The sequence below is a fragment of the Odocoileus virginianus genome, chromosome 14, assembly GCF_023699985.2.
Source record: "Odocoileus virginianus isolate 20LAN1187 ecotype Illinois chromosome 14, Ovbor_1.2, whole genome shotgun sequence".
Classification (NCBI taxonomy): Eukaryota; Metazoa; Chordata; class Mammalia; order Artiodactyla; family Cervidae; genus Odocoileus; species Odocoileus virginianus.
The window spans coordinates 757,941-897,219 of record NC_069687.1 but is presented as its reverse complement, the minus strand read 5'-3'; the positions used below and the strand labels follow the sequence as shown (position 1 = coordinate 897,219).

General features: G+C 58.7%; 2 protein-coding genes and 2 long non-coding RNA genes across 5 annotated transcripts; 2 read left to right on the top strand and 2 right to left on the bottom strand.

Moving 5' to 3' along the window:
* Window positions 1–32,102: 32,102 nt before the first annotated feature.
* LOC139038169 (uncharacterized) lies at window positions 32,103–32,933 on the bottom strand. Its single transcript, XR_011491097.1, has 2 exons — window positions 32,874–32,933; window positions 32,103–32,192 (listed from the first exon to the last, which is right to left on the bottom strand). It is a non-coding gene; the product is annotated as an uncharacterized lncRNA (long non-coding RNA).
* Window positions 32,934–39,016: 6,083 nt separating this feature from the next.
* LOC139038227 (uncharacterized) lies at window positions 39,017–47,375 on the bottom strand. Of its 2 annotated transcripts, XR_011491151.1 has the most exons (4): window positions 45,977–47,375; window positions 44,804–44,957; window positions 41,623–44,399; window positions 39,017–41,112 (listed from the first exon to the last, which is right to left on the bottom strand). It is a non-coding gene; the product is annotated as an uncharacterized lncRNA (long non-coding RNA). The 2 variants fall into 2 exon arrangements; XR_011491150.1 differs by having other exon boundaries at window positions 44,804–47,375.
* A 2,286-nt stretch (window positions 47,376–49,661) lies between these two features.
* On the top strand, window positions 49,662–90,431 carry LPCAT1 (lysophosphatidylcholine acyltransferase 1). Its single transcript, XM_020891662.2, has 14 exons — window positions 49,662–49,914; window positions 65,817–65,959; window positions 69,512–69,726; window positions 74,328–74,440; window positions 75,684–75,744; window positions 75,993–76,051; window positions 76,995–77,029; window positions 77,788–77,842; window positions 79,444–79,526; window positions 82,679–82,804; window positions 83,358–83,511; window positions 83,779–83,877; window positions 87,179–87,317; window positions 88,353–90,431. The coding sequence occupies exons 1-14, from the start codon at window positions 49,780–49,782 to the stop codon at window positions 88,535–88,537; spliced, it is 1,602 nt and encodes a 533-aa protein (XP_020747321.2). The 5' UTR covers window positions 49,662–49,779; the 3' UTR covers window positions 88,538–90,431.
* Window positions 90,432–104,314: 13,883 nt separating this feature from the next.
* SLC6A3 (solute carrier family 6 member 3) lies at window positions 104,315–138,972 on the top strand. The gene is made up of 15 exons (XM_070476438.1): window positions 104,315–104,402; window positions 106,143–106,470; window positions 107,729–107,860; window positions 111,543–111,768; window positions 115,409–115,547; window positions 116,152–116,286; window positions 120,595–120,698; window positions 122,052–122,176; window positions 124,628–124,740; window positions 125,807–125,935; window positions 126,860–126,959; window positions 129,458–129,558; window positions 130,666–130,833; window positions 132,181–132,252; window positions 138,559–138,972. Exons 2-15 carry the CDS (start codon window positions 106,185–106,187, stop codon window positions 138,580–138,582), a joined length of 1,854 nt encoding a protein of 617 aa, XP_070332539.1. The 5' UTR covers window positions 104,315–104,402; window positions 106,143–106,184; the 3' UTR covers window positions 138,583–138,972.
* The last annotated feature ends 307 nt before the right edge of the window (window positions 138,973–139,279 follow it).

The window sequence follows — 139,279 nt, the reverse complement described above, 5'->3', positions numbered from 1 at the left end:
GCAGGGCTGGGTGTCCCCCATGGTCTAGGGAGAGTCTGCCTGGTTCCGGGCAGGGTTGGATGCCCCCCACGGTCTGGGGAGAGGCCACCCGTTCCTGGCAGGGGCGGGTGCCCCCACGGCCTGGGGCCGGCTCCCCAGCGGCCACCTTGCTGTGTCGGTCCCCGTCCTGTGGCGGCGCGGGCCTTGCCGTGGGTTCCCCGCTGGCGCGCTGACGCCTCCTCTCCGGTTTCCCCAGATGGCCTCTCTGAGGTCAGGAATCTCCCCAAGCAGAAAGCAGAACTGTTTTCTAACAGATTTGAGAACTATGAAAAGAATATGAAAACACCCATAGAAGAATGACTAAATTTAACTATATCTGAGTAATCAAAAAAACGTGGGCAGGATGCAAGGGGTGAAAATTAAAACAAAAGGCAAGCAAAACAGAACAGCACCAGGAGTGCGCTGGAAGGACCTGTGTCGGTCACATCTGTTCTTTAAAACTCCTACAGCCCAGCAAGAAAAAGGCAAAAACTCAAGAGATGCGAAGGCGTAATTCAAAGACAGGAAATGCAAGTGGACAACAGAACCTGGCCCACTGACCGGCAGTGAGGAGGCACCATGTGGTCAGCGGGCGCCCGCAAGGGCCGCTTCCGTGGCCAGCAGGTCCCTGGGAGCCTGTGCCCGCCTCACACTGCTGCTTCCCCTCCAGGCTTCCCCATCGCGGCCCTGGGCCCCACAGAGAGGACCCGGCCCCGCCCAGCCTCTCCCAGCCCCTGGAAGCCCCTCGGAGCCCCCAGCATGCCCCCGGGGCTCCTGCAGCTGTGCCGGACACACATGCCCCCAGGAGTGTGTCCCTGAGGTGGGGAAGGCCTGGAACTTTCTCCGCCAAGGGAGCTGGGTACCCCCGTCTGGTAGGCACTGCTGGTGTCCCTGTGTCTCGGGGAACGTGGGGGTGCAGGGCCCCCCGGGACGCACGGAAGCCGCCCAGGTACGAATGTCTACATGGGTGTCGGTGCTCCGCCCCCAGGAAGGTCCCGGCCCACAGAGGGGTCCCGGGCTTGGGGGCCGCTGACAGCTCCCATGCCTGGGCCACAGGTGTCCGCCCTCGGGGACCCTCTTACCCGCCTCCTGCACAGCCCCCACACGCAGCGCGGGGGCAGGCTGCTGGTCTGGGGCACTGGGCTGAGAGACCTCCCTTCGGCCCACCTGCTGGCCACAGGGCAAGGAGAAAGGGCCGCAGAGAGCCGCTTCCGGGCTCCGCTTCGCCCAACAGCTGGGGGTGCCCGCGGCCCCCAGGGAAGCATGACCTTCAGCCCTGATTCCCCTCCTGCTCCAGAGGCAGCAGGCCTGGCCAGGCTCCAGCAGCTCGGGACGACCCCCCCCACCCCGGGGACCTGAGACCAGGCAAGGAGGCGGGGGTCCTTCAAGAGAGGCTTGCATCTGGCCTCCTGGGGCAGGGTGACCATCTGCGGTGACAAGCTGCCAGGGGCCCTGTGTCGCCACGTCACTGCTGGACACTGTGGCCTCCACCAGGGCCCACGAGCTCCGGGTCACCGGGGCAGCAGGAGGTGAGGAAGAGGCGCTGGCCCGAGTCACGGCTCGAGCAGGGCCCGCGCGCTGCCTCTCCCCCCAGAGGGGCCGGGCAGGTGCGTGAGCAGAGTCCAGCCCAGGTGCCCGGGTCGGCCTGATGGGGGCCCGGGGGGCGTCAGGAACCGCTTCCAGGGAGGCAGGGGACTCGGGGGCGGTGTGCTGGGGGCTTCAGGCGGGGGGTCACGGGGGCTGACCCTCCCTGGAGGGCTGAGAGCGGAGGCCCCTGCCGAGCACGTGCAGGTCTCCGGCCGGCGTGTCCACCAATGGAACCTCCCTCCCGCTCGCCGGGCCGCGAGCAGCCCCGCCACCTCCGTTGGCCTCACGGGCAGCCGTGGCCACCTTGCTGCTCCCTCAGCCCTGCAGGTGGGGCTTTGACACCGTGCAGCAAACACCTCCCAGAACAGGCCCTCGGGCAGCTCCATCCCGGCCAGCGGCCGGCTGCCCGTCTCCCAAGAGGCAGATCCTGAAGTTGCCCGTGAACTGTGTTGCGATGGGGTGCCCTCGTCAGGGCCCCCGGAGAAGCAGCCTGAGTAGAATGTGTCCACCTGCTGAGGCCAGTCGTCAGGGACCACCTCGTGCCGTCACAAGGGCTGGCCCGTCCCCGGGTCTGCACGGGCAGCCTGGACCTGGGAGAGCCAGTGCTCTGGTTCGGCCTGTGAGCCAGCAGACTCAAGACCTGGGAAGACCTCAGGCTGCAGTGCCAGCCCCATAGTCAGAAAAGACCAGAGTCCCAGCTCAGACGGTCAGCTGGGGGAGGTGCTCCTCCCAGCACTGCAGCTGACTGGCCAAGGCCCACAGCCCGGGGCAGGCGGTTTGCTCTCCTGTCCACTAACAAATCCTTCTCTCATCCCAACTGAGGCGCTTTTGGCCAAGTGTCTGGGCTTCCCAGGTGGCACTAGTGGTAAAGAACCTGCTGCCAATGCGGGACACGTAAGAACCTCAGGTTCGATCCCTGGGTCAGGAAGATCCCCTGGAGGAGGAAGTGGCAGCCCGCTCCAGTCTTCTTGCCTGGAGAAGCCCATGGACAGAGGAGCCTGCGGGCCACAGTCCCTGGGGCTGTGGAGAGCTGGACACGACTGAGTGACCGAGCCACACACAGGCCCTGAGCTGGGTTCTCACCAGGACCCAGGACCCAGCCACGCTGACAGGTAAAATCCAGCATCGCAGGGGCTTCAGCTTTCCGTTTTCGGTACAAATTTCTAAACGGCTTTACTAAAAAAGGATCTTTTTCTCCACTAACGTAGAAATTAGTTCCTTTGTGGCTCATCTGGTAAAGAATCTGCCCGCAATGCGGGAGACCTGGGTTCGATCCCTGGGTTGGGAAGATCCCCTGGAGAAAGGAAAGACTACCCACTCCAGTGTTCTGGCCTGGAGAATTCCATGGACTGTATGGTCCACGGGTCACAAAGAGTTGGACACGACTGATCAACTTTCAGTGAAGAAATTGCCCCCCTGAGTGGAGTCACTTATGAGTCTGGTGATGTCCCCACTCTGTGCTGACCCCTCAGGAAGCGTAAATATCAAGCAGAAAGCACACGGCCACCTCTCCTGATATGAAGTGGCAGGGAGTGCGGGGGGCCCTCCTGAGGCTGACTCGGGTCATGGGGCGGCTCCAGGGGTGGCATTGGAGGCCAGAGCCAGAGGGGAAGGATTTTGACCCACTGATGTGCAGGCCTCTTGGCTGATTCAGCTGTTTGTTGTTAAACCCCTAAGAAGTTCCTTCTTCACGTTGGGATTTTCTTGGTCACTTCCTTCCACTTTCACAGTTGTTGTGTTACACAAGGATGGGGTTGTTTTCCTGGAATCACTTTATAAGTAAGGAAAATAAAATGACATAAAAACAATTAACCCAAATAATACTGTTCATAACTGACATGAGCTTCCCTTATATGGAGAGCCATTCCATTGAAGAACACCAATAAACGTGGCAGAGAAATCGGGCGGGCGCTGGGCACACATTTGTGGGCAAATTAGAAATCAGACAGGGCAGTAGCCTGTCCCCCTTAGTCGGGGAGGCGGGGTGGGCTTCTGCACATGAAGCCTCCAATCCAAGACTCGACACCCCTTCCCCATCAACCCAGCCGCCCTCCAGGGACCAGGCACAGGAGCAGGAGTGGGGTCACTTGTGGAGAAAGGCCCCTCCCCAGAGCAGACCGTGTGGAGCTGAGGTGAGGTCCTTTCCAAACCTGCCTGCCAGCCAGGCCTCTCCCCGCTCCAGAGGGACCCCGAGCCTGCCGCCCCGTCCAGAGGGGGCTCGATGGGGAGAAAGCTCCCGCAGACTCAAGACTCTCACCCCGAGCAGGAGGTAGAGGGGGGAAGGGGTGAGACAGCCCCTTGGGACAGTGGGGGCTTTTGGTGTCAAACGGAGAAGGGGGTGCACTGGTGTTAGGTGGGTGGGGCCAGACCCTGCTAAACGCGCCCAAACTGCAGAAGGGCTGGGAGGCCTCCCCTCCTGCCTCATCCTCAGGAAATCCTCTCGCCCCAGGCTCCCCCCTCAGGGAGGTGAGACTCCGAGAAGGGACAGAAAGATGGTGGGGTGCGTGTGGGCTCAGCGTCAGGAGCCCCAAGTGTGTGCGTCCAGCTCACCACCCCCATGAAGACCCTGAGCTGCTTCCTGCTGAGAGGAAAGAAGCGGCGGGCACGCCCAGGTGTGGAGGACCCCTGCCCCTCGAACCTCGCAGACGCAGGTGCCGCACAGATGCTACCGCCAGCCCCTCCTTCCACTGATGAGAGCGTAACCTGCCTCCCGACGCCAGAGGGGCTGCTGGACTGCTCCCTTCTGTCCCTTGTGCCTAAAGAGTCACAGTTCAGTTCAGGTCAGTCGCTCTGTCGTGTCCGACTCTTTGCGACCCCATGAACCACAGCACGCCAGGCCTCCTTGTCCATTACCAATTCCCAGAGTCCACCCAAACCCTTGTCCATCGAGTCAGTGATGCCATCCAACCATCTCATCCTCTGTCGTCCCCTTCTTTTCCTGTCCTCAATCTTTCCAGGCATCAGGGTCTTTTCAAATGAGTCAGTTCTTCCCATCAGGTGGCCAAAGTACTGGAGTTTCAGCTTCAGCATCAGTCCTTCCAATGAACACTCAGGACTGATTTCCTTTAGGATGGACTGGTTGGATCTCCTTGCAGTTCAAGGGACTCACAAGAGTTTTCTCCAACACCACAGTTCAAAAGCATCAATTCTTCAGTGCTCAGCTTTCTTCACAGTCCAGCTCTCACATCCATACATGACCACTGGAAAAACCATAGCTTTGACTAGACAGACCTTTGTTGGCAAAGTAATGTCTCTGCTTTTTAATATGCTATCTAGGTTAGTCATAACTTTCCCTCCAAGGAGTAAGTGTCTTTTAATTTCATGGCTGCAATCACCATATGAAGTGATTTTGGAGCCCCCAAAAAATAAAGTCAGCCACTATTTCCCCATTTATTTGCCATGAAGTGATGGGACCAGATGCCATGATCTTAGTTTTCTGAACGTTAAGCGTTAAGCCAATATTTTCACTCTCCTCTTTCACTTTCATCAAGAGGCTCTTTAGTTCTTAGCTTTCTGCCATAAGGGTGGTGTCATCTGCATATCTGAGGTTATGATATTTCTCCTGGCAATCTTGATTGCCGCAAGCAGCCATCTGTCCCCCAGGAGGGATGACCTCTCTGGGTGACTCCTGCCGGATGGAGGGAGGCGTCCATACTCCCTGGCCTCTCTGGGGCCTGGAAGAGAGGACGGTGTCCGCTGGAGATGTTTGAGCCCACCCAGTGCCCCCTCAGGTCCCGCCCCCTCCCCCAGGTGAGTCCTTGAAGCCCCCACCTTGTCACGTGCAAAGGACCAGCCCCCACCGGGAGGAAGTCGCGGGCACTGTCTGTCTCCACGGTTACTCAGACGCCACGGGGAGCAGCCCACCGACGGGGCTCCGGGCTGCAGGCCTCCGTCGTCAGGACGACACCTGCAGCTGAGTCAGCACGTGGATGGGGCGGGCGCGCCAGGTGCAGACGCCCGCCGGCTCTCAGGCGCTGCAGCTTCTTGCTTCCGCAGAACCGCAGCGGCTCCCCGCACCGCTGTGCCCCTTCCTTACTCCTCCTGAGTTTCTGTGGTTCACTCTGCACGTCTTCCAGCCTGTTTTCCAGTCACCAGCTGTGTCTAAACTATTGTTAAACCATTCACTCAGTTTTCAAGTTTTGCTTACTATAAATTTTTTAATGTAGTCTGGGAAATTCCTTTCTCATAATTTTTAATTTTCTGGTAAATTCTTCATCTCATCTTCTGGACTTTTTTATCCTTAAACGATGCTGCAAATTCTGTCCTGAGGTCTATCTCTGAGCAGCACTGGTCTGGAACTCCGGGGTTGCCATTTCTATTGCCTGTCGTCTCTCCCACTTACACCCCTGTGTGTCTGGTTATTTCCTGCCTTTTTGTCTAACTTTCTATTTGCAGTGTTTTGGAAGGAAATTTTGAGGCCAGAACGATGTCATGCTCCTCCAGAGAAAATAGGAGCATGAGTGCCTGGCAGCCTTGAAAGACAAGGCAGGGAACTTCCCGGTGATCCCGTGGTTAAGACGCCCGTGTTTCCACTGCAGGGGCCTGGGCTTCACCCCTGGTTGGGGAACTAAGATCCGGTATGCTGCACGGTGTGGCCAAAAAGTGTAAAAAAGAAAAAAAAAAAAAAGATGAGGCAGCCAGCTAGGAGTCGGACATGATTTTTATTGACTTTCTCTGCACTGACTGCCATCTCCGAGAGGCCGCACCGCAGGTGTGCGTTCTCAAGCTGCGGCTTCTCCTTCGGCAGTGTGTAGCACAGTGACTGCTCTGAGCCTGCGGACGCCAGAGCCATAGCCACGTCTCATGATGCCAGGTGCCCCCACCCGGGAAATGCCACCTGATGCCCGGGGTGCTGGAGCCATTCTCCGTGGGTGAAGTAGCTGGGGACGTAGCTGGGGACACCATGTTTCTGCTTCCTGGCATCCTGGTGGGGCATGCACTGTCCTAAGAGAGGACAGCTGCCCTTCCAGGACAGGAGAGAGATCGTCCCTGGAGGAATTGGGGACCAGCGCAGATGAAGTCTCGGCTCCCACCATTCAGCACAGGGTGCGATCCAGGGGTTTCAGCCTGATAAGGAGCCGCTCAGGCCTGACCTGGGTGCCCTCCTCTCCAGGCTCCGCGCTGACTTGGAGCACCCGCCTCTCACGCTCAAGGCTGGTGAGCGCTGGGCCGGAGGGCCCACCAACAGAGGAAGCAAAGCTAGTCTCCCCGTCGGAGCCGGGAGCTGCCTATGAGCTATGGGACCGGCCACCCACCATGCAGGAAGGGTGCTTCCCCGGATGCCAGACGTTCGTGCGGAACCCAAGACGGTCGGGCAGGAGGGGCCACCCGTGTCTCTGAGAACATCCGGAGCCCTGGGGGTCAGCGCTGGGCTCTGGGCTCGGCCCCTGCCTTCCAGGGCGCCCACATCCTTCCAGTCTGCTCGTTTCCATCACGACTTCTACGCTGTTGGCCCCAGGGATCCCCAGAGCAGAACTCTCTGCCTCTCTCCTTCAGACAGCAGCCTGTCCTGCCAGAAAATATTGCATCACGCTGGGTTAGGTCTGCTGACAAAATCTCAAAAAGCCACTACGGGGCTCCAGATCTCTCTAAACATTTGAGTTACTTAGAAAAATCAGAGGTGTGTGAAGAGCCAGCTGCAGGCAGGGCTGGAGCGCCAGGGCACAGAGGGCACCTCGTGTCCTGCAGAGAGTGATGGAGACTCTTAACGTGACATGGAAACCCTATGCTCTCCTGATGGCCTGGGCATTTCTAGCCGGAAATGCACGCTTGGTCTCGGACCCGCTACCTGGTACAGTTGTGTCTGTGTATTAAGTTGACCTTTCTTGACACTTTGAATGGGACTGGGAGACACGGTCCGGGTGCTGAGAGTGGGCCCACATGCCATCCTGCCCCAGACACAGCTGTCCTCTGGACATTCCAGAAAGTGATCCCAGCCGAATCCACACAGCGTCCCCAGCAAAGACAAGGCTTCGGAACCATCCAGCCTGTGTCCACCCTTGCTGAAGGCTGTCCATGAGTCAGTCCCTCCAGGACCCCACCCAGGGCTTTCAGCTGGGACGTCCCTGGGAAGATCTCCTGAGATGCGGCATCCCCCCCTTTGTTAGACACACGGACAGGAGGGACTTCCCGGGAGGTCTGGAGGTGAAGCGTACACACTTCCACTGCAGGGTCACGGGTTTGATCCCCGATGGATCCTGGCACCCCCTGTGTCTCCCTGAGCCCCCGTGTGGGGGTTCCCGGCCCAGGCCCCACCCCACTGCTGCCTTCCCAGCTCTTTTCCACAGGCCCCCCACAGCCACTGACCCACTGACCCTATGACTACGTCACTGCCCAGCCTCCTCCGGGCACCGTCCTGGAAGGCCTGGGAGTCAGAGGATCAGCTGTGGGACGCCCCAGTGTGGCTGTGGACAGGGTCTGGGCTGTGGGGGTCAGCCCCATCCAGGGGGCAGGACTTCAAGGCCTGAATGCGGGGATTGGAGGTCACTGGAGCCCACCACAGAGGTCGTGCCGCATGGGTCTATTTCATGGAGCTTGAGACCGGACAGGACTCCCCTCCGGGAACAGTGTTTACAGACGCTCTGCCTCCCAGGGGTGGGGGGCATCACTGGGGGGTGGGGGCAAGTGTCCATGCCCTGAGCTGGCCAACCCTGCAGGCCCACAGACACGGGTGAAAGCCCAGCTGAACACTCACCATCCCTGCACTTTACTACTGTGAGTGAGTTACATGTCGGTAAGACATGGTAATCAGAGCCTGTGGCCTGGTGAACGCCCAGGACAGGGGAGCTGAGGCTGGCAGCCTCGCAAGGACCCCCGGCCTTCCTGGCCTTGGGGTGTGAGGAGGGTCTGTCCACATCAGTGGAGAGACTGGACGCCAGGCCATGAGCTCAGGGCCCTCCTGCAGGTGGTACCTGGGGGCCATGTGGGGAGGCCCTGAGACCCAAAGATGCCGGCCAGACCCCCCTGCTGCTCCGCATCCAGACACCCGCCTCCCACCTCAGCCAACCCCTGACCCCCACCCCAGACCCAATACAGAACCACCCGGAACCTTCCAGAACTCCAGACCCCAAATTTGTCATTGGTTGGTAAAGCCTGGGCTTTGGGGGTTTCTGGGGGCTCAGCCCCACCTTCCCAGCCCCTTCTTCCTCCAACTGACGCAGTTGGTGGGAATCCAGCGTGAACACAGCGAAGTAATCCCTGGGCCTTCAGACAGGTGGCCAGGGACAGGATCTCGTCCCGAGAGAGGGCAGGCCTCGAGGGTCACAGAGGGTGCCCGGCTGCCTCATGACGCCCCATCACAGGGAGGGTCACCAACCCCATCGCTTCTCCCGCCTCACCCCACATCCTCCTCCTCACCCCGAGGAGATTGAGTGCGGGGTTGCAGGGCAGGGTGAGAAAGTATGGGTCACGGGGACGGGGAGGTCTCCGAGCCCAGAGCAGAGGGGTCAGAGGATGGGCAGTGAGGCTGCAGCCGCCTGCATGAGCCTGTGGTTCTGAGGGTCCCAGCGGGTCGGCGTGTCCCATGTGGGACGTGGTCCCAAGTGCACATGTGGAAGGGCGCTGGGTCAGTGGGCGGGGGCAGTGGGGAGCGTGGGGCTCGCTCTGCCCAGAGGAGGCAGCTGTCCTGAGCAGTCACCTCCCTGATGCCGGGCAGGCTCCCCGAAGGGTGGGGGTCTGGGTGTCCTGCGGCCGCACGGTGCTCAGAGACGGATCCTCCGCCTGTGCTGGAAGCGGGGGTCTGCGTGGAGGCCCTGCTCCCTTCGAGGCCCGGCCTCGTCCCCCCCGCTGGCCGCTGTGGCTCCGGTCCTTGCCTGTGTCTTCACGTGGCCCCCCGTGTGTTGCTAATCCCTCCTGCCTCCCTCCTGAGGACGCCGGCCGTGCGCTCAGGGCTGACCAGTTAATCCAGGATAATCTCCTCGTCCAGGGTCTTTACGTTGGTCACATCTGCTGAGTCACAGACCTGCTATTTGAGGAAAGGTCACATTCACGGCTTCCGGGGACCGGGGCGCGGACCCGATGGGCTGGCGGCTCCCAGCCGTGAACCACGGGAAGACAGCTCTGCACAGTGTCAGGAGCCCCCGGGGCCGCCGGGGGACACCAGGTGGCCTCCAACTCCCCAGGGAGGCTGGAAGGTGAGGTTCGGATCGTGGGCTCCAAGGGGAGGTGGAGGCCAGAGCCCAGCCAAGGTGCAGGCCTGGGATCAGCCTGGACGGGGGTCCCACCTTGGCCCCTGGGCCCTGGGGGCCCCCAGTGACCCGACCATTCTCCCTGGAATGGATCCTACTCCACGTCTAGTTCTCGGCTGTGTGTCGAGGGCTGGGGGCCTGATTCCCAGAAGCCCTGGGCTGTGTGGACCCTTCTTCACAAGAGGCCCAAGTGGGGCTCCCTGACCACACCACGTGGAGCCCAGGTTAGGGCTGGGCTGTGGGTAACGGTGCCCATTCAAGGGTAAGGGATAAAAGCTGGAGGCCGTGGATACTCAGGGGTCCTCTCTGGGGGACTCCAGCTCTGCAGCGGGAAGAGGCGGCCAGAGAGGGGAAGGCCCGGGGAGCCGACCTGCCCCGACCAGGCCCATCCCTGGCCAGCGGAGCTTCACTCTCTACCGGAGCTCCTGTCTGCTGACCGCTGACCACAGGAATCTGAGTGGTGGCATCCGGGAACCTCGGGGCCACTGGGATGAGCTGCACTGGTTTCTGAGGGTTCGCCTGCACCATGAGCCCCCAGGATCATGTTCCCGAAAAGTAAGAAGGATTTCAGATGCAGGAAAGCCATGTGACAACCTGGTCCTGGCCCCAGCTCCAGGCGCCCATGGAGACAAGAAAGATCCCCCGATGAGGATGGTTAATCTTTGAAACACATGTTCTCACCCGTGGGTCCTGGATCTCACATTTCTAGCAACATGTTTACTTTATTATCAGAGTCTTAAAGCACACCTTCCCTCTCATCGCCTCTGGGCATGGCCACCTGAGGCCTTGGAAATAGGAAGAGCCTTGTGACAAGGGTGTGTCAGGAGCCTGAAAGCCGCCAGCCCCAGGTCACAAAGGACAAGTGGCCACGAGCCGCGGTAGGAGCCCTCAAGACTCTCTCCTTCCCCGAAGGAAGTCTCGCCTTCTCTCAAATTCACCTGACCCTTTATTTATAAAGTGTGAGTGGCTCTACAACTTCCAGTCTGTGTTTTTTTCCCCATATGTTAGTGAAACACAACAGAAAGATTTTCCAAAACACAGAGATACTTAACTCTCTGGACGGCAATACCATGATCACGAGTGGACATGTGTGATGTGTCAGTTCTATAAATTCATTGTAATCCTAATCAAAATTTCAACACAATCAGGCCCCACTCACATAGAAGAGCAAACTACAGCAGTGACTGAGAAATACTTGAAGTGTTTCCACTTCGAAAGAAGAAACATTATGAAACTGCACAGTATCAGTTCAGACCAAACCAAATAAAACCAGGAAGCAGATCGTGTACGTGTAAGACTGTACTGTGTGGTTGATGTGGCTTCCAGATCCGTGGAGAAAAGACCAGTCATTTGGTCATCACATTTGGAAAAATGACTGTTCCTTTAGGGGAAAAAAGCATAAAAATTGTATCCCAAAGACAAATGCCAAAAACTTTAAGATGTGAACATTGGAAAACTACAAGTGTATCAGAAGCAAATATAAAGCAGTGTGTTTACAGTCTTAGAGAGTTAGGACCGTCTTTTATCAGATGCTAAAAACACATACACAGCAAATAGGATGATTGATACAGTGGACCACCTCAAAGTTTGAGGCTTCTCAGTTACCACAGATTAAGTACACAGACCAGGATGTCTGGGGACTTAAACAATGAGACTCATGACCCAGAAACTGTAAAAACTTGGACAGTCCAAACAGAACAGACAACAGGAAGACAGGTCAGAAGCGGACTCTCAGAGGAGGAAGTCGTGATGTAAGCACTAAGACACTCAGACTCTCCAGGAAACACCACACTGAGTTAAGACCACACCGGCCCAGGCTGCAGTCACAGGGTCTTTCCTCAGGGCGGGGGTGGTCTGCGGCCGACCCCTTGTTGCTCCCCTGGAGTCCCTGACGCCGAGCTGGGGCCTGGCCTTCCGGGATGCGTCATCTCCCAGCTCCCCTGCACCCGTGCGGCCACGTGGCCGAGGGGAGGCTGTGCACCCCTAGGCTGGTGGCGTAGGGGGGTCTGCACCCACATCTTCCTTGTTACTGGTTGGTTTCTCGGGGGGACAGGTAGGCTGGAGCTTGAGCTCAAAGTGGACCCGCTGGTTGATGATGGTGGAGCCATGAGCAGAGGGGGACAGGACCCCCCCTCCGACCACGAGCCGGCCCAGCAGCCGCCAGCCCTGTCCACCTGGCTTTGATTTTACAGCCCCACTGCTTGAGGCTTTCAGTCCACAGCCGCTGAGGCAAACCCTCACTGCGGGGAGTGCACATTTGTCCCCCAGTGGGACCCCCCATACACTTTCCTCTATGATCCTTGGAAGGTCCCGTGTGGAGCCATCCCTGAAAATAACCCCTCGGGGAGACAGCCAGGCTACCCATGGTCCAGAGACCACACTCAGTTAGGAGACGGCGCTGGCTGAAGGGGGCGGGAGCTGATGACAGGTGGCACGTCGGTCAGGCTGAGTGACGGATGCTGGGCTGGTTTCATCCTAAGGGGTCACGGGGGTATTGATGCTGCCTCTGGTGCAGGGCCCCACATGGGGTCCCTGGATGGACCAGCTCGTGTCAGCCCAGGCGAAGGAGCCATCAAGAGGGGCCGCTCCCACCCAGGAGGCCTCCGCGGAGATGCTGGGAGCCAGGCACTCCGGGCCTGCTGCCTCCCAGCTCCGCCGGACAAGCCTCGGGGCATGGCCCCGGCCGCCTTCCACACGGAGGGTGAGCGTGCAGGTGGGCTCCAGCTGCTCCATTTGCTTCCGTCTCTCATTCCCGGCAGCAGCGATGGTCAGGACGCAGTGTCCATCTCCTCACTGGAGCAGGGGAAGGCCGGTTCCCTGCTGCACTCCAGGGGTATTTCAAGGCTGGACAACCTGATAATTTCATTAAACTGACACAAGAGAGTTCACGAATTCAAACAGGCTCATCTGTTTCACAGAGCGACTCACCGATGGTTCTTAACTTGTAAGGAACTCAGCGGCCAGAGCCGCCCCGCCAGTGGGTCAGGGCCTGAGGCTGGCCAGCGCTGGGCTGGCTGGTCACTGCCATCGCCAGGGGGCCACACCCCCGGGACTCGGCTGGAGCCGGTCAGACCCTGCCTCGCCGGCCGAAGCCTGGCCCATCTGTGTCATGGAGCCAGGACCGCGTCCAGTGAGAAACCCAGGCCAGCGTGGAGGCAGGTGTGGGTTTGGAGGGAGAAGCTTGCTCACAGCGACCGAAGGTGCCCGAGCGCCCAGGGGACAGACAGAGCAAAGCTCCCCGGAGCGTGCCCGTGGTCACAGGTCACAGGACAGGCTTCTGGAAGACACGTGCTTGCTCTCGCTGGGCGGAGGACGCAAGCAGCCATGCCAACCGTTTCACTAAATCGTCGTCGCTAAAACAGCAACTGTTCCCCTGCATTTACCACGTGACTCCTCCTTTCTCCCCAGCCAGGATGTCGGCAGGACAGCAGCGGGGGGGGTGGTCTCTGTGACCCCCACAGGGCCGCTCCCATGCCGCGTGGTCCTGCCTGCCCACCCGGCCTGTCTAGTTATGACCAGAAGCTGGAAGCCAAGGATGGCGGTCTCCCTCACGTCATGCCCACCCGGCCTGGGCTTCTGCCCCACGCCCCCCAGGGACGCTGTTCAGTCCTCACGTCCCGGTGGAGGCTGTAGGAGAAGGGCCAGGAAGGAGAGGAGTGTTTAAAAGTAAGAAGCTTTTAAGGAGCTCTGGGCCGTTCATGTTTTGAAGGAAATGAGGGTGAAGCTGCCAAAATGCCCAGAGGCTGGCCTGGGCCAGGAACGGCAGGAGGGCCTCACATCGCCGCTCCCCGGAGTTGGGGCAATGCCGTCCCAGCTTCACGTAGCAGAAGGTGTCTGCCAGCCATGGCCTCATCAACCATCTGCCCTTGACACGTGAGGAAAATTCCGAGCCAAGAGGAGACATTGATTCATCACTTAGCAAATAAGGCGATCGATTGAAACAGGTCTGCCTTCACCAGGAGCCCTTTGAAAGGACAGCAATTTAAAGTCCGGGTTGGTTGTGAAATGCTTGTTGAGGCGGTATGCACACATTTAAGGGGAACTGTTTATATAGCATTACTATCTCTTAAAGACAACGTATGACACGTGACCCGCCAAGTAGTATTTAATCCCATACATTCTGCGGCCGTGCCAGCATAACCAGAACCCCAAACTCACGTTCACAGGCCCCACCATCCGGCCGCCCCCCGGCCCCTCCGGGCCCTGTCCCTGCCGACACCGCTCAGCCAAGCCAGGATGCAGGCTGGCGCGGGCTCCCAACGCCACGCTCCTGAGACCCGTCCCGTGTCAAGCACGTCTGCAGGTCCTTTATGCATTTTGCTGTGCTCACCCACCACTGTTCTCCATCCACTGTGCTGTTAACGGGCACTGGTGCTGTGTCCAGTCTGGGGCCTCGGACACTGATGCTGCTGTGGTCTGTCGGGTACACGCCTCGGAGTGGCATCGTGGGTCCCCGTGTGCTCCTGAGAGAGTCCTCAGTGGGGATTCACGGTCTTCCAGCTCCAGCCGCTCCACCCTGGGACCATCGCTTACTCTGCTCTTCCATTTCAGCCATCCCGGTGTGAAGCAGAAATTTTGGATTTTGGTGTAAGTGAAACGTCCCGGCGTGTGTTTGTTCTGGAGGCCCAGTTTGTCCTGTTGGCCTGCTTTTCTTTCTAGAGTCCCACGCTGTGTCACTTATTGCAACTTTAAGTTCCCTGGGACTTCCCTGGTGGTCCAGTGCCTAAGACTCCAAGCTCCTGATGCAAAGAGCCCGGGACTGATTCCTGATCGGGGAACTATAGTCTACATGCTGCAACTAAGACCTGGCCAAAATAAATAAATCATTGTTGTTGTTCAGTTGCTAAGTCATGTCCTACTCTTTGTGACCCTGTGGACTACAGCACGCCAGGCTTCCCTGTCCTTCACTATCTGCCAGAGTTTGCTCAGGTTCATGTTCATTGAGTCAGTGATGCCCTCTAACCATCTCATCCTCTGTCGTTCCCCTTCTCCTGCTCTCAATCTTTCCCAGCTTCAGGGTCTTTTCCAATGAGTCAGTTCTTCCCAGCAGGTGGCCAAAGTACTGGAGCTTCAGCTTCAGCATCAGTCCTTCCAATGAACACCCAGGACTGATCTCCTTTAGGATTGACTGTTTGATCTCCTTGCAGTCCAAGGGACTCTCAAGAGTCTTCTCCAACACCACAGTTCAAAAGCATCAATTTTTCGGTGCTCAGGCTTCTTTATAGTCCAACTCTCACATCCATACATGACCACTGGAAAAAAACCATAACTTTGACTATATGGACCGTTGTCAAAGTGAAGTCTTTGCTTTTTACTCTGTCAAGGTTGGTCATAGCTTTCCTTCCAAGGAGCAAGCATCTTTTAATTACATCACTGTAGTCACCAACCACAGTGATTTTGGAGCCCAAGAAAATAAAATATGCTACTGTTTCCACTTTCCCCCTGTCTAATTGCCGTGAACTAAATAAGTCCTCTGTCCAACTTTGTTCTTCCTCAAGATTATGCCTATTGCTGGCCTTCACTGATGGCTCAGTGGATAACAATTGGCCTGCCAATGCAGGAGACACGGGTTCAATCCCTGGTCCAGGAAGACCCTACATGCCTCGGTACAACTAAGCCCGTGTCCCACAGCTACTCACTACACAGCTACACACTAGAACCCACCCACTGCAACTCCTGAAGCCTGCCCACCTACCGCCCGTGCTCCACAACAGGAAGAGCGACCGCAGCGAGAAGCCCTCGCACCACAAGGAGTAGCCGCCACTCACCGCGACTGGAGAAAGCCTGTGAAGGTGAGAGCTGCTCAGTCGAGCCCGACTCCTCGCGACCCCGCGGCCCATACAGTCCGTGGAATTCTCCAGACCAGAATGCTGGAGCGGGGAGCCTGTCCCTCCTCCAGCGGATCTTCCCGACCCAGGAATTGAACTGGGGTCTCCTGCACTGCAGGAGGATTCTTTACCAGCTGAGCTACCAGGGAAGCCAAAAAGAGAAAGCCTACACAGCAACAAAGACCCCGTGCAACCAAAATAAATAAATAAGATTATGTCTACTACTGACTCTCGACATTTCAGTATATTTTTCAGAAATATTTCATCGGTGTCACATACACACAATCTGCTAAGATTTTCATCAGTATTATAGTTAGCCTATAAATCACCTTTGGAGAGAATCTACATCTTTAAATATGAAGAATCCAATTCATGAACATGGTATTTCTCTCTATTCTTTGGGATTTAAAATTTTTTCTGAATAATGTGTTAATTTTTGTATAAGATTTTGAGTATACTTGATTAGATTTTTCTTGGTTGCTTTTAGTGCAGTTTCAAATATTTAAAAGCTTTTTTTCTAATTGTTTCTGCTAGTATATAGAAAGACAACAGATTTTTAAATAATTCCTAAACTTTATTTTTTATAACACTTAAGTTTACAGAAAAACCGAACAGAAAGTACACAGAGTTCTCAAGTACCTCTGCTCCCCTTGACCTACAGCTTCCTATTAGGAATATCCTGCATCATGCGGTGCCTTGGTTACACTTGATGGGCCAGTACTGATGCACTGTGATTCGCCGAAGCCCGTGGTTCACACTGGGGTCTGCCTGGTGCTATGCGCTCTCTGTGCTTGGACAAACGCTCGGCGACCTGCATGCAGAGTGGTCTCCTTGCCCTGAACCTCCGCTGCTCTTCCGCAGCTCACCCCATCCCCACAGACGCCGGCATCTGCTTCTACTGTTCCCATGGTTTGCTTTTCCAGCACATCCTAGAATTGGCATCACGCAGTGTGTAGCCTTTTCAGATTGGCTTCTCTCAGTAACATGCGTTTAGGGTTACTCCATGTCTTTTTATGGCTTAATAGCTCATTTTTTAAAGCAGTGAATAGTATTCCGCTGTCTGGAGGGACTACAGTTTATCCATCACCTACTGGCAGAAATTGTCCTTGGAAACACTTAGTTACTGATCTTTTGCCATCTGTTGTCTAATGTAAAAAAAGTAGGCTGTGTTTCTCTAAAGGGAAACTCTAATTCAGACTCTGATCAAAAAACCCAGGTCCCCAGTCACCCCGATGGTCAAGTCTAGTGACACAGCAGGTGTCGTTCACACAGAGTCGGCCCCTCTGAACCGCTCTTCCTCTCCAGTAAAACTCCTTCCAGGTGTGAAAGGCTGTTGCTGAGCCAGGGAAGACGCCGGGATGCTTGGCCTTTGGAGAAGAGGAATTCAATCTGGGGCCAGTGACAAGGCTTGATCGCTCAGAGCGTCTGAGTAATAAAGTTTTGTTAAAGTATAAAAGAGAGAGAGAAAGCTTCTGACATAGACATAGAAGGGGCAGAAAGAGTACCCCTGCTCGTCTTTAGCCGAGTGTTATAGAGCTACCGGCAGTCTGCTGCTTAGAGGAAGGAAAGGGCTCAAAGCTCAGAGAGGCACCAGGCCCTCACCCACAACATTCTGAGATAACATGGGCACCAGGGGAGTCATCCTGGGCCATGAAACGATTAACATGAATCTCGAAGAAAGGCAGGTTTCCAAGCAAATGCAGTCTCACTAACATAGTTAAAGAGCAAGGTATGAGTAAAACATAGTGGTTTGTCAAGTCGGTTCTGAGTCTTTAGGTGGAACCAACTTGAAGACAGAGTCTAGGGTAAGTATATAGCACATTAACATAGCTTAAGACAAACATTTCCATAAGAAAAACGCATTGGTTAGCTCAAGGTTTGAGAAAAGTTAAGTTCAGGTGGAATCAGGTGTCATCATGGCAACACAGAATTTTAAAAGAAGCCTCTTTAAATTTGGATAGAGAAGGGGAAAAAAAATCTAACACTTGTTTGTTTCCTCCCACCCTTAAGAGAGACAGAAAAAATGTCTAACATTTGCAGCCTGTTTCCTCAGCTTGGAGACCCCTGGCCTTCCTGCCTTTTACCCTCTCAGGGGTGGCTTTCCCCACTCTGAGCCAGGCAGTACTCTCAGTACGGACCACATCCCTGCCAGCCTGGAACACACATGTTGGTCAGCAAGAAGAACAGGGAGAAAGTGGGCAAGAGCCAAGTGTGTGCCCGGACACAGCCCTCCGCTGATTAGACGAGGCCCGCCCTGGGGAGGTGCACAGAATCCCCTGTTCTCACCCAGAAACACCCAGAATAAAGTCGGACCAAATATCTGGCCACCCGGTGACCCAGTTACATCGCACTGCGTGATGGTTCACGGGAAGTTCTGGCTTCCGTCTGGACGCTATGCTGGTGGAGGAGGAGGAGCTGCAGGCTCCTCCGGAGGCCACTGCAGCCGCCCCAGTGGGACGCAGCCGCTCACGTGTCCGAGGCTCCAGCTGGCTTCCCCCGGTTCCTCCGGGGCTTCTCCTCCTGGTGCCTGCTGGCACAGATCTGAGGTGGAGCTTGTTCAATTGTTGTTCCATCACTCAGTCATGTCCAACCCTTTGTGACTGCATGGATTGCAGCACGCCAGGCTTCCCTGTCCATCACCAGCTCCCAGAGGATGCTCAAACTCTTGTACGCTGAGTCGGTGATGCCCTCCAGCCATCTCATCCTCTGGTGCCCCCTTTTCCTCCTGCCTTCAATCTTCCCAGCATCAGGGTCTTTTCCAATGAGTTGGCTCTTTGCATCAGGTGGCCAAAGTACTGGAGCTTCAGCTTCAGCATCAGTGGGGGGCTTACAGGGGGAGAACTTAGAGGCCTCCAGTGCCAGCCTCCTAATAGTCCCTCCCTACCTTCTGGGGAAAGTTGGCCTAAGGAATATTTCTGAAATAAACAGACAGCCCAGGAAAGGGGCCAGGCCACAGCCACCTCTGAGCATGACACGGTGCCCCTGAAACTCCAGGTCTGAGCACTTGAGGGGATTTCTCTCTCATGAGTCACGCTCCCTCACCCGTGAAACAGCTGATGACCCCCCACTCCACTGTCAGGCTTCCAAGGTAATGTGTACAGCAGTTTTCAGACTCCAATAGTTTGCTGTTGCCAATATTATCATTATGATGAAAAACTTCATCAGTAGATCTAAGAAAGAAGAAAATTTTTATTCAAGCCAAACTGAGAATTGTAACCTGAGAACAGTCTCTCTGGGACTTCCCTGGTGGTCCAGTGGTTAAGAATCCGCCTTGCGAAGCAGGAGACAATGGGTTTGATCCCTGGTCGGGGAACTAAGATCCCACATGCAACCAGGCAACTAAGCCCACGCGCCTCAACTACTGAGCCCACGAGGTCTGGAACACGTTCCCCACAACTAGAGTCCGTGCGGCTCAACAAAAGATCCCGCTTGTGCAACGAAGACCCGAGGCAGCCAAATAAATAAATACATAAAAGGATCGGGCTTGATCCGCCCCAGGACAGGGGCAGAGCTGCCAGTCCGAGTTCCAGGAAGATAGCCCTGGGCACTGCCCTTTCGTGCAAGGGATGCCCAGGAAGCCAGTGAATCAACAGAGAGACCTGCTGCCCAGATTTTAGGTTTGTGAGTGGACCATCACCTTCACAGAGAACGCTCCTGAATAGAAGGGATAAACTCTCGAGCATGCTTCCCCGGGATGGGGGTGAGGTATCCATCACCGGCAGGTCTGGGAAGTAGCCCCCAGCCACCTCTGCCTCCCCCAGCAGCACCCCCAGATCTGAGGTTCAGGGTCTGCCCAGTTCATCCGAAACCCCACTCCCTGTGGCCCAGCCTGAAGCCCGGGGCCTCTCCCACCAGGGAGGACAGCCCAGGCCTGGTCAGGGGTCACTGGGGCCCCTCAGGCATGGAGCCCTGGGCACCGCCTTCCCAACAGAGCAGGTCAAGCCACTAAAGGGCTGCCGTTTCCAGCCCAAGGGCGTGGCCTCCTCCCCACGCCCCACACGCTGGACGCACCCACATCCTGGTCGTGGTCAGCACACAGCCGGGCACTGCTAGTTCCCAGGGGTCAACTGACCTCTGACAGCCAAGTTCCTGTTTGCAGCACAGACACTGGGGGTGGGGATGGGAAGGCCTCTCTCCAGAGACCCGCAGCCCCGCCCCCACAGCCCCAAAGCCCCGCCCCCACAGCCCCGCAGCCCCTCCCCCACAGCCCCAAAGTCCCCGCCCCCACAGACCCAAAGCCCCGCCCCCACAGACCCGCAGCCCCTCCCCCACAGCCCCAAAGCCCCGCCCCCACAGCCCCGCAGCCCCTCCCCCACAGACCCACAGCCCCGCCCACACAGCCCCGCAGCCCCTCCCTGCAGCCCCGCCCCCAAACCCGCAGCCCCTCCCCCCCAAACCCACAGCCCCGCAGCCCCTCCCCCACAGACCCCCAGCCCCGCCCACACAGCCCCGCAGCCCCTCCCTGCAGCCCCGCCCCCAAACCCGCAGCCCCTCCCCCCCAAACCCACAGCCCCACAGCCCCTCTGGAGCCGAAAGGCCACATCGACCCATGCAAGGGCCTCTGGCACCGTCGCCCCTCTTAGAGGAAGCCTGTGGTGACAATGAGCGCCTGCTGGGAAAAGAACTACAAAAGCACCGATTCTGGGGCCTCTGTCCAAACTGACCCCAACACCCCACAGGGAGCGCCGCACTGCCTCCCAACTCCGAGGGGCGCAGGCGGCTCAGAGGCGCCGGGAGGCAGGGACCACGCTCTGAGGGCGTGGCATGGACGCGGGTGCAGAGCGCCGGCTGGGACAGCGGCAGGTGGCCTCACCGCCGCGCGGTCTGGATGTCGCTCACCCACTGCACGTGAGGGTCTTGCCTTGTGCCCGCCTACACCCGCTCCCACCTGGACACAGACCCTACTGTTCAAGGCCCCCTTTGCCCGTCTTTGGTGGCGGTCAGCCACCTGCTGCCAGCCAGGACCCTGCCTGCCCCCAGGGGTCCCTGGAGGCCCTCCCACGGCCGTGCAGGGCTGGCCCCCAGGGCTGTCAGGCTTTGCGGCCATTCAGCCTCTGCTGTGATCGCTCAGCCCCTGAAGACGAGAGGAAAACGGCTGCAGCTGATGCGAGAGCAGTGGCATGGCCGCATCCCAGCAAAACCTCGCTTGTGAGGTGTGACCTGTAAGGCTGTCTGTGCACGGACGCCCAGCCGCCATGCCCGCCCCCCTAGCTCCACCCGAGGCCTGCGGGCACTTGCTCACCGCCAGCCTCCCACAGCGACTTCTTCCTGGGGGCAGCCCCCTCTGTGCAAGTCACACTGTATCTGACCCCCAGGTCACAGCCGGAGCTCATCAGGAACGTGTTTCGGTGTCCCAGGATGGGGAACTGAGGTGCAGGAAGGGGGTGTGGAGGGGTGGGGTGGAAGCCAGAACTCTGTCTGTTGTAGATGTGTTGGGTCGGATGCAACATGTTGAGCAGGATGCGACGGCCACACTGCCTACAGTTTGGAAGTAAAATGAGCCCCTTCTGCAGACACTAAAGAACCCAACTGTAATGCAAGAGACCCAGGTTCAGTCCCTGGGTTGAAATAAAATGACCCCTTCCCCAGATGGTAAAGAACCCGCCTGCAATGCAGGAGACCCAGGTTCTATCCGTGGGTCAAGAAGACCTCCTGCAGAAGGGAATGACTACCCACTCCAGCATTCTTGCCTGGAGAATCCCTTGGACAGAGGAGTCTGACAGGCTACCGTCCATGGCGTTGCAAAGGGTCAGACACAACTGACAGACTTTCCCTTTTCACCCAGCTTGGGACTGTCCAGTTAGACGGCCTGCGTGTGATTTCCTCACGGTCCTCGGTCCCGGCCCTGACCACGTCCTTGCAGATACATGACCCTCAGGTAACCGCATTCCATCGAGAACACATCTGCAGGTGGAGCGGCTGCCCCGCCCTTTGCCCCCTGGTGGTCCTGGTTCAACACAGACCATCCATCCCATCCTGAGGTGTGAAACCTCCCTGCTCCCCCTCCTACACCCAAAAGCCCACCCCGTCCTGGGCGCCCCACGAGCAGAATCACAGACAGGCAACTCCGAGAGGAATGACAAGAAAGATCACTCTGGGAGCAGGTGAAACCTCGTGGGGAACCAAAGCTGCCACTGTGGACAGGCTGGGGATGTTTGTATCTCAACATGTCTTCCCGCAGGGAACATCTGAGAGCCGTTTTCAGGAGGGAGCTTCGGATTCCAGGGCTCAGAGCACGGAACTCTGAGCAGCCAGATTCAGAGCTGGAGCTGATTCTGCCAAGATCAGCTTACGGTGATCCTCCCCCACCCCCCAGTGCTCCCACCACAGGGACACACCCGGCCCGCCCACCCCGCCCCATTGCACACGCCCCTTCCACTTCCGGCCCATTGCCCTGGTTAGCAGAGACGGGATGCTCTCGGCTGGCCCCGGGACGCTGCCCCTCCATCCCATCCTGAGGTGTGAAACCTAAACCACAAAAGGTATTCAGGAGGCAAACGGGAGACCATAGCGCACTTCCCACAGTGTGCTTCCCACGAGCAGCGGGGCAGGCCTGGCTGTCAGCAGCACTGTTCTGGTTTTTAAAAAATAGGAAACTTTACAGAGTTGTTACTGCACGGTTGTATCATCCTTGTTTTGACAGAAAGGACAGCTTTCAAAGTATCTTGTCCTATTTAACTGAAAGCCTCCCACACTAGACTGTCCTGGAGAAAGTCGCAGCCACGTGGATGCCACACAGGGCTGTCAGAAAGGAGTGGCCGGCAGGTAAATCAGAAGCAATGGGGCCTCAAGCCCATGGGGGTGTTCTCATCAGCCCCCCGGGCTCTGCCTTCCGGGGAGCCTTGAAAGCACAGTGAAAATCCGCACACATGTCAAGGCAGGGGGCCGGACACCGAGGGGTGGGTCACCAGCTTGGGTTAGGGGTTTGCGGGGAGCCCGCCTGGCTTGCGCCCAGGCCCGGAGGCTGGGTCTGCAGGGCTGCTGCTCCACACGTGGACTGCGCATCATCCCCCGCCTCCACAGGCTCCTGTCCTCCCCCGGAGCCCAGGTGGTCACGTACAGGACACACCCACCCACCTCTGGAACACCCACCTGAAAACCACGCAGAGCCGTCCTGCGTCCGCCCACCCTCAGAGAGGCGGGAAGGGATGAAAGTAACCTCCCTGAAACTTGGGATGAAAAGAGAAGAAGGAAGGAAGGAGAAGGAAGGGGAGGGGAGAGGAGAAGAGAGGCTGGCAGACAAGCCTCAGCGCTCCCCAGCCCTAGCTGACCGCCCGCAGCTAGCTCTGCCCCACAAGGCCCGGCCGGGCATCACTCTGAGGACAGGGTCCCAGCGGAGCAAAGGAAGCGCGCCCTCTCTTCTTGCTGCCCTGCCGAGTTGACAAGGGGGCCCAGCAGCCTCCGCCCTGAGAGAAGCGCTGTCCCCTCCTGGGAACCGAGCTGCATTGACTGGACACCCGGACAGCCCAGAAAGGCCGGATGGTGGCCGACAAGACCCCGGTGTTCTAAGGCCAGACATAGCAGGACCCCATCCGAGAGCCAGCCGGAGCCCACCCGCTCAGCCCCATGTGTCCGCAGCTGGCGCCCTCCCGGCTCTAGAACCCTCCAGACACACCTGCGTTGTCCCATGAGGAACAACAGAGCTCCCTCCGCAGCCCTGGTGGTGGGCCGTGCCTGGGACCCACGCGGGCCGCAGTCTCACCTGCGCGGGGCGGGGTGGGGCGGGGCGGGGCGGATCCCTCGAGGGCGGGGGCGGGTCCCTCCCTCCCGGGGCGGGTGAAGAGCAGGAGGCCCGGGCTTACTCAGCAGGTGGCTGAGGTCCAGGCACCCCGGGACACCCTCCTCTCGGGGTCAGTGGATCCCCGCTTCCCTCCAAGCACCATCCAAACGGCTAAAGTTTCGAAGACAAAAGAGGACTGAGAACTGAATGCCGCAGTCACACAAAATCTCAGGGCTGGAGCTCTGCCCAGGCCACGCCCCGGTCCCGAGTCTGGGGGCCTCTCACGGCTGGCACACGAGTGCCCCCTCCCCGAAAACTCCGCACGGACGGAGCGCCTCAGGAAGGAAAGGAAAGGTGGTCGTGAATTCCTCGGTCCTGGAGGCAGTCACAGGGCAGGGTCCCCTCTTCGGGGTCACCCGGTGAACCAGAAGAGGGTGCCCCCGGCCCCGTCAGGCTGACCTAATTACGGGGGCTTCCTCTTGGTCCATCTGCAGTCCGTCCCCGCAGCCCAGGCCGGCCGTCGCGAGGGGAACAGAGGCTTTTTGTTGAGCCGCGGTTTCCAGGGCTGAGCGGGGCTCCCACACTGAGGGTCTTGCTCCGCAGACCGTGGCCGCCTGGCGGGCGTCCAGCGGGGGACAGAGGGATCTGTGTGCCGCGCTGGGTCAGCATCACAGCCCAGCCTCGGGGGGAAGGCGGGGCAGCTATTCCCAAAGCCCTGGCTTGTGTGAATGAGGTTCCTTTTCCCTAAGTCGCCAAAATGTCGTCCACACTGAAAGCTCACTGCCGGCCAGGGTCACCGCAGTTCCATCTAAAATTAAAATACCGCGGAACCAGGAGCTGATTTTCTTCCTCTCCTTCAACAAAGCCACATGGAATAACCGAGACCAAACCCTCCCCGTCGGAATCACATCTGGCTGAGAACCGTCTGTGCCAAGTGTCAGCCTGAAATAATCCGTCTGCTGACATTACAAACCCCGTGGAAGGCCGGGGACCACAGAGGTGCTGACGCCACCAGAAGCACAGCCCCGGGGAAATGAGAGGCGCGTTCCCTTCAGTTTTGCTCTGAAAGGGAAAGAGCTTGGCCACAGAGCTGCATGCAGATGCCGTGAGCTGTCCGACAGCCTGCCGTCAGCATTTTACCTTCCAACAGAAAATAAGATCCAAAGGCGGAGAGTAAAAGTTTGAGACACCATAGTTTCAGTATCAAAAGACTAAAGCTCAGCGCCTAGAGTTCACATTCCTCATTACATACGCACCACGGGTGTTCTCAGCACCCACCCTGGGCCCAGGGCCCAGCCTCATGCCACCCACCCCCCACCTCCCATCCGCCTTTGTCCCCACTCTCACCACCCCCCGCCCGCAACCCAGGGTCCTTTATGTCCCTTCAACTTTCCAAACGGTGTCTCACCACCTGCCGTGTCTACTCGTCAGGATCCAATCCATGTCTTAGAAGGTCCCCGAGTCCCATCCCGAGAGCCCCTGGCGCCCTGCCCCTCCTCTTCAGTCCTAACCCTGTGACGGTTTGGTGCTTCTAGAAAAGAGGAACAGTCCCGCTCGGCTGCAGCGCCCAGGCTCTGCCCGGCGGGCACCGGCGCCAGTGCTCCGGGTTCCCCGCCTGCCGGCTCAGGGCTCCCTGCCAGCATCTTCCCTCACCACTGCCCTCTTAGAGGGACCCTCGCGTCTCACAGTTCCCAAACCAGGCGCTTCTCGGCCAAGGGCTCCTCTGTGTGTTCCTGCATCGCAGGGCCCGTGCGTTTCCGCTGACCGGGTGTCTGCGTGCTGGCTCCCGAGGGGCCTTCCTCCCTCCGAGCGCCATGGTCGGTCCGCAGCACCGCCCCGCCAGCCCCTCTCACGCCGCCTCCTGGGGTGCATCTCCTGAGTGTCCATGAGCTCCAGCATCTCCTCATCTCTCCTGCCCCGTGGGTTCCCCCTCCAGGCAGGTCTGTGCTGGTCTCTCCTCGCTCACTTTTCTTTCTCAGAGCCGTGTAGACAGTCTTTACGTTATCAAACAGTGCGGACCCTTTTCCCCTGATGCTCACTGTCACTATTTTTTGTTTTTTGCCATGTTGTGGCTTTTATTTTCAGCCAGTTTACAGTGAAACTTTTAACATGCTTTTTTAATAGTCTGTTTTTATTTATTCATTTGGCGGTGCCAGGTCTTAGCTGCGGTGTGTGGCATCTCGTTCCCCAGCTGGGGACTGAACGCAGGCCCTCTGTGCTGGGAGCGGGAGTCTTAACCGCTGGCCCAGCAGGGACATCCCTACAATGTATGACTTTGTCTCAGTGCGCTGGTGTTGATTTGGCTGGTGCTTCTGCTGGACTTATTCAGAAGTCCTCCCCTACCCAAAAGTCACAAAGGTAATCTCCAGCTTTTTAACTTCGAGGTTATAGTGGAGTAGTGTTAGTCGCTCAGTCTTGCCTGACTCTTTGCAAACCGCTATGGACTGCAGCCCACCAGGCTGCTCTGTCCATGGGATTTTCCAGGCAAGGATACTGGAGTGGGTTGCCATTTCCTTCTCTGGTGGATCTTTGCAACCCAGGGATTGAACCTGGCTCTCCTGCACCGCAGGCAGATTCTTTACTGACTGAGCTACTTGGGTCACACTTGCCACAGTTGGTCACTTATTCACTTGTGGGTTTTTTTAAATTGTGGTAGAATAAACATAAGGAGAAGGCAATGGCAACCCACTCCAGCACTCTCGCCTGGAGAATCCCATGGACGGAGGAGCCTGGTGGGCTGCGGTCCACGGGGTCGCTACGAATCCGACACAACTGAGAGACTTCACTTTCACTTTTCACTTTCATGCATTGGAGAAGGAAATGGCAACCCACTCCAGTGTTCCTGCCTGGAGAATCCCAGGGACAGGGGAACCTGGTGGGCTGCCGTCTATGGGGTCGCACAGAGTCGGACACGACTGAAGCGACTTAGCAGCAGCAGAATAAACATAAAGTTCACCATTTTAACCGCTGTGAAGGGGACAGTTCCGGGCGTTTTGTGTGTTCTCAGCCTGGCACTACCATCACAGGCTCTCTCTTCACCCCCCGCTCACGTGTCTTCTAATCCATTTCTTCAACGCGCCTGGCCGAGCATCTCCCAAGGGGCTGGCAGACGCTGGAACAGCCAGTAAAGGACACACACACACCTCCCTGTCCTCAGGGGCCCACCTCCCGAGGGCCCCCGTCAGTTGCGGGAAGCAGATGCTCAGAGGACCCGGATGGCCCCCAAGGATCGGAGATTTGTCTCCCCACAGCTGTGAGGTGGAGTGTGGGGCCATCCCCCAGCCACGTGGGGAGTCCTGACAGCCGCTGACGTCTCAAGGAGCCTCCCCCAGAGAGAAGCTGGTTAGAGCCGCTGGTGACAAAATCTGCTCCCAGACACTGGCAGGCATCCAGTGCAGGTTCCTGATTTTCTGGAGCAGAGATGAGAAGCAAATGAGCTGGTGAGGAGGCCCTGGGCAGGCAGGGATGGCCACTGGGCCAGCATTGAAGGACTCACCCCGAGGGGACAGGCGGGCAGTGGCAGTCCCCTGGCCAGCATTGAAGGACTCACCCCGAGGGGCAGATGGACGGTCGGTCGGAGAGTGGCTTCCAGGGTGTGGACAGCACCCTGGCAGGAGGGCCAGCTGCCGGGACAGCCCAGCCCTGGGATCCCGGAACGGGGACCGTGGGGCCAGGGGCAGATGCCCCGGGCAGCCTCTCCACCTGCAGCTGGTGCGTGCCCACAGCACAGTGCCCTTGGCACAGCTGGGCAGAGGCAGACTCGGCCTGTGGGGAGGCTGCCCGGCTCAGGATGCGCCCTGGGCAGAAACGTGGGGTCGGGGGATGACTCAGGACCAGCTCAGGGCGCCAAGGAAGAGCCCTAGCTGGCCAGCCCCCTCGCCCACACCTGGCCCGGTCCCATCGTCACTCCACCCGCCCCCAGGCGCCGCTGTTTTTAATGCGCTTTCTACGCAGCGGCGAGACCCGTTAGACGTTGGAGACAAAGCTATGGAGAAGATGTCCCTGCAGCAGTGGCCTTGCACAGCCCGTCCCACCAGGAGAGGCTGTCCAGGGTCCCCAGGGCCCTTCACATGCCCGCTGTCAGGACTGGGGAGAGGTGGCCGCTCTGTGTCTCGTGGGGCCTGGAGTTCATGCAACTGTAGGCCCTTTCTTAGAGATTCCCAGCTGGTGCTAGCAGTGAAAAAACATGCCTGCCAATGCAGGAGACGTAAGAGACGCAGGTTCAATACGTGAGTCAGGGAGATCCCCTGGAGAAGGGAATGGCAACCCACTCCAGTATTCTTACCTGGAGAATCCCATGGATGGAGGAGCCTGAGTTCCTTGGACTGCAAGGAGATCCAACCAGTCCATCCTAAAGGAAATCAGTCCTGAATATTCATTGGAAGGAATGCTGCTGAAGCTGAAGCTCCAATCCTTTGGCCCCCTTATGGGAAGAGTGGACCCATTGGAAAAGACCCTGATGCTGGGAAAGATTGAAGGCAGGAGGAGAAGGGGACAACAAAGGATGAGGTGGTTGGATGGCATCACCGACTCAATGGACATGAGTTTGAATAAACTCCAGGAGATGGTGAAGGACAGTGAAGCCTGGTGTGCTGCAGTCCATGGGGTCACAAGGAGTCAGACACAACTGAGCAACTGAACAACAATGCACTTTCTTTAAGGAAACAAGTATACAATTATAACAGTAGATTAGGGATGACACTGAACATTTGTTAAAAGTGAGCAAAGGAAGAGTGGCGCATCACAAACATTTTAAACATTTTAAAGCCGCAGGACAAGGTCTGAATGAAGGAGGAGCCTCCCATCCTGGGCCACAGGCCCTCCATCCCGCTGGGGCATCCCCAGGCCACAGAGGCCCTGAGCCCAGCCAGGCCACGGTCACAATAGTTCAGGGAAGCTTCCTTCTGCCTCGCGTGTCCTGGGGAAGGGCTGCCCTCTGACCTCAGCTGTGCGACCTTCTCACCTGGTCTCAGATTCCAGCTCAGCCAGGTCCCGGGTGCCCAAGGACAGCAGGGAGTGCCTGCTTGGATCTTCATCCTTGGGGGGCATCACAGAGGCCCACACAGGCCTGGGGATTGGGAGTAAGGAGGTCCTGCAGCAAGTGGGACCTCACCCGGGGAGGGGGCGCCCCCCAGGGTCCCCATACTGCAGAGGACACTCTGGAAGAGGAGGGGAGAGGGGCCCTGATGCCGAGGGTGACGGTGCCCGGCATCCTGGATAAGGACGGTGTCCCGGGTCAATGGACACGAGCGCCTCCCGGGGAGGCTGTGCCAGTGGGGTGGGCCCCGGGCAGAGGCCGGATCCTCAGGGCTGGCCCCACAGCTTCCTGGCTGAAGGAGGAAGAGGACTTGCTTCTCCGACTCAGGTGTGCCCTCACCGCGTGGACGGTTAACGCGCAGCTGTCGGCGCAGGACAACATTGTCGTCATGGCAGGGAAGACCTCTGACCCCCTGCAGCCCACTCACGTGCTCTGAGGCCCACTCCCCTCTGCCCACCGGGGACCCCGGCCCCTACAAAGCTTTCAGGTCCTTCCTCTCGATCTCCTCAAGCTCAGTCCCCAAGGGAGGGATCGACCCCTGGGCCCGGCACCAGCAGCCGGCTTGGGGGTAACCCCGTGTCCCCCATGTCTGCCCGCTCCATCTTCCTCTCTGGGGCTGTGTCTTCTCTGTGAACCCCGTCATCCGCCTTGTATCATTCCATCCGTGTCCTACAGCCAGACCAGACCTCCAAGCATCCCTTTCAGGCCTGGCGGAGAGGAAGCTCACTGGCTCTGAGGATCTGAAAGGGACCAGAGGCAACCTGAGCGTCCCTGAGGGTAACGAAGCGGTGATGTGGTGACACAGAGGATGAGACTGTGGTGGAAACATGCGGCTCCAAGAGGCCGTGGGCTGTTGCACAGTCGATCGAATGAGAACCTGCAACACGAATCAAATGGTAACATATCCACAGACTTTGTTTTCGATGTCGCTAGAAACTTTCTTTACTGCTGAGCTAAAAGAGTTTTTTTAAGGATTAAGAGAAAGACTTAGGTTGGAGCCTAAGAAACGGGTCATATACAGCACGGAGGGGCTGACAAGCAAAGAAGAGGGGACGGCAAGGATGTCACAAGGGTGGTCACACAGCTCGGCCCCTCTCACGGGGTCTCTACATTTGGACTTCGGAGACACTACAGGACACTCTGTCTACCGTCCCCTGCGGCCCCGAGGGTCCCGTCACCGGCCTGTCACCCGATGACAGGCTCCCTGCAGGAAGCCCTCGGGCCCAGGTGGTGGCCCCTCTCCAAGCCCCGACCCTGAAGACAACAGGCCCAGCAAGGCCCTGCTCTGCACCCTTGGAATTCAAACTCACTGAGCACCCTCTGGGGGTGTGGGGAGACCCACTGCATTTCCCAGCACGGGAACCCCGTTTTCACACTTCACGCCCGTGAGGTTCGGCAGTGACTGCAGAAGCGCCTGGGGGAGCAGACCGGGGCTGCACCTCCTCGTGCTTCAGAGGCCGGGGCTCATCACCACAGCCCGGTCGGGATCCTGCAGGGATCCTTCATGGATACTCAGGCACGTGGGACGCGGATCCTTAACCCCGGGTCACGCTTCGCACCCGACGCACTGGATGCCAGGAGTGAGAAAAGGCTGTCAACCGTTTGGCTGCAGTCGCTTCATGAACCGTCAGCGTGATGGCTCAGAACAGCAAGCAGCTCGTGAGCACTTCATGAGTCCCTGTGCGGCCGTGCCCAGCATTCCCCAGATTTCCTTTTTTTTTTATGTAATTAAAAAATGAGGCAGTCTTTCCTTCATGTAGGCTATCCATTTATCTACCTTTTTAAAATGTTATGTCTCATTGATTTTAGACACCTTTAGATTGTCTAATTTAATTTTCATAAGATCCCCAGGAGGCTCTATCATCCCATGTGACACATGAGGAAACTAAGGCTAAACTGTTCAAGGTCACAGTTAAAAGTATGGTTAATGAGCAGGACTGGGCTTCCCATGCGGTTCAGTGGTAAAGAATCTACTGGCGAAGCAGGAGATGTGGGTTTGACTGCTGGGTTGAGAAGATTTCCTGGAAGAGGGCATGGCAACCCACTCTAGTATTCTTGCCTGGCAAATCCCAAGGACAGAGGAGCCTGGCGGGCTACAGTCCATGATGCCACAAGAGTCCAACACAGCTTAGTTCCTGCACAACAACAAGCAGGAACTCAGAAGTTCACAATCCCTAATCTTCTACTTAACTTGCATATTGGGTGAATTCGTAACTTCGGGGCCTCTGTTTCTTCATCTCTAAAATAACAACACTGTGTACTTCTTAGATAGTTATATAAACAAAATGCATGCAACGTGTTTATATCAGTACCTGGCTTACAGTAATGTGCCACATTATCAGTGATTTCTACTATTACTAGGTATTGCCCAGCAACACCATTTAAGCTTTAATGGTCCTCAAACACTCAGTTTTAATGGTGATAAGAAACTTGAAGTCTTAGATTGAAAAGGAGCCACTTAAAAGGAACTTTATTCCAGTCACAGATAACCATTTTACTACTACTTTCCATTCCTCTGGTATCACTACCTCTAGTCAAAATATAAAAGCACTTAATAGTGGGATAAAATTCAAAGTGGTCCTTACTATAAATGCTCATCCACTAAGAAAATAGATGTACACTGCCTAGTTCAGTTCTGAATTTTGCTTTTGATTGACAGGAACATTAAAATGTATCTTTCCATAGCACTTTCTTTTTTCGTATAAACTAAGTAGATTTAAAATGTGGATTCCCAAAACACCGCTGAAGATTCTAAGTTACTTAAAAAAATAAAATTCTCCAAATAATTTTAAGAGTTAAGCTTAATTTTAAACTTATCTGTTATAGTTAACAAAGCATTCAGCCTGTACTTTTCTGACAAAGTTCTACAGTGAGCTGTACGGGTTATAACTACGTTCAGGCACTGTTATTATTTCCTAGGAGTTACTATGAGCTGCCAATTCTTCTACTTGCGTTATGCCATTCAAAGTAGTTTCATGTTCACCATCTTATTTGTCTCTCCTAAAAGACCCCTAATGGTAAGGTATCCTGGGCACTCCTCATTCTGTTTTAAAGATACGGACGCTAACGTATCTGATTAAGCTAGTTACCTCACTGGGCCTGGAATTCAAGTCTCTCCAGTCTGCATTAGTGCTTACCGACTGTCACTTCATCCCCGTAGGCTATCACTCAGAGAAAGCGAACTCTGTAACTGAAAGGATGCAAGAGCATGATTGCCAAAACTGCAGCAACAACTTCTGTCAAATGCTTACCCCGCAAGGTCCTTGGAAGATAATGTGCTAGTTGAAACTGTTGAGTTAAGATAGCAAGGTAGGGAGTTGCTGACACTCATCATCAGACAGGTCAGGAAATGCGTTTGCTGTGCAACACCCCAATACACCGTTCATTCTGGCCATCCCATAACCCAGTCCCCTGACTCGTCTGCTTGAGCTGGTGCACAGAACTCCCACACAATTCTCTACCTCCGCTCTTACTACGGCAAATGGACAACTCAGCAGTGATTCTATTCATGGCACTTAAACATCGCTGTTAAAAGACTGACACACAGAATGATTTTAAAAATCAATACAGTTCCTCCCTTAAAAAAAAAAAAAAAACTCGAAACAAAACAAATCCTCCCACCCACTAATTCTTATTAAAAAATTAGGCAAAATGTAGCAAAATGTTCCATTTCCTAACTCAGAGGTAAAGAAACCTAACTGTGGCTCACCTTTGTCCTCCCAAGCTTTTAATATTCAGCTCAGTTTAACTTCCTCCAGCCAGCATTCAATTGTGTCATACCCAGCAGTTAATCCACAAAGTCCAGTTTCTTCCTCCTATATCCATAAAGGTGACTTCAGGTCCCAGGACTTAAACAACTCAAAAAGGAGGATGTTGGTGTAGTGGACCAACATCATTCAGGCCTTAATTTATTTAAATCATTTATCAAGTAGTAAAAGTGTCTCCTGTCCTTTTTTATACACAGTTTAGTTCTAACACCACCAGCACCAGATTTTATATCCATTATTTGGAGAGAACTGGGGTACAGAGAAGAAAATTGCCTAAGTTCATACAGCAACAAATGACAGATTAACGACTTGAATCAGGGCTTTAGCCTTAACCACTACATCAAAACTGCCTCAACTAAAACTCCAACGTGACCATAAAATTAATCCCATGACCTTGAGCCAATCATTTCAGAGCTCTGGGCCTCAAGTTTCCTCCATTATAAAATGACTTGCCCACAGGGAGCTTTTGGGTGCTTTCCTGCCAGTCTTTCTGAATTTACAAACCAGATTACTTACTCCTCATCCATGAAGAGATGTAATTAAATGTTAGGGCTTAAGTTTTTCAGCCACTGCACGTCCTAGCACATTCTCCATACTCCATTCTTCACTCTGTGATTTTAATTTTCAAATACTGAACCTCTAATGCTAAATATTCTCTCTCGGCCCACTATCAGCTCTTCGCCACCACGAGGGATATTGACTAGGCCCGATCCTATTCCAGACCTTTACCCAGTCACTCCAGGCCACTTCCCAGCTTCACAGGTAGCCAGCAATAGGCTTAAGAAAGCCCTAGAAGCAAAGCCAGAAGAAAAAGTTAGCTTTCTCAGCGGTCAAAAGAGGCCGACCCCGGTGGTGCGGCCTGGGCCTGGCTCCCTAACTCAGATGGCCCCCGTCCCGGCCTCACACCACACGGCCGGAGCGCCAGCCTGGGCCTGAGCTTTCGAAACCCAGCTGGACCCCTCGGCCCCGGCCACGCCCGGCTCTTCGGGTCCCCGGTCGCGGCGCCGCGTATCCAGGCCCCCAAGGGTCCTCACAGGCCCGAACACAAGCAGGCCTCCCGTCTCACCTCGAGCCTCGGCGGGACGGCCGGTGGCGCCCACGCCTGCTCCCACCCGCACAACGGGCCCGGCGCCGCAGAGAACAAGGCGGCTGAGGCAGCACAGCAGCTGAAGCCCAGATTTCCTTTTAAAAAGGAAAAAGACAGAGGACCTTACTGCCCACCTCGTTGGCTTCAGGGTCACGTGATTTCGGACGTGGCGGTGGCTCTGGACACCCCGCGCCCGCGCCCGCCCCCGGGGTCACTTCCTCAGGGCAGGACCATTCACTTAGTGATTTCCTCCTCCGTGAGCCTCCCTGCAGTCATCACAGAGCAGGCGAGCGGCAGGGCGGCCCTCCCCACACCCAGCCCCAGCGAGCAGGGCCGGAGCCAGGATCCAGGCAGGCCCGAGCCCCCGCCGCCGCGCCCGTCAGCCCAGCGCGTGAGCCAGCAGCTGAGGGTAAAGGCCCACGCCCCGTTCAGAGAGGGAACCAGCGCGGTTGAAGCTGGTCATCGGTTCAGTGCAGGCGCTCAGTCATGTCTGACTCTGCAAACCCATGCACTGCAGCACGCCAGGCCTCCCTGTCCATCACCAACTCTCAGAGCTTGCTCAAACTCATGTCCATCGAGTCGGTGATGCCATCCAGCCATCTCATCCTCTGTCGCCCCCTTCTCCTCCTGCCCCCAATCCCTCCCAGCATCAGGGTCTTTTCCACTGAGTCAGTTCTTCACATCAGGTGACCAAAGTATTGGAGTTTCAGCTTCAGCATCAGTCCTTCCAATGAACACCCAGGACTGATCTCCTTTAGGATGGACTGGTTGGATCTCCTTGCAGGCCAAAGGACTCTCAACAGTCTTCTCCAACACCACAGTTCAAACGCATCAATTCTTCAGTGCTCAGCTTTCTTTATAGTCCAGCTCTCACATCCATACATGACTACTGGAAAAACCATAGCCTTGATTAGACGGACCTTTATTGGCAAAGTAATGTCTCTGCTTTTTAATATGCTAACTGCTTCCCTGGTAGCTCAGACAGTAAAGCATCTGCCTGCAATGCTGGAGACCTGGGTTCGATTCCCGGGTTGGGAAGATCCTCTGGAGAAGGAAATGGCAACCCACTCCAGTACTCTTGCCTGGAAAATTCCATGGATGGAGGAGCCTGGTAGGCTACAGTCCATGAGAACACAAAGAGTCGGACACGACTGAGCAACTTCACTTCACTTCAGGTTGGTCATAACTTTTCTTCCAAGGAGCAAGCGTGTTTTAATTTCATGGCTGCAGTCACTATCTGCAGTGATTTTGGAGCCCCCCAAAGTAATAATAATATGAATAACTTTATAAAAAGATGGCAGAACATCAACCCAGCTGATTTCCGAGAGGCTACAGTGTGGACATGGACCGTGGTAACGAGCACTGGGCAGCTCCCAAGCCAAACACAGGCCATGATCTTCCACCTTACGAAAAAAAACATCCACACGCTCGGCGCGATGCGTGAGAAAGACTGGGCTTCAGGTTTAGGTGTGGGGGTGGCTCCGGCTTCTGCCGACCCTAACAGCACCATTCACCACCCATTTCCCTGGAGGGCAGCCTTTGCCAAGTTTCCACATGAAGACGCTACTTGCAGAAAGAGCCCTGAGACACAGCCTCTCATGGACCCCCTCCGCTTGTCCGAGGCTCCCCTCGTGGCAGAGGCCTGCACCCCAACTCTCGGGCGGCAGGAGGCCAGGCTGGCAGCCTCGTTTCCGAGGCCCAGATCGGCGAGGAGAGTCACACGTCTAAGTCCCGTCCCTGTGCTCACGTGCTGGGGATGGGTGTCCAGAGAAATGCGTGTGTGTTGCACGATGACAAACCCAAACTGAAAACAGAGCCTGGACGGCACCTGGGCAGAGCAGGACCCGCGGGACCCCGTGCAAACGTGGCGGAGTCGTTTGCTCAGAGAGAAGGTGGGAGATGCCCACGGGGAAGCCCCGCGCTGAGTCTCCTGTGGGAACAGAGACTCTCTCCTAAACACATGGCGTCAGTGCCGCTTCCCCCAGCAGTGAAGTCAGTAGCAAAAGTCACATCTGACTTCCCACAAAACCCCTTCTGCCGTCTAGGACCCGACTCTCAGAGAACAGGGGCCGACTCCCTAAGCTTCACAAAGCGCTGGATGCTGTGTCTTCCCTGCCTGATCAGGACAAACCTGCCGAGAATGCAGGGACTGTTCCTGCCCACCCGAGCGCCCGCTGCTACATGACAGGAGCGCCGGGGCTGGCAGACCAGCCTGACGGGACCTTGGGGGCTTCAGAAGCCCTGCTGCGCCAGGCGCCCTTCCAGACCCTTCCAGCTGCCCTCACTCGGGACTCACAGAACCCCGCAGAAGGGTTCAACCTCATCCCTACTTCACAGACGAGGAAGGACAGGGAGGCGAGGGGGGTCCTCCCCAGGTCAGGGCAGACCCCACGCTGCTGTCTCTTCACGGCAGAGAATGTAACGTCTGTGACTGAAAAAGACTGGGGACTTGTGCCAGCTTGTCCCCACAGTGGAGTCACCGCTGGTTACGAGAGGGCTTCCGGGATAATCCGTTAACTCTGAACATGGGTGGGAGGAGGTGACTTGCTGAGACCGACGCCAGAAGGCAACCCTGCCCGTGTCGGGAGGGTCTGCCCTGGCCGAGCAGACGGGCGCGGCCGGCTGCTGGGGAAGCTTCCTGCGCAGCCCGAGGACGACGACAGCAGGACTGGGTTTGCAGCACGTGCTCTAGATGGAGGCCACTCTCAAATCACAAGACGACATGGAATATGTGCAGCTTCAACTCTGACTAAACGCACTTTCCGGCAACCCGGGCTTCTCGCCCGGTCACACGCTCAAAGCCCTGACTCAGAAGTCCTTCTCAAACACAGGAGTCACTTTCCACCTCTTGTCTCAGGAGCCACACCCCTCTAATGAGTCTTGACGATCAAGAGGCTCATAGAAGCCCTCTGCTCCAGGTCAAGTTCCCAGCTTAGCAATTTAAGTGCTGAGAATGGGAACCTGGATCCCGCTGTGACCAACACCCCGATGTCAAGGAGCCAACTCTGGAGATGTTCTGAGACCAAGTGCTTCCACTCAGCAGGACGCCCTGTTTGCTGAAGCAAGAGCCTCTTGTACCAAGTGAACCCCAGGGATGCCACGGGCGCCAGTGCACTGGAGAGGGGAGTGAAGAGGGTGGCGTGCGCAGGTACAGGTGTGCGCAGGTACAGGTACACACAGGTACAGGCGTGTGCAGGTACAGGTACAGGCCTGCGCAGGTACAGGTACAGGCATGCACAGGTACAGGTACAGGCCTGCGCAGGTACAGGCATGCACAGGTACAGGTACAGGCGTGTACAAGTACAGGTACAGGCATGTGCAGGTGCAGGTACAGGCGTGCACAGGTACAGGCGTGTGCAGGTGCAGGTACAGGCGTGCACAGGTACAGGCGTGTACAGGTACAGGTACAGGTGTGTGCAGGTACAGGCGTGCACAGGTACAGGTACAGGCGTGTACAGGTACAGGTACAGGAGTGCACAGGTACAGGCGTGTACAGGTACAGGTACAGGCATGCACAGGTACACTCATGCACAGGTACAGGCGTGTACAGGTACAGGTACAGGCATGCACAGGTACAGGCGTGTGCAGGTACAGGTACAGGCATGCACAGGTACAGGCGTGTGCAGGTACAGGTACAGGCATGCACAGGTACAGGCATGTACAGGTACAGGTACAGGTGTGTGCAGGTACAGGCGTGCACAGGTACAGGTACAGGCGTGTACAGGTACAGGTACAGGTACAGGCGTGCATAAGTACAGGTACAGGCGTGTGCAGGTACAGGTACAGGCGTGCACAGGTACAGGTACAGGCGTGCATAAGTACAGGTACAGGCATGCACAGGTACAGGCGTGTGCAGGTACAGGTACAGGCATGCACAGGTACAGGCATGTACAGGTACAGGTACAGGTGTGTGCAGGTACAGGCGTGCACAGGTACAGGTACAGGCGTGTACAGGTACAGGTACAGGTACAGGCGTGCATAAGTACAGGTACAGGCGTGTGCAGGTACAGGTACAGGCGTGCACAGGTACAGGTACAGGCGTGCATAAGTACAGGTACAGGCATGCACAGGTACAGGTACAGGCGTGTGCAGGTACAGGTACAGGCGTGTGCAGGTACAGGCGTGTACAGGTACAGGCGTGCGCAGGTACAGGCGTGTACAGGTACAGGTACAGGCGTGTGCAGGTACAGGTACCGGCATGCACAGGTACAGGCGTGTGCAGGTACAGGTACAGGCGTGCACAGGTACAGGCGTGTACAGGTACAGGTACAGGTACAGGCGTGCATAAGTACAGGTACAGGCATGTGCAGGTACAGGTACAGGCATGCACAGGTACAGGCGTGCACAGGTACAGGCTTGTATAGGTACAGGTACAGACATGCACAGGTACAGGTACAGGCATGCATAAGTACAGGTACAGGCATGTACAGGTACAGGTACAGGCGTGCCCAGGTACAGGCATGTACAGGTACAGGTACAGGCGTGCGCAGGTACAGGTACAGGTGTGTGCAGGTACAGGCGTATACAGGTACAGGCGTGTACAGGTACAGGTACAGGCATGTGCAGGTACGGGCGTGTACAGGTACAGGTATAGGCGTGTACAGGTATAGGCGTGCACAGGTACAGGCGTGTACAGGTACAGGCGTGTGCAGGTACAGGTACAGGCGTGTACAGGTTCAGGTGTGTGCAGGTACAGGTACAGGCATGCACAGGTACAGGCGTGTGCAGGTACAGGTACAGGCGTGCACAGGTACAGGCGTGCGCAGGTACAGGTACAGGCATGCGCAGGTACAGGTTGTGAGCAGCACGTGCCGAGTGCACACCTGCTGCGCCCACACCTCCAGGCTGAGAAGGGAATATGGTTCCACCACCTGTGCAACAGGCCTTGCTGGGGACCGGACGCCCCACACTCATGTGCCCGCGAGAGGAGTACAGGGAGGGCGGGGGCCAGCTTGCATGGACCCCACCTCCACCCACTGGGCCTGAGTGGATGGTGTCCTCACCTCCCCACTCACTGCCCTCCTCCTGGGCCTCTTTCCAGACTTCCTCAAGAGTCCACTCCTCCTCCAAGAACTCCCTGACCCTCCAGCAGGAGATGCTTCTGCCTTCTTCAAGTTTCTGGACCTTTCCGGCACCTCTTTCCCCCATGCACCTGCTGGGCCCACCTGTGACAATGCAGGTGTTACCCCCGGCTGGGGGCAGACCCACATTCACACCCCAGGCTCCCCCTCCCAGCCAGAGCTTGGAACCTACTATGTGCTAGTTAGATCAATAGGATGAAGATACATGTCACTGCACCTTCCAGAAGAAACTTTTCAGGTCTCCAAGTGAGTCTATTCTCTTTCAAACAATATTATATAACCAAAATATCTCAGGAGCTGAGAGTGAAGGAGGCATATTTCTTTGAGAAATATCTCCTGAAGCCTGCCAGTGTTCTAGATCTTTGAAGTGAATAAAAAGGTTCAGGAGATGTCAGACCACCCAGGGAAGAAGGCCCTCCTGAAAGAGAGCAGGGTGGCCTTTGGGGAGTGAAGTGGTGTGGGAAAGGGTGACGGAAGCCAGGCCGGAAGGTCTTACAGCGACTGGGAAGAGAAACAACAAGGGGATTGGAGAAGCAGCAGGAGAAGTCACGTTCAGAGGGGCTTAAGGAGTTTCTACATCAATGCACAAAGATCAATACCTAAATCTATGTCCACACAGAAAAGATCAAAAACACATCTCATGGGTTTTGCCTAGGCTTCATTTGTGTGTGGGTTTTTTTTTTTTTTTTTTTTTTTTGCCTGGGTTTTTTTTTTCAGTCCAAGCATCTATATTCATTAGGATTAAGTTTATGTGCAAGTAACAGAAAAATCCCAAACAATAACTTCAAGAAAGAAGCTTACTTCTTCTCACAACCATAACTGCCAACAGTAGCCACTGAAGATTGGGAGCATCCTTCATGTGGTCCAGGACTTGGGTTTCTTCTCTCAGATTGGTCTGCTAGCATGCAAAAAATTGTTTCATGTCCCAATATGGATGCTGTGGCTCCAGCCATTACACTCACTTTCCAACCAGGAGGAAAGCACCCTCTCATTACATTCACCCTTCAAGTTCCACAAATCTTGTGCTTGCATCCCATCTGCTGCCAGAGCTTATAGTGATCACAGCTAACTGGCAGGTAGGCCAGGGAATGCAGTCTTTACCCTGGCTGGCCAAGCTTCCCTCTGAAATGTGTGTGTTCTATTGCTAAGGAGCTGAGGATAGGTGTGGCCTGGCCTCTGCCCCTCCTCACAGTTAATCGCCTCCTTTAGGAACATGCCCTTCTTCTGAAACGTGAGGTCTCTCTTTGCAACTTCGACTATAAAAATATTTCGACACAGTATTCTCGATGCCAACTGGAAAGAAATACTGTAAGCAATTTTTTCATAAGAGATCACTCCTTTGAGAATATGTTTTCATATTTTGCTTTTTTTGACATTTTGGGAAGCAAAATTACATGCAAACATTTGTTCTGCACTTGCAATGTGTGAAGAAGCTGTGCCTCTGAGTTTCAAAATCTAGTTTGCGCCGAGGCCCACAGAAGAGGGCCTCATCTCGGCTCACGTTCCAAACTGAGGCGCACTTGCTCAGTGCCAAAAAATGGAACAGGTGATGCTGCTAAGGGGGAGGGTGTGGTGATGACAAGACAAATTCCCAGGGCCCTGCATCTCCGAGAAAGAGGCTTCTGATCGCCAGCTGCAGCATCAGTGTCACCCCACATCTCACCTGAGTATTAAATGACAGCTGAACACTACACATAAGGTGTAGCATCGTGTCAAGTATCCAGATCCTGACTTGAGGTCCAGGGTCTTTATGTTTGAGGAAAACGGTCTTGTCTAGAATCCACGTGCTATAGAGGCAGGACCTCTCTCTGGAAGGCCACCTGCAGGGACAGGTGACTCAGGACACGGACCGCCATGGCACGTCCACTGGAGGAAGCAGCTTCGACCTTCACCGGCCCTGGCTCGGATCTCAGCCACCGTCTCTTGGGCTGCGATTTTCGAGTCTGTGAAATGGCTCTGCCCTGGTCCAGGTGAGAGGTACGTGGAGGACGGGTGGGCGGGAAAGAGAGGCCAGGAGGGACGAGGGAGACTGGGGAAGGTGCTGTCGGGGTGGACAAGGCGGGGGGCGCGCCAGCCCAGGGAGAGTGCGCAGACACGCCCGGGGCATGTGGGGGCCCGAGCGGGAAGGCTAAGGAGGAGCAGGGTCAGTGGAGGGATGCGCTCGAACGTCCAGGCGCTGAGGGACCGGGGTGGGCCAAGTGGGCGGCAGGAGCGGCTCTGGGAGGGTGGGCAGTGCTTTCAGGGTGCTCCCGGGTGGAGCCGCTCCAGCCCATGGGGCCCACAGTCCAGAAAAGGTGCCTCCACCGTCCTGCCGCCTCCAGAGGTCCCAGGATCGCCCAGGTACCAGGGAGCAGCTGAGCTGCGGGCACCGAACCAATACAGCGGGACCAAGATGCTGGTCAGGCCGGCAGCCCCCGGGGCAGCCCGGCTCTGCCCGAGACAGAGACTTCCCGGGCCCGTCCTCGTCGCCGCCAGGTCTGCGGGGTAGGGAGGGCCTGAAGGCCATCCACCCAGAACCTAGGAAACACCGAGGGAGCCGTGTATTTTTAAGGAGACATCAGCTAACATCAGTTCCTTAGTGCACAAAAGCAGTATTTTCCTTGTGTTTCCATATTGGATTGTGCTCTCTGAGACTGAAATGAGCACAGAGAAAACGGCTGTCTCCACGGAGCACTAGACGCCCGCAGGTACGTGCGAGAATTCTCGGCTGGCTGACGTTTATCAGCCTCCTGTGTTGACAGGTGGCAGTCCCCAAAAGGTAATATTTTCTTTTCTTCCTTCAGATTGCATCAGTGTCAAGCTGAATAAGAAAGCACAACAGGGGCCCCTTCAGAGCCTTAGAAGCACGCCCGCCCACACCGTCCCCTTCTGCCCCCTGCCCTGGGGGGTGCCCCGGGGGGGGCCCTGTGGGGGGGCCCGGGGGAGGGACCCTGGGGGGGTCCCGGGGAGGGGTCCCGGGGAGGGGTCCCGGGGGAGGGGCCCCGGGGAGGGAGCCCCGGGGAGGGGCCCTGGGGAGGGGTCTTGGGGGGGGGTCCTGGGGAGGGGCCCTGGGGGGGGTCCTGGGGAGGGGCCCTGGGGGGTGGTCCTGGGGAGGGGTCCTGGGAGGGGGGCCCTGGGGAGGGGTCCCGGGGAGGGAGCCCTGGGGATGGGCCCCGGGGAGGGGTCCTGGGGAGGGGCCCCGGGGAGGGAGTCCTGGGGAGGGGCCCCGGGGAGGGGTCCCGGGGAGGGGTCCTGGGGAGGGGCCCTGGGGAGGGAGCCCCCTGGCTCTCGGGGGTTTTGCCACCCAGACACCTCCTCACTCTGAACATACCAAGGACTGGCTAGCTGGTGGGTGCCCGGGGCAGCTCGCGGCGGGTGAGATATGTGGTTTGGAGAAAGGAGAAACACTGCCGTGAGCCGGGTGGCTGGGCACGTTATGGTCGGACGTGTACGGAAAACGCCCCAAAGGGATCACAGGGTGAAGGGAACAGGGAGAGAGTGTTTGGGGGGGGAGCTGTGGTGACCCCAGGCCCCAGAGCAGGAGGGGCCCCCAGACCCACGGCAGAGCTCGTCCAGGGCCGGCGCGTCCCAGGACTCCCTGAGCCGCCTTTTCGGGGGCCGGTGCCGAAAGGTCACTTTGGGACATGGTCGTCTTTGCTGAGCTGCTTCCACTGAGGTGACCATGCCCAACCTACAGGCAAGGAACCCCGAGCCTGGCCTCGGCCGGGTGACGGAGGGGACGGCCCGAGGGGCCACGCAGAGCCAACACAGGCTGTATTCCACCCTTAACATCTATTCATGCATTTTGCCAAAAATCCCCCGAGATTAGCTGGCTGCAGTGGGCTGGACTGTCCCTCCCCCCACCCCTCTACCCCCTCAGAATGACGTATCCAGGTCCTGACACCCGGTACCCTGGGAGAAGTGTGACCTTACTTAGAAACAGTGTCTTTGCAGATGTGATTAAAGTAAGACCTCAAGATGAGACGCCCCTGGGTGTAGAGAGAGCCATACATCAGCGACTGGAGTCTTTCTAAGAGACTGGAGACCCACAGACACTACCCTACAGCTATAAGGGAAACTGAATCCAAGCCAAAAAACTTGCAGAAAGTTGCACACCCGGAGGACTTCATGGGAAATTCCACCAAACTTTTAAAGAGATGATGCCGGCTCCATACAAATGCTTCCAGAATTTCCAGAGAACTGAAAACCCTGTCGAAAGGCTGGCGTCACTCTGATCCCAAACCCAGACCTGCATGTTACAGGAAAGGAGGCAACAGCATTTGTGAATATGGATACAAATCTTTAAAATGTCTGCGAACAGAAGCCAACAGTGTAAGAAAAGGACTATATGTCAGCCTGTGCGGGAAAAGACAGCGCTGTCCACCGTCACCACATCTGCCCAAAGTCACACTCATGAGCCCAACAGTGAGAGAGGAAGACAAGAAAGCGAGGAATGAAGCTGTCCTTATTTGCAGAGAATGGAATCTTCTGTTTAGAAAAACAGAGCCTATGAAGAAGATGCTAGGACCTGCGAGTTAATCTGGTTGTATCATGACACAGAATCTGTACGAGCAATATAGTGTGTTCCTATGCACTAGCAACGAACAATCAAGATGGACATTCTCCAACAAGCATTTCCTGTATAACAGGGAACTGTGTTCAATATCTTGTTTTGTTGTTCAGTCGCTTAGCTGTGTCCTACTCTTTGCAACCCCGTGGACTGCAGCGCACCAGGCTTCCCTGGAGTTGGCTCAAATTCATGTCCATTGAGTCAGTGATGCTGTCTAACCACCTCATCCTCCGTTGCCCTCTTCTCCTTTTGCCTTCAGTCTTTCCCAGCATCAGGGTCTTTTACAGTGAGTCAGCTCTTCGCATCAGGTGGCCAAAGCATTAAAGCTTCAGCTTCAGCATCAGTCTTTCCAATGAATATTCAGTGTTGACTTCCTTTAGCATTGACTGGTTTGATCTCCTTGCAGTCCAAGGGACTCTCAAGGGTCTTCTCCAGCACCACAGTTTGAAGGCATCAATTCTTCAATTATTGGGGGAAAAATTGGAAACTAACACAATATTGTACATCAGCTACTGTTATTGTTCACTCAGTCATGATGGGTGATGTCACCCAGACAGTCCTGAAACGGAAGCACAGGTGTGCGGTGGACTGCTGACAAAGATGCAAAGGCAGGTCTGTGGGGAAGGACAGCCTTTACAGTAAGTCATACGGAATCACGTATGCCATGTGCAAGAACATGAACCATCTCGCATCACATAGAAAGCGAGCGCACGGGGGCTTTCCCGGGGGCCCAGTGGTCAGGGACCTGCCGTGCAGTTCAGGGGTCTCGGGTTTGAGCCCTGGGCGGGGAAATAAGGTCCCTGTTAAGCACAGACATTTTTAGGTATGACTTTAAAATGCAAGATTCACTTAAAAACGATGGATTAAAAAAAAACAACAACAACCATGAAGGACAGAACTCAAAATAAGAATAAATATGATCAAGTAGGGGCTGTCCAGAAAAACAAGGTTGCTTTAAGGTTGGAATATCAACCCCTTTAATTCAGCATATTAGGAGGACTAAGGAGAAAAGCTATATGATAGATCTTTGACAAAATGACAAAAATTCTCAGCCCGCTCCAGCTGGGACTAGAAAGGAACATCCTAGACTTTACTGAAGATGGCCATGAAAACCCGCGGCTGAGGTCGAGATGGGACGCGTTTCCCAAGACTGTCAACAAGGCCCCACCGCTGCTCAGCATCACAACCTGACACCGCAGTCAGTGAGGTGACAGTGAGGTGACAGAAAATAAGAACAGAGGGCGCCATGTTCCGAGGGGAATGTAAAACTCCCGAGACTCACAGGGAGCGTGACTGGGAACGGGGAAGTCCTGCAAACACGCCGTCAGAGCTGGTCAGTGAACTCTCCAAGGTAGAAGCGCACAGATGAAACACGCAGACTTCAGCTGCGCTCGTCTATACTGGCTGCGCACCCGCAGAGACCGAAATTAAAGTGCAGCCCCAGCTGGGACTTCCCTGGTGGCCCAGTGGTTAGGACCCGGCACCATCACTGCCGGGGCCCAGGTTCATCCGTGGTCTGAGAACTAGGATCTCACAAGCTGCAAAGGGCAGTCAAGAAAAACAGAAAAGAAAAGAAAGTCCCATTTACAAGGGCATCAAAACATAAAACACTTAGGGGCAGAATTAGAAAAACATAGGCAAGACCTATAAGTGATAAGCAAAAGTTATAAAACACTGCTGAGAAAAATTAAAGAAAACCTAAACCAATGACATATATACCATGTTCAGGGACAGGCAACAGTGTTAGTCAGATATTGATTTTCCCAGATTAATCAGTAGATTCAACAAAAATCTCATCAAAATCCCCCAGCAGATGTTTTGAGACATTAACAAATTGATTGTAACATTTATAAAGGAAGTGAAAGGCTCCGGAAGAGGGAAAACAACCCTGACAAAGAGGAACAAGGTTGCAGGACCCACGTGATCTAATTTCCAGACTTACCACCACGCTCCAGTGATCAAGGCAATGTGATGTTAGCAAAGGCTGTCGGCGTACAGGTAAACGGGACATAGGGTCCAGAAATGAACCCCAGATTCACGCCAAAAGTTGCCAAGGTGAGTCAAAGGGATAGGCACGGTCTCATCAAGAAATGGTGCTGGATACCCCAAGAGAAAAGAACGTAAGCGTCTGCCTCCATCCTCTCCACAGGGCCTCACACGAGAGCAAAGCATGATCCATCAAAGACACACATAAACCAGGCTTCATCAAAATTCAAAGCATCCTTTTTGAAGAACGTTGTTGATACTCAGAAACCACACCAACGCTCAGGGACTCACTGCTTCTTGCGAGGCTCTGGTTTTCCTGCCCTGCAGGTTTGTGCCCTGCACAGGCTGGGGTCCCTCACTCAGCTGTGACGGTGGCGGAGTGGGGGGCTGCAGGAACCCCCACAGGGCCCCTGACTAACCTCACTCAATCTTCAAGGTCAACAGTCAGTACTATTTCTTCATGTGAGTCAGGAACAATTAGAAAAATGAATAAGAAACAAGATTCCTTTACTTTACAACTGCAAAATTACAACCTATCCAGGAATCAGTCTAAGAAAATGCAGAATCTTTATGTAGAAAAAATTTATATGCTATCAAAAAATTAAAAGAAAACCAATATAAATGGAAGAATAATCATACTGGTGAAAGATAATGCTCAAAGTTGCAAAGGGTCTGTATCTTTTGCATTAATTATCTTTTAATACAGATACTTTGATGTCTTGTGGAGAAAGAAATGGCAACCCACTCCAATATTCTTGCCTGGAAAATCCCCTGGGCAGAGAAGCCTGGTGGGCTACAGTGCACAGGGTCGCACGAGCCGGACACGGCCTGGCGGCTCAGCACACTTTGATGTCTCGGGGCCCGGCTGACTCTGAAGGGCCACCCTTAGGGCCACTTCCGTGGGGTCATCCTTCCAGTGCAGCCAGGCCAAGCCAGAGCCCACACCCAGCCCTCCGCCACGGGGCTCAGACTCGCGGCCGCTGTCACAGCCAGCGACAGTCCACCGGGACGAGCGCCAGGACCCAGGGAAGTGACCCACACCAGCCGATTCTGAGCCCGTTCACCCCACCTGGCCCGGGCCCGCCCACGGGCACCACGAGGGAGGGGCTGGCCCTCACTTTCTCCTCACCCTCAGCCTCCTGAGCAGCTTCCGGGGGTCCTGAGGCTTGTCACAACTCCTGTCTCCGGGGACCCCTGGGCCACGCTTCTTCCTCCACGCCCGTCTTCCTGCATCTGTGTATCTTACCAAGCATAAGACAAAGTCCAGGTCCCCTTATAACACATTCTTACCAAAGTAATATAAACACTTCATGCAATTCAAAACAAAACTGTCAGTGGGAGTTTTGGGTGACTACATAAACTGATTCTATGTTGCTCCAAAGCTAAGTCCTGTCCCACTCTTTGTGACCCTATGGGCTGCAGCACACCAGGCTTCCCTGTCCTTCACCATCTCCTGGACTTTGTTCAAACTCAAGTCCATTGAGTCAGTGATGCCATCCAACTGTCTCATCCTCTGTCACCCTCTTCTCCTCCTGCCCTTGATCTTTCCCAACATAAAGGTTTTTCCAATGAATCAGCTCTTCCCATCAGATGGCCAAAGTATTGGAGCATCACCTTAAGCATCAATCCTTTCAATGAATATTCAGAACTGATTTCATTTAGGATGGACTGGGTGGATCTCCTTGCAGTCCAAGGGACTCTCAAGAGTCTTCTCCAGCACCACAGTTCAAAAGCATCAGTTCTTCAGCACTCAGCCTTCCCAACTCTCACATCCATACATGACCACTGGAAAAACCACAGCTCTGACAACAGGGACCTTTATCGGCAAAGCGATGTCTCTGCTTTTTAATACGCTGTCCAGGTTTGTCCTAGCTTTTCTTCCAAGGAGTAAGCGCCTTTTAATTTTGTGGCTGTAGTCATGAAACCGATTCTATATTTGGATGGAAAAACTAATTTCTACGAATCACTAAGACAGCTCTTCTTTTTTAATTTGGCTGCACTGGGTCTCAGTCGTAGCACGTGGGATCTTCACTGCGTCACTGGGGATCTCTCGCCATGACGTGCAGGCTCAGAGGCTGCGTGCAGGCTTAGCTGCCCTGCAGCAGGTGGGGTCTGTTTCCCCACCAGGGATCGAACCGGTGTACCCTGCATTGGAAGGCGGATATTTAACCACTGGATAGTCAGGGAAGTCCCAAGAGAGTTCTTGAAACACCAAGTGGAATTCCTCCTAGTGGGGACCACAGGTAGAGAGACTAGAACAGTGTGGAACCAGCTCAGGAACAAGCCAATGTGGTAAAATAGAGCATCCAGAAATAGTTTATACCGACACTTCTGTTCATACCCAAAGCAGGACAACAGGAGGAGAGACTGATCAATGGTGTTGAGAGTATCCGTGTCCCAGGCGGAGAAGAAAAACCTGTAAATGGGTTAGAAACAACCCCGAAGGGCAGAACTAAAAACAAACATTGGAACAAAATGAAAGGACCTCTCTTCCTCTTCCTTAAATAACTCTAGAATTCAAAACATAAACAAACCCCCACCCCCACCCCACCCCCCAGGAACAGGCGAGGCCTGCGTGCGCTCTCGGTGGACCTGGAGCCAGAAGTGGATCACCTCTCCAGCCCGAGCAGGCACGAGCAGGACGGAGCTGCGTCCCCGGAGCACAGCCAGCGCCCCTGGGTCCGAGGGTCCTGGAGGTCCCAAGCGACGGGCTTCAGTGGTTCAAGGACACACCCGGCGGTTTCACCAAAACCAAGAAGCGAGGGCCCAAAGATAGTTGAGGCTTTTCTTCCTCGTCCACCGAAAGAAACTGCTGTAACTGCCCACCAAGAGCAGCTTCTCCCGACCAAGCTTCTGCAAACTTTCACCACACCATGAGGATCGGAGCCCACCTGGGAGCAACCAGTGTGAGCTGGCGAGCTTCCCGGCCCCCGCCCCAGCCCCATCCAGTTCCCAGCTCCCTCACGGGGGGCCCTCACCCCCAAAGGCTCCCCCCCAACCCCTTCCCCTGATCTGGGACCCTTCAGGGTTTCCACCTCCCCTGTATGGGGCTGGCTTTCTGCCTCCTCCCAGACCTTCCCCAGGGAGCCTAACCCCCTGGATCCTGAGCCCCCTCCCCAGGCCTCCATCTCCTGCCTGCTCCTCCAGCCAAGCTTCCCCACTGCCCACCGCAGGCGGGTCTCCACCGTATTGACAACCACGTAGTGGCCATCCCAGCTCTATCCTGGCCAGTCCTCCCAAGGGGATGATCCCAGACTCACGCCTCACTCCCCAGCCCAGCTCTCCTGGAGGGCGGCCCTCCACCTCCCCAGCCACTCGGGGCCAGCAGGCTTCGGCCTGTGGGCAACAGGGATGCGCCTCCGCTCCCTTCCCCTCTGCCTGCCCAGACCCTTGCACTGTCCCACCAGCCCTCCCCGCCGTCAGAACAACCGGCAACTTAATGTCCAGGAGGTCAGCAGAGGGCTGATGGCCTCAGAGTTTCCCCTGTGCCCAGCAGCACACCAGGCCCAGCACGGCGCCCAGGGCTTTTGTGTGGTCAGCCACTGCTCCGCTGGCCTCTTACAGGTGTGACTCCCGAGCTTCTGAGGAGGGGTCACTCACCCAGGCGAAGCGTGAGGCTTCGGAGAAGCCTGGACCCAACCTGCACTTTGCCTTCTGTACTAACAACTCCTGTAGAACACCAGAGACTTCAGGGGGGCTCCCTCCCCACAGCGTCTCTCCATGGAAACACAAAAGGGCCTTCAGCATGGCGAGTCTTCACCACGTCACCTGGAGACGGCATCCGATGGGTCATCAGAGGGCCGGCCACTCCCTGACTCACCGCCCAGGCCCAGAGTGGCCCGGAGCCCGGGCCTTTGCAGGAGGCCAGCCAGGCGGGGCTGTGGTTTCAGGCGTCCACGTGCCTGCTGGTCCTTCCTCATCGCGCCCTCACCGCCTGGTCCCCTCCATCTCTGCTGTCTGGGCCGCATGGACAGACCCGCAGAAATGCAGCTGTTCGCGACACTAACGGTCTGTGGCAACTTTGAAATTATAGATTTTGAACAGGGTGTACTTTGCATTTACCCCAGTTAGCACTGCGCCCACCATGAACCAGGGACCCCAATGTCCCCCATTCACCCACAAGGTCATGCCAAGAACTAGAGTCATTACCCCCTTCTCGAACCACTGGGTCCGAATCAGCAAACGCCTGGACCCCGTGATCGGAGTGGACCCCAGGCGTCTGGGATGAGGCTTGCCCTTCGGGGCCGCTGGTCCCCAGCCCAGAGCCGGGCAGGCAGGATCAAGCAGCGCAGCGGGGCGCATCTGAGGAGGACCGGGGTCTTCGGCGGGCATGCAGCGGACCTCACACGCGCGGCCTGGCCAGGCGCGGCCCACCGGTGTTCCTCGGGGTCCGAGGGGACAGCCCGGAGGCCCGGCGCCCCCAGCCCGGGGAGCGAGTGCTGGCCGCGCCGGCCGCCCCCACGTGGCTGCACGGCGCCTCCTCTCCCGGCCGCGCCCCGGGTGGGCGCCCTGAGCAGCGGAAGGGACAACGTGGCGGGGACCCAGGGGACGAGTCCCTCTGTGGTTCCGCCGCCGCGACGGGCTCTCGGCCAGGGCCTCGGCACCGCTCGGGACCCGCCCCCAGCGGTTCGCTGGGCAGACCGGGAGCTGGGCCCCGGGCGCCGAGCCGGGAGCGGGGCGGGCGGGGCGCGGGGCGCGGGGGCGGCCTCTGGGCGCCCGCGGGGCGGGGCCAGCACACGCCCCTCCCCGCCCCGCCCGCCCCTCGCCCCCCGCCCCGCCCGCCCACGTCATGCAGCCTCCCCTCCCGCGCCTGCGCGGCCGCGCGCCCAGCCCGCTCCAGCCGCCGCGCATCCTCGCCCCGCGCCCCGCGCCCCGCGCCCTGCTCCGCACCCGGCCCGGCGCCCCGCGCCCCTCGCGGCGGGCGGCGCGGCCATGAGGCTCCGGGGACGCGATCCTCGCGCCGCCCCCTCCTCCAGCGCGGGGGTCGGCGACGCGCGGCGGCAGGCGCCCCCGGGGCGGAACCCTTTCGTGCACGAGCTGCGTTTGGGCGCCCTGCAGAAGGCCCAGGTGGGTGTCCGCCGTGAGCCCAGGCCGCCCTGGGCCCGGGGCCGCGCCGAGGCTCAGGGATGCGCGGCCGGAGGGGGCCGGGAGGGGGACCTTGGGCGCGGCCCAGCAGCGCGCTCCCCGGGGCCCGCGACCGCCACCCTTCCCTGCGACCCGCAGCGCTCATCCCCCGCCGTCCGCGCCCCATCCCCGGTTCCCGCCACCGGCGCCTGGAACCTGGCTCCTCATCCCCCTTCCCCAGGTCCCCGCATCCGGCTCGTCCCCCTTTCCCCGATCCCTGGACGCCCCCCGAACCCCTTTTCCCTGGCCCCTGCCCCCCGGCCTCGGAGCCACTCCCCGGTGGGTGGACGCCGCGCGGTCCCCTGTCCGGGCGCCCACTCCCGCCGCGTGCAGGCCCCGCGCCGAACCGGAGCGGCTCCCCCTGGATGTGAGTTTGTCACTTGATGCGCTTCATGTGTGGGGACCTCGCTGGTCCCCAGTCAGTACAGCAGCGGTGGGGGCGGACTCTGGGGTCCTGGGGAAACTAGCAGAGGGGTTTGGGGGGGTTCTGGCCTGCCCCGGTTCCAAGTTGTTCTGGGGGATCCTGGTGCTTGTCTGGGGCCTGAATGGGTTACACACAAGCAGGTCCAGCCTGGTGAACAGTCCAGGCGCCTGCGTTCCGCTCGCTCTGCCTGTGGGCTGCTCTGGCCCTGACTGGGGGGCGCTCGGGGGCGCCCCTCACCATCTGTCCTGCCTTCCCCCGCCCCTGACCTGGCGGGCTGCTTCTCTGCCCTGATGGGACCTCCGAGTGGACCGTGCGGACTCTGCTTGTGAGCTGTGTGTGCCTGGTCTGTAGGACTGCTCACGGGCCGGCCTGTCTGCCTCCAGAACTACCAGTAGGAGGAGCAGAGCGTTCCTGGTTATCCCCGGTGATCCAGCCGGCCGGGAGCACACCTCCATCCGTGAGAGCTTTTTGTGGGGAGATTGGGGTTTTTAACTTGTAGGGTAATTCATTTGAAGTAATGTTAAAGTGAAAAGTTCTTGAAGTCAGTCTAAGGTGCTCATTTCCCCAGACACCTTCCTTTTTCTCTAAGTGCCAATTCGGCGGGCCTGGTGATTGTCAGTGGGGCAGAAACCGGCAGATTGCAGGGCGGGGTCGGGGGGGGCGGGACAGAGCGGCAGTCCTCCTGGTGACGTGAAGGGACAGGGCTGTCCCCGCTGGCTCTGAGGCCTGTGACTACCCTTGTGGTCCCTGGCGCCTCCCTCTGGGAGCTCTGGGGTGAAGTGGCCCCCTAGGAGGGAGTCCCCTCCGCCCTGGGGGGCCTCATCCGTGTCCCTGCTGGCGGCCCCCTTCCCGCAGGTGCCCGGAGGACAGCTCTGTGCTGACCAGGACTGTGCTCGCCACCCCCCGTGGGGTGGGGAGTCCCCGCGAGAGCCAGCTGGCTGTTGAGGGGCAGAGGTGGGCAGGGCGAGAAGGCCCAGCCTTCTCATGGGCAACGTGGGCCCCGGAGGCTCCGGCCTGGCCCTTCTCCGCGGCGTGTAGCTGAGGTCCGGGAAGAGCAGGCGGGCCGTGTTCTCACCTCCGGGCAGGGCAGGCATCCTTGGTGCGTCCCTGGTTGCCAGGCAGGGTTGGAACCCAGTCCGTGTTTCTGTCCAGAGGCCTGCGGCGCCAGGCCTGACGCGGGGTGTGTGGTCCACGGACCGTCCCCGTGCCAGTCCGCGGAAACATTTTGCTTTTCGCCAGCAGCGTTCCACACGGCTTTTCCCCTTCGTGTGGTTAGTTGCGGTACAGTTTGCAGAGCCGACTGGCCTGTCTGCGCAAGAGCAGCCTTCCTCTCCAGATCAGCACATAAACAGATCCCTCGATGTCTGGGACGACCCAAGGCCGCTCGGAAGCTCGCCTCCCTTCATCCTGAGTTGGGACCGACCAGTCCAGCGCTTGTGTTTACCTGTTGGCCTTTGCTGTGGGGGGAGGGGCTGCCGCCTCTCTGGGGATTAATGACCCCTGCACCCATCTGTCACTTAACGGCAGATTTAGTGAGGAGCTTAAGCATCTCTTGGGACGAAAAACAGCAAGTTGAGATCCGAGAGCTGTGACTCGTGGGCCGTCGGACCCTCGCGTGGAAGTGGTGTTGCTTCGCAGTAGGGCAGTGGTCTTTTGCACCCGCCCCCAGGTCTGGGGACTTCCCGCTGGAAGCCCCAGGCGAGCATGCCCCGCAGCTCTGATGCTTCCCCATTTCTGAGCCCCTGCACCGGTGTCGCGGAGAGTTTACTTCCTGGACGGCAGCCTGGTTTCCCGAACACCCTGGAACTGGGCCCCAGGGGTCACCAGGAGGGTGAGTCCAGGGACAGGCCTGTCCAGGGGCCCTGCGTGCAGCCTGATCACCCAGGAGTGGGTGGTCTTGGTCTGATAACAGAGCAGCAGCAGGTATCTGGGGGGCTCGTCTGGATGCAGCGTTAGCTGGGGGGGCCCCTCGGGGAGGGGAGCGGGGACGCTCCACTCACCAGACAGAGGTCTGATTCGCATCTGCGGTGGCCCCGGTGCCCCACCCCTACAGGCACACAGACCAGGCCCCGCCCTCTCCCCCAAGTCTGGGTGCTCCTTGCAGGAGCTGCCCCCACCCTGGGCAACCCTTCCTCCAGCCCCTCCTGGGACCCCTAGGCCCTTCCTGGTTGGGGCAGAGAGGATGGGTGAATGAGGAGGTGGCCTGGCCCGAAGCCCGTATTCTCGGGGGACTGGTGATACAGCAGCTGGGAGAGAGGGCTGGGGGCCCCCTGGGAGCACATGTGTCCCGGGGCAGGACGTGTGTCCCAGGACAGGACCAGGCTGGTCCCCTGGGGGTCAGAGAGGCTCGGCCCCGAGGCCCCGTCACCTTCTGACAACCAGGAGCGCAGCCCTGAGATCCGAGCAGGTAAACAGCTGGGCTGTATGCCCTCATCCAGGCTCGGCCCTGAGGCCCCCCGTAATCTTCTGACGACCAGGAGCGCGGCCCTGGGACCCGGGCAGGTGAAGAGTCAGGCCATGTCCCTGCATCCAGGCGAGGGGCCGAGGCCAGGCCCTGTGCTGTCCATGGATTCCAGGCCGCGTGCACTGGCTACGGGCAGATGTCTGACCTGCCCACTTTCTCCTGAGACCCACCAGGAGCCTCCTGTGACCCGAGCGTCATTTTCTGCAAGGGTCCGCAAGTGAAGCTGAGGTGTGGTTAACGATGAGGAGTGAGGAGGGGGTTCAGGGTGGCAGGCCTCCTCTGTTCTTTTGTTTGGCTGTGCTGGGTCTTGGTTGCAGCCCGTGGGATCGTGTTCCCCACCCGGGGATGGAACCCGGGCCCCCTGCATGGGGAGCATGGAATCTTAGCCTCTGGACCACCAGGGACATCCCAGGGCTTCTCTCTGTCCTGGCAACGCGCACACGGACACAGTCTTCTCTTACCCCTGCTCTCATCTCTGAGCACTGAGCTAAGCAGTCAGCCTCACTGCTCATTTAAAAAGCAGAATTTTGTCTCCAAGAGTGGACCCCACCCGCCTGTCCCCGCAGGCAGGACCGTCTGAGGAGGTGCCCAGTGTTCTCAGCAGGGCCCCCACAAGCCCCTGTCACCCGGCTGGACCTGCCCCCCACCCCGGGCCCGTCACCACACGGACAGGACCAGGCCCCCGTCCCCAGCAGCCCGGCCCGAGCGGAGTTCTTGTGTGTTCGCTGCGGCCTCAGGGCTGGGGTTTCTGAGTCCCGTAAGCCCCTCTTCTCGGTGTGAGTTACTCCGGAAGGAGCCCAGAGGCAAGTGTGTGTCAGGAGACCCCTTGTTGAAACGTGGTGCCGCTGTGTTCCCCGGAAGCCCGCCTCGCCGCCCTGCCATCCATGCGCCTTTGCAGCGTTTTGCTCATTCACACAGTACTCTGAGTTTAGACCACCTTCCGACCTGTGAGCCAGTGTGTGTGTGTCTGTGTGTGTGTCACTGTGGCCGAGCGCCCCTCACTGCGCTCTCAGCCCCCCCGGGCCTCTGGGGCTCCCCCCTTGGGCATAGTGCCCTGGGCAGTGCTTGGCAGGGCCCTGGGCAGGGGTGTGTCCGGCGGCCTGGGGCCTTAAGGGTCCTTGTTTCCCTCTTGGCCGGAGGAGTGACTTCTTTTCCCTGAAACGTGAGTTGTTTAAACACTGTTTTCTGGACCCTCCCATCCTGGGGGGGACACACAGCCGGGCTTTGCCGCAGGGGGCTGCACTTGGGGTCCTGAGGACCGGAGTGGGTCGCCTGGCGGGCCCCAGCCCCGGCCACCCTCGGAGCCCATGCTTGCAGGGCAGCCTCGGTGCCCGGACCACAGGGTGCTGATGGGCTGGGCCAGCCTGGGCTGGGGGCCTCTCCTCTGGGGTCCGTTTGCCCCCCAGGCCAGCCCTGGAGGACGACAGTCCCTCGTCCAGAGCACGCGGCACGACCCCCCTCCATAGCAGTAGGTGTTTCTCCCCAGCAGGGAGTCCGTGGTCACTGCTGTACCTGTGACTCTCGACCTGCACCCCGCCCCGGCCCACGGGTCTCTCCAGCTGGACGCCTGTTCCCCCCTCCCACCAGCTCCCCTCATTCTGCTAGTCGGGGGGCCTGCAACCACCCAGCGTGAAGCGCCATGTGGGACATGGGAGCCCGCTCCCCCCAGTTTCCCCCCGCCTCAGGCTGCCGTGGCCGGCGCCACAGTGTGTCCGGCGGGCGCGGCGTTGCTGCAGCTAGGGGGGCTGAGCGGGGACGTGGGGGGTCTGTCTGCTACTGGGAAGTCCCCGCCTAGGGGTCACCTGCAGCCGGGGGGGGGGTCCCACCGCTGCGATCAGAGCCAGGATGTGGTTGGGGGGAAACTCCTTGCAGTTGGGGGTGGGGGCAGGATGTGGGCCTGGACCCAGAAATTTGGTTCGGTGCCTCTCCAGCCTGTGGGGGTGGGGTTGAGCTGGGAGGTCCTGGCGGGGAGGCTCCGGGTACCTGAGGGCAGGTTGGTGTAGGACGCGCCCAGCTAGGAGCCCGGGACCCAGGGTTGGGGGGCTCCCACCCCTGCCCTCCTGCTCTGGGCAGGGATTTGCTAAACAGGCAAAACCCGCAGGAAAGGCTGCAGGTCCAGAACTTCGAGATTCTTTTACTCAAACCCCGAAGTAAGGGCCCTGCAGAGCAGGCATGTCCCACAGCACCCCCTGAGATGATGGGGGGAGGGGCTGGTCCGAGCTTGTCAGGCCCCTCCTCTGCAGGCCGCTCTGTTGCTGGGCTCTCTCCGCACCCCCATCCCCACCCCCCCATTCCCACGGCTCCTGCTGCTGCTGGCCACCCGCCAGGGTGCCCGCTCCCGACCGTGAAAGTGTGGAAGGTGTGTCCAGCCCCGAGGGCAGGCCTCCCAGGACACTGCCAGGGCCTCATAGGTTGGTAAGCATGGCCTCCGGCGCTCAGACCCCAAGGTGCCCTAGCTCCCCCCAGCCCCCTGCTCCCGCCCCCTCAGGGAGACGATCCCCGAGGCTGCGGGACACCCCAGGCCAAGCTTCTGACATGTCTGTGAGACATGCAGCCTCCTGCATCCATTTCTGCAGGTGAGGCCATGGACCTGCGACTGCAGGGTGTCCCAGCCGCACCGGCCAGCCACCTTTGGAAGCAGCTCAGTGGCCACTGCATCTCTGAACCCCGTCTCTGGGGGACCGGCGGACCCAGGAAGCCGCCCAGACTTCCTGCTCCTGCCCACCCGCCCTCCTGGGCACGGGCGATGCTGGGTGCTGGGCTCGGGGGACCAGGCAGCCTCAGGAGGGCTCCAGCCGGGGGTTGGCTTCACTGCGAATGTCACGCCCAGAGGGGGCAGGAGCTGAGGTCACAGTCACCAGGGCCCCGGGATGCAAGGGTCCTGAGAACCCAGAGGAGCTGAGATTTTGTGCAGAACTTTGAGTGAGTTGGGAGAGGAAGGAGAAGGCCCGAGGAGGGTGCAGGCAGAGCCTGGAGGCCAGGCCCATGGGGGCCCTGCCCACCCACTGTCCCGCCCACTCCTCCAGGCCAGCCCCACCTGGAGAGTTCTCCCCTTGCTCCTCACATACTTCCTTCCATCTCTGCTTAAATCCCACCCGTTATTATTGTAGAGAGCTTTCTCAGCTGCCCTTGAGACACGACTCCACATGGCAGGCGGCTGGCTCACGGTGGCCCCAGGGTTCACTCCCGCGCAGGCTCCTGTGTCCTGAGACCTCCAGCCTGGCCTGCGGGCTCTGCCGGCCCCTCCGTGCCTCCAGTGCTGCCGTCTCTGCTGCAGTCCCCCGGACGGCCCCAGCAGTCCCACCACGCTGACTGCAGACCCTGGGGTTGCTTTCCTGACTCCTTTCCCCGTGGACCGTGGGCCCTGCTGCCCCCGGCTGCCCACGGGGTCCGGGAACTCAGGACCTGTACATGCCAGCCCTCTGAAACCATCGTTTTGGGGCCGTGGGCCGGAGGGGCAGGATCGGCAGATGTGAAGGTGTGACCCCCCCCACCCCAGACCAGTGGCCGGGGCTGCAGAGTCTCACACTTCGGGGTCTGATCCCCCAGAGAAACATAAGACGGCCAGGGCTGCCCCCACAGCGACCCCACCATCAGCTGTCAAGTGCCAGGAGGGGCGCGTGTGGTCGTCCGGGAAAGCCGCTCTGCGGTCTTCTCTCCTGTGGGACAGGTTTGTAAACTCCATGAATTACTGAAAGACACCCGTTCTGTGGAAGCCTGCAGCCTGGGCGATCCGCGCTAAGATTTGAGTTGAAAGCTCTTGAGTAGAGTGACTGGGATGGTGGGGAAGCTGAGCCTGCCCGAGGGTTTGAAAGAAAAAATAGATCTTTTAGAAAAGCTATATTTAATTTTAGATTTGAGTGGGAGAGCTCAGAAGAAGCAGCTTCTGTACACAGTCAGCATGGGCTCTGAAAAGGAGGGTTTTCCCAAGTGGAGGCACAGGTTACCCCATAGACACACAGCGGGAGGAAAACCCAAGGTCAGAGGACACTCTCACCTTAGCATCCCCATAGACACACAGCGGCAGGAAAACCCGAGGTCAGAAGACACTCTCTCCGTAGTAAGAAAAAGACGGTGAACCCGGTGTGAGTTTGGGCACAGCATTTACCTCGATGGCAGACCTCAGAGGAAGCCCAGATCCCAGCACGCATAAGGAGCCCCCTCAGCAGGGGGCGGGACTGGGATCCCTGGACCCCACTGGCCCTCCCACCCACCCTCGCTCACTGCTGACCTTGGGCCTTTGGCCACACTCGGCGTTTTGTTCAACAGTAAAGGGGAGCCTTATCTGGAGGTCAGATGTGTGTGTGATGAGGCACAGCCAACAGCCTGGGTTCAGACTGCCAGCTCTTTCTGTTTCACTTTTGCTTTCACATGTTTGAACTATTCGAGTTACTTGTGAGAAGGACTGCTTGTTTGCTATTTGAAAGCAGGATATGGTTTGAACTGGAAGGTGTTTTATATGTAATAAAGGTGTTTTTACAGACGGGGCAGGCAGAGGCGAGGCGTCTCCAGGTCACTTTGCTGGGTTTGCGCCTCACTGTCGGGTCCCCCACTGATGCTCCTCCTTTGCTGCTGTGAATTCGGGGGTCTGGGGGTGGGCAGTGCCAGCTGGTGGGACCCCTGGGACTGCCTCTGTCACTGTGCCTCCTCGCAGGAGAACAGTGAGGTTAGCAGACGTGTCACTGTTCTCTCACCGCTGCGTCCAGCAGACGAGTGTTTCCGAGGCTTTGCCCACCTCCTGCCCCGCAAGGCTGGGGTGCAGCCCCATGCTGCCAGGGCATCAGTGTTGCCTTGGCATTTTTAGCATCGTCTGTCCACTGTAAATCAGGAGTCTCAAAGAAGCTGGCTTTATCATTTTTGATTTGCTTCTTTTTTAGTATAAAGCAAAAGTGTTAGTTGCTCAGTCATATCAGACTCTTTGCAACCCCATGGACTGTAGCCGCCAGGCTTCTCTGTCCATGGAATTCTCCAGGCAAGACGGGAGTGAGTGGCCATTCTCTTCTCCAGGGGATCTTCTCGATCCCGGGATTGAACCCGTCTCCTGCCTTACAGGTGGATTGTTTACCATCTGAGCCACCAGGGAAGCCCTTTTTATTATGAGTAGCAGCAAAAAAAAAAAGGTGATTTCCAGATAAGGCTCCTGTGTTTGTCCTGCGTGCCTCGGAGATCTTTGTGCATAATTTGCGAGTCTCGTATCTAATCTGCTCCTCTCGGGACAGCCTGGAGGTGCCCCTGACCAGCTCCCGGGGAAACGCATGCCAGCCCCAGAATCCACGGCTCCCTTGCCTTGAGCACTGACCCCTAACCCCTGCTTCTTTCCGGGGGTGACCTCTGCCCAGACCACAGCCCGTCCATGTGGGGGGTGGCAGGGTGACTCCTCCGGTGTTTGGAGAAGGACAGGGGCTGGAGGTCTGGCCCCTCACCCTCTGGGGGTCTGGCACGGCCCTTCCCTGGAGCTGATGGGTGCGGGGGTCGGGAGCCCCTGTGGCGCTTTGGGGAAGGCACCCCCTGGGGAGGTACCAGCCTGGGGGAGGGGACCTGGGGCCCGAGGGTGACTGCAGCCCCGCTTGCAGGGCGGGGAGGGGTCTGGGCTGCACCTTGGAGTGGGGGGCATGGGATTCTGAATTTGGGGACGGAGCTGGGAGGGGTAGGAAAGAAAGGTATCAAATATGATGCCCAAGTGTGTGTCTGAGGAGCTGGTGGGGCGGGGGGCCCTAGGATGCTGGTTTGGGGCGGGTTTCCAGCAACCCTGTTGATGCCTCTGGAGCCCAGGGCAGCTGGGACGGCAGTGTAGGCACATGGTCCCCGTCAGGCCCACGTCCTGGACGTGCGAGTGCTTGCTGGAGAGAGGGGTCTGTCCTGGGCTCCCTGGGCGGTCGCTCCTCAGACCCTGGCTTGGCTCTGACCAGCCTCCCTGGCTGGCCTCAGCCTCCCTGCCTGTCAGAGCCCGCGCACTGTGGGTGTTTAACCCTGAAGGTGGCCCACATTCCGCCTGCCTGGAAAACCCGCCTCTGAGCCCCGCTACCCCGGCAGCCTGAGTGCTGGGCGGGGGCCGGGCCTGCTTGCCTGCGTCGCACACGTGGTGCCCGCGCCGTGTGGGAGGGGGCTGACTGGGGGAGGCTGGAGTGTTTCTGAGCCGCGTCCTGGTGTCCCGCAAGCTGGTGAGCTGCCCCCGCGGCCCCCTCTGCCCGTCCTGGATTTTCTGGCCGGGAGCCGGGTGGGGTCGCCTGGCTCCTGTGTCCTGGGGCCCTGTCCTCCTGGGATTGGGGAGACCCCGGGTCAGGACGCCTTCTGCCCTCCACACCTTGGATCCGAGCATCCTGGAGGTGGTCCCAGTGTGCCCCCGGCCCCCATGTTGCCTGCGCAGGTAGCAGCCCTATTCATCCAGGCTTCACCTGCCCCCACCCCGGGCCCCCCGGCCAGGAGGGGTTGGCGCCCTCCCTGCGAGCCCACTGAGGTCTGCCATCCTTGGAAACACCAGTCCAGGCTGTGAAGTCGTCCAGCTGGCTTGCAGAGTTAGTCCTGTTTCGTCTCTTACCCGTTCCCCCAAGTGTCACGTCGGGGGGTGTCCTCTGAGGCCCATGTAGCTGTAGCTGGACCCCGGGCTGGTCCCTGGCATCCGTCACGCAGGTGACCTTCGGTGCACCTAGCCCGGTGCTGACCCCGAGGTCTCACCTGCTGCATGAAGGCCCCAGGGTCCTCAAGCCCGGGGCCCGGCCCTGAGCTGTTGCTCCGGGAGCCCCAGGGACACGTGGCCCCGGCTTTCCGCTCAGTGTCCGCAGCAAGGCTGCGCTTTGGCCATGTGAGTCCAGGGCCGGCGTGTCTGTGGTCCACACCCACCTGTTGGCTCGCAGACCCGACCCACCGCCCGAGGATGGTCTGTGGTGCCCACGGGCGGATCGAGTGCCCAGTACGTCAGCTTCTATTTCTGTCGCGTGCCACGCAGAACCGCTGAGAGCAGAGATAAGGACTGGGGACGTGGGCACAGGGCCAGCTTCCGCAGCCAGTGGGCCTGCGTGTGGTCTCGCTGACTCATCGTAGGAGGAGTGCATTGCCCTCCGGCCTCTTGGAGGTGCGTTTCCCTTGGGATGGCGGGATTTCCCCACGTGGTCACGGCCAGCGCTGGGTGGGAAGAGGCCTTCGGGAGGGTCTGCTGTGCCGGTGGGTCAGCGCGCTGACAGGCGGCTAGGGCAGCACCGGCCCCCCTGTGCATCCTGACACGTGTCCTGTCAGGGTCCTGCGCGCTGACTGGGGTCCCCGGGGCGGGCAGGCACTGGAGGACACAGCCTGCATGGCGCTCTGGGGCCCGCCTTCCCCAGGAGAGGGCGTGGGTCTCTGCAGAGATCCTGTCTCGTCTGTAGTACGTGGGTGCTTCCATGCTGGCTGTGCAACACAAGGCACTTGGGCCAGCTTGCACGTGGGTGATGCCAGTGGCCCCGGCGGCCTGGGCGGGGGGAGTGCTCGCGGGCAGGTCTGAGCCGGGCGTCGGGACTGCGGGTGCTGCGCTTGGAGAGCTCCGGACCCGTGGGTTCCACACACTCACTGTGAGCTGGAGAGTGTTTTCCATCCAGAACGAAAACTGTCACTTTCATGGTTCTTACCACGGGCTATTTGAAACACAGCCAGTGTTTTTGCTTGGGCGACCGAATCGAAGCGCCAGTTGAAGCGCCACAGGGGAGTGGCTTCAACAGCAGGAGTTTGTCCCTCCCCACTCTCGGCTAGAAGCGGAGATCCAGGGTTGCAGGGTTGGTTCCTCCCGAGGCCTCTCCCCTGGTATGGCGGTCAGCTGTCTTCCCCTGTTCTCACATGCTTGACCCTCTGCGCGTCTGCGTCCTGACTGCCAGTCACATGAGATTAGGGCCACCCCCGTGACCGTGTTTACCTTAATCTCTTCTTTAAAGACCGAGCTCCAAAGACAGTCACATTGTAAGGTGCTGGGGGTCACAGCTCAGCCCCTAACACCCCCCGCCTCCGCACCCCCCACTGATGGCCTTTCTGGACCCACTGACCCTGCCCCCCCGCCCCCTCCAGCAGTGATCTGGAAGCGGTGCCCAGGTGTCATCATTGCACCCGTAAAGATCCCGCGTGTATCCGCATCTCAAGGACAAGGACGTCCAGCGGCCACCGTGCAGGCGATGCCACCCTTGAAGGCACAGTCCGCTCCTTGGCACTGGGGGCGGGCGCTGGGCTCAGCCAGCAGGTGCCCTGGTGCTGGCTCTGGGCTGCGTCTGCACGGCCCGCACCCGCACACACACGCTGATCAGAGGGTTTGGTTTTTCCCTGCTCTTGTTTGGGGTGTCTGTGTCTGCTGCTGTGTCCTGTCTTCCATATCTTCTGGAAGCCGGTGGCCTGACCTAGAGCTGGAGGGCTTCCATTTCTGTCAGGCTTTCAGGCTGGTCTGCCTTTGAGCAGGACCCTTGGCCATGTGGCTGTCCCTGGAGGGAGGGCTCTGGACGCATGTGCCAGCCCCTCGTGGGCACGCCCTGCCCACCCCTCAGCTGGTGCCACAATAAGAAATGAGTCTCCTAGAGTCACCCAAAGGCAGTTGGTGAGACTGGGGCACATGTGTGTGGATGTGGGCCTGTGCCTGTGTGGTTCCCCCCACACATGTACTGTTCCTGTGTACCTGTGGCTCCACCTGCATGGGGCTCTGGGTCCTTTTGGTGGGAAGCGGAGCCCCGGGCCTGGACAGGTCACCACCGGGACCTGCTGTGCTGGGACTCACAGCAAAGCGTGCTGGCTGAGAGCGGGTGGTGCGCCTGCTGCTCTGGGTTAAACGACTGACTGACCACACGGACGTGCTGGGAACATGCACGCACAAGTCTGTTCTTGTTGAGCCCATTTTGTTTTGTTTTGTTTTTAACACCAAAACCATTTTTTGTCGGGGTGTAGCCACTTAACCGTGTTGTTCAGGCGAACGGTGAAGGGACTCAGCCATACGTATCCATGCATCCATCCTCCCCCAAGTCCCGCTCCCACCCAAGCTGGCACATAACGTTGAGCAGAGTTCCATGTGCTTGCAGTAGGTCTCTGTTGGTGATGCGTTTTAAATACAGCAGCACGGACATGACGTTGGGACAGTTTCTCCTGAGCAGCCTCTGATAGTTCCCACTAAGTAGCTCAGCCCAGACCCTGAGCACCTCCCTCGTGTGGCCCTCAGAAAGGGTGACCACACAGTCGACCTGCCACTTTGAGGATAGTGGGCTCCTGATGATGGCAGCGGGGCAAGACTGTGGGCTGCGCCTTAGGAGGGAGGCTGATCCCAGCTTCTCAGGAAGCCAGGCGGTCCTGCATCTGTGGGCTCCTGAGGTGCCCGCCTCCTCCAGGCAATCTTCACAGCCCAGCGAGCTTCCTGCCCGCTCGACTCTCCACGGAGACCGGGCAGGTCTGCACCTCAGGCCACGTTCCCTCTGCACCTGCCTGTCCTCCTCTGTGGGTGGGGGCTGTGTGGTCACTCACACGTCCTCTTCCTGCTGGCTACAGAGCTCAGACGCCAGGCCCGTGTCTCCTTAGGCACACAGAGTGGGCGCAGGGTGCATTCTCCGGGGGGCAGACATGGTCACGTGTCACGTCCATGGGAGTGATCGGTGAGCCCTGTTGCATTCAGGACACTGTCTGCTCATTAACCAGCAACTTCAGCAGTGGCGCTTGTCCCAGCTTTGGGGCTGCCCCTCCAGGCCTGGTCATCACCCTCTGTTGGTCCAGATGGACTGGGGTGCTGCCTCCGAGCCCCTTTCAGCCTCAGTCCTCAAAGGCCTGAACTGTGTCGTTCCTCTCTGTCCCTTGGATGAGCAGCCGTCCTGGGTGTGGCTGCACCATCTGCGCGTGTCGCTGTGCGCCGTGAGCGCGCTGAGCGTGATGGCCCCCGCAGCCCCGTCCACCGCCGCCGTCTGCTCGCGCTCTGGCATAGGCAGCAGCTTGAGGGTCCGTTTGTGGGGACATACAGGGGGCTCTCCAGGGACCCAACCGTCTGCACCCTGGAGGGGCTGGCCGCACAGGTCGGAGGAGGAGAAGGTTCGCGGGAGGAGAAGGTTCGCAGCACAGTCCCTGGCGGGCCCTGGACTATCTCCTGGACAGGCAGCCCGAGAGGCGGGGCCAGTGGCCGAGGAGGCGGGGCCAGGCAGCCCGGGAGGCGGGGCCAGGCAGCCCGAGAGGTGGGGCCAGTGATCAAGAGGCGGGGACAGTGGCCGAGGAGGCGGGGCCAGGCAGCCCGAGAGGCGGGGCCAGTGGCCGAGGAGGCGAGGCCAGGCAGCCCGAGAGGCGGGGCCAGTGGCTGAGGAAGCAGGGCGTCTGTCTGCCTTCTATTTCTCTGCAGCGAAGTTACAAGATAATAGCAAGGGTGCAAAAGGATATAATATTTAACCTAAATTTTAACGGGAAAGAAAGGCTATGTTTTTAAAACTAGTGGGGTTGAATTTAAGTACTTATAGAAAGTGGCGTTCTCTGTGTGAATTGGGGGAGATAAGGTATTTCTGAAAATAATGCTCCAGGCTCTTCCCTCAAGAAGTTAGAACAGCAGAGTAAACACGAGTGGAAGAGAGAGGCGCCTGTGAGATCCAGAGTTCATACGGCTGAATGGTCACAGCAGAGACGAGGGACAAGCTGCACGGGTGGTTCTGTGAGCAGGTTACTAGAGGAGGGGCGAGTGTGTCCTCTCAGCCTGAAACGTCTTAGAAGCACAAATCACGCGAACCACACACCGGGGATCAGGGCAGGGCTCGTGTAACTCCAGGGCAGCGGCTTCACACGATGACCCTGACGGTGAATGACGGGAAATCCAGTGGGAAGACACCTGCCAAGGACCCGCAGAAACTTCCTCCCAGGTGAAAACGCTGAAATGACTCCAGAAAGTGGGAAATCCAGGTACACAGTTTGAAAACACGGGAGCAGCCATCAGAAAGCTCCGTAGGAATTCCCCCAACAAGGTGGGCTGGTGTCTGGCATGGTGTCCTGGCTGCAGGACTCCCCTGAGGACGGCGGGGTGGAGGCGGTGGCCAGGCTGGCCTTCCAAAGGTGTGTCTACAGACAGACTCAGCGAGGCCTTCAGAGCGGTGCTTCCCACTGCTGGAACTGAGGCTGTGACACAAAACCCGTGAGTCATGAGGACAGGGTGGCCGACGAGCACATCACCACCCCGCAGGACACGGGGATGCTGTGTGGCAACGTGCACCCCGTCATGGTGACCCCAGAACAGGACCCTTAGAAATGCAGGATGGGGGGGCACCTTCCCGCTGACATGGTCCTGGACCGGGACACACCCCCTACTTAATAGGAAGCGTGCCATGACAGAGCTGGGGTCACCGCCCCTGTTCCACCTTGTGCTAAAACTGGAGGTTCGTCCGGGGGACCCCAGCTCCTGAAGGGCAAGGGAGGAGAAGCAGTTCAAAGTCGCTGTGGTTACCGAGTACAAGTTACCATGTGCAAGTTACTGTGCTTGCTTTGTTGTTATGAACAGAGAGCGGGGAGGTGAGGAGGTAAAGTGAAAAGGCCATTAATCTTGCAGACATCTCCTGGAAGGGCCAGTCATGGGGAGGGCTAGGTTAATTCCTTCCTTCCTGTAGCCTTCCACAGGTGGGCAGGGTTCCGCGAGTCAGGCCCTTATGTGTGGACAGAATCCTTTTAGTGAAAAAGCAACAGGAAGCAAAGGTTAAAATAATAAAACAGACCCAACGGGGTGTCAGGATTGGCTCCCATAACAGCAGCATGTGGAGATGGCCCACACCGGCTGCAGATAGTATAGGCCACTTGTGGCTGTTGGGCACCGGAACATGGCGTGTGATTGAGATGCGCTGTGTCTGGATCCCCGGACATGACGGGAGAGAAAGTAAAGTGGCTCGTGCACACTTTGTCCTGAGTGCCTGCTCAGATGATGGAATTTCAGGGGTGTTGGCTTAAATTAACTGTGTTTTGAACTGATTTCATCACCTTTGTGTTTTTAAACGCGGCTGCAAGAGAAAGTAAAATGACACAGGTGGCTTGTATTGTATTCCTGCCGGGAAGCTCTGGCCTTGATGGAGACCCCAGGGATCAGGGAAGGTGGCAGAGACCAGTGGGGGCGCGGCAGTGAGCAGCTCAGACTTAGATCTCTTCCTGCCTCTTCTGTCTCTTGTGTGCCAAACCCACATATCTCATGTGTATATTCTTGTAAATCATCAAAAACTGCACCTGTTGCTCATGAGGCTCATCACTCCGCCCCCTCCCCATTTTCTAATCAGGCCCCCTGAAATCAAGTTCATCACAAAACTCACTGGTCCTGAGCATCCCCTTCCCCTCGCCACGTGGATCCAGAGCGTCTTTTGTGCAGAAGTGCAGGACCTCCCGCACGGCTGCCCATCCACTCGGCCCTTCCTGACTCGGCTTCCACTGACCCCGTGTCCACCCTCACTGCTCCCCCCAGGCTTGTGGCTGTCCCCCTCACCTGCAGAGCCTCCCCTCCCCACAAGCCCCAGCCAGCCTTTCCTGTGTCCTCTGGACCAGACCTGTGGCTTTGGACGCCCCATCCCTGCTGGGCCTTCCTCCCATCCCTGACTTCTTGGGGCTGGAAAGTCCCTGGGTCCCCATCTCCTTGCGGTCCAAGCCCTCTTCTGGCGGCTCTGTGCCTCCTATGGCATGTAAATGTGCCCATGTTGGGGTGCTGAGAGCAGGGTCTCCGGCGGGCTGTCTGCTGGGATGGGCGGGGCTGTGTGCTGCGATGGACGGGCCGGGAGTGGGTGGGCTGTGTGCTGCGATGGGCGGGGGCCGGGAGTGGGTGGGCTGTCTGCTGGGAGTGGGCGGGGCTGTGTGCTGCGATGGGCGGGGCCGGGAGTGGGCGGGCTGTGTGCTGCGATGGGCGGGGCCGTCTGCTGGGAATAGGTGGGGCTGGGAGTCCGCGGGTGCCCATCTCCAGGTTGGCAGGCAGCTGGGGCAGGGCGGGCCTGGCTTGAGGCAGCTCCCCGAATGACCATGCCCTGTCCGCAGGTCGCCGTCTTGACGCTGACGCTCTTCCCTGTCCGACTGCTGGTCGCCCTCCTCATGATGCTGCTCGCCTGGCCCCTGGCGCTCGTGTCTTCGCTGGGACCCGCGGGGCAGGAACCGGAGCAGCCGCCAGCGTTGTGGCGGAGGTGAGTCCGAGTGTGCGGGGGCCCCGGGGCGGTGGGGGATGTCGCAGGGCCGTTTCTCCGTGGCTCAGTCCTCTTCCCCTTCCCAGCACAGGCCACCTTCCCCCGCTGCGCCCCTGCCGCCCCTGCCGCTCCCACTCAGAGGCTCCTTCCAGGACTCCGCGAGCCACTTAACCGCTGTGCAGTGTCCTGGGCACAGGCTCCCGCGTGTTTCCCTGCCCACAGCCCTCGAGGCCGCGTGTGGGCTTGCTGCCCCGGGTCTGCTCTCTGCTTTTACACCATGGACGGTGGTAAACCACGGCTTCATGTAGATGGACGTATAAATGCAGCTTAACTAAAGCTCCCACTGGAATCTGGCAAAACGAAGTCACAGCCTTTTCTTGTGTTAAATACCTAAGGCTGTTCCTTAACTCTCTTTGCTGGGCTTCCCTGGGAGTTCCCTGCCTGCAGTGTCTGAGCCACAGGTTTGATCCCTGGGTGGGGAAGATCCCCGGAGGAGGAAATGGCAACCCACTCCAGTATCCTTGCCTGGAGAATCCCGTGGACAGAGGAGCCTGGTGGACTACAGTCCATGGGGTCACAGAGTGGGACAGAGCGAACACATGCAAAAGCTGTTCCTTAACTCTTCGCTGTTAGTGAAGGGAAACAAGCCAGTGGAAGGATTTTCCTGGGTGTTTTCAGTGTCTTAAAAGACACTGTTCCTGTTAAAACCAAGGTGTTCACAACCTGCTGTGTCTATATCTCTGATCCATCCTGAGGGCCCTGGGATGGTTTATTCAAAACAGAAATGTTATTAGTTTTATCATTAGTTAATAATAAAAATGTTACTAGTTTAGACGAGCCCACAGCCCAAATGTGCCGCCACCCGTTCTGTGAATAAGGTTTTACTGGGGCTCAGTGCTGCCCACTCATTTCTGCAGCAGCCCAGGCTGCTGCCGTGCAGTGAGGGTTCCTGTGGCCGAGGCCAAGGGCCCACACAGCTTCAGGTGCCTGCTGCCCCGCCCCTAAGATTTACAGACCAGCTCAAGGCTCTCCTCTCTCTCCCGCTGTCTGATGATGCCCTAAGAGGCTGCGATACTGGCATCTCTCCTGGGCCTTAGTTCTCCGCTGCCCACGCACCGTGGTCAGAGCAGCAGTTACCACGTGCAGGGCAGAGATAGCCGGTTGCTAGTCCAGGGTTTTCTGAGCCATGGATGAGCACCGCGCCTGGGGGACCCCTCACCCCCCTCACGGCATTTCTCGTCCGCAGACCGTCCCCAGTTTCTAGTGAACCATGGTCATTCTTCCTCCCTCGAAAACGGAGGCACGTGTGGCCGGCTCCACATGTGTGTCCCAGCACATCTGGGCCTTGGAGCCTGCCTGGTGTCACGGAGCTCTCCAGAATGAATGAGCGGGTCCGTGAGTGAGCGAGCGAGGGCGAACGAGAGCGAACCAGATGGAGCCAGGCTTTCTAATCTCTTTGGAAATCATACTTTACCTTCAGAGTTTTTTTAAACTAAAATATCAGGGAGTAGGGAGTGAAAGTCACTCAGTCGTGTCTGACTCTTTGTGACCCCATGGACTACACAGTCCATGGAATTCTCCAGGGCAGAATACTGGAGTGGGTAGCCTTTCCCTTCTCCAAGGGAGCTTCCCAACCCAGGGATTGAACCCAGGTGAATTTGGTACCAAATGTATAGTCAAGGAAAATAAATCCAGGCCAAAAAGGAATCAGAATTTCAGTTTCTCTGGATTGAAAACCTACAAAAACCAGAGATTTTGTAGTTTTTACCCAGAAGGAGTGATTTGTTAAAAGTATCTTTATTCCCTGTTTCCTTCCTCCACCCGGGCTGGGCCCCTTTCCCTCCTGTTCTCACCTTGCAGGGCCTCCGAGCCTGTCTTTTCACATAGATGACTTGGGGCTCCTTGCATTTCCCTGTTCTGACTCCCTGTGGCTTTTCTTGTCTGCAGTGATGCACTTGATCTCATCAGGTGATAAGTGGACCACAGCCAAGATTAGTTCCAGCAGCCCACTTCACAGAAGCATCATGTGTGTGTGTGTGTGTGAGTGTGTGTGAGAGAGACAGGCCCATGATGTGCCCCATGTGCAGAGACATAGAGTGGTTTCACGGGAGGTCTGGGTGTTCATGTCCACAGAGACTGAGCGTCGTTCTGAGTGTATGCCTGTGTGTTTGCATGTGTGTGCACGAGTGTGTACAAATGCGTGTTTGTATGCGTGTGTGCATTTGCATACACGTGTTTGTGTACTGGCATGTACCCCAGCAGCATGCACACTCACCGTGTGTGGCTCTTCTACCGTGGCCTCCATCGCCCAGGGAAGGAGTCAGGTGCTCTGGGCCTGTTGGGGTCAGAACCCAGCCCTGAGGGGCGCCAGGCGGCCAGCAGATCTGGGGCCCCGGCTGGGCGAGGGTGGCGGTCAGGGTCACCATGGGCTTCCGTCACACGTAGCTTCTTGAGGTCACCTGCATATCCGCCTGCTGTGGGAAGTCTGACCTATCCTTCCTGTATTGACTTTTTCCGTTTTATGGAATTCCCAGTTTTATGTTGCCTTTTACCAAAAGAATGATGAGCCCTGAGCGTAGCCTCAAAATTCTCTGTCCCCAAGGTCCCGTGGCTGCGGCCTGGGGGTCGCTGCCCCCCCGGGACTCGGGGACCTGACCCCAGCTGGTGCGTGTCCCTCTGCTGCTCTCTCAGGCGTGGCCTGCATTCCCTGGGCCTGTTTTCTTTTTGTTTGTTTGTTTTTTATCCAAGATTTTCTGGAGTATCGGATTCTCATCTCAGAAAGAAGATGCGCGAAGGAGCTCATTCCCTATTTGTGTCTGGAACTGTCTTTATTCTGCTCTGTGTGTTGGTGGGTGTTGAGTTAGGTGTAGAACTGACTCAGTGCTTTCGTGACACCCTGCTGACTACCTGCAGCTTAGATGCTGGAAGCCCACGTGTTCCTCTCTGGAAAGTTTCGAAGTCTCTGTTGTTGGAAATTTGGAAACTTTTGAAAGGAGATTGCATGAATCTTTTTTTTTTCCCCTTAACAAAGTGCATTCTGGTCAGCACCTTGACGTGGTGCTGGGAGTCTGTGCCTGCCTTCAATCTGAGAAGCTGTTCTCTTTGTGTCTTATAGTTCTGTCCTGGCTTTTTCTGGCATGTTCTGGGAAGTTCCCTCTCCATTTTCCAGCCTTTCTGGGGAGCTGGCGTTTCTGCAGGAAACATTGGAGTCTCACACATGCTTTGTCTTTCTTGTCCTCTGGATGATTTCAGAGCACCCTGGCTCCATAATGCAGACTCTTCTGATGCCTGCCCTGGACCTTCCTCTTCCACCCACACATCCGAGTCTAAGGTGTCTCCCTGTGTGAGGAAGGGAGGATGGCGGAGGCCAGGGCGGGTCCCTGCCCTTGTAGATCTGCCCCCTGGCCCCATCCCCAGAATGGCTCTGCGTCTCCAGTGTGAACGGTGCCCCTGCCTCAGGAACGGGGTGCTGGCACCAGCTGGGGTCGGCGTTGCCCCTGACAGGGCATGGGCGGCAAGGTGCCGTCCCCGACGGCCACGCTTCTGTTGCAGGGTCGTGGACGTGCTGCTCAAGGCCATCATGCGCACCATGTGGTTCGCGGGCGGCTTCCACCATGTGGCCGTGAAGGGGCGGCGGGCACTGCCCACCGAGGCCGCCATCCTCGCCCTGGCTCCACACTCCTCCTACTTCGACGCCATCCCTGTCACCATGACGATGTCTTCCGTCGTGATGAAGGCGGAGAGCAGAGACATCCCCATATGGGGAAGTGAGTGAGCCCCCCATCCTGCTGGGGGAGTGAGCCCCCATCCTCCTGGAAGAATGACCCCCATCCTGCTGGGAGAGAGTGACCCCCATCCCACTGGGGTAGTGAGCCCCATCCTGCTGGGAGAGGGAGCCCCATCCCACTGGGAGAGTGACCCCCGCATCCTACTGGGAGAGAGTGACCCCCCATCCTGCTGGGGGACTGACCCCCATCCTGCTAGGGTAGTGAGCCCCATCCCACTGGGAGAAAACCCCCCCATCCCGCTGGGGGAGTGACCCCCATCCTGCTGGTGGAGTGAGCCCCATCCCACTGGGAGAGTGACCCCCGCATCTTACTGGGAGAGAGTGACCCCCCATCCCGCTGGGGGAGTGACCCCCATCCTGCTGGGGGAGTGAGCCCCACCCCCCGTCCTTCAGGGAGTGAGCCCCTCATCCTTGTGGCAGTGATCAGTGCCCCCCATCCTGCAGGGAGTCAGTGAGCCCCACCCCCTCAATCCTGCTGCGAGACTGCCCCCCACCCTGGTGGGAGTGCTGAGCTCCCCCTCCCTGTCCTGGGGGCACTGACACCCGCCCTGCTGGCTGGTCGTCATGTGACGACAGACACGTCTGCACAGGTCCCACCCCCGTGAGCTAGGCCCTGGACCTTGACCTCTGTGGTATGAATTCTGATATTACTGTGGTTCTCATTTTTTATTAGCACACAAGTACCCTCAACCGTGAGATGTTAAAGCACTCCTTCAAGCTCTACCAGAGCGTGCTGCCCTTGGCTCACAGAAGCGCTGGAAGCTGGGGCTAGCTCGGTGCTGGGGGTAGTTGCTGGGCTGTACCAGTCGGTGGGCTCACTGCCTCATCCTTCTGGGTGGTTCCACCAGACCTCCCTTTCTCCTCATGGCCCTTTAGGCAGCGTCAGGAATAATCAGTGAGGAAGGATGAAATAGTTTCAATTGCATGAAAAAGCAAACTGTTTCAAGACACGTGACAAAATATCACTGAGATCCAGTTAGATTTTTTGAGTGCCATGGACCCAACTAGGTAGAATTTTATTCTTTTTAAAAATGTTTTCTTTTCAGTTTTGTAAGAGCTCCAGGAAATAAAGGCCATGAAACATTATTGTTTACAAATAGCAAAAATACTCGGAAAAGCAGCTCACAGCCCATCTTGGGCCCCATGAGGGGTGGCCCTAGGGGAGCAGGTGGAAACCAACTACTGTGGCCTCACCAGCCTGGGAAGGTAACCGACTTCCACGGCCTCCACTTGCCGTCAGGTCAGAGTGTCTCTCCTGAGAAATACTTCCCACCTTTAAATCCTTATTCAGGGACCAGCGTGTTGGTGGTCGCCATCAGCTTCGGTCGTTGGAGTCCTGAGTGCGCTCCTGCCCACACACACACACGCACACTCTCTCACACACTCACACACACACACACACACATTCTCACACTCACAGTCACAAACACACTCTCACACACACACACACACACATTCTCACAGTCACAAACACACTCTCACACATTCTCACACACACACACACACACTCACACACACATTCTCACAGTCACAGTCACACACTTTCACACATTCTCACACACACTCACACACACATTCTCACAGTCACAAACACACACACACACTCTCACAGTCACACTCACACATTCTCACACACACTCACACACACACACACATTCTCACACTCACAGTCACAAACACACTCACACATCTCACACACTCACACACACACTCACACACACACTCACACACACACACTCACACATTCTCACACACACATTCTCACACACTCACATATACACTCACACACACACATACAGTCACACACACATTCTCACAGTCACAAACACACACACACACTCTCACACACATTCTCACACACACGTTCTCACACACACGTTCTCACACAGTCACACACACACACTCACACATTCTCACACACACACATTCTCACACACTCACACACACACTCACACACACACACACTCACACATTCTCACACACACACATTCTCACACACTCACATATACACTCACACACACACACATACAGTTACACAAACACTCTCACACTCACAGTCACACACACACACAAACACGTTCTCACACACACACACACATACAGTCACACACTCACACAGTCTCACACACAGTCACACACACACACACGCTCACACACATACACTCACACACACACACATACAGTTACACAAACACTCTCACACACACACTCACACACACACACTCACACATTCTCACACATTCTCACACACTCACATATACACTCACACACATACAGTCACACACATTCTCACACTCACAGTCACAAACACACACACACACTCACACACACATTCTCACACACACGTTCTCACACACACGTTCTCACACAGTCACACTCACACATTCTCACAGTCACATACACTCACACATTCTCACACACACTCTCACACACACACACTCACACAGTCACACTCACACATTCTCACACACACACATTCTCACACACTCACATATACACACACACACACACATACAGTTACACACTCACACTCACAGTCACACACACACACAAACACGTTCTCACACACACACACACACACATACAGTCACACACTCACACAGTCTCACACACAGTCACACACGCTCACACACATACACTCACACATACACTCACACACATACAGTTACACACTCACACACACTGTCACACTCACACTCACATTCTGACACACTCACACATACACTCACATATACACACACACACACACACTCACACAAACACTCACACTCACAGTCACACACACAGTAACACACACAAACTCACACACAGTCTCACACACAGACACTCACACACTCTCACACACACACACACACACACACTTGCTTGGGGCTAAGAATGGAGTCTATTTCTTTTGTTTTTAACCGTGCAGCTTGCAGGGTTTAGTTCCCTGACCAGGGATTGAGCCCATGTCCTCAGTGGTGAGAGCACAGAACTCTCACCTCTGGACCCCAGGGAACCCCTAAGAAGGGTCTCTGTGTCCTGGAGTGGGGACCGAGCACTGCGGAGCCTGGGGTTTAAAACGACAGAAACGTGTGTTCGCTCACCGTTCTGGGGGCCAGACTCCAAAACACAGGTCTCAGCAGGCTGGTCTCAAAGGAGAACCCATCCCAGGGCCCCCTGCGGCGTCCGCTGTCCTTGCCCTCCTGGGTGAACCTGGCTGTGGCCGTGTCCCCTCGCCCTTGTCTCCATCGTCACCTGGCCATCTGTCCTCCTCACGAGGACACCAGTCCCTGGGCAGGGCTCACCCCGTGCAGCATGCCTCATCTTGACTTTGCCACATCTGCAGAGGTCCTATTTCCCAGTGAAGTCAGCCACAGGTCCAGGGAGGTCAGCCACAGGCCCAGGGAGGTCAGCTGCGGGTCCAGAGAGATCACTCATAGGCCCAGGGAGATCAGCCACGGGTCCAGGGAGGTCAGCTATGGGCCTAGAGAGGTCAGCTGTGGACCCAGGGAGGTCAGCCACAGGTCCAGGGAGGTCAGCCACAGGTCCAGGGAGGTCAGCCGCGGGTCCAGAGAGATCACTCATAGGCCCAGGGAGATCAGCCACGGGTCCAGGGAGGTCAGCTATGGGCCCAGAGAGGTCAGCTGCGGACCCAGGGAGGTCAGCCACAGGCCCAGGGAGGTCAGCTGCGGGTCCAGAGAGATCACTCATAGGCCCAGGGAGGTCAGCCACGGATCCAGGGAGGTCAGCTATGGGCCTAGAGAGGTCAGCTGTGGACCCAGGGAGGTCAGCCACAGGTCCAGGGAGGTCAGCCGCGGGTCCAGAGAGATCACTCATAGGCCCAGGGAGATCAGCCACGGGTCCAGGGAGGTCAGCTATGGGTGCAGAGAGGTCACCACAGGCCCACGGAAGTCAGCCACAGGTCCAGGGAGGTCAGCTATGGGCCCAGAGAGGTCAGCTGCGGACCCAGGGAGGTCAGCCACAGGTCCAGGGAGGTCAGCTATGGGCCTAGAGAGGTCAGCTGCGGACCCAGGGAGGTCAGCCACAGGTCCAGGGAGGTCAGCCGCGGGTCTAGAGAGATCACCCATAGGCCCATTGAAGTCAGCCACGTGTCTAAGGAGGTCAGATATGTCAGCTGCAGACCCAGGGAGGTCAGCCACAGGCCCAGGGAGGTCAGCCGCGGGTCCAGAGAGATCACCCATAGGACCAGGGAGGTGAGCCACAGGCCCAGGGAGGTCAGCTATGGGCCCACAGAGGTCAGCTGCGGACCCAGGGAGGTCACCGCGGGCCCGGGGAGGTCGGCCACAGGTCCAGGGAGGTCACCGCGGGCCCGGGGAGGTCGGCCGTGGACCTGGGCTCTCTGGCTCTTCCTTCAGTGACGCAGGTGACCGAGGGCTCTCCAGTCCGGCGGGTCAGCCCCTCTGTCTCCCTCCCGCCTTGTCATCTGTGGCCCGCAGGTGGTGGGGCTCCCAGCCATCCACTGAGGCTTCAGTGCGGTCCCTGCTCCCTTGTGGCTGGCACAGCGCACGGGTAACCTCCGGGGCGGGGGGCCGCCCCCAAGGGCCCCACCCCCCACGAGCGCCCCGCCCTCTCTTTCAGCTCTGATAAAGTACATACGGCCGGTGTTCGTGTCCCGGGCAGACCAGGACTCCCGCAGGAAGACGGTGGAGGAAATCAGGAGGCGGGCGCAGTCCGGCGGGAAGTGGCCACAGGTGGGCTGCCTTGGTGTGTCCTGCATGGATTTATTCTGAAAGACCTGAACGTAGGGGTCAGAGGGGAAAGAGAAACCTGAGAGCCAGAACGTGACTTCCCTGGAGACTGGGTTCATTGTGTTTCACGTTATTTTTGATAAGCGCAAGCCTAAGAATGTGCTTGTATATCAGGTATTTTTGGTTCTGGCATTTTAAAAATAAGAAATGGGGGAAAATAATTTTCACATGCATCTGAAGTTCCCAAGTCATCTTTTAAGTTCTCCCGTCAGAAACAGCTGGCTGGCCTGGCTCTGGAGTCAGCAGCCTCGTGCCTGAGTAGGGCATTAGGCTGCGTCCACTTGCTTCTAAAGCTCTGAGCTTACCCGGCACACTTCGGTTCCCTCGGGGCACCCGGAAGGCTGGCCTGGGCTGTGGGGCAGCATCTTCGGCCAGAGGTAGCCGTGGGTGTGGTGTGACCCCTGCTGTGTACATATGTAGTTTTTCTTTTCTGTTGAGCCAACCTCGAGAAGCCGGAGCCCCACAGGACTCGTTGGGTTCTGGCTGCTCAGAAAACAGTGACAGCCTTGCTGTGGCTCCCTGCCCATGGACAAGCTACCCCTGGGAGGCTGTGCTTCCAGGGTCCCGGCTGCCTCCCTTTCCAGAATGGCATGACCCCGCCTCCTCCATTCAGCTCACCTGCCTGACCCAGGGTTGGACCAGCCCCCTGGAGCTGGTCTTTCCTCCAGGGCCCAGGGTTGAAAGCAGCCTTATGGGCTGTATTTTCCAGCATATGGGGGAAGTTAGCTTCCATCCCCCTGCTGGGAGTCAGTACAAGTCAGAGAGATGGGAGATTCCGGTGACAAGGCGTTACCTTTGCTGCTGGTTCCGAGGGTGTCTGCGTTGTTGGCCCGGCCCCAGTCCACGAGGCCCCGTCCTCAGCCTCATGCTTCCCACTCGTGCGCCTCTGTCATGCCTGTGCCCGTGGGCTGGTCCATGTCTGGCCCACACGGCAGCTCCAGAGGGCACTGTGCGTCCTGCCACTGGGAGACGCGTGCTGTTTGTGTGTCTGCGTTGCTTCCAGATTTTAGTAAAACCAGTAGTCAGAGGGGGAATTCACAGATGCTTCTGTCTGCCTCTTACCTTTCTCCACTGAATGTGATTGAAGCGCCTGAACCACTTCAGGCCCAGAAGAAGCAGGTTGGGAAGTTGGCCCCTGAACCAGCCCTTTGATGCTGAATTTTTTTTTTTTCCCTCTCATTTCAAGATAATGATTTTTCCAGAAGGCACCTGTACCAATAGGACGTGCTTAATCACCTTCAAGCCTGGTATGTAGTGCCTTAATTATCTCTCTCTGCGAGAAGGTGGGGAAGGCCCTCACTCCCGGCAAAGTGCCTCAGCCCGGAGGTGTTCTCATATCTGTCTCCTGCGACCCTGGGGTTTGGTCTGAGTGTCCACAGCTGGCCCCCAGTGACCTCTGACCGAGAAGCCCACTCTGTGCTGAGACCTCCCCCGGGCCATACGGGCAAGGGATGTGCCGCCGCGGAGATGAGACGTGTCCCTTCTCCGTCCACAGGTGCGTTCATCCCGGGCGTTCCCATCCAGCCCGTGGTTTTGCGGTACCCGAACAAACTGGTGAGTGCATTCTCCTGGGCACACAGGTCCAGTGAGTGTCCTGGCCTGAGGACGGCCCAGTGTTTCAGAGCATTCCCCCGCACTCGCTCCTGAAGCCCTGCTCTCGTGGGTCAGAGTCCTGGCCTGTCCTTGAGCCGGACCCATGGTGTGAGACCCCCCACCCCCGTCGCCTCAGCAGCTCTGCCACCCAGTTCACACTCGGGACATTTTAAAACCAAGTCCCGAAGGCCAGAGAGCAGGAGGGAGCGGGGTTAGCCGCCTCCACTCTCGGTCCTCCAGGGGCACAAGCGCCCTCTTGACGGTGCACTTGACAGAGCCCAGCTCGGCTTCCAGGGCGGACGCGGCCTCAGGCCCCGGTGCCGGAGGGCGCCTCTCCCCAGCCGCCCCATCTGTAACCCGCCCTGCCCCAGGCTGCATCCTGCCTCCTCAGGGGTGTGCAGCTCTGCGGTCCCTGCCTGCCTGGTGCTGGCTGCGAGAGCCTCCCTGGGGACCCGAGATGGATTCGCTCACACGAGCTCCCTTGGGAGCCTTGTCCCGACAGGTCATGGCAGGGGGCGGAGGGCTGGTTCAGATGTGGTGGGATCCCTCTGACGTCTGTGGGCCCTGGAGGCTTTCAGCACCCCTGCTTCCGAACCGGGCCCATGGGCCCCGGGTCTGTACGCTGACCCCATGCCCGCCGGTGTGGACAGACCCGGTGTCTGAACGCCTGTAGAACCGGCAGCCACGTGGGCTGGTGCAGCCACCCTTACGGCCCTGAAGAGGCTCGCGCCTTGGTCGGTTTCTGAGAACGAGGATCCGTCACCGGCCTGTAGAGCTCTAGACATCCCCCTCTCCAGTTTGCTCCACTGGCTCGTTTGGAGCACGGTGCTGGGGAGCTCTGGGAGGCGGGGGTCGCGGGGATGAGGGGCTCCGTCGGGACTCACGGCTCCTCTCCTGCCCCCAGGACACCATCACATGGACATGGCGAGGCCCGGGAGCGTAAGTCAGAGCCCACGCTGTCCTCCCCTCCAGGTGCCACCCAGCCGCTTACTTTAGGGGTTGCCGCGCCGGCTGCACGAGGCGGCCTTCCCCGCACTCGGGATCCCGGGACTGAAGTTGATGGTCCTCCCCCCGGCGGGAGGGGAATGGATTCCTCTTCCCACCTGCGTCTGTTCACTCTCTGGTTGAGCGCACAGCTTGACCCCGGAAAGGAAGGGGGCGCACGGGGTCCCGGGCGCCGGTGTGTGCTGGTGTTTGGGGGCGCGGGGGTGGCGGCCCTCCTGGGGCCCCTGGCCTGCCCGAGTGGCGGAGGTGGCATCGCCAAGGCTGGAGGGTGGAGTGGGAGGTGAGGAGCCGGGGGGAGCTGGGAGAGAGTCTGGGAAGGGGGTCCTTCAGGTTCCTGGCGAGCTGGGCTTGGAGCGGGCCGTGAAGAGGTGGACAGTGGTAGGGGTGCCACGACCTCGGGCCTGGGGGCCCTGGAGGGGCCGGATGTTGGGGAGACGAGACGTCCTGAGCTGGAAGCCAAGCGGGGAGCGCGGCCTCGGGTCACGGCAGGCCGACGTGGGCGTCTCTGAGGAGCTCAGCCTTGTCCTCAGGGCCGCATTCACCGTTGAGATTCAGGCCCAGGAGGGCTCAGCGCCTCGTGGAGACCAGCCTGCTCAGGGGTGCCCTCTGCAGGGGAGCGGGGCGTGGAGACCCGGCATCAGAGCTGCAGGGAATTGAGACTTCACCATGCTGTAAATTTGTTCACATTTAAGGTTGAAAATCCTGTGGCTGACGCTGTGCCAGTTTCACAATCAAGTGGAAATTGAGGTTTGTCTGGATGCGGCGTTATACAACATCGTGTCAGAGTCTATACTGACGTGATGTTTCACAATGTTGTGTTGTGTATGTTATTGCAATGTTGCATTATGTCATGTTAGGGTCTCCATAGACAGAGTGTTACCAGGTTGAGGTCTATAGAGATGCGATGTTATATCGGGATCTCTATGGACATGATATTATACATGATGCTGGTATCTGTAGCAGGTTACAGGTTATCTGTCTTGCTTTGAACGCTCCATTTCTCATGGCTTCGTAGAGGGCTTCCCAGTGGTTCAGTCAATTTGTGTCTCTTGTATGACCTTTTATCCATTCAGATAGCATTTTAAATATCCGCAGGAAGCTAAGCCCCTTGTTCCCTTATTATCGTTAGCGTAGCTTGACAGCATATAAAGTTCGCACACAAGCAATTAATGATTCTCTTGACTTACATTTTCACCTGATGCTGACACGGCTGGCATCATGCTACTGAACTTATCACACTCTTGACCTCTGTTGAATGCCCGGTCAGACCAGGCGGACTGCCGAGTCTTCAGCCCGTCTCCAAAGTGCCAGTACCCATGCTCTCTGCTCAGATAAACATGCCACATTCATGCAGCCTGTAAATTTAATCAAGTAGATGAGGAATAGAGTCTGTTTTCTTAAAAGTGGAATTCACTTGCTACTCCTACATCTGAAAAATGAAAGACTAGTCTTACACAGCATAAAGCTTTTCATTTGCTACCTTCCAGTAAGCACTGCAGAGTAATGCTGAATTTACACATGATCCCGGCCTTCAGCCAGGCTTTCCACTTCAGTAGAAATGAGCCACTTAATAAAGAACTGAGCTGAAAGGGCCGTGGCCCGTGTCCAGGGGCGGCCAGCCCGCAGCCCAGGATGCTTGCTGTGGCTCATCTGCTGGTGGCCGGGAGGCAGCAGCGTGGTGAGTCTCCGGGGAGGTAGCTCTGTCTCAGCCTGGCTTCTGAATTTGAGAGTTGAAGCCGTGTGGCTTTGTGACGTCGCTCTGAACTCCTTCCTGTGTCCCTCTGCAAGATGCCAGTGCTGAGGTGGAACTGCCGCAACTTACAGAGGTTTTAAAAAGGTAGCAGTGAGAGACTAGAGCCTTTCCTACAATGGAGCCTGGCCCAAGGCGTGGACTTCCATACGTAAAACACTGTGAGCTTCAGTCACACAGATACCCAAGTTCCTGGGGCAATTTATAATGCCGTAGCTGTCCAAAAGCTGCTGAGAGCCTCTCAGATGAAACACGAAACTGAGACCATGAGAAATGGGAGCACATGTATGATTCTTCTGCATCTAAAGACTGAGCCCCCGGGTGAAGTTACCGCTCCATGCCCTGACTCCTGTGTCAAGGGAGTGGTGTTCCTGCTGAGGCAAGGCAGTTTGGGAGTGTGCACACGTGTGTGGGTGTGTGTGTCTGTGTGTGCACACACGTGTGCACCTGCTTGGAGCAGGAGTGACAGCTCCAGACGGTTCCAGTGGGAGGTGCTCTGCCAGCCCTTGCTCTGTCAGGGTGGAGGTCGTGTTGTGGCGGTGATGGCGGAGGGGGCAGTCAATGCTCGTGCCGGCGACCACCTTCTCTGTATGCGCAGTTCCTTCCGGTGTACACGCCCTCGGAGGAGGAGAAGAAGGACCCCGCCCTATATGCCAGAAACGTGCGCAGCATGATGGCAGAGTGAGTGAGCCCCGCGCCGCCCCCGCCCCCCAGCGCCGCCGGGTCGGGGCTCCGTGGACGCCCCAGCGCCCTCGGCCTCCCTGGCTCTCATCACTCAGCGTCCTTGTCCCCGGCGTCCTGGCCTTGCTGGAGACCAGCTGGCAGCCGGGGCGGGTGATGGGTTTGAACCAGCCTGGCCAAGCGTCAGCCAGAGTGTGCTTGGCCGCACGCTCTGTCTCCCCGTCCTGTTGGAGGACGTTTCTGCTTGTTCAGCCTTCAGAGGCTGGGTCATTGCCCCCGAATTCTCTGCACTGCAGCCATCGCTGTGAGCCAGCAGTGCCCGCAGGGCTGTGTCCGTGCGTGCGCGTGCAGACAGGCAGTGGGGCCGTGGTCACAAGCGCACGGGAGGGCCTGGGCCAGCACGTCTCGGCTGCCCTCCTCCTGGAGAGCAGTCCTGAGGTTCTTTCTCCGCAGAGCGCGGGTTTTGTGCACTTGATCCCGTGGTGCTTAGAGGACGGCGTGCCTGCAGCCAGGAGCATGCCCGCCTGAGCTTCCCTGCAGCCAGGAGCATGCCCGCCTGAGCTTCCCTGCAGCCAGGAGCATGCCCGCCTGAGCTTCCCTGCAGCCAGGAGCATGCCCGCCTGAGCTTCCCTGCAGCCAGGAGCATGCCCGCCTGAGCTTCCCTGCAGCCAGGAGCATGCCCGCCTGAGCTTCCCTGCAGCCAGGAGCATGCCCGCCTGAGCTTCCCTGCAGCCCCTGGCTGGTTCCGGGCCCTGGCAGCCTCACCCCAGACCCCAGGCGTTCAGCCTGCCCACACGCCTCAGAGCCTTCGGCGCTGGGAGCAGAGTCTGGGGGGAACACGCCCCCCACCCCGACCACTGGGACACAGAGCCACCGGGCAGCAGGAGGCGCTTTACTCTCAGCTTTTGGGAAGTCAGGGCAGTGAGGGACCCTGATCAGCCCCTGGACAGATATACTATCCATAGAGTCAGAGGCCTGACAGTTTGGGTGTGATTTTTTTTTTTTTTTTTTTTAGTTTATATCCAGTAAATTAGCTATTAAAAATTTTAAGTACGTACCCTAAGGAAACTTCTGTGTTGTCATACAGTCCGTGTTGGCTCAGTGGGAAAGGACAGATACCCATCGGGTCCTGTCTCGCCTCATGGCTGCAAGAGGATTCCAGAACCGTGAGGGTCCCACCCAGGGTCCCACAGTCTTTGCAGGCGGCCTGGGGACCCTCTGGGCCTGCAGCAGCTCTGGCTCCTGTCCCCACACGGCCAGACCTGAGTGCTCTTCAGGGGAGTTCAGCAGCCGCAGGGTGGAGCCTTCAGAATCATCGCCATGGCAACCAGGAACCACAGCCATATCCTTGTACCTGCCAGGGACTGGGTCCAGGGCCCTCAGAGACCAGAGTCCAGGGAGGCTCACGTGCCTCGTGAGCGATGGCCTCGTATGCTGCCCCCGTGTCCTCAGATGTGGAGCCTTGGATCCGGCCCGCCGAGACTAGCAAAAGCCCCCTCGGTTACAGAGACGGGGTTGGCGGGGTCCTTCTCGATACCTGGTAAATCTCCTACTGTGAATGCACTTTCCATAAACGTCAGGAGAAGGCTGCTTTCCATGGAATCTGAGACAGCCTGTGGGATGACGGGGTCCTGCCTCCCTCTGACCTCAGGACGGTGCCAGCCTGGAAAGCAGGGTGCTCTGCACCCCGAGGGCGGCTTCCTGTCCCTGAAGGCTCCAGATGCGGGCTCCGTCCCTCGTGGGCGGAACTGCCGAGGCACCAGGCTGACCCTCGGCTGGGCAGCCCCAGGCCCCAAGTTACTGACGTGTGGGGTCAGCTATTCAGCCTTTGTGTGTAGTGCCGAGTGTGGTACTTAATATCATTGCTGTTATTTTGTATTTTGGCTCACCGCTTGGCGCATGGGATGGTTCCCTGACTAGCAATCGACCCCAGGCCTCAGCAGTGAAAGCGCCAAGTCCTAACCTCTAGGCTACCTGGCAGCTCCCTGAATATGCTCTACACACCTCGGCGTCCAGAGCACTCGGCGCCCAGTGGCTCCTGTTAAAGGCTCCTACGTGGGGGTGGTGGGTGTTTGTGGGCTCCGCGGGCACCTCATCCCATCCTGCAGGCTTGGGGCACCCAGGGGGAGGGTCAGGGCCTCCGACCTCCCTCCAGGCCCCACTTAGGACCCTCCAGATGTGGCTTCTGCGGGGACTGATAGGAGGGGCCTCACTCCGGCGGGGCTGGGGGCAGGCCTGCGGCTTTTCCCCGCATCACTCCCAGGTGGGAACGGCCAAGGGAAGCCGAGTCTGCCACCCACCACTGGGTGGACGGGGCTGCCTGTGTCCTTAGCCCCAGGACAGTGAAAGTGGGATTTTGCCAGTGTTCTCTGCATGGCCCTCTATCTGAGCCGACTGGACTCACGCTCAGGAGGACACACCCTCCTTCCAGGCCCAGCGCTCACGCCAGAGGACTCACGGGGCGCTGCCTGCCCTGCCTCCTAGGCCGGGGGGTGGGGGTCCGCCAGAGCAGCTCATCCCCTCATACGTGCATGTGCCCTCATCCGGCTTTCACACCCCTCTGATGCTGCGGGGCTTTGCCCCCCAATTCCTTTCTCGCAGCTGAGTGCCAGCACACCCCGAGCCATGTGGACACACCGGGGCCTTTGCGTGGGGAAGCCGCCCATTTCTCCAGCACCCCTGCACCCCACGTCTCACCCAGGGGGTCGTTCCTGTTCTTGGGGAGCTGGTTCTCTCCGTGACTCTCCCCTCCACCCTGAACACCACCTGTATTCTTATCAACTTCTACTTTTAATGTGTAACTAAAGCTTCACTGAGGCTGCAGAATGTGGAAACCTAAGCAGAAGCGCCACTTAGGGTACAGACAGCTTGGGTCGTGCGGAGGGCAGTCTTTTGTTAAAAGCGCACGCGTTCGGGGGACAGGCCGCTCCAGGGCGCCGCGCCCACGGGTCCTGGAGCGGGAAGCAGGACATCTGAGTCGGCAGGCCTCACTGTCGCGTGGGTCTCCGCCACCAGAGCTGAGCCTGGAGAGCGTGCGAGAGGGGCCGGGACTCTGGGCCTCCGCGTGTGACGCTGCTCTTCGGCCACTCCCTCCCTGGGACAGCCCCCCTGCTGCCCGGAGGGCGGCTGACCCGGCCCCTCCTCTCCCGCAGGGCCCTGGGCATCTCCGTGACCGACTACACGTTTGAGGACTGCCAGCTGGCCCTGGCGGAAGGCCAGCTCCGTCTCCCCGCCGACACCTGTCTTCTGGAGTTTGCCCGGCTGCTCAGGGGTCTGGGGTGAGTTCCCTGGTCCTTGCTGGCGGGCGCTGAGTCAAGGTGGCTGTCCCTCAGGCACCTGGGACAAAGGAGACCGTTCAGAGGGCACAGGCTTCATTCATGTGGGCCCTGCAGGGTCCCCTCCCGGGCACTGATGACAAACCCAGAGGTCACAGGCAGAAGCCAGTTGAAATGATTAACGGTGCTCTTTCTGAGGTTTGGGTTATTTTTTCTTTTTTGAAATGCCAGTATCATTCCACACAGAAGTGTCTTAAACCCTGAATGGCTGGCCTGACTGTCTCTTTATGGACGGCCTCCCCTCCCCCAGCCCCACCCCGCATCCTAGGAGGGCCGGTCCCAGGGTGGGCCTGCACACTGTGGGGTCCCAGAGCTTGGGGTCGGGGACACAGTTGGCCCTCAGGCTTCTAGATGAGCCCCTTTTCCCGAGGACTGACTGCTGCTCTATGAATCATCTTCAGGGTTTGCTGGGTCTTAGGACATAATAGTAAAGCTTCCATTTTCAGCATTCCGTGACTTTATTGAAAACAATCTTCCCCTCATTTTTTTTCTTTAGACTAAAACCAGAAAAACTTGAACAGGATCTCGACAGGCATGCAGAAAGCGCCAGAATGAAGCAGGGCAGGAGGGTGACGCTCCCTGAGTTTGCAGCGCAGCTGGGGGTCCCCGAGTCCGAGTCGCTGGAGGACCTGTTCTCCCTGTTTGATGAGGTAGGGGTGGCGGGGGACAGCTGGTTTTCCCTGAGCGATTTTGGAAGCAAAGGAGAGGCCAGCCTTTGTTGCCCATCTTCCTAGCCACCGTCTTTTGGAGTGTTTTGTCCTGTGTTGTCAAATGCAAATAGAAATTTGGCTTTTAAGTCAGTTTGTTGGCAAGCACGCCTGTAGTTGGGGGAATTGAAGCAGGTCGCTCAAAGACCCCTGAGTCCACGCGTGCCCTCAGGAGGTGGCGGGGCCCTTGCTAACGGCGTCTGTCCCCAGGGTGGCGGCGGGGAGGTGGACCTACGCGAGTACGTGGTCGCCCTGTCTGTCGTCTGCCGGCCGGCCCGGACCCTGGACACCATCCAGCTGGCGTTCAAGGCAAGTGCGGCGCCTCTGCGACCTTAACATGTGGGGTCGGGGAGACACGGGCTCGTCCAACCTGCGAGACACCTTGTAGTCCCTTAGAACGTTGGGGAACTTAGTCGCGCGCTGGCTCTTTTCACGTAAGCGTGTACCAGCCATTGCTTATAAAAGGCCCAGAAGCGCCTCTGCCCAGTTCCTCCTAGATGGGAGCCCCGCTCACCTTCTTGAGTCCTGCTGGTGCCGAGCAGGACCGCTGGGCCATCTCTCCCCACACAGCCTCCCCGTCGGCCTGCTGACCGGAGGGAAGCAGGGCTTCAGGGCTGAAGAGCCACCAGCCCCAGTGTGACTCCGGGCCAGTCTGCTCACGAGGCGGGCAGTGAGTCTGGGAAGCGGGGAAGGGTCATGCTGGGGTCCTGGCCCACCTGGATCCAGCCAGCGACCCTGAAGGTGGGTCTCGTGGGGTCAGTCTGCTAGGATAGAGCGAGGCAGGCCTTGCCCGCCAAGAGACAGGCTCCATCTCACACTAGCGAGACTCACGGGCACCTGCTGTATGTAGGTCAAGGGAGCCCTGTCCCTCGCTGGTGGAGAACGCCGTCTCTGCCTTCCAGCCCCAGCAGGCCTTCCCCACGGCTGGGAGGGACCCCACAGCACAGGGTGGCTCCACCAGTCCCGGCAAAGGAGTTGACGGGCAGCATCAGTGCTTGGTGGACAAAGACCAGGAAAGCCCGTCCGCATCCCCTGGCCTCAGCGGGCACCTCTCGGGGCCCATCGCCCCTGTGCCAGCCCCGCCCCGTCGGGCGGCCCCGCAGCGGCTTCCCTGCCATGGCTGGGTAGAATCTGCCGTCATGATGGCGGCTGGTGGGGGAGCGGGCGACCTGCTTTCAGCACAGCAGCTGAGCACAAGCATGAACTGCTAGGGCGTCCACCCCGGGGCCAGGTGCACGGCCAGGGGCTGGGGCAGGGCTGCCTGAGCAGCTGACCCGAGGGTCCCGGTGGTTCTCCACAGTGGCCTCCCCTGCAGGGACTGCCCCTCCCGGGCTCCCCAGAAAGCCAGTGGCCCCTGTGTCTGGCATCCCTACAGGGCGCCCGCGTGTCCTGCTCGTGTGGACGGCCTGCCCCACCTGAGGTTGACGACCCACAGGCTCTCCCTCCGTCCCCACCCACAGCCCAGGATTGGGGCATGTGTGAGCAGGTGCGGGGCAGGCGGCCCCGAGATGTGGTGAGGAGGGTCTGCGAGGTGTCCTGCCCGGGGTTGCGGACACGCCTGGGCCTGTCCCCCTGGGCTGATGGTTGAGATGCAGCATTATAGCAGAGTTCAGGCTCCCAGAGACCTGCGCCGAGCTGGGGCTTCCCCAGAGCAGTGCTTGCAGGCAGCGTAACGTACTTCTGGGTCCCTTGTCTCCACCTTTTCTACTACTGTCATCGATTCAGTTCAGTCGCTCAGTCGTGTCCAACTCTGCGACCCTATGAATCGCAGCACGCCAGGCCTCCCTGTCCATCACCAACTCCCGGAATTTACTCAAACCCATGTCTATCAAGTCAGTGATGCCATCCAGCCATCTCATCCTCTGTCGGCCCCTTCTCCTCCCGCCTTCAATCTTTCCCAGCATCAGGGTCTTTTCAAATGAGTCAGCTCGTCGCATGAGGTGGCCAAATATTGGAGTTTCAGCTTCAGCATCAGTCCTCCCAATGAGTGTTCTGGACTGATTTCCTTTAGGATGGACTGGTTGGATCTCCTTGCAGTCCAAGGGACTCTTCACGAGTCTTCTCCAACACCACAGTTCAAAAGCATCAATTCTTCGGTGCCCAGCTTTCCTTATGGTCATCATCATATGAAACTGCAGATACAGTCGTGGTACAAGCCCCACCAGCTCAGGAAGGTGCGGGGGGCAACCCGGGGCCTGGTCCTCCCATCACAAGCCCGGTTCCTCCTGGCCTTTCTCAGACAGACGGCAGGGTCATCTCGGGAGGCGGAGATAGAAGTCCCCTCGCTTTCGGCGTCACAGCTTCAGGCCTCAGGCCCCCTCGTCTCCCTGCTGCAGCTCTGAGCACTGGCGGGTGCGAGGCACCCGCGGGCCGGGCTGGACTGTGGGGTCTGGAGGCTGCAGAGAGGTTTGTCTGCAGGTGGTCTGGTTTGACACATATAAAGAGCAAGATACGAGGGGACTCGGGAGGTGTCCGCCCCACAACCCCAGGCCAGGGGCGGAGCGGGCTGGGCCCCGGGAGCGGTGGAGGCAGCCCTCCAACACGGAAGCGCCTGGTGGCAGGTATCCCACCTGCGGAAGGCTGTGTGAGCGGGTGGCCGGCTCGTCTCGCTGACAAAAGCCAGTGACCCCCTGGGGGCGCCGGGCAGGGCCCGAGCTTTGCCTGACCCAACGAGCAGGCGTCCTGCCCCGGGGAGCCCGCCTCCAGGCAGGAGGGTGGAGTGGACGCTCCAGAGGTCATGGGGTCCAGGAGCAGCTGGGCCTAGGGGCCCCTGGGTCACAGTGGGGAGCCGAGCCTGCAGGTGGCACGGGGGGCAGCCCCCACCTCTTCCACAGCCCCGGTCAGCCTCAGGGGTCAGGGGGCCTCCTCCAGAACCAGGCGGGAGGGGTGTTGGGAAGGTCGGCTATGGAGGGACAGCGGCTGCAGGCAGGTCTCAGCCCGGTGTAGCCGGGGCTATGGTTGCACCGGCCCGTGTGGCCTCACTGGTTGCAAGGCGCCCGCAGCGATGACCGTCAGGGAACCTCGAGAGGACAGGCCCATCACCCTCAGGTCCTGGAGGGCCCATGGCGCGGGTATAGCCAGGTCACAGGGAGATAGTGGGTCAGGCTCTGCCTTTGTGGGGGGTAAGGATAGGGCCTGGGGCTTGGGGATTCATTCTTCAGCGGTGAATTCAAAGCAGAAGAGGGGAAGTTAGAGGAGGGAGAGGGGGTCACTGCGGTGGTCCGCTGTGTGGGTCACCAGGGCTCCTTGGAAGGGACCTCGGGGGCTGGGGGCCGGCCTAGCTCCTCACCCTGCGGTTTTGCCAGTGACCACGCGTCACGGCCGTGGTGTGTTCACCCAGAGGGACGTCTGAAGCGGGCGCCTTGCAGGCAACGGCCGAATGCAGGCGATTGCGCTGCACTGCCCGGAGCACCGTGTCTGGTGGATTTAAGACATAATAGCGGGGAACTGGAGGCCCGAGGGTTGGGTCGTGGAGCTGGACGCCAACCGTCCGGACTCTGTGGGCTCCAGCGGTCCCGACCCTATGGGGTCTGGCCCAGCCCAAGAGCAGGAGCAGCCCGGGGCCGTGGGGCAGGGGAGGCCGCTGGGTGACGCCCGCCCCGCCCCGCAGATGTACGGGACACAGGACGGCAGCGTCGACGAGCATGCCCTGTCCAGCATCCTCAAGACCGCCTTGGGGGTGGCCGAGCTGACGGTGACCGACCTCTTCCGGGCCATAGACCAAGAACAGAAGGGCAGGATCGCGTTTGGTGAGTGGCCGGGAGCCGGGGAGGACACCCCCGTGCAAGGTGGGGCGCCCCACTCCCCTGCACGGCCCCGCCCCGAGACCGGGCAGGGCTGGGGCGGGGTTCCCTGTCTCCTCCGCGGGCGGTTAACAGGCACGTTGTGTCTGGCCGTGAAGCAGATGCCCTCCCCAGCGTCTGCCGGGCGGAGATCAGAAGGTCCCTGGGGCCAGGAGGGGTTCCGCCCTGACGCCTAGGGCACCTCCTCTCCGGGGGGCTTGGCCCTGGCACCTGTCGCCACACATGGTGGGACGGCTGCGCGCCTCGGGCGGGAACCCACCCGGGGACGAGGCCTGGGCTGCAAGGGCAGCAGGAGCCTCCGAGGGTGGCGGGTTCATCAGAGGATGAGCGGTAATCTCCCTGAGATAAGAGCAGAGTTTGCTCAGGAAAGGTCATCGCGCGCCTCTTGTTTGGCTGTGTTTTTAAATCACAGCCAAATGTCAGGAGGAGCCGCCGGGCCTCGCTTTGGGTGCGCACGCCTGTGATAAAGGGGCCACGCCTCGCGGGGAGAGGGGGCTGTCGCGGCTCTGAGCCCTGGGACTGCAGACCCCGTGGAGGCTGTTCCCACCGGCCGAGGGAGCACGGGCGCTTCTCTTCAGCCGCCTGGAGCCTGCGGCGCCCCGACCCGGGGCTCAGAGCATCGCCGCGCCCCCGGGGTGCCCCCAGGGTGCCCCACCCCAAAGCTAGGACCCGGAGTCACCGGGAGACACAGCGCAGGCCCCGCGAGGGCTCAGGGGGCGGTGCGCCCGGTGTCCCCAGGGCACCGCCGAGTCTTTCTCGGGACACTGCGCACCCGGGACACATCCCGGAAGTGACCCTTCAGTTCCCCCGAGGCGTTGTGGCGGCCGCCCGGGTCTCCGCAGGGACTGGGTCGCCGCAGAGAAAACAAGCGTGCACGCAGATCCCAAGACGCCCCTGGGTGTGAGGGGGGCGCCGGGGAGAGACGCCGGGCTCGAGACCTTCGCCCCCGAGCCCTTAACCAAGGTGCCTGTGTCTCTCCAGCTGACTTCGAGAGGTTCGCGGAAGCGAACCCCAATTTCGCGGAGGAATACCTGTACCCCGAGCAGACGCGCCTTCGGAGCTGCGCCCAGACGCCCCTGGCTCCCACCCCCAACGGCTTCTGCGCCGATTTCAGCCCCGAGAACTCAGCCGTTGGGACGGAGCCTGTTCGCAAGAAGCTGGACTAGCGCAGAAGGGTCTGGAAAGACCAGGCCTGTGCGCAGCCGCCAGCCGGTCTCACGCTCCAGCGCGAGCTGCCCCTGCCCTGCCCTCGGGCCGGGTCCTGGGCGGGCCGGGCCGGGCCGGCGGACCTTGTGCCCCGTAATGAAGGCCACAGCAGCTGGCTGGGCGGCTCCGGCCCCGCTTCCAGGCAGCAGTCGGGGGCCCGCGGTTGCTTTGTCCTCACCTCGAGCCCCGGTTCTGCCCCCATCCTCTCCCTCCAGCCTTCCGGTCCGGTCCTGTCCTGTCCGGGCAGTGCGGGCCGGCGGCCTCCATGGGCACTTCAAGGCGGCACTCCCGCCCGCGTGTCGATTCCAGCAGTCTCCGCCGCCCTCTGCGGAGGAGGGCAGGGCCGCCGTCCGGTTTTTAAACGTTTCTATATTTGCAGGAGCTCATGAGTCTTTTGTAAACTTCATTTAGATACTTCAGGAAACATTCAGCCTTTTTTTTTTACAAGAAGAGAATCGTTTTTCTACTTCGTTTTCCTTTGAGGGTCAGAGGATATTTATTTATAGGTCCTTTTTTGATAGATCCTGGGGCTCTTTGGAGCTTTGAGTTGACCTCCTCTCCTGCCCCGCCCCTGCGTTGGGGCGCCACAGGCACCCCGTCTGGAGCTGCCTTCCTGCAGCCTCAGCCCTTTTCAGCCCCGCTGCTCTTAACACCAGCTTGGGGTTTCTGTTCTGGGGTGACCGGAGCCACGTCACCGAGTGCAGGCTGCGACCAGAGCCCTGAGTGTGGGGAGGGGAGACCGGCCTCGGTAGAGACCAGCGGGGGGCTCCTATCTCCGGCTGGCACCCCGAGGGCACCGTCAATCCCCGGGAGGGTCCACCAGTCGCTGACTCCCCCCAGCACCCCCCTTTTGCCCGGTTTCCCGGGGCATCAGGAGCCAGAGCAGCCTCAGGGAAGGAAGGTGTGGGGAGCAGGTGGTGGGGTTCAGGGAGCCCTGGGGGCTGGGGTACCTCTCTGTGCCCAGAGGTGGGGGGCGGCAGCTCTGGGCTCAGAGAGGGGCTCCAGGGGGCCTCCTTCACGGTCACGAAATCGCCTCGATTCATTTCCTCAGGACGTGATTAGAAACGTCTCCTCAAAGCACAATGACAACCACACGAAGTGTGTTCCCGGAGCACAGCCTCTGGGTTTGTTTGGGACTTTTTTTTTTTTTTAATTTCTAAGGCGATTTGATTTTCTCTTGGGGCCATGGCCATGGAAAGTGACCACCAGGGCTGGAATTGAAGAGCAAATATTTACTGACTTCCTGAGGCTCGGAGACCTGCATGTCGACTGACAGATGGACAAGCGTCAGGAAAGAAAACCCCCTTTCACTTCTGTTCATTCCAGAGCCCCTCCAGCCCTGCGCTGGGCAGGGGGCACCTGACATCATTCCAGGGCACTGGCCCGCTGGACACAAAACTTCTAGCACAGCCTTGGCAGCGAACAGGACTGAGGTCGTGACCATAGAGTGCATGAAGTTTCATCTTTACAAGACAGAACCCCGCGCCCGGCCATGAAGGAGGTGAACGAGCCAAGATGTTCTGAGCAGGGGCGTCAGCCCGCGTCTGTGGATGAAGGGTTTTTGAATGAAACGCTGCTATGCGTTTTCAGGAAAAAATCTCTGATAAACAGACCTTGAATGGATGTTTGTTCCTCCTGATTCTCTTCTCTTTCGTAGTGACTTAGGGTCGTGGGTTCAGAGCTGTGAATGTACAGAGCTCGGGGGTGGATGCCCCGTGCGTGGGACCGGAGCTGCGAGGGGCCCCCTGCCTACAGGGGCCTGCTGGGTGCTGGGGGTGGGGGGGTGGGGCAGGCAGCTCCAAAACAACCAGAGGTTTTCAACAGAACGAATAAAACATAACGTCTTAAATGCTTGAGGATGTATTTTCTTATGAGTCTTGGTCACGAGGTGCTGCCGAGAGCAGCAGGCGCCCGGCGACTGCACTGTCCATCCCTGCGGCCACGCGGTGTCCCTCCTGACTTCCCTGTGAGGCAGTGACTCCCGTGATGTCATAGCCCCTCCGCCACACGTTCGCTTCACTTCTGCTGAGAAAGTGCCTCCACTTCCATTCAGGGGAGTTCTTCTTGTGCCAGCGGACAGCATCAGATGCTCTGTCACGTGGGAAACTAGGTGATAAAGTTCCCACTCACCACCACTGCTGTTCCCGCTGTAAAACGAGAGGATGTGTATGTAGACACATGCATGTACACGTGCAAACGTGTGCATGCACATGTGTGCACACAGGTACCCACGCACATGCACACACGGGCAGGCATATGTACATGCATGTGCATACACATGTGCACATGTATACACAGGGACACATGCACATTCCTCTGTGTATGCAGGCATGTGCACACCCATGCACTCACACTTGCCTGTCCATACATGTGTACACGTGCACGCACATGCACATGTACACAGGCATGCACACACATGCACACGTGTGCCCACATGCGCATGCATGCATGTGTACACACAGGCACACAAATGTACATGTACACGTTCATGTGCACGCACACATGCCAGTCAAGAAGGCAGCCACTCGGGCATTGCAGTCCTGCCTCCCAGGGCTGGTGTGTGGCTGAGACTGGTATTCTCTGCTTCCTTCCCCCACCCCCCCACCCCCGTGCCATGATCCCCACATACCTTGGCCAGTCAGGTCTTTCCCAAGAGAGAGGAGCCACAGTTTCTTTCCAAAGCACCTGGAGTCTTTGTGGTCTTGACTCCAGTGGTCACGGGATCAGCTGGGAAAGAGCTGAGAGGCACCCAGCGGGTCCCCTGCCTGCCGCGCTGTAGTTAGCATCTGTAACAGCGCCCCATCCTGTTGCCTCACTGGCAGGAGGACCCCCAACATCTGACCACCTAAGCTTGCAGGGCAGTGGCCCCACCATGTCCCTAAGTAGGAGCATCCCAGCCGAGGGAACTGAGCCCTTAAAGACGGACGAGCCCGGAGCGGCAGAGAAGTTTCAGGGCAGTGACAGGTGACCCTCACTCACTGTCTCCCAGCGCCCCCCACCCCGCGCATCCCCACATCCCTGTCTGCCCGCATAGCCCCTCTCCTGGGACCCACCAGGGAGATACTCGGGGAAGGGAGAAGAGGCTGACGCTTCTGCAGAAGCGCAACGCCAGCTCCGCTCACGTTTCCCAGCCACTGTGTACAACCTGGCCCCACAGCCCCACAGGCCAGACACGTGTCCAGCGGACGGCGAGCCAAGACATCCCCAGACAGAGCCACGCGGGCCCCTGGGGTCACCAGGAGAGAAGAGCTTCCCCTCGGCTCCTCCCGACCCCCCCACCCCATGTCACAGGCGTGGGCCCTGCCGAGACCAGCTCCACACACACCCGATGTGCCACAGGCACCCCATCAGGACCGACGCCGGCACTGAGGTGTCAGACGCTGGCCCTCTGTCCGTCAGGCCAGTGCTTCTGGTAGGGACCTGCTCGGAGTGCCAGGCTTCCCTTGCAGCGAACGTCCCTTCCCGATGTAACCCAAGGTGGGCGGTCAGCGGTGGTGAGCTCTGCCTTCGGTGCTGGAGGAGGCTCAGAGATGAGGGTGGGGGACAGGGACAGCATTACAACAGGACAAGCCCTTCCCCTCCCGGACAGGAGGGGCCGGGGGGTGGGCGGGGTCTGGCCACAGCCACGCAGGCCTTGGCTGCTCTTGGCTCAGCTCTGGGTGGGGCGTGTGCGTCACCCCACCCCCTCTGTCCCTTGTCACCCGTACTCGCTGGGTTGGCTGGAAAGGGAGGCCACAGCCACCACCCAGGTCCCACCCTGGACGGGGTACCTGAGATGCACGCTGCAGGGCAAACATCGTGAGCCCCTCGTGTGCATCCGATGGAGCACAGACGGAGGAGGCCGACCCAAAGCGGCACTAAGAGTCCCATCACGGGAGACGCCAGTCCCAGAGAGGGGTGTAGGACAGAAAAAACATTGAACAAATGTTAGCCAGACTTCTCCCAGATCTATCAGCTCAGACAGCCAAGAAGCTCCATTAGCCACAAACAGAAGAAATATAACAAAAATACTGCAAGGCTCATCACAAAAGGTTCTGGAAGCCGCTGGTAAAGAGAACCTTAAAGGCAGCCAGAGAAAAAGAAAATATTGCTGTGGAAACAGGTAAGCACGAGACACACGTGGGGACCCGACTCTGCAGAAAAGACAAGTGTTACCTGAAGCGGGGCTGTGAACACTTAAAACGCAGGTGAGCCTCCAGAGAAAGCAAAATAAAAACGGAGGACTTCCCTGGTGGTCCAGTGACTAAGGATCAGTCTGCCACTGCAGGGGACGTGGGTTCAGTCCCTGATCGGGGAAGATCCCACAACCGCGGGCAGCTCCACCCGAGCACCAGGACTACAGACGCCCGCGCTCTAGAGCAGGCTCTGCAGCAAGGGAAGCCAGCGCAGAGAGAAGCCTGCACACCCCAACCTGAGAAAAGACCGCGCAGCAGCCAGAGGCCTGGCACAGCCAAAACTAAATAAACAAAAAATAAACAAATTTTTTTAAAAACATAGAGGTGTAACTAATAAGCCTATAGTAGAAATAAAATGGAATATTTTTGGATAATAATTTCATCCAAACTAAGCAGGACAGTAAAGAAAAGAACAAAGAACAGGTAATACAAATAGAAGACAAACAGCAATGGTAAAATTAAATCCAAGCACACTAGTAAATACATCAAATACAGACCCAAAACTCCTAAAGGACAGTTGCTAGGCCAAACTAAAAAAACAAACAAAAAATTCTAACTATATGCTGTTTAAACACATACTGAAAGTTAAAAAACAGGAAATATATGTAATATGCAAACATAACTCTGAGACAGTTGATACGGCAGGATTAATACTGCACTAAGTGACCTTTAAGATGAGGAGGATTACGGTGTCAAGGCAAATACTGCAGCTGATAAAGGGTTCAGCTCCCCCAAAGGACCAGTCATCCTAAAGGTGTGCATCCCCAGCAACGCAGCTCGGAATGTGTTAAGCAAACACTGACAGAATGAACAGAGGAAACAAATAAATCAGCAAAGAGAGCTGGAGATTTTTCACATAATTCTCTCAGTAATCGACAGACCCACCAAGGAAAGAAGTGCAATTATGTAGAAAATGTGAACAACCTCGTTTACCAAACTTAATTGCTATTAAAAATGCACATGAAGCAGTTGACAAAACAGACTCTTTGCCTGGCTCAAGGGTAACTCTCATTAAACCTCAAGACATTTACGGCCGGCGCCGTCTGTCCTCTGATCAGCAGGAAGCCTCCTGTTCCAGGGGCAGAACCCAGCTCCACACTCTGACTGCACACGTGTCTGGCCGGGTCTGCGGGCCGAGGGTCGGTCTCTGTCATGGGGTCGTCAAGAGCTGCTCAGGCTCTGATTAGTTCTTTCCAACTTAACAGAAGTTAATGAGTCCACAATTTCGCTTCTGGTCAAGATGGAGGCGCAGTGGCTGGTTTCACCTCTGTCCTGGAAGAGGTGATCAGTACAAACTCAGATGGGTTTTGCCTGAACCATGAGGAAATCATAGCCCCTCAGCCAAACACAAAGCTGGTCCCGGCACACAGAGCTTACGAGCGAGACCTGAAAGAATGACCAAACTCTTTGCAAGGAGCTTGCCTGCAGCCCAAAGCTCCAGAATATTCAGAGGGATATACAACTACCCAGCACCCAAAGGGTCAAGTTCACAATGCTCTGCCTCCCATCACAGGTCAGGTAGGTGCAAAACTCCAGGCAAGATGACCTGTCATCAACAGAAACAGACCCAGAAGTAACTCAGGTGATGGAATTAATAGACGAGAGCATTGACAATCACTACGCAAAATCACTGGACTCTGTGTTCAAATGCCAGCTGGAAGCAAGGCTGGCCATGGTAGAAATGCAAAAGGTGTCTTTTAAAAGACACAAATTTGGACTTCCCTGGCAGCTCAGCGGTAAGGGACCCACCTGCCAATGCAGAAGATATGGGTTCCGTCCCTGGTCCGGGAAGACCCCACAGGCCCCAGAGCAGCTGAGCCTTTGCACAGCTATTGACCCAGCGCTCCAGAACCCCGGAGCCTGAACCACTGAGCCCACGCGCCGTGAGCACTGAAGCCCTGGCGCCCAGCACTCCAGAACCCCGGAGCCTGAACCACTGAGCCCACGCGCCGTGAGCACTGAAGCCCTGGCGCCCAGCACTCCAGAACCCCGGAGCCTGAACCACTGAGCCCACGGGCTGTGAGCACTGAAGCCCTGGCGCCCAGCACTCCAGAACCCCAGAGCCTGAACCACTGAGCGCACGCGCTGTGAGCACTGAAGCCCTGGCGCCCAGCGCTCTAGAACCCAGGAGCCTAAACCACTGAACCCACGCGCTGTGAGCACTGAAGCCCTGGCGCCCAGCGCTCTAGGACCCCAGAGCCTAAACCACTGAGCCCACACGCTGTGAGCACTGAAGCCCTGGCGCCCAGCGCTCTAGGACCCCAGAGCCTAAACCACTGAGCCCACACGCTGTGAGCACTGAAGCCCTGGCGCCCAGCGCTCTAGAACCCAGGAGCCTAAACCACTGAGCCCACGCGCTGTGAGCACTGAAGCCCTGGCGCCCAGCGCTCTAGAACCCCAGAGCCTGAACCACTGAGCCCACGCGCTGTGAGCACTGAAGCCCTGGCGCCCAGCGCTCTAGAACCCAGGAGCCTAAACCACTGAGCCCACGTGCTGTGAGCACTGAAGCCCTGGCGCCCAGTGCTCTAGAACCCAGGAGCCTAAACCTCTGAGCCCACGCGCCGTGAGCACTGAAGCCCTGGCGCCCAGCGCTCCAGAACCCAGGAGCCTAAACCACTGAGCCCACGCGCCGTGAGCACTGAAGCCCTGGCGCCCAGCGCTCTAGAACCCAGGAGCCTAAACCACTGAGCCCACGCGCTGTGGGCACTGAAGCCCTGGCGCCCAGCGCTCTAGAACCCAGGAGCCTAAACCACTGAGCCCACGCGCTGTGAGCACTGAAGCCCTGGCGCCCAGCGCTCTAGAACCCAGGAGCCTAAACCACTGAGCCCACGCGCTGTGAGCACTGAAGCCCTGGCGCCCATGGTCCAGAATGGCAGACGCTCCAGAGAGAAGCCTGAGCACCGCAAACGGGGAAACCCGCACGGCAACGGGACTCGGCACAGCCCGGGGCAGACGCAGAGACAAGATGTAAAAAGACAGATCTGAACCCTGCAGGTGTGAGCCATGTCTGCAAGACACCCCGGCTGCGAGGAAGGGAGACTGACCTCACAGGAGGGATGGCAAGTGACCTCGAAGGGCGGCAGCAGGAGTGGGCCAAACCAAAACAGAGGCAAGAGGCAACTAACCGAGCATCCGTGAGCACGGGACTTCACGTCGCCCGACAGACCTGCGCTGGAGTCCCCACAGGAGAAGGGCGGATAGAAAAATATGTGAAGAAATACTTTCCCAAGTTGGATACACACTATAAAGCCCTGGGTCCAAGAAGCGTAAGGATTCCAAGCAGGAGTGCCATGCAGGAGACGCACCAGGAGCATCGTAATCCAATGCTTAGACCAGACGAGGAACAGAGAGTCAGCAGGGCCAAGGGCTCAGAGCAACAGGTGAGCAGAGAGCAGAGCCGCACCCCGCGGCATCCACGGAACAGAGGACGCTTCACGCAGCAAAAACATCTCTTTTTTAGCGTGTATTTTCTTTTAATTTTAATCTCTTTCAACACCAAAAAAAAAAAAAAGAACCCAAAGAAAAACAAAAGTGTTTCTAAACTCAAAAGCTGAAAGAATCCATCGCCAGCCGGCTGGCATACCTCACGGCACAGTGAGAATGCAGGTCCTTAAGCCTGAACGTGACTCCGCTCTGGACTCAGGCCTGCAGGGGCTCAGCCGGAACCACGTGGGAGACAGAAACACTGCTCTTCGTTTAGAGTTCTGTCCAGGGTGGCTGTCTGAAGCGAAGGCGACAGCGCATCCTGGGGTTCACGACACACAGGTGACGATGCGACAGTGGCCGGGAGGGGTGCCGAGCAGCAGCCCCGGGTCGGCGCAGAGGCGGCGTGCAGCGGTGTGGCGTCCCGGAAAGGAGGCGCCGGAACAGCACTGCAAAGAGACGCAGCTCAGAGTCCAGCAGGGGAGGCAGACACGGACTCAGAAACAAAACTCCCGCCTGAAGGGCGGCAGAAACGCCGGTAAAGGGGTGGAGGGCACCGCGCTGTGCATGGCGGACTTAGCCCAGCTGTTTCAGCACCACACTGAACGTGAATGGTCATGGACCCTCAGGGATCAGCAGAACTCATCAGGAAGGATGTAAAAGTGAGACCTGACCACGTGATGCCAGCAAGCACACCGATCATGGATACCAGCGGGCCAAAGGAAAAGGGCGGTGCCGACCGCATCAAGAGAAGGTGGGGTGGGCGCCAGTCTCAGAGCCCAGGTGGTCAGCCCAGGGTCCAAGCGAGGTCATGCACGATAAGGATGTCGCTCCCAGGTGGACGTGGTGACCCTAAGGTGTGCAGCTGACAAGAGGGCTTCCCCGTGAATGACACACGTTGGCAGGACTGCAGGGACGCAGAGGCCAGCCCACACAGCTGTGCCTCAAGTTCTCAGCACGTCTCTCTGCATGACCCACAGGACAAGGGAACGAAACTGACCTACATTTACACCACAGGAGCATCAAACGGGTCCTACACACAAGGGCGCTACCTAAAACTCAAACTCTTAGAGAAAAACTTTAGGAGAAAAATTTTTGCGATCTTGGGTGAAGTAAAAATTCCTCAGATACAGCACTAAAAGCAGGATTCATTTAAAAAACTGGTAAGTCGGGCTTCATCAAAAGTAATAACTTCTCTTCTTCAAAAGACTCAAGAGAATGAAAAGACAATCCAAGATTGCAAAAGATGTTTGCAAGTCATCTATCTGATGAAGGACTTGTATCCAGAATATATAAAGAACTCTCAAAACTCAACAATTGTATAAGAATCTAACATAACAAGTGGGCTTCCCTGGAGGCTCAGATGGTAAAGAATCTGCCTGCAATGCAGGAGACCTAGGTTTGATCCCGCAGTTGGGAAGATTACCCTGGAGAAAGGAATGGCTCTCCACTGCAGTATTCTTGCCTGGAGAATCCCATGGACACAGAAGGAGCGTGGCAGGCCACAGTCCATGGGGTCACAAAGAGTCAGACACGACTGAATGATTAACACCTTCACATAACATAACAAACAGCCCGAATGTGCCTAAGGTTTAAACAGCCACTTGACAAGAAGTGATGAGGATGGAAACCACACACAAGGACTGCAAAACACTCTAGTCACTAGAGAAATGCCAGTTTAATCTGTCCCAAGATTCTACTGCACGCTTATTACAATGGCTAAAATTTAAACATTTAAAGCAAGTGGCCGGTAATTAGCCTCCAACTAATAAAAATAAATGGAAAAAGAAAAAAAAAAAATAAATAAATCAAGTGGCCGTTCTAAGTGTTGACAAGGACACAGAGCAAGAGAAATACTCATACACAGTGCTCACGGAAACGTCAAATGGCATCACCACTTTGCAAAACAACTGGTTTTAAAAAACAGTTAAATGCACATCAACACAAATGGCCCAGCCATCCCACAGCTAAGCTCTTACTCAAGAGAGATGGAAGCACATGTCCACACAGAGACTTGTGTGCAAGTGTTCACAGGCGTTTTATTTGTAAGATACAAACATCCATCAACCGGAGAAGGGGTGAATAGATGACGCTCTATCTATAATGATGGAATACCAGTCAGCAAACAAAAGGAAATCACTGACTCAGGAAACAGCACAGATTCAACTTAAATACGCTGGAGGGAGCAAGGGACCAAAAAAAACAGTCCTTATGGTGTGGTGCCATTAATATAAAATTCTGGGAAGAATAAAGGATCTGTAGCTGGCAGACAGTGGTTGCCTGAGTGGGGCGGGATAAAGAAGGATACACAGGGGCATGAGGAGAAATATTATCTGAACACAAGGAATATTATCCTCACAGTGCTGTTCTGTGACCACAGAAACCTCCCAAATTGTGCATTTCACATCCGTGCAGTTTATGGTTCATCGATTAAACACCACTAAAGCTGTTTGTAAAGCAAGGGCATGAATGGCAAGATAACGACAGAAAATAAGATCAGCTTTATGTGGGTGGGAGGGTCACAAAATGTCCCGCAATCTTGTTTCTTTCAGCAGTGTTTTGGCTATCCTGAGTCCCTATACATTTAGGAACCAACTGGTTGAGCCCTTCAAAAAAGCCAGTTAGAATTTCGGTTTGAGAAGAATTGGCATCTTCATGACACTAAGACTTAAAATCATGGATGTGGTCTCTGCACTTCCTGCAGGCTTTTAGTTCTTCAGCAGTGTTTCCAACATCTGTGTCTTGCACACACAAGGCAGTTTGTTTTGGATCCTATTCTAAATGAAATTATTATGAGTTTTATTTTACAGTAGCTTGCTACTGGCACACAGAAACACAACTGATGTTTGTATATCCAGGGACCTTCTAACTTCCCTTGTTAATTCTCGCATTTGTCTTGTAGATTCACTCAGATTGTCTCCATAGGTGATTACATCATCTGCAGATAAAGCTCTTATCATTAATTTCTCAATTTCTGAGCTGTCTGCACGGTACGCTAGCCAATGAGTACGAATCACCGAGGCCCACACCGCTGACCCTGCCCGCTTCTCAGCTCAGGGTGCCCTCCTGGGGAGTCTGCCCCAGGAGGATGCCCCTCCCTGCTGAGTGCGCGGCCTCGCTGGCGGGGTCAGTACACGGCGGAACCCTGTCCTTCTGCGGTCACATGGTCGTGGGGCGGGACCCTGCCGCCCAGGGACGGGCTGACGGAGCGCCATCGAGGGGGCCGCGGGCGAGGCGCCTCAGCTCACAGCGAGTCTCTGTCCGAGCCGGACAGGTGGGCGAGCGTTCCAACTGACGGGGCTCGGCTCACCTGGGGACGGGAGCTGTGGCTCGGAGCATACTCACCTGAGGAGAACAAGGGTTTTCTGAAGAATGTTCTGTTTTTCTCCAAAACCCCCAAGGTCTGCACTGAGCCCCTGCAGGGCTGCCAGAGGCTCCACGCGGCACCCCTGTCTTCCAGAACCTTCCGCGCCCCATGGGTCCGGCCAGGTCCCTGCTTCTCGGTGTGGTCCGGGACCAGCCGCAGCTCATCCCCGGCAAGTTGTTAGGAAGGCAGGCCGCCCACCCAGGCCCCCAGCCCAGCTGACGGGGTCTCAGGATGAGCCCCGGCTCCACGGCACCCTCTGGGGGAAGCCGCTGGCTCCGGGCTCCCCTCAACACTGAACCTTGGGAATAACTCAGGCGTGCGCCCGCCCACCCGCCTCCTGCGCGGTCTCCGCAGCTGCCCGCAGGCACCCCGCCCAGCTCTCCACCGCAGACTCCCAGCCGTGCCCTCGGGAAACGTGGTGCTGGGCTCCCAGCTTCCTGCCGGGGGCGCCGGGGGTGTGGGGGGTGGGGGGACGCCCGGAGGTGTGACGGGAGGGGGCGGGGGGGCGCCGGCCCTGGAGGAACTCGGGGGGGGGGGGGGGGGGGGACCGGGCGCCGACTTCTCACTCCGGCGCCCCCTCCTCCCCACCCCGCCCCCCTCCACCCGGCGCCCTCGGGCTGCAGCGCGGCGCTTCCTTCTCTGCTCACGTGCCTCTGTCCGCGAGACGCTGGAGGGCGGGGCGTCCGGGCGCCCCCCGAGGGGAGAAGGCTGCCGCAGAGAACCCCGCGCTCCCTGAAGGTCGCGCCTGAAGCCATGGCTCTCTGGGTCCTCTTTGCACCATGTGAGGGTGCGCAGCGAGCAGAGAGGGGAACAGAGGCCAGGACACTTCGTGAAGGTCGTGCGAGCCCGTGAACCTGGTGTCGGGCTTCAGGCGGGCGCCCAGAGGCCTGCCAGCCCCCTGGGCACCGGGCCAGGAGGGGCAGGGGAGCCGCGCACAGATGGCCCGTGGGCTCCGGGCCTCAAGGAAGGTGCGGCCATAGAGCCGCTGACCCCTCACATCTAGAGCAAGGCTGGAGGGAGGAGGCCTGAGCCAGGGCCCCCGCGTCCTGCCAGCGCCCTGGGAGGGGGCGTCCTCTTCCACCCTCCAGCGGCAGCGCCCCCGAGAGGCCCTTCTTCCCTGAGCGCATCGCTCGCTGGAGGCCAGCTCTCCTGCACCGGCTCTGTCTGCCTCCAAGTCTGCACGTCCTGGCCTGAGCCGTGGGACCACGTGTCCTGTGTGTGTGTGTACGCTTAGTCACTCAGTCAGGTCCGATCTTTGCAACCCCATGGACTGCAGGAGGCTCTGACAAGTTCTGAGCTGCTCCCTTGGAGAATGGGCCTGTTGTTGTTTAGTCACTAAGTCCTGTCTGACTCTTTGCAGCTCCATGGGCTGTAGCACGCTAGGGCCTGTTAAGGTTCCTCTTTGTTGTGGGTTGAACTGTGCCCCCAAATTCAGATGTCAAAATTCTAAGCCCCAAGACTTCAGGATGTGGCCTTAATTGGAGGTGAGTTCTTTACAGGGGTTGCCGAGGTAAAAGGAGACATTAGGGCAGCCCTGACCCAACGTCACACACACATTCACACGCACACATTATACCTTGTGAGCATACAGGCAGAGATGGGGTGGTGCTTCTACAAGCCTGGGGTACCAGCAAACCCTCAGAAGCTGGAGGAGTCTGGACCAGACTGCCCCCCAACCCTTTGAAGGTCCAGCCCCTCCAGGACCTTGATCTCAGACTTCTGGCTCCAGAGTCAGCCCTGGCGGCTGGAGCAAGCCAGTCACATAAAGTCTTGGCGGGGACCAACCCTGTCACCTGCATGGCGAGTCCTGAGCACTCTATCTCTTCCCTCTGAGCTTGAGGACGCACGCATCCCTCCAGCCAGGCACCTGCTGGCCTGTGTGGCTTGGGGACGGACCAGCATGTCCCACGCTGCTACCCTGCTCTGCTCCGTCCCACCCCGCTCCTCCACCCTCACCTGCAGGCGGCTTTCTGATGCTCACATAGAACCTGCATTCATCCACCAGGGCTCCAGCCTCTCGGGAACCTCAAAGGCACAACCCTGAGGTCAGTGCATGGCCTTTGTCCTTTGTGGGTGGGGCAGCTGTGGGGGGGCACCCACGTGGCCCTCCGAAGTCAGGGTGCCGAGACAGGGCCACACCCAGCGGCGACCTCCAATGGGGCACAGCCACAGTAGGGACAGTGGCCTGGCCACAGGCCCCCCTGGGCCCTGCGACTGCAGCTGGTCCACGGCAGACGGTGAGCAACTGCTCAAGGGTCAGCAGGACGGGACTGAGTCACTATTACCCGTGGAGGCCTCTGAGCCAGCAGCAGTCACTCTGAAGATAAACTCTGCGCCGAGTTCCAACGCCGTGAAGGCCGGCTGTTTAATCAGCTCTTAACCCCACAGGTTCTGCCTGCACAGGTGCAGGCCGGGGGGCCGAGGGGGGGACCCCGCCCGGGATGATGCAGGCACACCAGCATCAGGCAGCCAGCTTTCTCAGTCTTCTGCGGCCAGGCCACGGGCCCAGCTCCCTCAGTCACTGTTCTCCTGCACCCCTGGGCCCCTCGTCCTGAGGCCGGGCGGGCGCCAGCGCCCCGGGACGCCCACAGCACCCTTCTCCTCATGCAGGTTAGCAACGTCGTGATGGGCCGCTCCTGTCTGGGTCTGTCTGGCACAGAGGCAGCAGCTCCGTCTGCGTGGGCTCAGGTCGCAGCTGGCCCCCACGGGGATCACCCGCCTTCCCAGGTCTTTCCATCTAGTGTGTGTGCTTGCAGACATACACGTCTGAGCTGGCTGGTTCCACCCTGTGTTCCTGTGACCCTGTCCATCAAGCCCCAACCTAGGATGCCTCTTCTTTCTCGAAACTCAAGATGTGGAGCGTCTGTAGGCAAACAGCCCGCTGGGATGGACACTGATCCTCACAGGTTCAAGGTGGCGCGTCACCATCTTGTGAAATCCCTGTCATCTCCCTGCATGCACATCCCCAAATCCATGTTGATGCCCTCCCCTCAGCCCAGAATGGTTCTGGAGGGTGGCTCTGGCGGGATGAGGCCCCAGCAGGGGCTGAGCCCTCATGAATGGGGCCGGTACTCTTATAAAGGTGGCTCCAGAGCGCTTCTGGGCCCTTCTGTCCTGGGGGGGCTCGACTTTGTAAGCCACCCAGCCTGAGACATCTTTGTTACAGCAGCAGGGAGGCTGGGATGTTGAGTGTTGGGCCCTTCCCTCCTGCCTGGAAGGGTGGTTCCTGCCTGGCACCAGGTATCAGCCCCGGCCCGGGCACCAACGGCGTTCTGGGCACCAGGTACCAGCCCCTGGTGGGGAGGCTGCAGGAGGGGCAGGGAGGTGTGGTCTCTGGAATGAAGCTGGAGCCCTGGGCATGGTGGTATTGAGGAGCCAGAGTGGTGTACAGGCCCTGGCAGAGGGACAGTGCCAAAAAGGGACATGTATGTGGCTCAGAGTGGAGAGTGCGGTGTGGACGCCCCCCTGCAGGAGCCGCGAGGTGGGAAAATCAAAGCTTACACGGAGTGGGAGGGGGAGGGTGGCCGCCGGGGCTTGGGGGTCCGGGAGGGCTCCTCCTTGGGCAGAGCCAGGGTGCCACATACCTGGATGCACCTCAGGGTGCACCTGAGAGTCCGGGGCCTACTTGGTGGCTTGGGAACTCCATCCCTCCGTGTCCCAAATGTACAGTCTTGAGGCGGGGTCATCTCGGCAAAGATCCCAGTCTGCCTGGTCAGGGAGCAGGTATTGACCGCTGTGGTTTCCGGTCGTCCGGGAAATCGTTTTCCGATGCGAGTGTGATTCAAGCCCTTTGGTTCCAATCAATTCGCGCTCCAGGTCGGCAAAGCGCGGGGACGCTTTGCTCCTTGCCCGACGCGCGGACACTGGGTCCTGCGCAGGCGTCTCTCGGGCCACAGAAGGACGCGCATTTCCGCAGCCCCGGACCCGGGCGAGGATCGGGTACCTCGCCTCCCGGGCTCACAGCCGGAGGAGAGAGGGCGGAGACCGGGCGGGGTCTGAGACTGCCCACCAGGGCGAGGCCGGGGTCCTGGCAGGAGAGGGACAACTGGTCAGGGAGATGTCCCCAGGGCGCCAGACAGACTTCGGGAGGGGTGGCTGCGGGGGAAGGAGGCGACAGAACCGAGGAGAGAGTTCCAGACGACTGGTCTGGGGAGCGGGGTCGGTACAGCGTCAGGGTGGAGGCCGGTGCGGCAGCGGCTGGGGGAGAGGAAGCGGAGGGAGGCAAGACCCCCCTCGGTCCCCGCCCGCCGCCCACCTCCTTCCCCGTCGCGACTGCCCTTCCCGGGTTTCACTGGGGCGGAGCAGTGGGTGGGCCGAGGGAGCCCCAAGCTCCAAGCCGATGCCGGTGCGCGGGGCAGTTCTGGGGTGCAAGTTGGGGTGGGAAGGAGACGGAAAAGCGCCCTTCCTGAAGAAGGAAATGGCTACCCACTCCAGTATTCTGGCCTGGAGAATTCCAAGAACTGTATGATCCTTGGGGTCGCAAAAAGTCGGACACACTGAGCGACTTTCACACTTGTCTTGCGAGGCCTGGGACCACAGGCGTCCCGGGTCCCATGCGCCCCAGGCCCCAGGACGCTCGAGACCGCGGGCAGAGCGCGCTGCGGGCCGGGGGACCGGCGCCGCCGCCCAGACTCCGCGGAGGGTTCCCGCGGGCGGGGTGCCGGGGCGCGGGGCGCGGCCGCGCTCACCCTCCGCCCACCGGGGCGGCACGGAGGCGGAGCCAGGGCGGGCAGGCCCCCGTCGGCCGGCGGGGCGGGTCCCGGAGACAAGATAAGAGCCCTGAGCGCAGCGGGCCCGGAGCTGGAGCTTTCGCAGACGCCGGGTGGCGGGTCTCCAACGGCACAGAGGCTGGGCGCGCAGGTGAGTCCGGGCCACCCCCGTGGGCTGCGCCGCGCACCGGCGTCCCCTGAAGTCTGAGGCCCGAGGGCGCGGGCCCGGGCGGGAACCGTCGGGGCGGAGTGGCGGGGGTGGGGGGGGGGGGCGCCGCAGGCAAAAGTCGCCGACAGTTGGGGTGCACAGCGCACTGCAACAGGGCAACTGGCCATCTGAAGGTGAGGCGGCCGAGAGGTGTGAGCCCGAGACGGGGCGCGGGGCTTGTGTGTGCTCCCCGTGGCCCCTGCCCCAGACCAGGAGAGGGCGCTGGGCAGGGGGCGGTTGTGCCTGGCTTCCTTGCCCAGCTGGCTCCCTGTTGAACTAGACCTGTGCCGGCTGGGGGCCACGTGGGCAAGCGCGGCCTCAGACCCAACCCCGGGTGGTTTTCTCAGTGTGACTTTTTCTCGCAGGGTTTAGTCTTTGATGTCTAAGACGGGGCAGGGATGCCCAGGGAGGTGGGGGTGTGTGCAGGCTCTGGGCATGCAGGCTGGCTGTAGGGGCCGACTGCAGCTCTGTTTCTGCCCTGGGCTCAGAACCACGCTGCCTAAGCACCACGTTTTGCTTCCTGTGCCCAAGCCTGGCCTGTGAGGCCGTGGCTTCGGGCATGAGGTGGGCTCACCCCAAATGCCAAGCCGGGGTTTCCCCGGCAGGTGGTCTCCGGCCCGCCTGCGAGGGCTGCCGTCAGAGCAGTCTGCTGGGGTCTGCACAAGCCCCGCCCGCTCCCCTGGACCCTGAAGCAGGCCAGTCCCACTGCTCCTCCCCCCGAGTCCCTTCTGTGCCTCTTCATCCGTCTCAGGAATGTGCTGTGATGAGTTGTGTTGTGACTTTCTGTTCAAACTCGGATGCAGAGGAAAGTCACCCCGTTTCCGCTGCCTCCTGCTTCAGAGTGTGAGTGTGTGTGTGTGTGTGTGTGTGTGCGCGCGCGCGCGCACGTCCACGTGCGTGCACACCTGCGAGTGTGTGCAGTTGAAACATCCAGACGCCAGAAGAAGTCATGTTTGAAGTTGCCCACGGCCTTGAGGGCCCACCTTGCTCTCCGGCGTGATTGTGTGATTTCTTCCATCCTCCCTGACTCACTACCCAGAGTGTCGTGAAGGTGACTAGGAAGTGATCTCCTGGATGAAGCCCCTCCACGGGAACTAGTCCTGTGAGCCCAGTAAATCCCAACCGCATGCTCCCATCCCTGCCTGGGCCGTCCAGGGGCCACAGTGGATGTGGATGTGCAGCCGTTCCTTGAAGGAGACTTTTGTAATCGCTACTTTGAAACTTTGAATTCCTGTGGGTGACCCTGGTTTTAAAATTTGCTTCTGACTTTGGTTGCTGAGTGTAAAGAATGAGTGTGCACTGTTGTGAAGAATGACTATGGAAAACCATTTGAAGATCATCACATTACGACGGCAGTGGGGGGGGGTGCGTGGAGGTAGCCTCTTGCGTTATTACTAAAACCACATTAGAGGTGACGCCACCCTGCACCTTATGGAATGGACTGGGGGATGGGGAGCGGGGCAGGGGTCCGAGGCCCCCATGGCCTGTCTCCCAACTCCACGAGGGGTGTAGGTCATCTGCTCACCCCGGCTCTGTCTCCTTAGGTGCTGGGACACCTTGTTTTCTGCCCCCAAAGAAACGTCTAGAGAGCCACACCTCCCTGCTCCCCCGCCTGGTGCATCGTAGTTCTGGCTGCTAAACCCGTGCATCCCTGTGTGTGTTTATCTTTCATGCTGGCTGAAGACCGAGAAGGTGGAAGCACGGGATTCCTGAGTCCAGGAGGCCATGAGTGAGGGCAGGTGCTCTGTGGCCCTGATGTCTTCCGTGGTGGCTCCAGCCAAGGAGGCCAACGCCACGGGCCCGAAGGCGGTGGAACTCGTACTGCTCAAGGAGCAAAACGGGGTGCAGCTCACGAACTCCACCCTCCTCAACCCCCCGCAGAGCCCCACGGAGGCCCAGGATCGAGAGACCTGGAGCAAGAAGGCCGACTTCCTCCTCTCCGTGATCGGCTTCGCCGTGGACCTGGCCAACGTCTGGCGGTTCCCATACCTATGCTACAAAAACGGCGGGGGTAAGTCTGTCCGCCTGCTCTTTGCCCTCCCACCTGAGGGCGCTGGAGGCTGGGCTCCAGGTTGGGGGGGAGGGACGCGGTGGAGCGGGGCGCATGGATGTCCTGGAGCCCTACAGGGTAGCGCTCAGAGCGGTCTCATCCCCTGATGGTTCTGTCCGGTCAAGGATGCCGAGGCCAGGAAAGCAGGAGTGGGGCTGGAGGCACTGTGATTCTGCCTTCTGTTTCCCAAAGTGGTCTTTACTTTGGAAAATTCTCCAAGGCCCAGAGAACGACCTCTTTGACCGACCCGCCCAGTGTTCCCAGTATGCCGCAGCCCTTGTGCTTGGAGCCCCAGGATGCCCAGGGAACATGTCTCTGCCCCTCCCCGGCCCCTGCCTCCCCTGCACAGCCAGCCCTAGAACTGCTCCATCTGGGTTCAAGGCAGAAAACTAAGAAATGGGCCTGGGTCACCCCCAGAGTCCAAGCTGAGATGCCAATTGGTTGGCGCTCGTTTCCCATGAGTCTCCTAGACGCTGCCACTCATCAGGGTCATTCCATGCCCCGCCCTCGGGGCTTCAGGAGGCTTCCTTGGGGAGAGCCTGCCAGGGCACCCGTGAGCAGCTGGGCATTTCGGAGCAGGCACAGAAGTCGATCAAGACAGGCAGCCCTGTGGGGTCTCCCTGCCTCCCCCGCCCCTCCCAGGAAGAGCCATGGCAGAACCACCCTCCCGTGAGGCAGAGCGAGACAGCTGAAGACGGCTGAGCCGGTGGGGCCCCGATCTCTGTGCTCAGAGCGCAGTCGCCTGGAGAGACCCCAGCCCGGCGGCGGCACCTGCCAGCAGAGAGCTCTGCTGCAGCCCGACCGAAGCAGTCTGGCTTCCTGGGGGCCAGGCTGCGTTGGACCCCAAGGATCCACGGCTCACGAGGACAGACATCCCCATGGAGGAGAGAGAGGGGACCCAGGGCCGGCCGGGCGGAGAGCAGACAGCAGCGAGGAGCAGAGCAGCACCCGGGCCGGGCTGGTCCGCTCTGCTCCGGGGCCTTCGCGTACCTGGGTGGGGGGGCGGGGTGACTGCGGTTCCCAGAGGGATGTGTCAGGGTGCGGTGATAGCGGGGGCCACGCACAGAGGCAGGAGGACCAGCCCCCAGCCTGCAGGGAGCTTCGAAGAAGGGTGACAGCGGTCGAGCCCGGGACACGCGTGGATGGTGGCGCGCTCGCTGGGATGACACTGGGCTGGCGCGTCCTCGGGTCCAGGCTGAGCGTGCTGGCGCGTCCCCAGGTGCCTTCCTGGTCCCCTACCTGTTCTTCATGGTCGTCGCCGGCGTGCCGCTGTTCTACATGGAGCTGGCCCTTGGGCAATTCAACAGGGAGGGGGCGGCAGGCGTCTGGAAGATCTGCCCCATCCTGAGAGGTAACGGGCGGGGACGCCCCACGTGCCTGGCAGAGGGTGGGCCAGGGCGGGGCGTGGACCGGGGCGTGGGGTGGGGCGGGGCGCGGGGCGGGGCATAGGCAAGGGTGGGGCGTGGGCCAGGAGGGGCGTGGATGGGGCGGGGCGGGGCATAGACCAGGGCGGGGCGTGGGGGCAGGACGGGGCGTGGCGTGGCGTGGGGTGGGGCATAGGCATGGGCGGGGCGTGGGGCGGGGCGGGGCGGGGCGTGGGGCGGGGCGGGGCATAGGCCAGGGCAGGGCGGGGCGTGGGGCGGGGCACGGCTGGGGCGATTGCGCCGCTGCATCCTGTGCTGCTTTGCTGGGCGTCTAGGCACTTTAATGCCAGTCCCGCCCTAAAGATCGGTCACAACCGAGGGTTTGCGAGTGTGTCCTTGCTCCCAGGCGAGGCCAGCCTGCAGTTCCTGGCTGGTGTTGTTAGTCCAAGTGCTAACATGGTAGAAAAGTTAACACAGCCTCCTATCTGTATCTCTGTGACCTACTGTCTGTCGTCTGTGTTAGTTCACTGGGGCAGCTATACAGAGTGCCATAAACTGAGTAGCTTAAATAGCAGACGTTTGATGTGTCGAAGTTCCGAGGTCCGTACTCAAGGTGCTGGTTGGTTCCTTCTGAGGCCGGGGGAGGGGGCCCTGCGCCCAGCCAAGCTGCTCGGGTCGTGGGGGGCCGTCCTCTCCCTGCGTCTTCACGTGTGTCTCTTCATCCAGGCTCCCCTTTTTATGGGGACATCAGTCTCAGAGAACTAGGGCCCACCCTGACTTGATTTTACTCTGTAAAGACCTTGCCTTCAGTAAGATCACATTCTGAAATACTGGGGGTTACTAAAACTTCAACAAATGGATTTTGGAGGCCACAGTCCAACCCATAGCACTATCTGTCCCCCACCTGTGTATCCATCCATCAGTCTATCCATAGGTCTGCCTCTCATCTGTCTGTCACCCGTCTGGCTATCATGTATCAGCCATCTATCATCCGCCTGCCTACCAGACTTACCAGGTCTATTGATCTATCATCTGTCTCTGTATCTGCCGCCCTTCTGCCTCTGGGCCACTGTGCTGCTGCTGAGGGGCAAAGCACACGTCCCCTGGGAGCCGCGCCAGCCCCAGGTGCCCTCGTCACCCTGCTGTGACCATGAGCAACCTGGCCCACCCAGGGACAGATTGTGCACAGCCCTGGGGTCAGAAGGACCAGCGCCTCAGGCCACTCTCCCTGGGACACAGAGCTGGGTCTGCTCTGGCGTTTGGTCAAAGGCTGCTCTGAGTTCCCCAGACCACAAGCGGAGGATTTGGTGTACAGAGTTGTCACCTTCAGGAGATCTCTAGCAGCCACCCATGGCCAGCTCACCGCCAGGGAGCAGCTTCTGAGAGGCGCTTGGAAGCCATGTGGCTTCCCGACTCTGCGGCTGCCGGCCGAGTCCACCGTGAGCCAGCTTCTCCCGGGGAGTGCAGGGGAAGGAAGTGCAGCGAGGAATTGTTCCCCGAGGACGGGATCCACCCTGGAGGAGGCCTTCGGAAGGGACAGCGTGGATTTTGTCATCACCACTACTGAGCACGTCTTCCGAGAGGGGCCATGTACCAGGGCCTGTCTGTGCTGTGTGCTCAATCACCCCAGTCGTGTCTGACTCTTTGTGACCCCACGGACTGTATACAGTCCGCCAGGCTCCCCTGTCCGTGGGGTTCTCCAGACAGAAACACTGGAGTGGGTTTCCATTTCCTTCTCCAGGAGATCTTCCTGACCCAGGGATGGAACCCAAGTCTCCTGTGGCTCTTGCATTGCAGGCGGATTCTTTACCGCTGAGCCACCAGGGGAATCATTCCTGATACTAGATCTGTTTAACATCTGCACATTAGTAAGCTGGAGTCACTCTTTCTGCTCTCAGGGTAGGAAGAGAGTTTTAACGAAGTGTCCTGAGCAGGAAAACAGCTTTTCCTAAGGGTCAGAAAACCTATGACAAACCGACAGCATATTGAAAAGCTGAGACATTACTTTGCTGAAAAAGTCCCTATAGACAAAGCTATGGCTTTTCCAGTAGTCATGTACGGATTTAAGAGTTGGACCATGAAGAAGGCTGAGTGCCAAAGAATTGACGCTTGAGAGTCCTTGGACTGCAAGATCAAACCAGTCCATCCTAAAGGAAATCAGTCCTGAATATTTGTTGGAAGGACTGATGCTAAAGCTGAAGCTCCAGTATTGGCCACCTGATCTGAAGAGCCAGCTCACTGGAAAAGACCCTGATGCTGGGAAAGATTGAAGGCGGGAGGAGAAGGGGTCAGCAGAGATGGTTGGACGCTATCACCGACTCAATGGACATGAACCTGAGCAAACTCTGGGAGATGGTGAAGGACAGAGGAGCCTGGCATGCTCAACCAAGGGATCTCAGAGAGTCGGACACGACTTGACAATTAAACAACAACAAACAAGGAGGGTTAGACCCACAAAAAAAAGCCAAGGCGACCCCTGCAAAAGTCACCGTGAAGACAAGCTCCTCCTGGCCACAGGCAGGCAGGACAGGGCTGGTGCCCACGAGGTCCCAGGATACTGATGCCCAAGCCAGTCCCAACAGCAAAACTGGGAAAGAATGTGGAAATGAAAGAAGTCTGTGTGGAGATGGGTAAACTGAACCCCAGCAGTGGGACGCAAGAGCGTTGTCCACCCCCAAACAGGACCAGCCGTCCACCACAGGATGGACGTGCCTTCAAAGACTGCTCGCCCCTCCATTCTACTCCAGCGGTCAGGAGCCCCTCAAATTCCAGGAGTGACTCTCCCAAATTCCAGGTCTTGTGACCCTGCAGAGGTCACTCTGACATGCCCAGGGGACTCTGGGTGGTCAAGCATGACCCTGGGAGACCCTGGATGGTCATGCATGGTCCTGCGTGATGCTAGGTAGACCCAGATGCCTCTGTCTGCCCTGAGTGGCGTCGGGGAGGGATGGTTAGTAAGGTGGCCGTGAGTAGCCTTTGATGACTGTAGGCAGCCCAGCTGGGTGGGGCTTGTCTTGGAGGCCTGGCTGGTCCTAGATGAGCCCAGGTGGCTGTGGGCGGCCATGGAGACCCTGGTCGTCCTCCGTGACTGTTAGTGGTCCTGTTTGGCTCTGGGAGACACAGGGTATTTCTGAGTGACCCAGGATGGCCTTCAGGGCCCTATTGGCAGGGGTGGCCCGGGGCGTCCTTGGGTGACCCTCAGTGGCTTGGGACGGCCTTCGTTGACTTGGTGTTTTGTGTTCTTGGGTCTCCCTAGATGGCCGTGGGTGGCCCAGGGTAGTGGTGAATTTTTCTGATGGTTTTATTTGGCTGGTGGCCCTGGATACCCCTGGGTTGAATTGTCTTGGTGACCCAGGGTGGTCCTAGGGGACCTTATGTGAGCCTGGGTGTCCCTGACTGGCTGTGAGTGATGGCAGGCAGCCAAGGTGGCCCTTGGTTCTCCTGTGTGTCTGCAGGCGACCTCGGGTACCGGGGTGTCCCTGGATGGCCATGCAGGTCTGGTAGGCCTTGGATGGTGTTGGAAGGGGTGGCCCTTCCTCCGAGACAACGGCGGGACCCCCCTCTCGCTCTTCTCCGGGCGTGTTCAGAGGCACTGCCTGGCTGCAGGAAGCCGGGTGCAGCTGCGTCCCGTGGGGAGGGGCGCCGCTGACGGGCCGCGCTCTCCCCCAGGCGTGGGCTACACCGTCATCCTCATCTCGCTCTACATCGGCTTCTTCTACAACGTCATCATCGCCTGGGCGCTTCACTACCTGTTCTCCTCCTTCACCACCGAGCTGCCCTGGACGCACTGCAACCACACCTGGAACAGCCCCCGCTGCTCGGATGCCCGCGCCCCCAACACCAGCTCCGGCCCCAACGACACCCTGAGGACCACGCCCGCCGCCGAGTACTTCGAGTGAGTGGGGTCTCCTCGCGGCCACTGTCCCTCGGAGGGGAGGGCGCTGGCCAGGGGTCACCCGCGAGTCTGTGCTGCCCCTGGGCTGCGGGGAGGCGCCTCCCCAGCCTGTGTCTCTACCCACTCCCTGGGCTCTCGAGAGGCTTCTTTCTGACCCCACCTCCAGCAGCTCAGCTCCACTCCTGGGGGGAGACCTCGCAGGAAGGGGGACTGGACAGGCCCCCCCCCCCGCCCCCCGGGCCAGCTGCCCTTCCCCACGTCCTGAGAGAGGCCACTTCTCTTGAGAAAGGCATTCGCAGTGACTACTGAGGGCTCCTGAAGTTCCTGGTGACTGCAATCTTCCTTTAGGACTGAAATCCTGGTTGGGTACAGTCTGCTCATGTTTCTAGGTGGAAATGAGTGCACTGACAATTTAGAAAGTGAACCTCAGCCCAAAATATAATTCCGGTTTAATCGCAGGTGGGCACAATTTCAAAGCTTGTTTTCAGGTAGGAAACCGTGAGCATTAACACGAAGGCCATCTCACTGTGAAAGTGATAAAGTCTGTCCTGGAGGAGGTGATCACACGTCTGGGGCAGAGCCACTGGCAGAGGGGCTTCCAGAGTACCCCTTTTATCAGCAGCCGGCAGCCCAGGGTGGTCTGAGGGGCGGGCCCTGTCCCACAGGGTCAGCAGAGCGGGGTGAGACCCCAGATATGCAGGGCAGGACCAAGCCCTCGGTGTCGGGAGCATCTGTCGTGTGGGTGTTGAAGCGACCCTGCCCGGGGGACGAGCGAGTCCACAGACCTGCGGACGTCTAGGGTCTGAGGTTGTGTGTTCAGATAGTCGGGGTCTCGTGCTCAGCTCTGGGGGCCCCGCGTGGGGAACATGTCTCTAGGACTGGCCGCTGTGGAAGGCCACAGCGATGGGCAGGGACACAGTGCCAAGGCTTTGGGTGGGGGGCGCTGGGGGGCCTCCAGAGGGGGCCAGGTCCTTCCTCAGAACTTACCAGGAACAACATGGCTAGCATGCGGCTGGTGTGCAGTGGGACTTGTTTAGTTTTTCAAAAGAGACTCCTTTTGGTGGTTTGGGATTAGCAGGTAAAGACGTCTGGAAGGAGGGGAGGGGTGTCTGTGACGGGGAGGTCAGAGGGTCACTGAACACCCGCCTGCCTGGAGAAGGGGGGTCCAAAGCTGGGAGATGAGGGCCTGGTCTCCGGGAGCTCTCAGCAGCGGCCAGTGGGTTTCAGAGGAGGGCTGGAGACAGGGGTCCGCCTGGGGTCGTCCCCATCAGATCCACCTGAGAGACCCTGGGGCAGACATTCCCACGGGCAATGGAAACCCAGTACCATCACCTGAGTGTGTGGTCAGGATCAGAGTGACAAGCAAGCCAGAGGTGGTAGGTTCCTCCAGGAAAGGATGGCAGAGTGTCGCCAGTCGCTCCGCCCTCTGAGGAGTTTGCCGCCTGCTGGCTCATTGCCACGGGTCCCAGACTTAGGAGTGTCTCGTCCACACAGCAAGGCCTGGGCTCCACGTGTGCTCCCCGCGGTCTGCTGTGCCCACACCTGGTCTAGCCTTGACCTCAGTGTTAGCCTGTGATGGCAGAGAAGGGACCAGAAGGGGAGAGCAGACGGGCTATGGGCAAGTACCTGGGGGCGCCCCGCCCCCAGACCCCCCACCCCAGGGGGCCCCGCCCCCAGACCCCCCACCCCAGGGGGCGCCCCGCCCCCCAGAACCCCACCCCATCCCACCACTCAGATGTCTAGAGACAGCTCTCACTGGAGCTAGGTTTGTGTTTCACCAACAAAACCGCGGCTAAGTTTCCAAGCTGGGTGTTTCCTACAGTTCTCAGATGGATTTCGGTGCTGTCTAGAACGTTCAGAAAGCTGTCAGAGATGTGGAATGTGCCAGGTGAGACCACCTGGGGACCTCACCTTAGGGGAAAGGCAAGGTTGCCCACTCCAGCAGTCTTGCTGGAGAGCCCAGCGGGCTACCGTCCACAGTGTCGCAGAGCTGGACTCAACTGAGTGACGAACACTTCCTTCACTTTCACCTTTTGCTTGGGAGGTGCTGAAAAAGTTGATTTATGTAAGTGATTTTCAGATAAGAAAAATAGAGGGGAAAAAATTGACTAGTCAGTGATTTATTACTGAGAATGCTAAAAGGAAAGAATATATGTGATAGCTGGATTAAAATAAAATTTAAAAAAAGTTGACTAGGGCAGTGTTTGGAAATCCCGTCTGGAAGAGAAGGCTTGAGATGGAAAGCTGCCCGCCCCTCCCCAGGAAGGGCTGTCAGCAGGAGCAGACATCCAACCGTAGCTGGAGGTGATCCCGGGACAGAGGCTTCAGTCTTTGAAGGTTTACAATGCAGTCAAAGATCACTAACGACACAATCAATTATTAAACCACGCCAAGAATACCCCCAGGTGATCCTACTAGCAGTGAAGACTGAGTTTCCCTGAGACAAGCTCCAGTGAGTGTCAGGTCTGAAAAGGTTTTCTGGAATTTAAACTCACCATATAAAGCCTGGTGGGCTACCATAAAGGCCAACGTAGTTATTAATACAATCACGAAGTTGTAAAGCTGTAAGTCCTACAAAGTGCGAGCAGCCTTCAGAAATCCCAAAATAAGCCTGTATAACTCCAACTCCATAAACACTTATTAAAACCACCTTCACCTACTTTCTAATATACATTTACTGCTGTTCAGTTAGTCATATCCAACTCTTTGTGACCCCATAGACTGCAGCACTCCAGGCTTCCCTGTCCATCACCAACTCCCAGAGCTTACTCAAACTCATGTCCATTGAGTCAGTGATGCCATCCAACCATCTCATCCTCTGTCGTCCCCTTCTCCTGCCACCTTCAGTCCTTCCCAGCATCAGGGTTTTTTCCAGTGAGTCAGTTCTTCGCATCAGGTGGCCAAAGTATTGGAGCTTCAGCTTCAGCATCAGTCCTTCCAGTAAATATTCAGGACTGATTTCCTTTAGGATTGACTGGTTTGAAAGCTATATATTTAATGCTACAAACTAGCCTCTAAGAGGCCACTTTAACTGTCTCCCTCAGGTTTGATATGTTATGTTTTCATTTTCACTAGTTTAAAGTATCCCCTTGTGTGCCTTGTGATTTCTTCTTTGACTCACAGGAGATGTTTAGAAGTTTGTTCTTTGATTTTGAAATATTTGGAGGTTTTCTAGGCACATTTCTGTTATTGACATCTAACTTAATTCTGACTTGGTGAACTAATACATTTTAAAACTTCATTATTTCTAAATCTACTGAGGCTTGTCTTCTTGCCCAGTATGTGGTTTATCCCTGGGTGTTCCACGTGCACTTAAAAACAATGTGTTTCCTGCTGCTGGTGGGTGGACGTGTCAGCTGGGTCGTGCCCGCTCCGATGTCCTTACCGTCACCTTGTCTGTCCGCTGTGACAGGCGTGCTGAACTCTAGACTATAGCTCTGCATTTGCCTGCTTCTCCTCACAGAGAGGGTAGGCCTGTGTCTCCACTAGGGCTGGGGGCCTGGCCGTTCTGGAGCGGGGAACAGGGGTCCCCAGGCAGTCAGGCCAGGGCCTTGCTGCCGTGCCTTGCATGGGAAGGCAGGTCTCTGGGCCGGCGAGGGCGGGGAGGCAGCCCGAAGGACCGCATCCCCGTCCTCCGTAGGCGCGGCGTGCTGCACCTCCACGAGAGCCAGGGAATCGACGACCTGGGCCCTCCCCGCTGGCAGCTTACCTCCTGCCTGGTGCTGGTCATCGTCCTGCTCTACTTCAGCCTCTGGAAGGGGGTGAAGACGTCCGGGAAGGTGAGGGGGCAGGGCTTGCCAGCTGGGGAGTGGACAGGTGGCTGTGGTTGAGGAATGGTGTCAGGAGAGTGGTTTCAGCACAGGGGGAATCACAACAAAATATCTGTGCTGATGAAGATATTTCAGTCCTTGTCTGGGTGCCCAAAGTAACGATCGCCCAAACGCACCCATCACTTGGGCTAACACTCCTAGTCATGTTCCAGCCCCCGAAGCCTTCTAGTGGTGCTATGCTCTGCCTCGCCCATGACCCCGAGTCCATCTTTCACACACGATCCACATTTGCACAATCAGTGAGATGCAAATCGCCCGCATCTCACTCATTGGAAATCCAGACACTGCTGCCTACAGCCATGGCCCAAATGCAGACAGAGAAGGCCCCATCCCTGCCAGACTGTCCTGTTTCAATCCCCGGGAGAGACAAACAGGAAAGAGGGTACTGGGCGGTCCCTCTCCGGGGGCATTTGCTGAGCTGGCATCCTGGGACTGTCCGGGACACCGGGCTTGCTAATCCAAGGCCCTCTGTCTGAGCACATGCCATCAGTGTGACCCTGTGCCCAGCCCTGCCCACGGTGGCCAGTGCAGTCGTGACGCGTGCTCTCCCCAGGTCGTGTGGATCACAGCTACCATGCCGTATGTGGTCCTCTTTGCACTGCTCCTGCGAGGCATCACTCTCCCGGGGGCCGTGGATGGCATCAGAGCGTACCTGAGCGTGGACTTCCACCGGCTCTGTGAGGCCTCGGTAAGTGCACCCTCCACTCACGGCCCGTCCAGCGGGGCTGGCAAGGTGGGCCGTTAGTCTTTCTGCATCTCGGGCAGGAAACGCTTTGCGTGGGGTGACCTGCCGCGCCCAGCAGAGTTCACTGTCCAGGTGAGAAGGGGCCGTGTGGGCACAGCACGGAGCTGAAGGGACCAGGGTAAGAGGATTAGGAGAAGGGGTCACCCCGGCCTCTGCAGGGAGAAGCCAGGGCAGCTGCCCCTTGGCCTCCTCACCTGGGCTATCCACTCCCTGGAGGAGCCCTCCTGGGTCCTCAGATGAGCACCTGGGGGTGGGGGTGGGGCGCCGTCTGTGCCCAAGGGTGTTGTTGCCCAGCTGGACCGAAGCCCGAGCTCTGGCCCCGGCATATCCTGAGCTGGGCTGAGGTGCTGGCTTGCGTGAACGAGTCCCACCGCGGGGAACCAGACTTTGTGGTCAGACACCCCGATGCCCACACAAGGTGGTGATGTGACCATCTCGTGGACAAACTCAGTCCACCGTCCGGCTGCGGGTTTCCTCAGCAAAGGACGACATCATCTGGGCTGAAATACCAGGGCTCGGCGGGGCAGTGGAGGAGGGTGGCCGGGGAGGAAGAGAGAGAGGAAGAGGTGGCAGGGTGACAGCCCCAGGGGGTGGGGGTGGTCACTGGCGGGAGAAGGGGTCATTGGAAATCCAGGTGGACTACACTCGGGCAGCTCTCTAGACATGGGGCCCCAACAGCCACCCGGGGAGACTGGGCCACTGGGAGGGGCAGTCTCGGCTGGGGCGTGGGGGCCCCAACGCTGCCAGGTTGTGAGTCGGGGGCAGCGCTCATGGAGGGGAGGGCTGTGGGCAATGGGAGCAAAGCAGAAGAAGGGGCAGTCGGCAAGGCTGTGAGCCCCCAGGAGCCCCAGGGGAGGGGAGATGCAGAGTGGAGGCCGGACACTGAGGAGCAGAGAGAGGAGGGCACCTTGGCCACGGGCCCACAAGCCCACAGGGGGAAGGCAGCCCACCTGTGAAGCCCATGAGAGCTGCACACGTGTCTCCACGGAGCCAAGGGAGACGGACACGGGTGGCTAGGGGAGCGTGAGGTCAGTGGAGGTCCTGGGGCCCCACCGCAGAGCTGGGCCCAGGGCGCCGATGCATCAGTGGAGTGTCGTCCTCGGGAAACCCCACAGTGGGCGAGGTGTGCTGGTGGGAGGAGGTGGCCGTGGTGTCAAAGGCCGGGTGGGTTGTGACCTGGAAATCAGAGAAGAGTCAGGTGTCAGGGGGAAGAACGTACAGAACAGCTATCAGCCGTGTAAACAGATTCGTCTCTGAAGCAGAAGGAGGTGGAGACCAGAGGTTGGCACAGGTGAGGTTGATAGGCAGACGGATAAGACAGACAGACAGCAGAGTTCAGATGGATGGATGACAGGGAACAGACAGGCAGACAGTGGATGGTGGGTGGATGACAGACGTCGGTGGCAGGCAGTGAGGAGTGGGACTGCCCTGAGTGTCCCCTCCTCTAACATCCCGTCAGCGTGGGCAGGAAGGGACAAAGTCAGGACAGAGCTGTGCACAACCGCTGGGTTCCTGGGAGCCCTTGGGCCCAAAGGCCTGGTCCCTGCACCCCCAGCTCAGAGGGCAGAGCCATTCCTGTCCCCCCCTCCACAGGGTCCTGGCTGACCTTTGCACCGCCGCCTCCAGGACGAGGCGGGGGTGGGCCTCACCAGCTTGGCAGCCATCCTCTGCTGTCCCTGGGGCTGCTCCAGGCCCAAGTGCTGCCTGGACACCTCTCCCCAGGGTCAGGGTGGCCTCCCTCAGAGGTTGAGTGGCCCTGGAATCTTCCTGGGGGCTGGGCAGTGTGAGGGCAGGTCCCATTAACTCCCCTGGGATGTGATTAGGGGCTGGCTCAGATTGGGATGCAGGCCCCCAGCACCTTCCCAGGCTGTCTGTCCCCTGGGGGTTCAGAGGTAGCGACTCGGTCCAGGGGCCACAGTGGGAGGCCTGGCCAGGGTCCCCTCTGGTGCAAGCCAGCAGGATGGGGGCGAGTGGCCAGGGCAGAAGGACCGTCAGCTCTGTCCCCTCTCGTGTCCCTGGCGCCACAGGCCCTCTGACATGGAGATGGACCTCCATCTCCCGGGGGCCATTTGTAGGTCTTCATGGGGACGAGGGCACCCCCTTTGGGGTCAGTGCCCCTGTCCTCGGTCATGTCCAGGCTCTCGGCCATTCATCTGCAGCTCTTGAGCCCCTCTGCTGGGCAGGTGGGGTCTGGGGTGGGACCCACACTGTGCTGTCCTGGGGAGGGGGGACTCCATCCCAGCAGGGGGAATGAGTCCAGGCAGTAAAGGAAGGGCCGGCCTGGGTCGGCCCCAAGAGGCTGCCCAGCGGGTCCCAGGGTGGGCTGTGGGCGGGACCCAGGCTGGGTCCTGGGGCAGCAGTGAGCAGAGGCCTGGACAGATGGCCGGGAGGTGCCTCTGGGTGGGTGAGCCACACGTGCTAAGGCTCTGGGGTGACCACTGGCCACAGAGGACCTGGGATTGCAACAAGGCAGGGGCCCCCAGTCCCCGGGCCACCAGCCCGTGTCTGCAAAAGCCTGCTGCCCAACAACCAGCACCTTGACCCCCTGCCCACTCAGCCACTCCAGGCCTCGAGCTAAAGCCTGGTCATGCTATTCTCAGTGTTGGGGTGACCCGGAGGCTCTGGGTGTGCTGCCCAGAGGACTGAGCCACATTGGTCCTGGTGTAAGGACTCCGTGTCCAGCCCCCTCAGTGGGTCATGCTCAGGTCAGCTGCCCTGTGCCCCCAGTCAGGGGCTCTGAAGTCACAGCTAGGGAACCTGGCCTACAGGCCTCATCTCGGGCTGGGGGACTTTGGGAACAGCCCCCAGGACCCGCCCATCCCCACCTTCCACGCAGCGGGCCTGGCCCATCCCCGAGGGCAGGTGTCCGCTGTCCTCCTCACCCCCGCCCCAGGCTCTGCAGGGCCCAGGGGCGCCCACATCACCATCACCAGGTCGTAGGGTGGTCTCTGCACCACCCTGACCCGAGCAGTTTGTGTCCGAAGTCTGAAATAGCGCCTCGGTCCAGTATGGGCCACATGGCCTCATTGGTCACGTGTGTCAGCTGCCCGGATGTCACCTGTGCCACCTCCAGTGAGTGCAGAGCTTTGGAGCCACGCTGGCGCCACGGGCCTTTCTGCGTGTGCCGTCGTGGGCTTCCACGGGAAGGCTGGGGGGGGGGGGGCGGGCGCTGGGTGGAGGCACCAGCATCACACAGCCCTGTCATAAATTCTGCTCTTACCCGGGTCGTGGGCCCACTGAAGTGACCTCAGGCCCCGCACCAGGACGCAGCCGCCTTCTCCTCAGGCCCGCTCAGGTTTATTCCCTGGGGTGACATTTGCTCACTGACAGTGATGCCGAGTTTAAGTATGACTGTTCCTCAGAGCCCGTGGCGCTGAGGGCCCAACCCATGACCCCGCCTCTCCCCAGGCTGGCCGTGGCCCCACGGGTACCGCTCCCATCGGGGACGGCTCACCCCACTCTGTCTCCCTGTGGGGACCGCTCACCCCGCTCCGTCTCCCTGTGGGGAACGGCTCACCCCGCTCCGTCTCCCTGTGGGGAACGGCTCACCCCGCTCCGTCTCCCTGTGGGGACGGCTCACCCCGCTCCGTCTCCCTGTGGGGAACACTTACCCCGCTCCGGCTCCCTGTGGGGACGGCTCACCCCGCTCCGTCTCCCTGTGGGGACGGCTCACCCCGCTCCGGCTCCCCTCAGGGCCTGCTCACCCCGCTCCGTCTCCCTGTGGGGACGGCTCACCCCGCTCCGTCTCCCTGTGGGGACGGCTCACCCCGCTCCGGCTCCCTGTGGGGACGGCTCACCCCGCTCCGGCTCCCCTCAGGGCCTGCTCACCCCGCTCCGTCTCCCTGTGGGGACGGCTCACCCCGCTCCGGCTCCCCTCAGGGCCTGCTCACCCCGCTCCGTCTCCCTGTGGGGACGGCTCACCCCGCTCCGGCTCCCCTCAGGGCCTGCTCACCCCGCTCCGTCTCCCTGTGGGGACGGCTCACCCCGCTCCGGATCCCCTCAGGGCCTGCTCACCCCGCTCCGTCTCCCTGTGGGGACGGCTCACCCCGCTCCGGATCCCCTCAGGGCCTGCTCACCCCACTCTGTCTCCCTGTGGGGAATACTTACCCCGCTCCGTCTCCCTGTGGGGAACACTTACCCCGCTCTGTCTCCCTGTGGGGACGGCTCACCCCGCTCCGGATCCCCTCAGGGCCTGCTCACCCCGCTCCGTCTCCCTGTGGGGCCGCTCACCCTGTCTCTCCGCTCCTGCAGGTCTGGATCGATGCAGCCATCCAGATATGCTTCTCGCTGGGCGTGGGCCTTGGGGTGCTCATTGCCTTCTCCAGTTACAATAAGTTCACCAACAACTGCTACAGGTGAGCCCCGGGCTCTGAGAGAGGCCTCTGGAGTCCCGTGGGGGCGACTGACCCGGCGGGGGGAGTGTCCCTGACCGGGAAACTCTGTGTCCCTGGGTGAGGGGAGGGGAAATGAGCTGTGCTTACAGCCCCTTAACCCGCGCATGGAAATGAGACGGGAAGCGATGGGCCAGGGCTAGTTCCTGCTGAAGGGAGGCTTTGAAGCAGGAAGACGCTGTCTCCTCCCTGGGGGAGGCTTCTCAGGCCCCCCCAGGCCCCTCCTCTGCCCAGCTCAGCCGCCCCATCCTCCTAGCATCCAGGGTCCGGCTCCTCACCCCTGTCCCCCACAAGGAAGGGCCTGTGCGTCTCCCCACCTGGCCTTCACTGAGGGAGCCGGGGCCCCGGGGCACCCCAGACCCCGCGGAGCCCCCGGCAGAGTCAGCACCGGGACAGGCAGGAGCGTGGCCGTGGCACGTGCCAGAGCCCCAGCAGCCTGCCAGCCGGCACGGCCGGGCCCAGGAGGACCTGAGCGGCCTGCAGCCACTTGCCGGCCCAAAATCCTTCTAAAAACACAGAAAGGATTTCCTCCGGGACTGCTTTCTTTGACCTTTGAGCCAGTATTTGTCTTCTTTCATATCGTGAGGATAAAAATGCGGTTAAAAATACAAAGGCAGTGTGCGCAGCAGAATGGCCAGACTGACCCCTACCCAGAGGTCCACACAGAGGTGATGTCTGGATGGCAGGCCAGACAGCGGCTCCCGAGCTCACCCTGTGCCCACCCAGGTCTGTGAAGGTCCTTGCACTCGGGCACCTGGGAGGGCTGGCCCCGCAGTGCCCCCTCCCTGCTCTGAATTCTCGGCCCTCAGAGTGGGGTCCCCGGGCCAGCATCCCTGACCCCCAGGCATGTAGAGGGAACACAGCATCGGGGGCCCACCAGACCCACCACGTCAGCACCTGCATCTTAACAATTTCCTGGGAGGCATCTCCAAGCCCTGCCTGGCAGCCCTGTGGGTCATGGTGGGGAGCCCATGGTCACCTGGGCTGCCCACCAGAGCCCAGCTTTGCCTGTGGGATCGTCTCGCCATCAGCGCTGAGTCGAGAGTCCCAGGAGCTCCTTGGTCCCCAGGCAAGCGTTGTGGCCAGCGCCCAGAGCTGCTCAGCAGGGGGTCCAGGTGGGAGGCTCACCGCTGTCACCGGGCGCCAGCCTCCCTCCAGCAGGGCAGCCCAGGACAGGCTCTGGGGTCACAGGAGGGGCCGGCCTGCACGTCTGGGGAGCGCCCCAAGCCCGCCGGCACCAGACAGCCAATTACGAATAATGACGGGAAATTGCAGTGGCGCCCGGCCGGGCTGGGACAGCGTGTCTTGTTCCTGCAGAGATGCGATCATCACCACCTCCGTCAACTCACTGACGAGCTTCTCCTCTGGCTTCGTGGTCTTCTCCTTCCTGGGGTACATGGCCCAGAAGCACAGCGTGCCCATCGGGGATGTGGCCAAGGACGGTGAGTGGTGAGGTCCCTGCCCACCTGCTCCCGGCCGCCCAGTTCTCAAGTGCTTCCCTGGCCACCCAGTTCTCAAGTGCTTCCCTGGAAGCTGAGAGGGACGTGTGCGGGCGCCCAGGGCCCTTCCCAGGAGCAGCTGACGCAGCGGAGAGCAGGGTACCTGGGCACACAGCACCCACCGCCTCCATGCGCTCCCAGCTCCAGCCTCCTCAGTCCTGCCTGCTGGACGTCCAAGGCCGGGTCGCGGTTGGTCCTGCAGCCACTTGGGCTGCAGGGTGAGGATCCTGTTCCCCCCACCTGGTGGGGGACGTGCAGCTGAGGGCTCGGAGCCGTTCCAAGCGGCACAGACGCTGGACCTCGGTGTGGTCAGCCAGAAAGAGGCTGGGCTGGTTTGGACACCAGCAGTTACTCTGTTCCGAAGCTTTTCCCCCAGCCCTCCAGGGGCCTTGGCATATACACATGGGAGTAGGGTAATAGCAGAGAAACCCCCGGAGTCTCTGGCACACGGTGGCGACAGAGACCCCTGTTCCCAACCTGCTCACCCAGCCGATGCGGATAGGAGTGTCCGCAGACGAGGGGTCAGCGGAGGAGGGCGGGCAGCAGAGTCGTGGGCACCAGTGACTGGCGACACGTGGGTGACATGGGGAGCAACCTGGGCCAGCAGGAGAGGACTGGGGGCCCCTGGGCCAGAACAGGGTGCTGGAGGGCCCTGATTGCTGCGCCCTGGGCATTCCGTGTTGGGGGAAGGTCTGCTGGTGCTAGATCCTGGGTGGAAGGCATGACTGAGGCAGTCTGGAACTGGGTCAGTCCAGGACCTGGGCCCGAAATCGCTGCTGGCCCCACTGGCCTGCAGGGTGCTCCTCTCCTCCTGGGTCTTCTTACTCTTGAGCAGGAGGGTGACGTTGGCAGAGCAACCAAGGAGAGCAGGGGCCTGATCCCACTGGCGCCCTGAGCGCTCAGTGGGTCAGCCCATCAGTCCATCTGTCGAGTGTGGGAGCCCCACTTGGAAAGAGTGGGGAACAGAGTTTGGAGCCGGGCGGACAGGCCCCTCTGAGTCTGGCAGAAAAGCTGGGGACCCGGATGGATTTCCACGTGCTTCCAAATCCACTCTCCTCCAGGAAAAAAAATCCAATAAAGGCAGGAAAGGGAACCTAATGCAAATAAGGACGGAGCAGTGGAATTTACTCACCATTGCATTTATGCATTTTCACCAGCTTTTGCCCTTTATTATGATAAATAGCAATAGTTTGCAAGAATCCCCATTAACCCCTGAAAGTTAGCTGACCGTCTTCATTGCATTTCCCAGAAAAGCAAAGTAAATGTCATTTATGGCTCTAATTCTCAAGAAAACAGGGGGAAATATTAACCCAGGAGCAAAAATGAGAGGTGAGGATACTGGCCTTAGTCCAGCCAAGCTGATGGGCATCTTCCAGGCTCCTGGTGCTTAGACTTTAGGGCTTTTCAAACCATCCTCCTGTCCCACTCGCATCAGAAACTTCACTCTTTCCTGTGGTGTTGGGAGCCCCAGAGGCCAGGTCAACACCAGGCCCCCTGACAGACCTTGGAGGTGGAGCCTGGCTCCAGCCTTTGATGCTCTAGAAGCATCAGTAAGTGCCCATTCCTATCGTTCCTATCGGCTGATGCCTGACCCAGGCTCCACTGAGAACGGGGAACCAAGAAACTGGTAAGTTGTACGTGCGTGAGCAAGCTCTCAGAGGCCACGCAGCACTTCTTGTAAAACTAATCCTGAAAGTGATCAACTGGCAGTTTCCTGTGAGGATATTCTTTACTCTGGGGTCATTTGCAGTCAAAGTGCCCGAGTCCTGACCGCTCCCACCCCTCCCCACCTCCACCCAGATCCCACCTGCTGGGGGTGAGGGAGCTGGCGTGGGCCCCGGTGTCCCCACTCCCAGAAGTGTGTCTGAGAGACAGTCCGAGGGGACAGAACCACGCCGTGTTGCAGGGAGCACGTGGAGAAGCCGCGCTAAGTTGTGGCATCTCTGTAACAGCACGTGGTTTTTAAAGATCACACTTAAGAGTCGTATGCTGGCACAGAAAAGAATACCATGTGGGCTGCCTGACCACAGCGAGTGTGAGTGTGAGTGTGTGAGCAACAGGCACAGGAAAGCAACCGGGAGGCCCCCAGGGTCTGGAGAGAGGAAGCACAGGGCCCCCTGGGCAGCCCCTCCCACCCTCCAAGCACAGGGCCCCCCCGGGCAGCCCCTCCCGCCCTCCCCCTGCTGGGGTGCCCCCTCTTGTAGGGGCACAGGCTGTGGAAAGGGTCGAGGGCTAGTGGGGACAGAGCAGAGCCCTGGCTCCAGAGTCCTGGGCCCTGAACTCAAGGAGGGAGGGCTTTGCAAGGAGAGCAGTTTTTGCACCACCTTAGGGCCGGGTTGTGGGCGGGGGGTACCCGGAAGGTCAGCCCGGGGTAAACGGAGGGTCTGCTCTCAGGGCCTGGGCTGATCTTCATCATCTACCCTGAGGCGCTGGCCACGCTTCCGCTGTCGTCCATCTGGGCCGTGGTCTTCTTCGTCATGCTGCTGACCCTGGGCATCGACAGCGCCGTGAGTGATCTCCACGCTCCGCGTGCCCTGGGGCCCCGCTGGGGACAGCCAGCTCACCTGCCGCCCTCTGGGGCCAGCCTGGAGACCCCCGGGGCCCCACAGTTCCTGGGGAGGGCTCTTCAGACCAGCTCTCCCCTGCTGCCCCTGGGAGCGGGGCGAGTCCCTGGCAGTGGGGGGAGAGTAGGGTGCTGCAGGAAATGGGGGCCACACAGCACCCAGCGAGGCCCGGCCTGACTCCAGCTTTGCCTGCCCCGTGGCCGCCAGCATGGGGGGGTGCCCTTTCAGGGTTGGGGGGGCAAAGGCTCCCACCTGGCCCACTGGACATCCATCCTGTGGTGGCCCTGTGGGCCCTGGGGAGGCAGACTCCCTCATGCTCCTCCTCCACGCAGCCTTCTGGGCACCAGCAGCTGAGATCTCAGGTCCCGTGTTCCCCTCCCCCCAGCTTCCTGGAAGGAGGAAGGAGCCCCCAATCCTTCCCCTGTGAAAGCTGCTTCTCCCAGTCAGCCTTCTCACCCGCCCCCTGGGTGGACACCACCCATGGTGGGTGAGTCCCGCCAGCCCCAGAGGAGGTAGTCCCAAAAGAGCAGGGCAGAGGCTTCTTGGAGGCCAGACTTCCTGGAGACACCCCCTCTGGACAGTGCTGAGAGTCAGGAAGGCCGCGTCAGAGAGGACACAGCCAGTGGCCAGGCCAGGCCTCCTGGGAACAGAACTCAGCTGTGCCGTGGGGCAGACACTTGCTTAGAGAAGCCGGGCGGAGCTGAGCCTTTGTGGCGACGCAGGGGGTGGTGTGACTCTGGCCCCGCAGCTCCCCACCAGAGGGCGGGACGTCCTCCGTCTCCAGTGGCCGTGTCGGGGGAGCAGCCCTTGGGGGCCAGGGGTGCTCTCTGCCCCCCGGGACCCTGTGCGGCTCCCGGCTGAGCACGTGGGTGGAGACGCCCGTATGGGGGAGCAGCCCTTGGGGGCCAGGGGTGCTCTCTGCCCCCTGGGACCCCGTGCGGCTCCCAGCTGAGCACGTGGGTGGAGACGCCGCAGGCGGCCCCCAGCCCCCGCTCTGTCCCGGCTGCAGATGGGCGGCATGGAGTCCGTGATCACCGGGCTCGCCGACGAGTTCCAGCTGCTGCGGCGGCACCGGGAGCTCTTCACGCTGCTCGTCGTCCTGGCCACCTTTCTCCTGTCCCTTCTCTGCGTCACCAGCGTGAGTGCCCGCGCCGCCCCGGACGCCATCTCGTGAGCGCCTGCTGCGGCAGAGCGGGGCGCCCCCACCCCCACCAACAACCCGTGGCCTGTGATGACCCACGGGTGTCCGTGCTCACATACCCGGTGGCCTTGAGTCAGGCAGGGCGGCGCCCACGGCCACTCAGAGCCCCCGCGGTCGCATGCAGGCCCCAGGCGCCTGAGGGCCTGGTCCCCAGTGTTTCAGCACCTGGATAGCTCCCTGCGAGGCGCCCTTGGGTTTGTGGGGCAAGAGGGTTGGGGGGCTTCCCTGGGGGCTCAGCTGGTAAAGAATCCACCTGCAATGCAGGAGACACTAGTTCGATCCCTGGGTTGGGAAGATCCCCCGGAGAAGGGCAAGGCTGCCCACTCCAGTATTCTTGGGCTTCCCTGGGGGCTCAGCTGGTAAAGAATCTGCCTGCAGTGCAGGAGAGCTGGGCTCACTCCCTGGGTTGGGAAGATCCCCCGGAGAAGGGCAAGGCTGCCCACTCCAGTATTCTGGCCTGGAGAATCCCATGGACTATATAAGACATGGGGTCACAAAGAGTCGGACACGACTGAGCGACTTTCACTTTCACCCGGGCTTGGGACAGGTTTCTCCGGGGGCGGGGCCCAGGGCCCCCTTCATCACAGAGGCTCTGCCATGGTTGGCATTTACCGGTTTTCATCCCTGACTGTACCAGGAACCCTGGAAAAGCGGGGGAGAGGTTGGTTGTTTTGTAATAGCCAGGTTCCCACGTGGCTGCTCGTGGACTGAACTTAAGTTTCTTTCCTGAGTGACACTCCATAGAGAGAAAAATAGAAGGTGTCTGTAAGCTGGCACCTCAGGCCAGGTTCTTGTTTTCGGAGGAGCACTTCTGCAGGCACCCCGAGCTTAGCAGGTGCTCCCCTCCGTCCCCCCACTCAGGGCGGCATCTACGTCTTCACGTTGCTGGACCACTTTGCGGCCGGCACGTCCATCCTCTTCGGGGTGCTCATGGAGGTCATCGGGGTGGCCTGGTTCTACGGTAAGAGCAGAGCCCTCAGTGGGATGGCACGCTCCCACTGGTGGGACCAGCGCCTCTGCTGCGTTGTGAGCGGTCAGCCCAGCATCCTCGGGCTGGTCACTGGGCACCCAGCGGCCCTGCGTCGTGGGCAGGCTAGCATCACAGAGTGGGGCTTGGCTGAGGCTGTTCGGTTGGATCCGTGAAGGCAGTGAGCTTGGACGGCACCCTGAAGCTCCCCTGTGGTCAGGGCACTCGGTGTGATCCTGGGCTGGGCCTGGAAGAGGATGACATGCTCGGCTCTGGGTGCCGCCTGCCGGTGGAGGCAGTCTCTGCGCCCCGCTGAGCAGAGCCCCGGCACCAGGGAGGCAGGGGAGCTGGCCGAGGGGACGTGTCACTGGGCACGGGTCACCAGGGCCCTGAGCTGATGGGAGGGAAGAGACAGTAATGTTCAGTACGTGCGCCAACGCTCAGTCTCAGGCCAGAGCTCCTGACTCCGCACGACGGCTCTACCGGACTCCTGACCCCCCTCTCCCGGGTCCAGCACTCATCCGTGCGTTAGGACTGGGAGCCCCTCAGGGTGGGGGACCAGCTGGTCAGCAGGTGGTCCCCAGAAGAGGCCCAGCCTGCAGCCGTGTGCCCCTGCCCCTCCTGCGTGTCCACCGTGTTTCCCTGGATGTCCTGATGCAAGTCTGACAGCAACAGAAAGCCGCCCTGCAGAAGCTGTGTCCTTCCCGGCCCGCCACCCGTAAACCCCGGGCTAGCTCTCCGTTTCTCTCCCGGAGCTTGGGTCCTGGTACCGCTTGGCTCACCTGACCAGGCATTCTTGAGGACATTAGCCATGAAGGCCCAAGATAACAGGCATACTTCTTGCATGTGTGTGCGCTCCGGCCAAAGCCAGAGGTCTGTGCTGTTCAAGAACCGCAATCTTGAGGCAGCCCTGGTGCCACGTGAGGGGTCACGACCTCTGCTTCAGCCCTGGAGTTATAACCCAAAAAGCACTCTAGCATTGAGAGGCTTAACAGACAAATAGTTCGTATTCCAAGAACGTTTTTCCAATTACATTCCCTTTTCTACAGAAAAGGGAAATATCAGCCTCTCTGTACTTTCACCGGCACCTGGAATCAACACCTCATCTACAGTTTTAGATTGTAATCTCCCCAAATCAACCCTAAATGTCCATTGGAAGGACTGATGCTGAAGCTCCAATACTTTGGCCACCTGATGTGAAGAACTGACTCATTGGAAAAGACCCTGACACTGGGAAAGACAAGGCAGGAGGAGAAGGGGACGACAGAGGATGAGATGGTGAGATGGCATCACCAACTCGATGGACCTGAGTTTGAGCAAGCTCCGGAAGATGGTGAAGGACAGGGAGGCCTCGAATGCTACAGTCCATGGGGTCGCAAAGAGTCAGACACGAATGAGCGACTGAACAACAACATCCCAAAATAAAACCTCAGAGAAAGAAAGTGCCGCAAAGGTATCCAGCAGCCATGAACACAGCAGAGCTGGTGGAGGCCCAGGGGAGGTGGCCTTGCCGCAACCACACGCTCCCCACAGCCTCCGAAGGCAGAGACCGGGCTTTCTGCAGAAAGCAGTTCACAGCCAGAGCACGCTGGCCTCTCAGTGCCCTAAGGTCCCTGTGGTCTCCGGATGGGCCGGCATGGGAGGGGCTGCCTGTCCCGGACCTGCCCGGGAGGCCCTGGGGGACACCCCGTCTCTGCGGGCCTTTAGGTTCAGCCTCCACCCTGCCTCCTCACTCCCCCTCTGATCCGAGGTCTGGGGATGGGGCCGGGTGTGCAGAGGGAATCCTGCGTGGAGCTGTCTCTCTGATGTCCCTGTGTGTGACGTGAGACTGTCCGCAGGGTGGGAGAAATCATCGTGAGATCTGGAGAAACTGGCCCATCCAGCTTCTAGCAGGAGCTTCCCCTACCATGTGATGACTGTATACGTGTAATGAGATATAGTTCAGCCCTAAGCAGTGGAACACTCGGACAGCTGCTCCTGCGTGGGGGCGTGTACAGGACGCTGTGCTCGGGGACACGAGCCGGTCACAGAAGGGCAACTCCCCCGGGAGGTCCCTGGATGGGCCAGGGTCACAGAGGCTGGAAGCAGGACCGGGAGGGGCCGGGCCCTCAGCTGGGGAAGGTGAGGAAGGCCTGGGGATGGTCGCGGGCATGGCCGCACAGCTGACTGTGCTTCAAGCCGCTGAGCTGTGCGCGCGCAGTGGTTAACACGGAAAGCTTCACGTTATGTATGTTTTACCGTGAATTTTGTAAAGGAAAAAAATGTTCATTACGGAGGGGAGGCAGGGGTGGCCGCGGGCCTCGGAGAGGAGGGTGGGAGCCCCACAGGCTCTCCCTGGCGGCCGTCAGTGACGCAGGGTCACCCTGGGGACGCGCACAGGCGCGGGCGGCGTGACCCCCCAGGCGGCCTGGCAGCACCGAGCGCCGGGCTCCGGGGGGCGGGGGGCCTGTCTGCGGGCGGGCCGCGCTGACGCCCTGCCTGGGCCCCTGCAGGTGTGTGGCAATTCAGCGACGATATCAAGCAGATGACCGGGCGGCGGCCGAGCCTGTACTGGCGGCTGTGCTGGAAGTTCGTCAGCCCCTGCTTCCTCCTGGTGAAGCCCCGCCCTCCGCCCCGCCCACCCTCCGCCCCTCCGCCCCGCCCACCCTCCGGCCCCTCCGCCCCGCCCACCCTCCGGCCCCTCCCGCCTGCCCCGGGGCCAGCGGGGGCGCGTGTGCCTGAGGCTGGGGGAGGGGCTCCCCGCTGTTACAGGACAACCCCCCCCCCGGAGGGGCTCCCCGCTGTTACAGGACAACCCCCCCAGGGCGGGAGTCCGCAGGTCTCGGAGCTCGGCCGGGAGGGCGGGCTGGCCCCCCAAACCCTCGGGTCTCCTGAAGGCGTGGCCCCCACCCTGGGCCCACCGAGACAGCCACGCGGGCGGCCAGGGTAGTCCTCGCCCAGCTGAGACCTGTGAGCGCGGAGGTCGTCAGCCGCTCTCTGCCTGGAGGCCGGGGAGGGCAGTCAGCCTCGGGGTCAGTGGGCGCCCGGCCGCCAGGCGGCACGGGAGTGGACGGGGTTCACTCACGGCGCGAGCCTGGGCCTCCCCGACACGTGCAGTGACTGCTCCTGGTCTGGGCCAGGCTGGGCAGGCTCAGGCTCGGGGGCAAGTACCCCTGCGGCCTGTTGGTTGGAACCCGGCCGTGCGTCCACACCACGGCTGCAGGGCCGGGTGACCACGGCTGCAGGGCCGGGTGACCGCGGCCAAGTTCCGGTGGCTCAGGACCCCTGACTGTCCCCCCTACCCAATGGGGCCGTCCAGCCCTGAGCACAGAGGCCAGGCAGATGGGGACCAGCAGATCTCAGCCCCCTCCCCCACCCAGCCAGCCCAGCCCCCCGGGTGTGAGGGGATACGGGCAGCCCCAACCCCCAAGGGCCAGCAGGAGAGCACGTGGAGCGGAGGCGAGGCTCCTGGTCCAAGCCCACTCAGGGGTCACCGCTCCTGCTTCCAGACAGCGAGGTGTCCTGCTTCTCCCCACGTGGTAACCCGGGGATTATGGAGGGCAGCGAGAGAGCCCCTCCCATCAGCCCTGAGACGCAGGGGGATGTGCCCCCCAGCGCCAGGGCCTGCTGCCTCAGGCTGTCGTGTGGGGGAGCCTCCTCCAAAGTCCCCGCTCGGGAGCCCCTGGCCCCAGCTGCCCCTGACCCTGTTGCTCGGTTTCAGTTTGTGGTCGTGGTCAGCATCGCGACCTTCAGGCCCCCGCACTACGGAGCCTACGTCTTCCCCGAGTGGGCCAACGCGCTGGGCTGGGCCATCGCTGCGTCCTCCATGTCTGTGGTCCCCATCTACGCCGCCTACAAGTTCTGCAGCCTGCCTGGCTCCTCAAGGGAGGTGCGTACCTGCACAGGGCCCCCTCTCCTGCTCTCCCCTCTCCCCCTCTCCTGCTCGAGGCTGTCGGCGAGGTCAGGTGGGACTCGCAGGCCTACTCCCACCGGCTGGTCTCGGACCAGCAGGAGAGTCTGGAGTGGGCGGTGACTATGCTAGGCATGAGGGCTGGGGGTGCGGGCGCTGTGCCTGTGTGTGTATCTACACCCATGTGTCTCTCTGGCTGTGTCGTGTGTGTGAGCCTGTGTGTCCTCACGTGGGCAGGCACATGTGTGTCCTCGCCTGCGGGTGTCTCTGGGTGTGAGCACGCCCGCTCTGCATTGTGCGGACGGTCATGGTCTCAGGGTCGGGACGGACTCGGGACCAAGCCCACCCAGGGCTGAGCCAGGGCAGTGGGGACGCCAGGCAGGACCTCCATGAGGGCGGAGGTGGCTGGGCCTCTGCGTCAGGCCCACTGCTGTGTCCCCTGTGGAGCGGGGTGTGGGGGGTGACCTGTGACCCGAGCACAGGGGTCTGTCTGCCTCCCACTGTGGCGCCGGGATTCCTGGAAGAAGAGATGGAGACCATAGCCCCACACGTGCTCTCGGAGCCCTCAGACGCTGCTCGGTGCCCGATCCCAGTCTCTCTGAGGAACACGGGGAGTGAAGCCCCTGGCTATACCCAGCAGGTCCAAGCGTTCCCCGAGGGCCACGCAGCATCTCTCTGGCTTGGACGCAGAGGCGGGGGCCCCTCACTGGCTGGCCCCCGGCCCGTCCCTCATCGTCAGGCAGGCCCAGCCCAGGCCCCTGCGGCTGCAGCAGTGTCAGGCAGTGGAGGCCCCGCTCACAGCCCCCTCGCTGGCCTCCAGGCGGCAGCCCTGCAGAGAACTGGCCCTGGGAGAGACCCCTCTATGCGGGCTGGGGAGGGGGGCCTGCAGGCCAGTGGGCTGGACCTCCCGCCGGCCAGACTCTGCTCCCTAGAATCTCAGCACTGAGGTGGGGGGCTCAGTGACAACCGGAGGGGATGCCCGGCCCCAGACAGTCCCTGGTCCAGCTGCTGAGAGGCCCGGGGGGAGCTGTCCAGGGGGACAGGCAGCGGGGGGGAAGCAGCGTCCCCTCTGGCTGTGAGAGACGGACAGTGGGGCCTCCTGACCCCCACCCCGCGGAGCCCCAGGAGCTGCTGGACCCTGCGGGCCCCGGTGTCCGCAGGGTCCGCCACCGAGACTCCACGCCCAATCCTGGTTCCCTCCGGTTGGCCTGGACTTTCCTCCAGGGCCTAAGGAGACCTGGCCGTCAGCCCCTGCCCTGCGTGTCGGTCACCCCGGACCAGCCCACTGTGCTGGGCCGGCACCCACGGCAGCCCCTTCTCTTCTAGAAACTGGCCTACGCCATCACGCCCGAGACGGAGCACGAGCGGGTGGACAGCGGGGAGGTGCGCCAGTTCACGGTGAGTGCCTCGGGGGGCTCCTCCCGCCCCAGGACGCCAGCGGCGGCCACAGGCGCTGCCCGGCCCAGTCCCTCCAGCAAGCGGACACTGGCTCAGACAGCCTGCAAGGGGCATGGCTGGGCGGGATTAACGGACAGAGAACGTCGCTTCCGGAGACTGCAGGGTGGCTGACTTGGCGCAGGACACGCTGTTCGAGCTTTGTCTTCTGTCTCCTTCCTTCCAACTCTGATGTCTTTATTTCTTCTACTTTCATTAGTCTACTCTGTCACACCTTAACTAACTTCTTAATTTAGACCCTGGATCATTAATTTTCAACCTTTCTTCTTTCCCCACATAAGCATTCAAGGCTAAGAATTTCCCACAAAATACTCTGGTGGCTGCATTCCATAGCTTTTAACATAGCATTTTGTTTATTATTTAGTTCTAAACATATTTTAGTTTTCGTTGTGACTTCTTCCACCCATGAGTAGCTTGTAACTCTGTCTGAAACCCCCAAATACATGGGGATGGTCTATTTTTTGTTATTCTTTTCTAAATTAATTTTATTGTGTTCAGACACCTTTTTACCCATTCTTTGAAGTCTGTTAGTGCTCCGTTGTGGCCAAGTACCTACCCAGCTTTTATAAATGTCGCTTGTATTTTTAGATGAGATGTCTTCTCCAAGTGTTGATACACAATTCTCCTTCTGTCCATTAGATCAGGCTGGTAACTGTGTTGTTCAAATCTTCTACGACTTTGCCCATTTCAGCTCTGTTCGGCCATCAGTAATCAGGAGACATTTATGGAATATCCTACCGTGAAACCGTATTTGTCCGTTTTCCCCTGTAGTTCTACTGGATTCCACTTTATCTGACCTGAACCAGTTTTCTGGGACTGATATGGGCTCAGGATTATCAGTCTTCCTCGTAACTCAGCCTGTCCTCTCGCCCTTGAGGTACTTTTGCTCTTAAAGTCCTTTTTGTCTAGAGGACTATAGCTGCACAAGGTGTCTTTAGAGTTTACGTAAAATGTCTTTTGTAATCTTTTAACTTCCAACTTTGCAGTCATCCTAAAATGTAGGTGTCTTTTGCAAACCTCGAATACACTGAAATATTTTAGTCTGGCAATTGGGCAGATTAATCTATTTACCATTGTTGTGATTACTGATATGGTTGGGCTTGATTCTGCTATCTTTTTAACTCTGTTCCATTTTTTTGATGTCTATTTTTCTCCTTTATTGTCTTTTATGATTGATTTTGGAGGATTTGTTTTCTTATTCTACTCTTTCCTCTCTATTTGTTTGAAACTTATATGCTTTATAAATTTTATGCTTGTTTTTAAAATTGTACTATGTGTATTTCTTTTAAGATTTTTTTGATGCGGACCATTTTTTAAGTATTTACTTATTTGGCTGTGTGTGATCTTTATTTGCTGACACAGCTTTGTCATGTGGGATATTTCATTGCAGTGCACGGACTCTCTAGTCGTGGCAGGTGGGCTCCAGAGTGCACGGGCTCAGTAGTTGAGGCCCCCAGGTTAGTTGCTCCACAGCCTGTGGGGTCTTAGTTCCCTGACCAGGGACTGAACCCATGTCCCTTGCGTTACAAGGCAGGTCTTACCCACTGAGCCACCAGAGAAGTCCCTGTAACAAGCATATTTCTCTTCAAGTATAAAGTTAAGCATTATATGAACCCCCATCCTGATTATCACAAGGACTTAAATTTTCCTCCTATTGAGTAATGATACTAATAATTAATAATTTTGGTGTTTAGTCGCTAAGTCATGTCTGACTCTTTGTGACGCCATGGACTGCAACACACCAGGCTTCCCTGTCCTTCACCATCTCCTGGAGCTTGCTCAAACTCTTGTTTGTTGAGGCAGTGATATCATCCAACCATCTCATCCCCTGCTGCCCTCTTCTCCTTTTGCCTTCAGTCTTTCCCAGCATCAGGGTCTTTTCCAGTGAGTGAGCTCTTAATTAATAATGAGCTATTGTTAGCCAGTGTTGCATTTATGTCTTTTTTAACCCACAAATTAGGCACTGTTACTATTGTTGTTATCGCTGTTTTCTCCAGAAACTCCTCTGGACGAGTGTGCACGTCCAGTGTTTATTTATTTGTTCACTGTACTTTTTGGCATCTACATCTTTCCTTGAAAGATCAATTTCTTGCCTCTCAAAAAGTATCCTTCAGATGTTCCTCTAAGGGAGTGTTTTTTAATCTGTTTATTTTTAATTGAAGCATAATTGCGTTACAGTATTGCGTTGGTCTCTACCAACATCGTGTATCTGTGAGTGCCTTTACTTTGCCCTCATTTATGATAGAGTTTGTGCAGCCATGCGGTTCTCGATTGAGTTACCGTCTCTCAGCATTCTGACGACAGGGCTTCTCCACCTGCCTCCCCACAGCCCTGCTGGGACGGGAGGTCCTGTGGGCGAGGTCTCCTGTGGGCAGGGTCTCCATGTCCTGTGGGCGGGGTCTCCATGTCCTGTGGGCGGGGTCTCCTGTGGGCGGGGTCTCCATGTCCTGTGGGCGAGGTCTCCTGTGGGCAGGGTCTCCATGTCCTGTGGGCGGGGTCTCCTGTGGGGCGGGGTCTCCATGTCCTGTGGGCGGGGTCTCCATGTCCTGTGGGCGGGGTCTCCATGTCCTGTGGGCGAGGTCTCCTGTGGGCAGGGTCTCCATGTCCTGTGGGCGGGATCTGTGTCCTCTATGTTCCCGGGACCCGTCCAGCTTTCTTTACCTTTGGGGCTGGTTGCAGTCTCCCTGTGATATGTCTGAGCACAGATTTCTGTTATTTGTATTATTACAAAACTGTTATAAGTAGTTTTATTTACGTATCCCTCCCAGAACATTTTGTGTGTCCGGGGTCTGTAAATTCTTGTTGTTAGTGAGTTCTGGGAGTTTTGCAGCTGAATGTTAAACCTCACCCCTCGCCTCTATGCAACCGTCCTGGGCTCTGTGTGTGATCGTCTCCCTGGCCCCTCGGGGTCTCATCCTCTGCCAGGGGTCTTTTAGGCTCTGTGTCCAGGTGCTCCATTGTGCATTGGCCTCCACGTGGCTGTTTCTCATTTATTTAGCCACATGACAAAATACACCCTTGTGAACGACCGTGCAAGCCCCGCCTTGACAGCAGTTCACACCCCCCTCCGCGCCAGCCTTCCTCTGCCCCCGGAGTCAACACCATCTCGATGCAGCTGGTCGTCTCCTGGGCCTTTTCGGCTGTGTGGTTATGTGCCATCTGTGGGTACCGCTCGGTTCCTGAGAAGTGAACTGTTTGGTCTCGGTCGTTTTTAACTTTATTGAAAGGGCTTCATGCTGAGTCCTGGAGCTCATCTCTCCAGAGCGTGGTCACGCACCAGGATTCATGCTTCTTATACACACAGTCCCCCGAGCCTCTTGGAACTGTGAGTTTACAGTTCTCAGTGTATTTGGAAATATTTGCTGTCATTTCTTCCATTTTTTCTGCCTCATCACCTTCAAGGGTTCCGATTACACACTTTAGGCTCTTTAATTCTCTTCCTCTGTGTGTTTCATTTCGCGTGCTTTCTGTTGCTTTTAGTTCATTAGCTTTTCACCTCGGTAAAGCCCCAGCTGCAGATAAGCCCACTCAGTGGATCTGTCATTTCACACACAGTAGTTTTCACCTCTAGAAGTCCACCCTGGACATTTTATGTCAGTCATGCCTCTGCTTAACTCTCTGGATGTGCAGTGCAGGTATGATCACTGTGCAAGGCCTTCATCTGCCAGTGTTAACATCTGTGTCTGTTCTGGGTCAGCATCAGTTGACTTTTCTCATAAGATGTTGAATTTTGCTGATGCCTTGCATGTCTAGTCATTTTTAACTGAATTCTAGATATTGTGAGTTTTACCATGTTAGAGCCTAGATATATTTGTGTTCCTTTATATATTCTGGGGGCTTCTCTTGTAGCTCAGTGGTAAAGAATCTGCCTGCAATGCAGGAGACCTGGGTTCAATCCCCAGGTCGGGAAGATCCCCTGGAGAAAGAAATGGCAACCCACTCCATTATTCTTGCCTGGAGAATCCCATGGACGGAGGAGCCTGGAGGGCTGAAATCCCTATGGTCACAAGAGTCGGACACGACTTAGCGACTAAACCACCACCAGATATTCTGGAGCTCTGTTCTGGGTCATCACTGAGTTACTTGGAGACACTTTGATCTCTGGGGGACTTGCTTGTGAAGACTTGTTAGGTGGGACCACTGCCGCATAGGATGTGGGGCTCGCTGTGCTCCTGATACTGGAGAAAGACCTCGGGGAACACTCTAGTCAGCTCCCTGAGACCCATGAGATGCTGCCGCCTGGCTGTGGGGCAGGCTCAGCTCCCAGTCTCTAAGTTTGGGAAATGTTCCCCGAGTCCTGCTGGGAGGGTCTCTCCTGCCTCGAGTGCCTGAGCATTCAGCTGAACCCTTGTGTCCCCGTGTGGATACCCAGAGCTCTGAGTGCTGCGCCCGCCCCTCTGGAGCTCCGTCCTGGGAACTGCAGCCCCCTGGGGCTCTCCCACGCTCACCCCATCTCACTAGCCCCCGGTTCACTGCCCCCCCGGGCTCCCCACCCCACGCTGCTGCTGGAAAGTCCCTGGAGGCTGCGAGAGGGAGCAGCTGGATGCCTCATCCTCCTGGTCTTTCTTGGTGTCTCTGTCCTTGGTCATCCAATCTCCTGCTGTCTGAAAATGCATTATATATATATTGTTCATTTTAAGTGGTTTTGGATGGTGGAGTCTATTAGGTCCCCATTACTCCATCTGGACCAGAAATACCATTGTTTCTCCTTCTTTTTGGCTGCGCTGCGCAGCTTATGGGATCTTACTTCCCCATCTAGGGACTGAACCCAGGCTCTCGGCAGTGAAAGCCCCGAGTCCTAACCACTGGACCACCAAGGAATCCCTGGACCAGGAATCTCTTTGTCTCTCTGGCCATTCTCTCTGACACTGCCCTGCCCACCCCCCGTACCCCCCACTGTGAAAGCTCCATCACCACCCCCTTCCTGTGCCCCTTCGCTGACAGGGGCCTTGTTCTCGTCTTGCTCAGGAAGCAGCCTTTGACCTCTGAGCTGTGCGGCTCTGTGGCCGTGTCCCCTCTAAGCCGTCTTTCACACGGCTGCCCAGCACCCTGAATGTTGCCAGCTCTCTGGTCCAGGGGCCTGAACTGGAGTTTCTGGCTCCTGCTGCCCACTGCTGTGTTTCTGGTGTCCTGGTCGCCGGCTCACGGCTCAAGCTGCCCTTGTGGGACCTCTGAGAGGCCTCTTCTCCCTCCCAAGAAGGTTGCCTTGGGCTTGTCCGTGGCTGGGACAGAGGGCCACTTCATCCCGGGGCTGGGTCCCAGCTGGGAGTCCCCAGTGTGCCCCCCACCCCGGCCTCGGCGCTGGCCTGAGGTCACCACGCAGCCACCGTCCCGGCCCCGGCCCCTGCTGCTCCGTCCCCACCAGGCCCTGTCCTCCGGCGGCCTTTGGGGCTGTAGTGTGTCCTAGGCTGGTCCCCAGAGGGTTGGGGAGGGCCCTGCAGTGGAGCCGCCTCTCCCCCTGCCCCCTCCAGCGATGGCCGGCACTATCTGAAACAAGCCCTGCACGTCTTTGTTTGGAAATGCTTACAAACACTCAGTTCTTGCCATTTAGTGGCTTGTGCTCAGAAACAGGCTGAACTAACAGCTGGGTAATCACAGGCAATGACATCTGTGGACAGCTAAATAGGGGCCTGTCCACCTCACCTATCCCCCGAACCGGGAACGAGGCCATATCCCACACCTGTGGGGTCACACAAAGCAGCCGGCACTGCGGGGCGCAGGGCTCCCCCGGGGCGGGACCGGGGGCCCCAGGAGAGAGGCTGCAGGGCGCGGGGCTCCCCCGGGGCAGGACCAGAGGCCCCATGAGAGAGGCTGCAGGGTGCGGGGCTCCCCCGGGATGGGACAGGACCGGAGGCCCCAGGAGAGAGGCTGCGGGGCGCAGGGCTCCCCCGGGACGGGCCTGGAGACCCCAGGATGAGGCCACTGCTGGGGGCCAGGGGGATCACAGGTTGCAGGCGGGCTGGCGGTGTGCGCTCTGGGACCCTCCCAGGCTTGCGGCGTCTGGTGTCTGCCCACAGCGGAGGCCACGGCGCCCGGGGCCGTGGGGCCACGTTCTGGCCTCTCGAGGCCGCCATGCTCTTTGTGAAGTAGTGACTTCCCTCCAGGAAGCGACCGGGGTGTCAGGTCCGTGGTGCCCAGGAGCTGCCCTGGTCCCCACCCCCGAGCTACGGCAGGGCCCCCAGCCCAGGAGCTGCCTTTGTCCAAGGGGCACCTCACTTCATGTCTCAGCAAACCCTGTTTCCTTTGCAGCTCCGCCACTGGCTCGTGGTGTAGGTGGATGGAGGAGGAAGACCTGCTGGGCGCCATCGGCAAGGACCAGGGCGAGGAGGGCCGCCCCGGACACGCACACATCTTTCCCTGGATGGGCCGCACCCTCTGTGCCCCGGGGGATGACCCGCCGTCCACCTGTCGCTGTTTGACCCCCTAGTCTGTGCTCATCCCGCAGGTAGAAACCACTGCGCTGTGTTCCATGCGTTAGAGCCGCCGCCTGCCCCCCGCCAGCCCACCAGGGCCCCCTGGAGCTCAGGCCACGCTGCAGGTCCGAGTGTGGAGGAGAAATAACAATAATTATAGGTTACGGGTTCTCTGCTGAGAATCCCAGCGCTCGCAATAGCTTCCTAGACCCTCTGTTTTGCTCATATTAAAAAACCCAAGTGTCATGTGTGGCCTTCTTGTGCAGCCGTGAAATGGGAGAAGCCACACAAAAGGTGACGCGGCACGTCCACACGTCCCCACATCATATGGGTCCAGTCCGAGCCCCCACGGGCAGGGGCCTGGGTGGGAGGCGGAGGTGCTGCCTATTTCCTTGTAGCTGAGAGAAGATTCAGTAAAACCTGTGTGGACCCCTACTGTCCCGCCTGACGTGGGTCCCAGCCAGCTCGCGGTCACCGCACCGCAGACCCCCAGCCACAGAGAAGGCGAGCTTGCCAGGAGCAGGGGCGCCCCTGCGGCTTAGCCTGGACCCCCCAAC

What these genes read in the sequence shown, in the direction of transcription:
- LPCAT1 (XM_020891662.2), top strand. Translation starts at nt 49,780, where the DNA reads ATGAGGCTCCGGGGACGCGATCCTCGCGCCGCCCCCTCCTCCAGCGCG. An exon ending in TGCGGTACCCGAACAAACTG is followed by an intron (nt 76,052 to 76,994) that starts GTGAGTGCATTC and finishes TCCTGCCCCCAG; the next exon opens with GACACCATCACATGGACATG. An exon ending in TGTTCTCCCTGTTTGATGAG is followed by an intron (nt 83,512 to 83,778) that starts GTAGGGGTGGCG and finishes GTCTGTCCCCAG; the next exon opens with GGTGGCGGCGGGGAGGTGGA.
- SLC6A3 (XM_070476438.1), top strand. Translation starts at nt 106,185, where the DNA reads ATGAGTGAGGGCAGGTGCTCTGTGGCCCTGATGTCTTCCGTGGTGGCT. An exon ending in CCCGCCGCCGAGTACTTCGA is followed by an intron (nt 111,769 to 115,408) that starts GTGAGTGGGGTC and finishes CGTCCTCCGTAG; the next exon opens with GCGCGGCGTGCTGCACCTCC. An exon ending in CCCTGGGCATCGACAGCGCC is followed by an intron (nt 124,741 to 125,806) that starts GTGAGTGATCTC and finishes TCCCGGCTGCAG; the next exon opens with ATGGGCGGCATGGAGTCCGT.